The sequence below is a fragment of the Oncorhynchus mykiss genome, chromosome 16, assembly GCF_013265735.2.
Source record: "Oncorhynchus mykiss isolate Arlee chromosome 16, USDA_OmykA_1.1, whole genome shotgun sequence".
Lineage (NCBI taxonomy): Eukaryota > Metazoa > Chordata > Actinopteri > Salmoniformes > Salmonidae > Oncorhynchus > Oncorhynchus mykiss.
In genome coordinates, this window is record NC_048580.1 from 33,311,876 (window position 1) to 33,456,054 (window position 144,179).

At 42.2% G+C, this 144,179-nt stretch overlaps 3 protein-coding genes across 3 annotated transcripts in view; 1 reads left to right on the plus strand and 2 right to left on the minus strand.

Moving 5' to 3' along the window:
- Positions 1-39,720: 39,720 nt before the first annotated feature.
- foxl2l (forkhead box L2-like) lies at positions 39,721-40,611 on the plus strand. The gene is given in 1 exon segment (NM_001124484.1): positions 39,721-40,611. A coding segment is annotated over 1 exon segment (891 nt).
- Positions 40,612-59,500: 18,889 nt separating this feature from the next.
- Positions 59,501-104,620, minus strand: LOC118939522 (multiple epidermal growth factor-like domains protein 6). The gene is made up of 16 exons (XM_036946736.1): positions 103,964-104,620; positions 103,583-103,711; positions 101,503-101,631; positions 98,628-98,756; positions 78,113-78,241; positions 68,925-69,053; positions 68,570-68,698; positions 68,048-68,179; positions 67,687-67,815; positions 67,365-67,493; positions 67,079-67,207; positions 66,592-66,720; positions 66,150-66,278; positions 65,864-65,992; positions 65,490-65,618; positions 59,501-59,635 (listed from the first exon to the last, which is right to left on the minus strand). The coding sequence occupies exons 1-16, from the start codon at positions 104,016-104,018 to the stop codon at positions 59,562-59,564; spliced, it is 1,938 nt and encodes a 645-aa protein (XP_036802631.1). The 5' UTR covers positions 104,019-104,620; the 3' UTR covers positions 59,501-59,561.
- A 2,926-nt stretch (positions 104,621-107,546) lies between these two features.
- LOC110491041 (multiple epidermal growth factor-like domains protein 6) overlaps positions 107,547-144,179 on the minus strand; it is a 64,415-nt gene continuing 27,782 nt past the window's right edge. The window contains exons 4-19 of the mRNA XM_036945770.1: positions 139,698-139,820; positions 139,453-139,575; positions 139,012-139,149; positions 138,717-138,839; positions 138,238-138,360; positions 137,827-138,000; positions 137,486-137,617; positions 135,864-135,992; positions 135,542-135,670; positions 134,814-134,948; positions 134,537-134,671; positions 121,664-121,789; positions 118,838-118,969; positions 114,410-114,538; positions 110,736-110,880; positions 107,547-107,553 (exon numbers count right to left, since the gene is read on the minus strand). Of these exons, the coding sequence (XP_036801665.1) occupies positions 107,547-107,553; positions 110,736-110,880; positions 114,410-114,538; positions 118,838-118,969; positions 121,664-121,789; positions 134,537-134,671; positions 134,814-134,948; positions 135,542-135,670; positions 135,864-135,992; positions 137,486-137,617; positions 137,827-138,000; positions 138,238-138,360; positions 138,717-138,839; positions 139,012-139,149; positions 139,453-139,575; positions 139,698-139,820 (2,003 nt within the window). The remainder of the gene's footprint in view (positions 107,554-110,735; positions 110,881-114,409; positions 114,539-118,837; positions 118,970-121,663; positions 121,790-134,536; positions 134,672-134,813; positions 134,949-135,541; positions 135,671-135,863; positions 135,993-137,485; positions 137,618-137,826; positions 138,001-138,237; positions 138,361-138,716; positions 138,840-139,011; positions 139,150-139,452; positions 139,576-139,697; positions 139,821-144,179) is intronic.

Genomic DNA, 144,179 nt, shown 5'->3' on the forward strand with positions numbered 1-144,179 from the left:
ATTGGGGGTCATTCAATATTCCCTTTCTTTTGTTGTTCAGTGAAATCATCCCATGTGAAGAGTCAACTCATTTAATTAAAGTTAAATTCGTAACAATTTTTTTATTTTTTAAAATGTATTTTGGAAGGATTTAAACATTTGCAATTATGTCTACTTATGATAAGGTAAAAGGTTTGTATGTCTGTCTCCATATGATATGGTAAACATATTCAATGCAAAAAACATCTACATTTAAATGGTATTAATATTAATGTGCATATATTTCCGTAAATTCCTATATATTCCCGTTAATTCCCACAGAAAGTTTCCACCTCTGAATATTCACCAAAATGTGCAACCCTACCCATGAGGATTTTATAAATTATATTTCTGTTACACCCTGATCAGTTTCACCTGTCCTCTTTACTGTCTCTTTACAGTGTTACAGTGTTGTCCAGGTGTTGCTTGTTTTCCCCAGTGTATTTATCCCTGTGTTTCCTGTCTCTCTGTGCCAGTTCGTCTTGTATGTTTCCAAGTCAACCAGCTGTTTTCCCGTTCTCCTGCTTTTTGCATTCTCCTTTTTCTAGTCCTCTCGGTTTTGACCCTTGCCTGTTTCTGGACTTTGTACCCACCTGCCTGACCTTTGTGCCTGCCTTGACCACGAGCTTGTCTGCCACTCTGTACCTCCTGGACTCTGATCTGGTTTTTACCTTTTTGCTATGTATCGTTAATGCCCAAAAATGGATGTATCAGAGGATGGATGTTTTGACAATTGAGAAAGAGCCCTGGCCTGGTATTCATATGAGGGAGAATTCTGGCCCGAGTTAAGCATGAGAAAATGGAACATAATTCCCTTTTAATGCACTTTTCTCTACCTGTATTCTGACCTTGAACTTAAGCATGAGAATAGCATGCTATTCACCATATTTTTGGGAGGTGGAGCTCAAAGAAATGAAGGTGTGGCAGAGGTGTAATTCTGACCTTCACTTAATTCCACTACCTTTACACTCAATGACAGGATTAATAAGGTTGAGCAACGTGTCGGTTCCAAGTGGAACAAACATCTTTCTTTTCCCGATAGAAATAAAACCATTCTCTCCATGCACTGAAATATTTTTTTTTCATAAGAGCTATTCATAAGAGCTAGTTAAATGAGCAAGCCGTTTGCATAGAATGTTTTAATTATATGCCCAGACTCTTTACTGTTTATTTTTTATTACAATTTGTATTGTGTTAATTATTACCCATTATTTTACTCACATACATTTAAAACTGTCACTGACTTCGGGGTTAGTTTCCGTACATTTTGCATCTGTCTCAGCTGTAAAAGAAGAGGACCAAGGTGCAGCGTGGTGAGTGTACATTTTCTCTTTATTTGGAAAATGACACCGAACAAAACAATGAACACTACAAAAACAAACCGTGACGCTAAAGGCTAAGTACCCTAAAAAAAAGTTAACTACCCACAAAGACAGGTGGGAAAAAGGGCTGCCTAAGTGTGCTGCCATCCTGTTAGAAGGTAACAGATTATTTTATTACAATGGTTAAAATGTATTTTCATGTATAATGTACAGCTGCAGTATGTCAGTGTGAATTGAATACTAAAGTATATTATTTTCTGTATTTTGCAGTTTCACAAAATAAACATTTTCAATATATTAATTCAAGAAAAGTCACGCCTTGGGAGTTTTATTGAAGACTTAGTTGTTAGCTATCTGTCTAGTTTTGCATGGGAACGCAACTCAAGGGCAGAATATTATGTTTCCCAATCACAGACAACGACAGACAGCTGTCCCTGATTGAGAACCATACCTGGCCAAAACAAAGAAATTTAAAACATAGAAAAAAGAACATAGAATGCCCACCCAAATCACACCCTGACCAAACCAAAATAGAGACATAAAAAGCTCTCTAAGATCAGGGCGTGACAGCATCATCCCATTAAATCGTTAGTTTGCCTTTCTTTCCTCTGTCACGTTCGTGTGGTTGTTCCTGTGGATCCCTAGAACTAGTGTATCATATTAGGTTAACGTATTACAAGTTGTGCAATAACTTGGGACAGGTAGCCTGTTTGAATCCATATGGAACGCAGACCATACATAGCAGTTTAAACCTGGAGCCTGGCGCACGGTTCACGACGACTGGACCGTTGTCATCACAGTGAACATTATTATGGTAGATTTATACTGTTCTATTATACACTTTTCTCACATTCCTATATTTCATGGTTTGAACAATTGAATATGGCAACTTTCAGGTTGAATCAAACTACTGTATTTTCGATTCGCCAATATATTTAGTGCGAAAAGGCTCTCCAAACCTGTTTTTGTGTTATTCTTAAATTCTTCACTAACCGTAAAAACTGACAAGATCAGAGTATTTTAAAATCTACCAACTGAAAAAGAGATGAATATGTATGTATTTATATGGCTTTCTTTCATTGATCCCTAATATTCCGAACTGTTCTCCCCATATATTTGAGTCTGTCAAGAACATTCTAACTAAAGGTACACCAAATTTAAAGTGAACTGAAAACCCTATTGAAACCCTATTGAATGAAAACTGGCCAGCAAGTGGGAGGGTTTTCAGCAGTTGAATTACATTTATTCAGCACACACAAGGGAACCATGCCTGCAAAGCCCGTTGCCCACCTGCATAAGGTAAGTCTGAATACCAACAACACCTAGAAATGTGTAGGAAAGGCGTAGATTTCCTTAGTCTGAATCGGGCACAAAGACTGCCATCTTGGGGTAAATTCTGGTGCTGCTATAACTTTCCTGATAAGAAATAGTTTAAATATATTTAAACTATACCAATTTACAACCTAAGGAAAACACTGGAGTTCCTATTAGTACATTAGTAGTAGTACAGCATTTAATCACATTTTATAGATGTATTTAATAAGTACAATGAACACATGGTATACAGTACACAACAGAATGGAAGCAGAAATAGACAACTGCTGTCATTTTAAAATGTATTAATAACTGTAAAAACGTAAATTAAACGTGAAGGAAAACAGTATGACTTGTAAGTGATCTCCAATTGTTCGTAACAAATATAGATATTTAGTGAGCCTAGTACACCACAGTTCCACTCCCTGGGCCTGATGAACGGTGGTCAAAATGTGGTCTCTTCAGACATCAACTACATACACTGAATGCACAAAACATTATGAACACTTTCCTAATATTGAGTTGCACCCCCTTTTGCCTTCAGAAGGGCTTAAATCATTTTGGGCCATGGACTCTATAAGGTCTCGAAAGCTTTGCACAGGGATGCTGGCCCATGTTGACTCCAATGCTTCCCACAGTTGTGTCAAGTTGGCTGGATGTCCTTTGGGTGGTTTACTTTTCTTGACACGAACTGTTGAGTGTGGGGAAAAAAACAGCAGGGTTGCAGTTCTTGACACAAACCGGCGCGCCTGGCACCTACTACCATGCCCTGTTCAAAGGCACTTAAATATGTTTGTCTTGTCCATTCACCCTCTGAATGGCACACATTCACAATCCATGTCTCAATTGTCTCAAGGCTTAAAAATAGTTATTTAACCAGTCTCCTCCCCTTCATCTACATTGATTTGAGTGGGTTTAACAAGTGACATCAATAAGGGATCATAGCTTTCACCTGGTCAGTCAATGTCATGGAAAGAGCAGGTGTTATTATTTTGTGCACACAGTGTATTTATTAGATTTACAAATATAAACAAAAACAGCTTAAGACTAACACAGGAATAACCAGGTGAACTCCACAAGTTAGGGACTTACAGAGTGGATATTATACACAATGGTGTAAAGTACTTAAGTAAAATACTTTAAAGTACTACTTAAGTAGTTTACTATTACTTAACTATTTATATTTTTGACTACTTTTACTCCACTACATTCCTAAAGAAAATAATGTACTTTTTCTCCATACATTTTCCCTGACATCCAAAAGTACTTGTTACAATTTGAATGCTTAGCCGTACAGCAAAAAGGTCAAATTCACACACTTTCAAATTCACACAGAGAACATCCTGGGTCATCCCTCCTGCCTCTGATCTGGTGGACTCACTAAACATAAATGCATCCTTTGTAAATTATGTCTGAGTGTTGGAGTGTGCCCCTGGCTGTCAAAAAAGATATACAAATATAAATTGTGCCATCTGGTTTGATAAATATATAGACTTTTATTTTACTTTGTACTTTTCCTTAAGTATGACAATTTTGTACTTTTTCTCTCGCTGTACTTAAGTACATTTAAAATCTGATACTTTTAGACTTTTACTCAAGTAGTATTTTACTGGATTACTGTCACTTTGACTTGAGTCATTTTATATTAAGCTATCTCAACCTCTAAAAGACGTATTTTCCAAATGCTGAAATTGCGTTAAATTTAGGTTCTGGATGAAACTGTATTTTCCGTATATTTAAAATACATATTTTCCAGAACGTTGAAAAGGCATCTTTTCTGGAGTTAACCTTTCTGAACTCCCCATCCCGGATCCGGGTTCGTGAATACAGACTCAAGCTCATTACCATAACGCAACGTTAACTATTCATGAAAATCGCAAATGAAATGAAATAAATATGCTAGCTCTCAAGCTTAGCCTTTTGTTAACAACACTGTCATCTCAGATTTTCAAAATATGCTTCTCAACCATTGCAAAACAATCATTTGTGTAACAGTATTGATGGCTAACGTAGCATTTAGCATTAGCATTCAGCTGGCAACATTTACACAAAAAAACAGAAAAGCATTCAAAAAAATCATTTACCTTTGAAGAACTTCAGATGTTTTCATTGAGGAGACTCTCAGATAGCAAATGTTCAGTTTTTCCTGAAAGATTATTTGTTTAGGACAAATCGCTCCGTTTTCTGCGTCACGTTTAGCTATGAAAAAACCCCTGTATCCAGGATTGTGTAAATCTATCAGCAAGCTCATTAGCATAACACAACGTTAACTATTTATGAAAATCGCAAATGAAATGAAATAAATATGCCATCTCTCAAGCTTAGCCTTTTGTAAACAACACTGTCATCTCAGATTTTCAAAATATGCTTCTCAACCATAGGAAAACAATCATTTGTGTAAAAGTAGCTAGCTAGAGTTAGCATTTCGCGTTAGCATTTAGCGTTAGCATTAGCGTTAGCATCCAGCACGCAACATTAACAAAAACATAAAAGCCTTCAAATAAAATCATTTACCTTTGAAGAACTTCTGATGTTTTCAATGAGGATACTCTCAGTTAGATAGCAGATGCTCAGTTTTTCCAAAAAGATTCCTTGTGTATTAGAAATAGCTCCGTTTTATACATCACATTTGGCTACCAAAAAAAATCCATAAATTCAGTCCTCAAAACGCAAACTTTTTTCCAAATTAACTCCATAATATCGACTGAAAACATGGCAAACGTTGTTTAGAATCAATCCTCAAGGTGTTTTTCACATATCTCTTCATTGATACATCGTTCTTGGAAACATGCTTTCTCTCCTGAATCCCAGGAGAAAATGCCTGCACCTGAAGATTACGCACAAATTTAGACAAAGGACACCGGGCGGACCTCTGGAAAATGTAGTCTCTTATGGCCAATCTTCCAATGATATGCCTACAAATACGTCACAATGCTGCTAAGACCTTGGGCGAACGACAGAAAGTGTAGGCTCATTCCTTGCGCAATCACAGCCATATAAGGAGAGAATGGAAAACAGAGCTTCAGAAATTCTGCTAATTCCTGGGTGATGCATCATCTTGGTTTCGCCTGTAGAATGAGTTCTGGGGCACTTACAGACAAAATCTTTGCAGATTCTGAAACTTCAGAGTGTTTTCTTTCCAAAACTGTGCATAGAATATGCATAGTCGAGCATCTTTTCGTGACAAAATATCGCGCTTAAAACGGGAACGTTTTTTATCCAAAAATGAAATAGCGCCCCTAGAGCTCTAAGAGGTTAAATTGTTTTGTATTTTCCGGACATTGACCATGTGTTTGTTGTATTTGATACCATTCCACTGATTCCGCTCCGGTCATTACCACAAGCCCATTCTCCCAAATGAAGGTGCCACCAACCTCCTGTTATGTCAGTGGATTTCGAAATTATTATTAAGGCTGGTCCGTAACTGCACCAAAAAAAGACCTCCAAATGGTGTCGGTCTGTGCTTACTGAGGTGTACTGTAGCCTACAGTGTTACCTGAAATATAATTTTATAAATGCCCATCTATGTGGTAAGTCTACCGTTTGTAAACCCCAAAAAAACGACATCCGGACAGGAACAAAAAAACATGTCAAAAAGACGTTGGCTCGTGCTTGCTGGGGTGTAACCTACCATGTATGAATTTTATGTATGCTCATCCATGTGGTAGGCCCACCATTTGTAAAACATGCCATTACATTGGCTTTATTAGTCCTGATTCCTGTGACTAATCAATTTGGCTATTTAAGCTCTAAATATCAGCTACCCAACTTTATCAGGAGTTATCGCGAGCCTATTTGCAATGTGGTTACACAGCGGGAATGCAGAAATATTGTTTTTCACTATGATCAGCCTGTCAAAACAATGGGGTGAAACTCCGACAACTGTTGTGATTGTCCATTCCATATTGTCAATTTTACCTGTCCTGTTTTTAGGATGTGTTCTTTGTTATCTGGACAGCGCATTTTTTATTTGATTTAGCGAATTTAGGTTAGGCTAAACCTCTGTTTCTCCGAGTGTCCGTCTCATTACATTGTCATACATTTTATCTAGGCTACAAAAAAGGCCACATACTCTTTCTACCATGTCCAATATCTGCTACCTGATTCATGTTAGATTGTTGTTTTGACGTTGGTGGAGCGCTGCAGAGATGCGTTTCTCCAACAGCACCCTGGAGAGGCGAGATGGGAATGGACAAGCAAAGTCTTTTGCTCCCCTGCCTTTGACAAAGGCGGCACTGCTTTTCAAAGAGGGACATCAGCGCTCACCTAAAATCACATGCCACTGGTTGAGAGAAATTGTCATTGTTTTGGGGCAGAATTATGTGAGGTTTTATGTGGAGTTGTTGGAGGTCCGTCTTGGTCAGTTTAGCTCAGAAAATGCCACCTTTGTCAATCTGCCTAATGAGCGGGTCGGCGGTGGTGTGTGTGTGTGTGTGTTACATGAAGGTTGAGCAACAACTCCATCTCTTGGAGTGGGTTTAAAGGGTTTTACATTGGCATATAATGTGCCATCAATGTCCGTGTTCATTTCATTAGGATCGTCATATTCATATCCATCTAAGTTTCCATAGATTCCTTCCGACATCTTGACACAGTTGTGCTCAAACTGTCTGTACCTCAGTATCTGTGTCTGCTCCCTGTGACTTACTCTAAGTGACACTGTTGAAACTGTCAAACCAATATGTCACTTGCCACCACGTGACTTCCACCAGCCTAATTCAGAGGGGTTGGGTTCAATGAGGAAGACACATTTCAGTTGAATGCATTCAGTTGTACAACTGACTAGTTATCCCCCTTTCCCTTTCCTTTCCTTAGTTGCTAATCGAAACATGTTTGTTAGTTCCACACAGTACATATCAGTTAAACATAATTGAAAACATATGATTGAAGTGATAATATATTTTAGAGGAGAAAGAGGGACCTTGAGAAGTCGCACATACATGCATCATGTACAACTAAAGTCAAGGCCAGATCTGTCATCTCTAGTGTTTTGTTTTCACACTTTTTTGGGATACTGAGGTTTCGACACGTTTGGCTTGCACTCTGCCATCTATACTTATCAAAAGTCCCAATGCAAAGTTACACCTCACTTTTCAAATGTTTGAGATATTACAGAAAATCCATCAGAATTCTGACAAATGTTTTTCCAGGGTGTGATGTAATATGGAGGACCCAGCAAGCCAGCCTATTCCCTATAATGCAAACTCATGTTTACAAAATGAGCAGTGTGACTATTGGGCAAGACGAGAAGCAGATCACAGGGAAAATTTGTGTTGAAGACTGTGGTGGACAAATACACAAAAATATCACAACAACAGGATACACACATTTTTACAAAACAGAGAACAAATAATCCGGAATTAGCCATACAGCTTCCTGTCTACAATGTACTCAATGTACTCTACAACAACTTCAATATGATTTATTAAATTAGCAGAAAGTATACATTGTTTGTGTATTTTGAATTCAGTCACTCCGTTCTTCCTTTGTGTCATGACCATGTGGAAGCATTGTATCCAGTGGTGGCTGGATACATCGGAGGACAGGCTTATTGTATTGACAGGAATGGAATGAAATGGACCGGTAATGTGTTTCATATCTTTCCATTCATTCCAATAAGCACGTGCTTCGATATATCTGCCCACCACACTCCTCTGATTGCATCATCATGTGAACTGGGACTAGAACCTAAACGATCATTTTGCTATTATGCTTTCAGCCCAAGTATTGCTAAACAACTCATTTTTAGAATGGTTTATCTAGGTCTGGCAGTATCATTCATGTATCACACCGTAATACATTATTGTTTTCTTTTGTCAGAGCCCATAAATGACAATCTTCACAATGTGCCATTAGAATAGTACATACTCAGCATTACTCTATTGTTATTCACTCATTAAATACTACATCATGTCATCTGGCAGAGTTACATAATGTCACCTGGCAGAGGTACAAGAGGTACCAAAAACAGGAAAGTTCACAGGTCCACAACTCTTATCTTTAGCCAGCAGGTGTCAGCATGAGAGCTGCTGTATGGAGAAAACAAATGAATGAATCAATCAATAATTTAATAAATCTATGAATAAATAAATAAATCGATGTGTTGATCAATAAATTAATCAATGAATGATTGATTTTTGTTATTCATCCAAATTAAATGTTTTGTTTATCAAAAAGGAAATGATTTCCACAGCTCACCACAGCCGTGTAACTGTCACATAGTATTTTTGAAAAGTAGTTCTAACAGTTTTTCTGCATTTCATAAAATTATCATTTGAAATTTAAAGAGCAGAACCTAACTTGAGACATTATGCAACATTTCCATGTTAACTATGTAGGTTAAAGCTGCAGTCTGTGATTGGCACATACATTTGTGTACTTTTAAATGATAGAAGACTACATCTAAATTCCCCATGAGCTGAGTTCAACTGTCTAACCCCATCAGAACCCCAAAAGTGTGTTGTAAACAAACACTGTATAGCTTCAATCTCATGGATCGCATCTTTTGCATTCAAAACTCTGTCTCTTCATTTCAATTACAATTCTGGTCATTTAGCAGACACTTATCCAGTGACTTACAGTCAGTGCATTCAAATAAAGTAAGTCAGACAACTACATCACTGTCATTGCAAGTTAAACTTTCCCCAATAAACCAGCTATCAGCTAAATCAGTGCTAGTAAGAAAATACAAGTATGAGTGCAAAAACAAGTACTACAGTAAGCTGTTAGTATTTTTGTTTCGTTTTTTTAGGGGGTGCTAGGCAGTGCTTAACTCGAGCCGGATCCCGCCGGAACAGGATCTGGCGCCTTTCAGATTTGACTTTGTTTGTTCCGGCACCCATTTGCCCAGATCCGGTACCTATCGCGGCATGATTTATACATTATTTCACTGTTCGCACTGTAGACATTCTAATAAAAGCGATCAGCATTAATTCAAATTGCCTCCTCGTTATTTCTCCCGACTCCAGAAAGACCATCATGTAAGACCATCATGTAAAACACATTCTTATTTTCAATGACGGCCTAGGAACGGTAGGTTAATTGCCTCGTTCAGGGGCAGAAAGACAGATTTTCCCCTTGTCAGCTCAGGGGATCCATTCTTGCAACCTTACAGTTAACTAGTCCAACGCAATAACGACCTGCATCTCTCTCGTTGCACTCCACAAGGAGACTGCCTGTTACGCAAATGCAGTAAGCCAAGGTAAGTTGCTAGCTAGCGTTAAACTTATCTTATAAAAAACAATCAATCATAATCACTAGTTAACTACACATGGTTGATGATATTACTAGATATTATCTAGCGTGTCCTGTGTTGCATATAATCTGACTGAGCAGATAAGTATCTAAGTATCTGACTGAGCGGTTGTAGACAGAAGCAGGCGTGTAAACATTCATTCAAACAGCACTTTCCTGCGTTTTTTCAGCAGCTCTTCGTTGTGCGTCAAGCATTGCGCTGTCTATGACTTCAAAACTATGAACTCCCGAGATGAGACTGGTGTGACCGAAGTGAAATGGCTGGCTAGTTAGTGCGCGCTAATAGCGTTTCAAACTTCACTCCCCCTGAGCCTTAGGGTGGTTGTTTCCCTTGCTCTGCATGGGTAACGCTGCTTCGATGTGGTGGCTGTTGTCGTTGTGTTGCTGGTTCGATCCCAGGGAGGAGCGAGGAGAGGGACGGAAGCTATACTGTTACAATGGCAATACTAAAGTGCCTATAAGAACATCCAGTAGTCAAAGGTTAATGAAATACAAATGGTATAGAGGGAAATAGTCCTATAATAACTACAACCTAAAACTTCTTACCTGGGAATATTGAAGACTCATGTTAAAAGGAACCACCAGCTTTCATATGTTCTCATGTTCTGAGCAAGGAACTGAAACGTTAGCTTTCTTACATGGCACATAATGCACTTTTACGTTCTTCTTCAACACTTTGTTTTTGCATTATTTAAACCAAATTGAACATGTTTCATTATCTACTTGAGGCTAAATAGATTTTATTGATGTATTATATTAAGTTAAAATAAGTGTTAATTCAGTATTGTTGTAATTGTCATTATTACAAATACATTATGAAAAATCATAATCGGTCGACCTCTAATATTGAGATAACTGTAACTATTTACATCCGCTTTTTAAGAATAAACTCAGCAAAAAAAGAAATGTCCTCTCACTGTCAACTGCGTTTATTTTCAGCAAAATGTGTAAATATTTGTATGAACATAAGATTCAACAACTGAGACATAAACTGAACAGGTTCCACAGACATGTGACTAACATACATTTAATAATGTGTCCCTGAACAAAGGGGGGTCAAAATCAAAAGTCAGTATTTGGTGTGGTCACTAGCTGAATTAAGTACTGCAGTGCATCTCCTCATCATGGACTGCACCAGATTTGCCAGTTCTTGCTGTGAGATGTTACCCCACTCTTCCACCAAGGCACCTGCAAGTTCTCAGACATTTCTGGGGGAATGGCCCTAGCCCTCACCCTCCGATCCAACAGGTCCCAGACCTGCTCAATGGGATTGAGATCCGGGCTCTTCACTGGCAATGGCAGAACACTGACATTCCTGTCTTGCAGGAAATCACGCACAGAACGAGCAGTATGGCTGGTGGCATTGTCATGATGGAGGGTCATGTCAGGATGAGCCTGCAGGAAGGGTACCACATGAGGGAGGAGGATGTCTTCCCTGTAACGCACAGTGTTGAGATTGCCTGCAATGACAACAAGCTCAGTCTGGTGATGCTGTGACATACCGCCCTGGACCATGACGGACCCTGCAACTCCAAATCGATCCCGCTCCAGAGTACAGACCTCGGTGTAACGCTAATTCCTTCGACAATAAATGTGAATCCAAACATTACCCCTTGTGACACAAATCCGCGACTCGTCCGTGAAGAGGACTTTTTGCCAGTCCTGTCTGTACAGCGACGGTGGGTTTGTGCCCATGGGCGATGTTGTTGCCGGTGATGTCTGGTGAGGACCTGCCTTACAACAGGCCTACAAGCCTTCAGTCCAGCCTCTCTCAGCCTATTGCGGACAGTCTGAGCAATGATGGAGGGATTGTGCGTTCCTGGTGTAACTCAGGCAGTTGTTGTTGCCATCCTGTACCTGTCCCGCAGGTGTGATGTTCGGATGTACCGATCCTGTGGAGGTGTTGTTACATGTGGTCTGCCACTGCGAGGATGATCAGCTGTCCGTCCTGTCTCCCTGTTGTCTTAGGCATCTCACAATACTGACATTGCAATTTATTGCCTTGACCACATCTGCAGTCCTCATGCCTCCTTGCAGCATGCCTAAGGCACGTTCACACAGATGAGCAGGGACCCTGGGCATCTTTCTTTTGGTGTTTTTCAGAGTCAGGTGAAAGGCATCTTTAGTGTCCTAAGTTTTCATATCTGTGATCTTAATTGCCGACCGTCTGTAAGCTGTTAGTGTCTTAACGACTGTTCCACAGTCATTAATTGTTTATGGTTGAACAAGCATGAACATTGAACAATCATGGGAAACAGTGTTTAAACCCTTTACAATGAAGATCTGTGAAGTTATTTGGATTTTTATGAATTATCTTTGAAAGACAGGGTCCTGAAAAAGGAACATTTCTTTTTTTGCTGAGTTTAGTTGTGAGTATATATTTGAGTAGTAGGAACACAATTTAAAAACATTTTGCTATCCTGATTAAATTTTGATTAAATAAAGCTTCTCAGCAATCTGCACACAATACCCCGTAATGACAAAGTGGAAACGGGTTTTAAGAGTTTTTTTGTACATTTACTACTAAATTTAAAAAACAGATATGACATTTACATAAGTATTCAGACCCTTTGCAATGAGACTCGAAATTGAGCTTAGGTCCATCTTGTTTCCATTGATCATCCTTGAGATGTTTCTATAACTTGATTGGAATCCACCTGTGGTAGATTCAATTAATTGGACATGATTTGAAAAGGCACACACCTGTACACAGTACCAGTCAAATGTTTGGACACACCTGCTCATTCAAGGGGTTTCTTTATTTTTACTATTTTCTACATTAAGAATAATAGTGAAGACATTAAAATTATGAAATAACACATATGGAATCATGTAGTAACCAAAATAGATTTTAGATTCTTCAAAGTAGCCACCCTTTGCCTTAATGAAAGCTTTGCATACTCTTGGTATTCTCTCAACCAGCTTCATGAGGAATGCTTTCCCAAAAGTCTTGAAGGAGTTCCCACATATGCTGAGCACTTGTTGGCTGCTTTGCCTTCACTCTGCAGTCCAACTCATCCCAAACCATAGCAATTGGGTTGAGGTCAGGTGATTGTGGAGGCCAGTTCATCTGATGGAGCACGCCATCACTATCCTTCTTGGTCAAATAGCCTTTACACAGCCTGGAGATGTGTTGGGTCATTGTCCTGTTGAAAAACAAATTATAGACCCACTAAACACAAACCAGATGGGATGACGTATCGCTGCAGAATGCTGTGGTAGCCATGCTGATTAAGTGTTCCTTGAATTGTAATTAAATCACTGACAGTGTCACCAGCAAAGCACCCCCACACCATCAAACCCCCTGCACCATGCTTCATGAGAGAACCACACATGTGGAGATCATCCGTTCTCCTACTCTGCATCTCAGAAAGCCATAGCGGTTGGCACCAAAAATCTCAAATATGGACTCATCAGACCAAAGGACAGATTTCCACCGGTCTAATGTCCATTGTTCGTGTTTCTTGGCACCAAGCAAGTCTCTTCCTCTTATTGGTGTCCATTAGTAGTGGTTTCTTTGCAGCAATTCGACCATGAAGGCCTGATTCTCGCAGGCTCCTCTGAATATTTTATGTTGAGATGTGTCTGTTATTTGAACTGTAAAGCATATATTTGGGCTGCAGTTAACTCTAATGAACTTATCCTCTGCAGCAGAGGTAACTCCGGGTCTTCCTTTCCTGTTTTTGTCCTCATGACAACAGTTTCAGTTTCATCATAGCGCTTAGTCATTTTTGCGACTGCACTTGAAGAAACTTTCAAAGTTCTGGAAATGTTCCGTATTGACTGACCTTCATGTCTTAAAGTAATGATGGACTGTCATTTCTCTTTGCTTATTTGAGCTGTTCTTGCCATAATTTGGACTTGGTCTTTTACCAAATAGGTCTATTTTCTGTATACCACCACACCCATTTTCACCTACCTCATCCCCATACTGTTTTTATTTATTTACTTTTCTGCTCTTTTGCACACCAATATCTTTACCTGTACATAACCATCTGATCATTTATCACTCCAGTGTTAATCTGCATAATTGTAATTATTCGCCTACCTTCTCATGCCTTTTGCACACAATGTATATAGACTCCCCTTTTTTCTACTGTGTTATTGACTTGTTAATTGTTTACTCCATGTGTAACTCTGTGTTGTCTGTTCACACTGCTATGCTTTATCTTGGCCAGGTCGCAGTTGCAAATGAGAACTTGTTCTCAACTAGCCTACCTGGTTAAATAAAGGTGAAATAAAAAATAAAAAAATAATAAAAAAAACCTTGTCACAACACAACTGATTGGCTCAAACAAATTAAGAAGGAAAGAAATTCCACAAAATAACTTTTAACAAGGAACTCCTGTCAATTGAAACTACTTTGACTACTTCATGGTTGAGGGAATGGTGCTCCGAAGGCACTGCATCTCAGTTAAATAGGCGTCACTACAGATCCTGGTTCGATTCTAGGCTGTATCACAACCGGCCGTGATTGGGAGTCCCATAGGGTGGCTCACAATTGGCCGGGGTAGGCCGTCATTGTAAATAAGAATTTGTTCTTAACTGACTTGCCTAGTTAAATAAAGGTTATAAAAATAAATAAATGAAAAGGGTGCCTACTTTAAAGAATATACAATATATTTTGATTTGTTTAACACTTTTTTGGTTACTGCATCATTCCATATGTGTTATTTCATAGTTTTGATGTCTTCACTATTATTCTACAATGTAGAAAATAGTAACAATAAAGAAAAACCCTGGTGTGTCCAAACTTTTGACTGGTACTGTATATAAGGTCCCACGGTTGACAGTGCATATCAATGCAAAAACCAAGCCATGAGGTTGAAGGAATTGTCCGTAGAGCTTAGAGACAGGATTGTGTCAAGGCGCAGATCTGGGGAGGGGGACCAAAACAATTCTGGAGCATCAAAGGTCCCCAAGAACACAGTGGCCTCCATCATTCTTAAATGGCAGAAGTTTGGAACCACCAAAACTCTTCCTAGAGTTGGCCGCCCAGCCAAACTGAGCAATCGCAGGAGAACGGCCTTGGTTATGGATGTGACCAAGAACCCGATGGTCACTCTGACAGTGCTCTAGAGTTCCTCTTTTGAAATGGGAGAAACTTCCAGAAGGACAACCATCTCTGCAGAACTCCAGCAATAAGGCCTTTATGATAGAGTGGCCAGATGGAAGCCACTCCTCAGTAAAAGGCACATGACAGCCCGCTTGGAAGTTTGCCAAAGGGCACCTAAAGACTCTGGTCTGATGAAACCAAGATGCTCTGAATGCCAAGCGTCACGTCTGGAGAAAACCTGGCACCACCCCAACGGTGAAACATGGTGGTGGCAGCATCGTGCTGTGTTAATCTTTTTTTCAGCGGCAGGGACTGGGAGACTAGTCAGGACCTCAGACTGTGCCAAAGGTTCACCTTTGAACAGGACAACGACCCTAAGCACACAGCTAAGACAACGCAGGAGTGGCTTTGGGACAAGTCTTTGAATGTCCGTGAGTGGCCCAGTCAGAGCCCGGACTTGAACACGATCGAACATCTATGGACAGACCTAAAAATAGCTGTGTAGCAATGCTCCTCATTCAACCTGACAGAGCTTGAAAGGATCTGCAGAGAAGAATGGGAGAAACTCCCCAAATACAGGTGTGCGAAGCTTGTAGCGTCATACCCGAGAAGACTCGAGGCTGTAATTGCTGCCAAAGATGTTTCAACAAAATACTGAGTAAAGGGTCTGAATACTTATGTAAATGTGATATTTCTGTTTTTTATTTTTAATAAATTAGCAAAAATTTAAAGAAAACTGTTTTTGCTTTGTTATTATGGGGTATTGTGTGTAGATTGATGAGGTAAACATAACTATTTAACACATTTTAGAATAAGGCTGTAACATATCAAAATGTGGAAAAAGTCAAGGGGTCTGAATACTTTCCGAAGGTACTGTAAATATGAGTAAAACCATGTGATTCTGGACAGTAAAATCAATACCCTCTTGTTCTTTGTAGTTTTATAGGTCAATATCAACCAAGTACACTGAATACACAGGAAGAGGCCAACCGTTTGGGTTCTGTAGGCCTTTGATAACAATACAGCAACCCTTGCCAGTCGTCTGGCGAACACAGATGACCGTGTTCAACATCAGTTGGTCACATGGGTAGCTATAGCAATCACTGTCCATTGATATTTGCTTGGATAATGGTGGGGTGTGCCTATTAGCATGTTGAGCAAGGCTAGGGAAATGACTAGTCATTAGGAATCACCGATGGATTATTTAGAGCAGGGGTATCTTCATTCAAAGACTCAAACATGGACACTCTTACTGACAGTTTTGGCTGATTTGTGTGATGTATTGTTTTCTCTACCGTCTTGCCCTTTGTGCTGTCTGTGCTACCATGTTGTGTTGCTGCCATGTTGTTGTCGTGTTGTGTTGCTGCCATGCTATGTTGTCTTCGGCCTCTCTTTATGTAGTGTTGTGTTGTCTCTCTTGTCATAATGTGTGTTTTTGTCCTATATTTTTATTTTTAATCCCAGCCCCGCAGGAGGCCTTTTGCCTTTTGGTAGGCCGTCATTGTAAATAAAAATGTGTTCTTAACTGACTTGCCTAGTTAACTAAAGGTTAAATAAAATCAAATAAATAACATTCCACAGAGGGCCGAGTGTCTGTGGGCTTTAGGTTTTTCCTTTCAATTAAGACCTTGACATCTTTTGAGGGGAGTTCCATACTAATAATGACCTTAATTAATCAAGTACAAGGGTGGAGCGACAACCCGCAGACACTTGGCCCTCTGTGGAATGAGTTTGACGCATGACTTAGAGGTGAAGTTTCCCATAGGTACAGACCTAGGGTTTCTTAGTTAGTTTCTCCTCCCCCAATCTTAACCTTAACCATGAGTGGGGGAAATGAAAAACTGACACAAGATTAGTGTCTAGAGGCAACTTCACCTCACAGAAGCGGCAGCCATTTTGTTTCCCCTGTGGAACAGGAAAGAAGCTTTGTATTTCAGCTCTCTAGAGAGCTCTGGACATTTTATTTAACCAGGCAAGTCATGTAAGAACACATTCTTATTTACAATGACTGCCTAGGAACAGTGGGTTATTTTTTTTATTTATTTTTTTATTTATTTTTTACCTTTATTTAACCAGGCAAGTCAGTTAAGAACAAATTCTTATTTTCAATGACGGCCTGGGAACAGTGGGTTAACTGCCTGTTCAGGGGCAGAACGACAGATTTGTACCTTGTCAGCTCGGGGATTTGAACTTGCAACCTTCCGGTTACTAGTCCAACGCTCTAACCACTAGGCTACCCTGCCGCCCCGTTGTTCTGCCTTGTTTAGGGGCAGAACAACAGATTTTTACCTTGTCAGCTCGGGGATTCGATCTAGAAACCTTTTGCTAACTGGTCTGACACTAGGCCACCTGCCGCTCCATATAAGAGAGGCAACCACTGGACAAAAGTACCAGTTTGTTGAGCTGGAGGTAGAGGAAGGCAGCTGGAAGAGGGAAGGTGAGTCAGAAATGGCGGTGAGTAGTGTGGACAAAATGGAGGAAATTGAGAAAAAGTTGGTGAAGCAACAGCTGTGCTGGAATGCGAACAGTACGGGTGCTACTTCGAGAATACAAACTCTTGCATCTTTTACAGCAAAGAGCCAGGGAGTCCGGGGGATGACTGGAGGAGCAATGGCGGAAGTATTGTGCGATTTTCTTGGCGTGAGTACAGTTGGTGAGAATGAGTGGACGATGGTGAAAAAGTAAAAAGTAAAAAGGGCTAAAGTTGGAAATAAACAGCAGTTTGTTGGTTGGAGTGCAATTCACGAGCAAGGATGTTTTCTGGGGTGACCCATTTGCTGTCTTAAAGATCGTGAAGGACAAATTGGGTAAAGTGGAATCGGTCAGAGTGACCAGGAGCGGTATGATGCTGATTTTGTGTCAAAAGCATAGAGGTTGTGTGGTTTAAGGATAACATTCCAGGAGTGGTAGATGCACGTCACTTGAATCGAATGATAAGACGGAAAAAGAAGGAGCAAAGTCTATTGGTTTTACTGTCGTTTGATGAAGTGGTTCTCCCAACTTATGCAAAACTTGGGTATGTGAGACATGAGGTGAGATTGTATGTACAGAAACGGCTGCAGTGTTACAATTGTAAAAAGTTGGGACACCGGGCAAGTGTTTCATGAAGGAATAAATATGTAGTAGTTGAAGAGTCAGATGAAGCATGTTGTTATAATTGTGACGGGAATCACGTTCCCGGAGTGCCCTGTACGCATGAAGGAGGTCGCGGTAGCTAGGATCAGGGCAAAACAGGAGGTCTTCTATGTGGAGCCAGGGAAAATAGTTGAAGGAGTGAGGAGATGGTAGTGGATGTCCCACAGTCTGTAGTGAATGCCATGCAGGAGAAGGATCCCGACACACTAATAGTGAAGAAGGTGGACTTTGTTGCATTTATGGTGCAAGTGATAAATTGAGTTAGTCAAACTAATAAAAAATATATCTAAAAAGCTAGACACCACTGTGAAGACGGCAAATAGATTCCTGGATCTCCAGGACTTTACAGCCGAAATGTTACAGGGAATACTGAATGAAGAGGTTCCCCCTTTCCCGGTTCCTGAGCCTGTGTAGGGATCTGAAAAGTACAGTTTTTGTTTTTGTTTGAAATTTGGTAATTAGTATGAATTTGTTCATCCAAAACATGTTTAGTTTTGGGGGTATTTTTTACTACACCGTACAGTTGGTGGCGGCAACACACTTTGAGTGTAGTCTGCCAATAAACCTCAAATAAGAAGAAAGAGGCCACCACTAACAAGATGACAGCAGGCAGACACATGTAGACATCATCAGTCTACACACCAGAGACCAGACCAACTCAACAGGTTTATATTTTTCTAGTGGGGTTCTCAAAAACTGATTTATCAATCAAAGTTGAGATTAAATTTCATCTTGAACTTTAACAACTGATTTGTCTTAAAGATATTTTTTAAAAAGGAGAGATTTGACCTCTATATGCAGGGAATGGCTAAAGGCATATTTCCAATCTTCATTGTTTTCTTACCTTAATAGGAGATGAGTCTTAGTGAGAATTTTAATACAAGCTCTATTGAAAGCTCTGTGAAGTAAACAAAAACAGTTACAAATCTTTAATTCTAAGTCAAACACAGATTTTGTAAAATGATATTGGCGCAATATAAGTTGAATTGAAGTGCATTAGCTATTTTGTTTTCATACTTGCGTTCAATGCATTGTTTACTTTAAATTGCTTTTCATAAAGCTTGTATTAAAGTTCAAAGAAAGACTCTCTTGAGGTAGCATTTCAGAAAACTATCCCTTTAAGGTAAACATTTTAGAATTAGAATTCTTCACATTTACTTGTTAAGCGAGAACTCTATATTTCGGAATTAATATTTTATTTGTGGAAAGCTTTCCTTGTATATTTGTTTTAGGTGATTTAGCATGTTTGCGTGTGTTCTAATAATTCTGACATTTGCTATTTGTAAAATTAATCATTGTTACTATCCTTAAGTATAGAAGTTCAGATCATTATTTTGTGAATATATATTTGGTAGTGTGTATAACATTATGCTGTCATACTCATTAAGAATTTGATCTACTTGTGTGGTTGTTAAATTGTATTATCTATACAGTGTATCTGTCTTTGTATATTCCAATGAATTTGTACACTATAGGGCACACTATATATATATAAAGATAGTGGGTATATATATATATATATATCAGTGCCTTGCGAAAGTATTCGGCCCCCTTGAACTTTGAGACCTTTTGCCACATTTCAGACTTCAAACATAAAGATATAAAACTGTATTTTTTTGTGAAGAATCAACAACAAGTGGGACACAATCATGAAGTGGAACGACATTTATTGGATATTTCAAACTTTATTAACAAATCAAAAACTGAAAAATTGGGCGTGCAAAATTATTCAGCCCCCTTAAGTTAATACTTTGTAGCGCCACCTTTTGCTGCGATTACAGCTGTAAGTCGCTTGGGGTATGTCTCTATCAGTTTTGCACATTGAGAGACTGACATTTTTTCCCATTCCTCCTTGCAAAACAGCTCGAGCTCAGTGAGGTTGGATGGAGAGCATTTGTGAACAGCAGTTTTCAGTTCTTTCCACATATTCTCGATTGGATTCAGGTCTGGACTTTGACTTGGCCATTCTAACACCTGGATATGTTTATTTTTGAACCATTCCATTGTAGATTTTGCTTTATGTTTTGGATCATTGTCTTGTTGGAAGACAAATCTCCGTCCCAGTCTCAGGTCTTTTGCAGACTCCATCAGGTTTTCTTCCAGAATGGTCCTGTATTTGGCTCCATCCATCTTCCCATCAATTTTAACCATCTTCCCTGTCCCTGCTGAAGAAAAGCAGGCCCAAACCATGATGCTGCCACCACCATGTTTGACAGTGGGGATGGTGTGTTCAGCTGTGTTGCTTTTACGCCAAACATAACGTTTTGCATTGTTGCCAAAAAGTTCAATTTTGGTTTCATCTGACCAGAGCACCTTCTTCCACATGTTTGGTGTGTCTCCCAGGTGGCTTGTGGCAAACTTTAAACGACACTTTTTATGGATATCTTTAAGAAATGGCTTTCTTCTTGCCACTCTTCCATAAAGGCCAGATTTGTGCAATATACGACTGATTGTTGTCCTATGGACAGAGTCTCCCACCTCAGCTGTAGATCTCTGCAGTTCATCCAGAGTGATCATGGGCCTCTTGGCTGGGCCTTATATCTTTATGTTTGAAGCCTGAAATGTGGAAAAAGGCCGCAAAGTTCAAGGGGGCCGAATACTTTCGCAAGGCACTGTATATATTTCACCTTTATTTAACCAGGTAGGCTAGTTGAGAACAAGTTCTCATTTGCATCTGCGACCTGGCCAAGATAAAGCGTAGCAATTCGACACATACAACAACACAGAGTTACACATGGAATAAACAAAAGACACAGTCAATAATACAGTAGAACAAAAGAAAACAAAAAGTCTATATACAGTGAGGCCAAATGAGGTAAGTTAAGGAAATAAATAGACCATGGTGGCGAAGTAAATTACAATATAGCAATTAAACACTGGAATGGTAGATCGGCAGAGGTTGAATGTGCAGGTAAAGATACTGGGGTGCAAAGGAGCAAAATAAATAAATAAATACCAGTATGGGGATGAGGTAGGTAGATAGATGGGCTGTTTACAGATGGGCTATGTACAGGTGCACTGCTCTGACAGCTGGTGCTTAAAGCTAGTGAGGGAGATGTGAGTCTCCAGCTTTAGAGATTTTTGCAATTCGTTCCAGTCATGGGCAGCAGAGAACTGGAAGGAAAGACGACCAAAGGAGGAATTCGCTTTGGGGGTGACCAGTGAGATATACCTACTGGAGTGCGTGCTACGAGTGTGTGCTGCTATGGTGACCAGTGAGCTGAGATAAGGCGGGGCTTTACCTAGCAGAGACTTGTAGATAACCTGTAGCCAGTGGGTTTGGCAACGAGTATGAAGCGAGGGCCAACCAACGAGAGCGTACAGGTTGCAATGGTGGGTAGTGTATGGGGCTTTGGTGACAAAACGGATGGCACTGTGATAGACTGCATCCAGTTTGTTGAGTAGAGTGTTGGAGGCTATTTTATAGATGACATCACTGAAGTCGAGGATCGGTAGTTTTACGAGGGTATGTTTGGCAGCATGAGTGAAGGATGCTTTGTTGCGAAATAGGAAGCCGATTCTAGATTTTGAATTGGAGATGCCTAATGTGAGTCTGGAAGGAGAGTTTACAGTCTAACCAGACACCCAGGCATTTGTAGTTGTCTACGTATTCTAAGTCAGAGACGTCCAGAGTAGTGATGCTGGACAGGCGAGCAGGTGCGGGCAGTGATCAGTTGAATAGCATGCTTTTAGTTTTACTTGCGTTTAAGAGCAGTTGGAGGCCACGGAAGGAGAGTTGTATGGCATTGAAGCTCGTCTGGAGGTTAGTTAACACAGTGTCCAAGGAGGGGCCAGAAGTATACAGAATGGTGTCGTCTGCATAGAGGTGGATCAGAGAATCACCAGCAGCAGTTGGTAAACCAGGCGAGGCAATCATTTGAGAAACCAAGGCTGTCGAGTCTGCCAATAAGAATGTTGTGATTGACAGAGTCGAAAGCCTTGGCCAGGTCGATGAATATGGCTGCACAGTAATGTCTCTTATCGATGGCGGTTATGATGTCGTTTAGAACCTTGAGAGTGGCTGAGGTGCACCCATGACCAGCTCTGAAACCAGACTGCATAGCGGAGAAGGTATGGTGGGATTCGAAATGGTCAGTAATCTGTTTGTTAATTTGGCTTTTCAAGACCTTAGAAAGACAAGGTAGGATAGATATAGGTCTGTAGCAGTTTGGGTCTAGAGTGTCACCCCCTTTTGAAGAGGGGGATGACCGTGGCAGCTTTCCAATCTTTGGGAATCTCAGACAATGTGAAAGAGAGGTTGAACAGGCTAGTAATAGGGGTTGCAACAATTTCGGCAGATCATTTTAGAAAGAGAGGGTCCAGATTGTCTAGCCCGGCTGATTTGTTAGGGGTCCAGATTTTGCAGCTCTTTCAGAACATCAGCTATCTGGATTTGGGTAAAGGAGAAATGGTGGGGGCTTTGGCAGGTTGCTGTGGAGTGTGCCGGGCAGTTGACCGGGGTAGGGGTAGCCATGTGGAAAGCATGGCCAGCCGTAGAGAAATGCTTATTGAAATTCTCAATTATGGTGGATTTATCGGTGGTGACAGTGTTTCCTAGCCTCAGAGCAGTTGGCAGCTGAGAGGAGGTGCTCCTATTCTTCATGGACTTTACAGTGTCCCAGAACTTTTTTGAGTTAGTACTACAGGATGTAAATTTCTGTTTGAAAAAGCTTGCCTTAGCTTTTCTAACTGCCTGTGTATATTTGTTCCTAACTTCCCTGAAGAGTTGCATATCACGGGGGCTATTCGATGCTAATGCAGAACGCCACAGGATGTTTTTGTGCTGGTCAAGGGCAGGTCTGGAGTGAACCAAGGGCTATATCTATTCCTAGTTCTACATTTTTTGAGAGGGGCATGCTTATTTAAGATGGTGAGGAAGGCACTTTTAAAGAATAGCCAGGCATCATCTACTGACGGGATGAGGTCAATGTCATTCCAGGATACCCCAGCCAGGTCGATTAGAAAGGTCTGCTCGCAGAAGTGTTTCAGGGAGCGTTTGACAGTGATGAGGGGTGGTCGTTTGGTCACAGACCCATTACGGATGCAGGCAATGAGGCAGTGATCGATGAGATCTTAATTGAAAACAGCAGAGGTGTATTTGGAGGGCGAATTAGTTAGGATGACATCTATGAGGGGGCACGTGTTTACTGATTTGGGGTTGTACCTGGTAGGTTCATTGATCATTTGTGTGAGATTGAGGGCATCAAGCTTAGTTTGTAGGATGGCCGGGATGTTAAGCATGTCCCAGTTTAGGCCACCTAGTAGCACGAGCTCAGAAGATGGATGGGGGGCAATCAATTCACACGTGGTATCGAGGGCACAGCTGGGGGCAGAGGGAGGTCTATATAGCAAGCGGCAACAATGAGTAACTTGTTTCTGGACTGGCCGTCTAGCACGTTCAGAACAGAGAGTAAAAGGAGCAGGTTTCTGGGCACGATAGCATAGATTCAAGGCATAGTGTACAGACTAAGGTAGGATGTGAGTACATTGGAGGTAAACCTAGGCATTGAGTAATGAAGAGAGAGATATAGTGTCTAGAGATGTTTAAACCAGGTGATGTCATTGCATATGTAGGAGGTGGAACAACATGGTTGGTTAAGGCATATCGAGCAGGGCTAGAAGCTCTACAGTGAAATAAGACAGTAATCACTAACCAGGACAGTAATGGACAAGGCATATTGATATTAGAGAGAGGCATGCGTAGCCAAGTGAACATATGGGTCCAGTGAGTGGTTGGGCTGGCTGGGGACACGGCGATTCAGACAGTTAGCAGACCGATGCTAACAAGCTAACAGTTAGTAGGCCGGGGCTAAACAAGCTAGCAGCTAGTAGACCGGGGCAAGCTAGCAGTTAGCAGGCCCGGGTTAGCAAGCAGTTAGCAGGGGCTAGCAGTTAGCAGACCGGGTTAGCAAGCAAGCAGTTAGCAGACCGGGCCCGGCAAGCTAGCAGTTAGCAGACCGGGTTAGAAAGCAAGCAGATAGCAGGGGCTAGAAAGTTAGCCTTTGGGGGACGTCGCGGTGGGGGTAAGTCTGTTTTTGCCTCTTCGTGCAGTGTTGTCGATAGACCAGTTGTGGAATTAGTAGGGTTCCAAGTAGCTCTAGGTTGCTAGCAGGCCTAGATGGTTAGTATAATGGGCCTTCAGCGGGCGTCGCACCTGAGGGGCCTGTTGAGGTCCTCGGGCAGATTATGTCGGTATTCCAGTTGTAGGGGATCTGCGGGGTTCTATGCCCCATACCGGCTGTATAAGGGGTCCAGATATTGTAGCCCAGGAGTGTACTTCGGTGGTAGCACAGGAGCCCTGGCCGGGCTAGCTTCAAGCTAATTGGTGCTTGCTCTGGGATGGAAACGTTAGCCAGGAGTAGTCATCCGGGATTGCGGTTAGCTAGTTGTGAAGATCCAGATGAAAATGTTCAGTTTATGGTAGGAATCCGGGGATAAAAATAACAGTTCCGTTATGCTCTGGTTAGAGTCACGTTGTTCGTACTGACGAGAGCTTTCCGAGCTGAAGGTTAGCTGATGACCGCTGACAATGGTTTGCTGACTGATAGCTGGTAGTTAGCTGGCTAGCTTCAGTTGAGAGGTTCCAGATCTGAAGTAAATATAAATACTTTAGGAACAAAAAGCAGATCCACGCCACATTCGGTGAGGCGGGTTGCAGGAGAGTATTTAGATGTTGAGGTTTAGCAAAATATTTTAAAGGATATGCGACAAAAAATATGTAAAACGATATATACAAGGGACACGACAGGACAAAGACGTCTGACTGCTACGCAATCTTGGATTGCGTAGCATTGTGTTGGGTCAAGTGTGACTGGTCATACGTATACATCCCTTAGAGATAGATAGAGATCCCTACTGCCACCTGCAGTTTTGGAATGTTTACTCACAAGTGTAATTCAATGGCTGGGATGTCCAAACCAGTTGACTACTTTAAAATGGTAGAAGTCCTCAATGGCACTGCTCATGCGTTCACAGACACAAAGACATGTTGTCTAACTAAGTCTATGATACAGGGACACAGGTGACCAGGAAGTGGGGATGCACAGGTATGTACAGCATCATAGAGATGGAAAGAGGTATCATCTTTGTATCTGTGCTATTATGGCATCTGTTGTAGCCTCAATGGTGCTGTCCATGCTCCATTTTAAAGTAGTACATTTTCTTCGTCTTTTATGTTTGAATAAATTGTCAAGCTAATATTGGTGATAGCAGTGCTGGAGTCCTGATCCAAATGTTGTGTGTGATTCATTTATTGTGGCCACTAGATAGCTGTGATATAGCTTAAAGCCATTTACAAAACTTAGCACCCAATTTGAAAAATAAGACCATGCTCTGATCATTGGCTGATTGCTCCAAACCCATAGGAATCCTCACCCATTTTGAATACTTTAAAATGGTGGAAGCACTCAATGGCAGTGCCCATGCTAAAATGGGTTATATCCAAGTTGAGTCCTCTAACTACCACTATGGGCAGCATACAGTTCTGACCATGCTCACTATGGAACTAAGATAAGGCAATTACATCAGCCTGTATGGAAGTATTGGTATGTTTTAACTTTGCTGCTAATAAATGGGCAAAAGATCCACTTCTGGAAAGCAGTTATGTGTTCTATATTTACAGGTGTACTATATTAATTTCATCACTCACTTGTCACAGAGAATTTTCCTGTGGAGCAGGAAATGCAAATTGTAGTGTATTTGGGGTTTAAAAAGGCTTCTCAAGTTTGTAATTTCCACTAATCAAATTAAGAGAGTACATTAACATTTGCAGTCCCACCTGTGCTAGAGTGGCTATTAGGACATTTTGACTAGGTTAGCCACTATAATAACAGTGAAAACTGAGGCTCGCTAGCGTAATCCAAAATGTCCAATTTAAATTTGAGAAGCTAACAAGCCTCTGCTGTTTAGTTATGGCCTTCACATGTGTTTCATCACAAACAACAATGCACTCTGTAAAGTGCTTTCATGAAATTTGGGATCAAACTAGAGGAGTGGCTAGTGACAGAAGAACTGGTAAACAATTCCAAATGTCTCTTCTTGTATACCTTTTCAGAAATGAATATGGCCTTAGCAATGATTCAACAGTCAGTCAACAAGAAATAACACACAGTAAGTCAAATCTAGCCTAACATCTAGCGAAGTCATTGCCTAGAAACAAAATGGTGGAAGGCTCTGTTTCCCAATCATGTAATCTGACCTCAATATGACAACGGTAGTAAGGTTCCAGGGAAAGCCGGTTGATTTGCATCATTTGTCACTGAACTTGACATGATATAAAACCTGCTTGTTATCTCTGATCTGCTCCTGTATTGTATTTACCAAGTGTTGTGCAAATTAACATTATGTAGTCCACGACATTGTATATGTAAAAAAAAAAGTAATTTAGCACATGTTCTTATTCAGAGCAACTTACAGGAGCAATTAGGGTCATGTGTTTTGCTCAAGGGCACATCGGCAGATTTTTTACGTATGGGATTCAAACCAGCAACCTTTTAGTTTCTGGTCTAACCGCTAGGCTACCTGCCACCCTAATACATGGATGACAAATTAGGGATTTTTGCCACTCCTGCATCACTATCCATTAAGATGAGAAGACAACCAGTTGTCTTTGAACATCTTTAAATGTGACAGAAAAATATTTGTTAACTTTATCTTGGCAGGGCTTAGTTCTACATTTGACAGTTGCTGAGTACATACTTGTTGTTGAACATCTTACCACAGAAGTGATCCAGACAGTTTGTTTCCACTCAATGGCAATGATCAGGCACTGATTATTGCTGAAAATTACAGGGAAGGCAGTAACTAATGAAAATGTATTTATGCATTTATTTGACGGTGACAGTTCACATTAATCATCATGTCCGTTTACACATCAATGTAAATGTGCCAGAGTAAGCTATAAAGCTAATTTACATCCTTACTAACCGGGCATGCAACAACACACAACATACTGAGTGTCAATTTCAGATAATGGTTAGCATGTGAATATACTTTATCTGTTTAAGTTTTAAAAAACACTGTATCTAAGTGTTGGCTAAATTACAACAATGGCACACAGTAACCTAATAGTACACTCACAATTTTGCAAGAGTCAACAATAGAGAGAGAGGCTTGTCTTGGGAGGGGATCAGCTGGCTGCTCTGCTGTGAGTTGCAGAGCTGTGGGCTGCGGGCCAGACTGGCAGAGAACAGGCCCAAGTGCTGTCATGTAGAACCTGCAAAGCGGTGCATTGTGGGAATCGGCACGGGTCACTGGCTTTGAACTGAACAGGGAACTCTCTCATCACTTGAGACAGGCAGAGCTGCACCTCGCATGAGAATTCAGCCAAGGCAAACTGACTCGAAGAGAAGTCGTTAGGTCCTCTATTTAAACAAATTATCTTACTCTCTTTGTTTAGTTTCATGCTGTTTCATTACTGAATGCTTGAACTAACCCAGAGAAGTCATCATCACATTGATAGTTCTCCACTTAAATGTGTAGGTAGGGGGACACTTCTGACATTTCTATCCTGCAATCCTCTCCAGGTCATAGTTTAGAAATACTGTGGGTATTGTTTTATATATCTTCTGATAATGATATCGGTGTGTTGTATTTCTCTTGCATTGAGGTAAAGTACTGGTATGTACTCTACCTCAATGCAAGAGAAATAGAACACACAGTAACAGAGGGGATGTGGAGTCCTGTAATCTCTAGATTAGGGGGATTTGGGAGTGGTGCCTAAATGACTGCTGTATTGTATGGCTGGGAGAGGGCCGTGGTTTGCTCCATGCACTTGTATTTAGATAAAAGCCACAACACACCATCGTTTCCTTTCATCCCTTATGCCAGCTTGACAGGTGCCTCAGTTGAGTCACAGTGGTTTATGTATCACTCTTTTGCACAAAAAATATAGGTATCTCCAGCTTCCACAACTCAGAACAGAAAATAAATAAATAACAATAATCATCATAATTAAAAATGTATTGTGGAAAAGGTTCACCATGCACAATTCCTCACGGTATTTAGGGTATTCAAATAATACTGAATGGTGGAATTGTTGGTGATGATTGCAGTGCATGGTTGACAATTGCACATGCTTGATAAAAAAGCTGCTTAGCATGTTCTTGGTTCCTCTGGTTGATGTGCTTGCACTGTAATCCATGCATGCGGGTGTGCTGTTCAGTGACATTCTCAAATGGTCTGGAGGACTAAAACCATTGCGCTCAAACAATAGCAGCAGCTGGACATCACTCATCTCACTTCCAAACATCATAGTATCATATTACCCTCATTGAGCTGAAGCAGATCTGCCTGTTTGCAGCCATTTAACACACTCTCCACAACCTTCACACTCATACCACCTCTAAAGGAGGGGAATAAGATATAAGGCGTTGAGCCACCTGAGCTGTTGAGAAGGGGATGGGCATTTTATAATAGTGCAGTTTAGTTGCCACAATCTGCAACTGGAAGGTACTCTTGGAATGGTTGCTTCAGAATCTCAGAAGTTTGTCATTGTTAATCATCATCTTTACATAAATCTGAGACGTTCAATTTAGTGATATGTTACGAATTATAATTCATATTACATGTCTCGAATATGCAAAATGTGTTCCGAATTTCCAAAACGTATGATATGTTACGAATTCTAGCTAGGTGGCTAACGTTAGCTAGCTCAATTAGGGTTAAGGTTAACTTTAGGAGTTAGGTTAAAGGGCTAAGGTTAAGGTTAGGTGAAGGGTTAGCTAAAACGGTTAGGGTTAGTGGAAGGGTTAGCTAACATGCTAAGTATATAGCTGCAAAGTAGCAAAAAATGTGTAGTTAGTTGAAAAGTTGCTAATTAGCTAAAGTTGAGATTTGAACTCGCAACCTTTGGATTGCTACACACTGATGCTGGTAAAGATCTCTGGATATAGTTTTCAGTTTAGGCAGAACAGATTAGCGTGGAGGAAATGTTCTAGCATTTTGAGTGAACACAGGCCAATCTTTACTGTTTTAAACTTTTGTCAATGCATGATGGACAGGGAATATATATATATATATAATTTTTTTTTTCTTTTTTTTTTTTCGCTTTCATAAGTTTATTGATATCACTTTGTTGATAAAGTTATTTGTATTGAATGTACAGTGCCTTGCGAAAGTATTCGGCCCCCTTGAACTTTGCGACCTTTTGCCACATTTCAGGCTTCAAACATAAAGATATAAAACTGTATTTTTTTGTGAAGAATCAACAACAAGTGGGACACAATCATGAAGTGGAACGACATTTATTGGATATTTCAAACTTTTTTAACAAATCAAAGACTGAAAAATTGGGCGTGCAAAATTTAACACACTTGTTGTGATTGTGTCCCACTTGTTGTTGATTCTTCACAAAAAAATACAGTTTTATATCTTTATGTTTGAAGCCTGAAATGTGGGAAAAGGTCTCAAGTTCAAGGGGGCCGAATACTTTCGCAAGGCACTGTATATGTCCTGAACTACTGTATAATACATTAAAAGTTTTCTATGGCAATAACAGGGTCGTTCCACAAAGAGTACCTTTTCGTCCCTTTGATATTTTAATTAGAAATTGTGAACCAATATTGCATTTTAGAAGCCTGCTATATTAAATGAAGTACCCTTTAATATAGACCACATACAGAATTCAATACATCAGATTTTTTATATGAATAAAGACTTGAAGTGCCAATATTCTGCATTTTCTCCAAGTTTTCAACTTCATTGCAAAGCCATGGTTATTTTGTTGCTTTGACAAAGTAATTTATGTCTGATTAATATTTTATTTTATGTGATTAGTGATTTGTTTATGTCTGGCCTGTCACGACTTCCGCCGAAGTTGGCTCTCCTGCCTGTTCGGGCGGTGCTCGGCGGTCGTCGTCACCGTCCTACTAGCCACCATCGATCCCTTTTTCGTTTGTCTGTTGGTTTTGTCTTATTAGTTTCACCTGTGTGTATTTTAGTTTATTGACGTCCTTATATGTAGTAGGTTGTCCCGCCCTTGTTTCGTGCGGGATTGTTTTGGTTTCATGTGTTTTCGTGAATACGTATTGTGTTATTTGCTCCGATACATTTAATCCTGTGTTGGATTATTTCACCCTGTATTTTGGGTTGACCGTGTTTGGTTCCGGAGAATAAACATTCGACTCACTGCACCTGCTCTCTGCGCCTGATTCCACCCACCTTGTTAATACGTGACAGAATCCCGCACCACCAATGGAATCAGCAGGAGCAGCCGCGTCTCCTCTCCCATCGATGGAAGAGGGAGTCCTCCACCACACCAGCGTGCTCCATCGGATTGGTTCTGCCATGGACCAAATGATGGAGAGGATGGATCGATGGGAGAGGAGTGGTCTTCCCACATCATCGCTAGCACCCCCTTCTCCAGCACCTCCTGTTCCTGCGACCACATCTGGCTCCGGGGCTCTGCGGTTGACACTCCCACGGGAGTATGACGGAACGGCGGCTGGGTGCCAGGGTTTCCTCCTTCAACTGGAGCTATACCTGGCTACCGTGCGTCCTGCTCCCTCTGGAGAGGAGAGCGTGAGCGCCCTCGTCTCCTGCTTGACTGGGCGAGCCCTCGAGTGGGCCAACGCAGTATGGAATGGTCCGGACTCGGTAAGGGATAATTACCCAGAGTTCACCCGCCGATTCCGAGCTGTTTTTGACCATCCACCAGAGGGTCGGGCGGCGGGTGAACGGCTGTTCCACCTGCGGCAGGAGACGAGGAGCGCACAGGACTTTGCTCTGGAGTTCAGGACCTTGGCCGCAGGAGCAGGATGGAACGACAGGGCCTTGGTCGACCATTTCAGATGCAGTCTCAGGGAGGACGTCCGCAGGGAGCTGGCATGTCGGGACACCACCTGCACACTGGATGAGCTCATTGACTTGGCTATCCGTCTCGACAATCTGCTGGCTGCCCGCGGGCGTTCGGATCAGGCCCTGTCGTTTCCACTTCCCAGCCCTCCTGCCCCTATCCCTATGGAATTAGGAGGGGCAGCTTCGAGGGAGACCGGAGGAGGAGTGTCCTCCTGCACCAGTTGTGGTCGACGAGGGCACACGTCAGACCGGTGCTGGAGGAACTCGTCTGGGAGTCGGGAGGGCAGGCGGAGCACTGCTCGATCACCCCAGGTGAGTAAGCACCAGACTCACCCAGAGCCTCCTGTCGGTCATGTGTATGTTTTGACTTCTTTCCCTGGGTTTTTTCCCTCTCTACAGCATAAGGCGCTAGTCGATTCAGGCGCAGCTGGGAATTTCATGGATCGTGGGCTTGCGTTAAGGCTAGGGATTCCCCTGGTGTCGGTAGACCAACCTTTCCCCACTCCTTAGATAGCCGACCATTAGGGTCAGGAGTGATTAGGGAGGCTACGGTGCCACTGGACATGGTAAAGCAGGGGGATCATAAGGAGCAGATTAGTCTGTTCCTTATAGATTCACCTGCGTTTCCGGTGGTGTTGGGGGTTCCCTGGTTAGCTCAACACAACCCGGTGATTTCCTGGCGACAGGGGGCTCTTAAGGGGTGGTCAGAGGAGTGTTCAGGTAGGTGTAGAGGAGTTGCCGTTGGTGCGACTACGGTGGAGAGTCCAGACCAAGTTTCCACCGTGCGCATTCCCTCTGAATATGCCGATTTGGCTATCGCCTTCAGTAAAAGGAAGGCGACCCAATTACCACCTCATCGTCGAGAGGACTGCGTGATAAACCTTCTGGAGAACGCTGCACTTCCTAGGAGTCACGTGTATCCATTGTCCCAGGAGGAGACGGTAGCGATGGAAACATACGTTGCTGAATCGCTGAGACAGGGTTCTTTTTTGTGAAGAAGAAGGATGGAGGTCTGCGTCCGTGCATTGATTATAGAGGTCTAAATTCCATCACAGTGGGGTTTAGTTACCCACTACCTCTCATCGCTACGGCGGTGGAATCATTTCACGGGGCGCGCTTCTTCACAAAACTGGACCTGAGGAGCGCGTATAATCTGGTGCGTATCCGGGGAGGAGATGAGTGGAAAACTGCATTTAGTACTACATCTGGTCATTATGAGTACCGCGTCATGCCATACGGGTTGAAGAATGCTCCAGCCGTCTTCCAATCCTTCGTAGACGAGATTCTCCGAGACCTGCTCGGGCAGGGAGTGGTAGTGTACATCGATGACATCTTGATCTATTCCGCCACACGCGCGGCGCATGTGTCTCTGGTGCGTAAGGTACTTGGGCGACTGCTGGAGCATGACCTGTATTGCAAGGCGGAGAAATGTGAGTTTTTCAAACAGTCCGTTTCCTTCCTGGGATATCGTATTTCCACCTCTGGGGTGGTGATGGAGGATGACCGCGTTACAGCCGTGCGTAATTGGCCGACTCCGACCACGGTGAAAGAGGTGCAGCGGTTTTTAGGGTTTGCCCATTACTACCGGAGGTTTATCCGGGGTTTTGGTCAGGTAGCTGCTCCCATCACCTCGCTGCTGAAGGGAGGACCGGTGCGCTTGCGCTGGTCAGCAGAGGCGGGCAGAGCATTCACTCGTTTGAAGGAGCTGTTCACCAATGCGCCCGTGTTGGCGCATCCGGACCCCTCTTTAGCGTTCATAGTGGAGGTGGATGCGTCCGAGGCTGGGGTCGGAGCCGTGCTGTCCCAACGCTCGGGCGTGCCACCCAAACTTCGCCCTTGTGCTTTCTTTTCGAGCAAGCTCAGCCTAGCGGAGCGAAACTATGATGTGGGGGACCGGGAGTTGTTAGCTGTAGTCGAGGCTCTGAAGGTGTGGAGACATTGGCTTGAGGGGGCTAAACACCCCTTTCTCATCTGGACTGACCATCGTAATCTCGAGTATATCCGGGCAGCGAAGAGACTAAATCCACGTCAGGCTAGATGGGCCATGTTTTTTACCAGGTTCCGGTTTACCCTCTCATACCGGCCCGGCTCCCAAAACACCAAGGCCGACGCGCTGTCCCGCCTCTATGATACTGAGGAGCGGCCCGTTGAGCCAACTCCCATCATTTCACCGTCATGTCTCGTGGCACCGGTGGTATGGGAGGTGGACGCGGAGATAGAGGAGGCCTCACGGTCAGAGCCGGCCCCCCCCAACTGTCCAGTAGGAACCCAGTACGTACCGAGGGGGGTCCGGGACAAGCTGATTCGGTGGGCTCATACTCTCCCCTCCTCGGGTCATCCTGGCATCGAGAGGACAGTGCGGAGTCTGAGAGTGAGATACTGGTGGCCCACGCTAGCTAAAGACGTGAGATTTTATGTCTCCTCCTGCTCCGTGCGTGCTCAGAGCAAGGCTCCTCGGCACCTGCCTAGAGGGAAATTACAACCCCTCCCCGTTCCACAACGGCCGTGGACACACTTATCGGTGGACTTTCTTACCGACCTTCCCCCGTCCCAGGGAAGTACTACGATCCTGGTCGTTGTGGATCGGTTTTCTAAGTCCTGTCGTCTCATCCCGTTGCCCGGTCTCCCTACGGCCCTGCAGACTGCTGAGGCCTTGTTTACCCATGTCTTCCGGCACTATGGGGTGCCTGAGGACATCGTTTCTGATCGGGGTCCCCAATTCACGTCCAGAGTATGGAGGGCGTTTATGGAGAGACTGGGGGTCTCGGTCAGCTTAACCTCAGGTTTTCACCCCGAGAGTAATGGGCAGGTGGAGCGCGTAAACCAAGAGGTGGGCAGGTTTCTGCGGTCCTATTGCCGGGACCGGCCTGGTGAGTGGGCAAGGTATGTTCCCTGGGCTGAACTAGCTCAGAACTCACTACGCCACTCCTCAACTAACTTGTCTCCTTTTGAGTGTGTGTTAGGTTACCAGCCGGTCCTGGCCCCATGGCATCAGAGCCAGACCGAGGCTCCTGCGGTGGAGGAATGGGTACAGCGCTCCAAGGACACATGGAAAGCCGTTCAGGACTCACTACGGTTAGCGGGCGAACGGCAGAAGAGGAGCGCTGACCAGCACCGCAGTGAGGCCCCCGTATTTGCACCGGGGGACAGGGTCTGGCTCTCGACCCGGAACCTGCCCCTCCGCCTGCCCTGTCGGAAGCTGGGGCCGCAGTGTGTGGGGCCGTTCAAAGTCCTGAGGAGAATAAACGAGGTGTGTTACAGGTTACAACTTCCTAGGTATTACCGTATTAACCCCTCGTTTCATGTGTCTCTCCTCAGGCCGGTGGTGGCTGGTCCCCTGCAAGAAGGTGAGGTGCCTGAGGTCCCTCCGCCCCCCCTGGACATCGAGGGGTCCCCGGCGTACACAGTTCGGGGCATTCTGGATTTGAGACGCCGGGTGGGGGGCCTACAGTACCTCGTGGACTGGGAGGGGTACGGTCCGGAGGAGAGATGCTGGGTTCCGGTGAGGGACATTTTGGACCCTTCTCTCCTGAGAGATTTCCACCGCCTCCACCCGGATCGCCCAGCACCTCGTCCTCCGGGTCGTCCTCGAGGACGGTGGCGGCGCGCTGCGGGGGCCGCGCGTCAGGGGGGGGGGGGTACTGTCACGACTTCCGCCGAAGTTGGCTCTCCTGCCTGTTCGGGCGGTGCTCGGCGGTCGGCGTCACCGTCCTACTAGCCACCATCGATCCCTTTTTCGTTTGTCTGTTGGTTTTGTCTTATTAGTTTCACCTGTGTGTATTTTAGTTTATTGACGTCCTTATATGTAGTAGGTTGTCCCGCCCTTGTTTCGTGCGGGATTGTTTTGGTTTCATGTGTTTTCGTGAATACGTATTGTGTTATTTGCTCCGATACATTTAATCCTGTGTTGGATTATTTCACCCTGTATTTTGGGTTGACCGTGTTTGGTTCCGGAGAATAAACATTCGACTCACTGCACCTGCTCTCTGCGCCTGATTCCACCCACCTTGTTAATACGTGACATGGCCCTCATTTTAAGGTCAATCCTGTTAGTGAACTGAACTATTCCTTAAAAAAAATCTAAAGAAGCATTGAACATCTAATAGTCAAATCATAATGTAAAAGCAGGTGAAGTGGTTATACTCTTTTTGCCATTTTCTGGTGTTTTGTGATGAAAAACTGTGCAGATCTAGCATAAAACATGTCAACCCTGTTACCCCTAGACTAGAAGTGTTTTAACAATTTAGAAAAATGTAAACTTGCATTTTATTGCCACTCCGTGTTGACAGAAAAAGCTTCTATTCCTCTTGTCAAAAGGGGATTCATGGCACATTTAAGATTATATTGTCAACCCTGTTACAGTCCACCCTGCTGTTTTATTTGGCACTTATTTTTGAGATTGGAAAACAGTTTTTTAAAATTATGTTGAACATATGTTCTTTATGTCAGAATGTAAACATGTTATGAAATCCCCCCCAATTAAAACCATATTCATAAATATTTTGTAATGAATGGCAAATATTTTTATGCTCACTGGATCATATTACAAATAGAAATGGCACTGCTGTGCTAGTTTGTGCGTTTGTTATAATGTAATGTACATAATGCCATCCAGCATACAGATAGCCAATGCAGGTGGTAGAGGTAGCTACTGTACCAAGCACCTTTGTGATCCCTTACCCCTTCAGATTCCTACATCTTTAAAGGCATTCACCCTCCGTCTCACAACTATTCCATGCATCTTAAGAATCCGTGAACACCTGAGCCCATATTCATAAAGTGTATTAGAGTAGAAATGTTGATCTAGAATCTGGTCCCCCCTGTCCATGTGATCTTGTTCATTATGATCTAAAAGGTCAAACTGATCCTAGATCATCTCACCTAATCTGAGATGCTTGATACCTATGGCCCCAGATCTGACTATGTACCAGCAGTGCTAATTTTAAAAAAATGGTTTGTTTTAGTTTTGGATTAAACTTTTAGCAGAAAAGTTATGTATGAATTGTTTTCTCCAGAATGAAATGTGTTCTTCTTTTATTAATCCTATGTGATGCAATTCCCACAATCCCACAGGCAAAGACCTTCACAACTACTGAACTATAGCAACATTGTTACAATGTACATTCTCTACAACTGGAACTGTCTCTCCTCAAATGTAACAAACTGGAGAGGATCAAATACAAACGTTTGATCTGATAATCCTTTCAAGCTGGGCTGTGAAAGGTGCTTAATTGGCCCGAGAATCTAGGATGGGAGACGGCGTTGCCTACGGTGGAAATGTAATTAATAGATCTCCTCAGAATTATCATGGAAAAACAACCAATTTGGAGGGACAGTTCCATGTAGAGTATTAATAAAGATAGCCCTAGTAAACACACAACAAATATCCTTTACACAACTCTTTGTTTACATATAAGAGTATAGGAGTATTTGTACATCCAAATCATGTTACATGCACTACGCCTGGTCTTTCTTTTGGTTTTGGCACTATCCTGTGCTGCATTCTTGTTTGGTCTCAAATGGCTTGGGCTGCTGCATGGTTGTTCTGTAGAGATATTGTATTTTATCTGGCGCCTTGCTTTGCTCTCATGACATCAGTCAGTAAGTCTAGCACGGGGAGACTTTCTGAGCTCCCTTTAATAACATTATCTCTGATAGAATGTCAGAATGTGGAGATTGCAGTCTGAGGGCATGGGTGATTTTACAGAATTGTACCTAATTTCACTTCCTTCTGTTAAGCAAATATCTACTGTCACCCAGTAGAATTATGAGGTAGCCTACATATTTTTGAGATACTGTAAAACTTTCTTCAGTTTGGGTAAGTTGTTAAATGTATCAATGTGCCACTAGCTATTACATCTGTATCAACTGTTCAAATGGTCATCCTGCTACAATGCCTTGAGTCAGCTAGTTTGAGCTGAAAACAACCGTCACACAGGTGCCTTTACACAGTGAGCTAGTTCACTCAGAGATCTGTCTGTTTCCCTATCAGTCACTCAGGGGAGACAGTCTGTCTCCCGAGAGCAGGTGATCATTATCACCTGTCTCCCACAGGTCCGCTGGTCATGCCTCACTGTATGTGGGTGGTGGCATAAAAATAAAATGACTAGAACGAGTAAGCCCTTCTTCACACCACAGCAACTTGACTGTAGGTACACTCAATATGGCTGAAGGTCCACCCATCACGGGACATCGACTTGAATGGGAATGTTTGTTCTGGCCATTCTATTTCTACGGGTAGCAGTGATTACGGTGTCTATGGTGTCTACGCCTGGCCATGTTGTATTACTCAGCATTTCTCCCCCTGTGTCTCTCCACCACCAAGGGCATTAGCCTATTATAGAAGCATGTATTCACAAACCTCACATTTAAAGAATTACTGTCAATGACAATTTCATTTCTAACCTAAGTTGGATGGTATTTTAGATCAAGGCCTATTCGAATGATAGTTATTTTTATCGCTTTGGTGCTATTTTCACAATTATGTGGAAACTCTTAGTACAAAACTCAAAGCAAATCATCAAAAAGGCAGTTTTTTTCAAAACTTTAAGCACATTTTCAATTGATATACACAATCACACAGTCATTTTTTTCACCAAACCTAATCCGTGTTTCATCTAAACAATAATACCTTTCATATAAAGCAATTGCCTTTCACAATGCAATGCTCACAATACTTTTCATATGATTCTCCTCTCATTTGTTTAAATACATTTGACCATTACTTAATCCAACTGTGCTTAATGGTTGATCACTTAACCGTTTGGTAAACCTACAGATGTTAAACTGGTTTGTCTACTATGTATGGATTTTGAGAACTACAGAAATCAAATGTGTGTTTGTAAAGTATAAACCCTTAAATGACATGTATGTATGATACATGATAACCATACATAAGGACTACTCGTTATTCCTAATTGATTTCACATAGTGGTAACCACAATTGGTCACCATATAAAAGGGTGTGTGTGAACCAGGGAGAGGAAGAAACCAAAGAGCTCGTAGACAAGGGACCCGTCAGAGAGGTGGGCATGGGCCCCGTCACTACTTGTATTTGTGAGAGGTTGAATGCACCGAGCTGTCTGTTTGAACTACTGGCACACAGCTCGGACACCCATGGATACCCCACAATACATGGCACCAGAGGTCTCTTCCCAGTCCCCAAGTCCAGAACAGACTATGGGATGCACATAGTACTACATATAGCCATTACCACATGGAACTCTGTACAGCAGTACAATTAGATTTAAATCAGATAAAAATACACCTCATGGAACAGCGGGGACTGTGAAGCAACACAAACATAGACACATGCATACAAACACACAATAACATACGCACTATACACACACACACACACACACACACACGTACTCATGGATTTTGTGTTACAGATAAGTGGTAGTAGAGTAGAGGCTTGAGGGCACACACTTAATATGTTGTGAAATCTGTTATTTAAAATGTATAACTCCCTTAATTTTGCTGGACCCCAGGAAGAGTAGCTGAATGGGGATCCATAATAAATACAAACACAAAGAGGTGGACATCAAAGAGAGGGAGACAGACGGCAGTGGACTGTTGTGTCTAATGAAGTCCGGGCCATCGTCAATGACCATTTGGTAAACAGAGGCCTTACCATGGCACACGCTGCCAGATTAGTTCACCCCAATGGGAAAAGGTCAGAGGTGGTTCAGGCATGTTTTCGGGCCCATCCTCGATCCGTGACCCTATACCTGCCCCCCTACTCTCCTTTTCCCCCCAGCATGTGAGCAGATATGGTATCACGTCACCTATGGTTTTACAATGTTCTGCCATGAAATAGTCCAGAAAAAACCTATACTTACCGGTCTGGGTGGAATAGAAACGTCTGTATGAATCAATAAAGAAATATAATACAGGTAGAGGTGTGTGTGTGTGTGTGTGTGTGTGTGTGTGTGTGTGTCTGCCTGCGTGCCTGCGGGCATAAGTCAGTGTGTGTTTCAAAATGTGTATGTGCTATTCATGGTGAACTGTAGAATGCACTGTGTGGAAAAAAGGGAATTTCCATGTTGCAACACTACAGTGTCAGGCCATTAGGCCTAATCTGTCATTCAATCCATTTACTGAAAATATTCTTGTCATATTTCGTGTTGACATAATATTATATAGCTATAAAGTTTGTCTTAATTGTGCTTAAAACATGTATTTTTAAATGTCTTATCTTTCGAATTAAATTGGTGACAAAACCTGAAAAGCGAAAACGAAATGTATGATGTGAAATGTTAATGGACTATTCGTATGCATGTCGTTGACCTATATAAATGACATTATAGAAGGATTAATATAATTTATAAAATGAGGGTGGAAATATTTTCAGTAAGGCTGTCTGGCCTGGATGGTGTAGTCGGTTGGTAGTCTACAGTTCAAATAGTTCATATAATAGCTTGCAGTAAGAGCAAAGTCAGATCACTCGTCCATGCTTACAAACATCGCTTGACACATCAGTTGAACGCACTCACACAATCTATAGTTCACCTTGTTCTATGCGTTTCAAAGGGCATAATGGTACTGTAAAACTTCACGAATATCGATAAACAGACAGACAACATGTCTGCGACCTCATTTTCAACCTAAACAAATAAGTGTTGACCCTAAAGAACCCAGCAACAGTGTGGGAAAAGCGGCAATATGAAAGGGTGTCCCAGCCAGCGCAGACATCCCCATGGGAGGGTTTTAAAACAGTAGCGGAATGCGCGTCTCACCTGTGAACACTATTGTCAAAAACTTTTCCCGTGTGGTTGGACACTGCAGCTCCTAAACCGAGGAAGATTTAAACTACATGATCAGATGGACAAAGAGGACTTTCACGGTGAGCAGCAATTGGACATATTGGATCTAACCGACTCGTCCTCCGGCATGGCCAAGAGCAAGGGCTCCGCAGACAGCGCAGACAGCGCAGCGGAGGGTGTGGACGAGACTGACAAGGCCAGAGTGGGTCAAACGGAGAAGCCCCCATACTCTTACGTCGCCCTCATTGCCATGGCCATCAAGGAGAGCCGAGAAAAGAGGTTGACCCTGAGCGGAATTTATCAGTTCATCATCTCAAAATTCCCCTACTACGAGAAAAATAAGAAGGGGTGGCAGAACAGCATTCGGCACAACCTCAGTCTCAACGAGTGCTTTCTCAAAGTACCCAGGGAGGGCGGAGGTGACCGAAAAGGGAATTTCTGGACTTTGGATCCTGCATTTGAGAACATGTTTGAGAAAGGGAACTACAGACGCCGAAGAAGGGTGAGGAGACCCTACAGACCTGCCACCGTTCCTTACATAGCGGGGACCACCTGCGTGGACTATCCGGAGCACTTCTATCTGCAACAGAAACCAGTCTATGTACAGGCGCCTTTTGTCAGTAACCCCTGGACCCTCTCCCAGCCAAACTCACCTCAGGCCACCTCATACAGCTACCCCCAGTCGCAGCCCATCAACGGACAAGTGCACTCAGTGTCCCCAAATGGATACGCCAGCTCCCCTGTAACCTACTACCACAACCATCAGTTCCACGCCACCTACAGTGCTTACCACCGACATGCGTCCGTCGTGATGCCACATAACGGATGCCCCTGTGGTGGTATGACCCAGCCTTTGAGCCCCGGCGGAGGCTCGACTTCCCAAGCGTGCTACCCCCAGTTCTCCTTTGCCATACAACCAGAAATGCCACTTGCGCACTCATTTGAGTAGAAATGTTGGACTCGAGCGCTTGAACGCCTGTTTTTCAGCTGTCATTCATAAAATAAAATAGCCAGTTAGTGTAACAGACAGCTTGTTGTTTTGACATGTGCGAAGAAATTTTAGAGCTTATCAACGAAATACGTTTTTTGGCTAAATAAACATGTCAATCTGCTGAATTGTGTTAAGATGTTCATGCTATTCAAATATGCATTTACAGTGTCCCGTTAGGTGGGAACATTGGACATGAATTGTGGACATTCATGTCTTCTGCTGTCCGGAGGGTGACACGTAGGCCTATGGAGATAGACCTGTTCTTCCCCAAATAATTGAGTCAATTTCAAAGAAAATGTATCATGCTTCTTTGTTACAGGTAGGCTATTAGGCCTGTAGGTGTTTGTTGTAAATGTTATGTATATTCCGTTTTCTAGTGTAGGCCTATACACTTTTATATGCCCGGTAAAACAGTTTAATAAATTATTATTGAAGTTTTCCTCTCGATTTTCAACTCGAGGCATTTGGAATCGTTATAAGTTCATTGAATGTGGAATGTGTGGTATCCAACATCTTCGTTTATTTCAATAAAATGTTATTTTTGAATCAATATTGCCTCATCTATTTTGGGTTGCACAAACAATCTTTATCTCCTGTTTGTAGGCCTATGATCCAATGTTTTTCAAACATGGCTGGGATAAATTTGATCAAGTTATCAGAATGGGGAAAGAGGCCAATGGTTTGATTAGCTAAAACATATTGTAGCCTACTGTTTAAAAGTAATATTTGAGGTGCATGTGTCCTCTTGCCAAATTGCAGGCATATTATTTTAATTCATGCAGGTTTTTTGATTAACCTGTAGGCCTATTGACTAACCATGGTTTCAAATAAACTAATCTTTCACGTTCATTGAATGTGTGTTTAATCTATCCAAATACCAGAGGTCTGGCTATGCATTGGTCTAAATGCTACTGTTTCAAATTTTGGAACATAAATGTTGTATGTTGAGTCACCATCAAATAAATATATTTATTTCAAAATGTATCATTTAACTGTTCATTGGCCTATAAATGCTTAGATTGTATTGGCTGATAACCAATAGGAATTGATCATCTTGACTAGTGACACCCAAATCCTGATATCATGCAAGAATAGTGGAATTGCGCATACTAGACCTACCCGAGGTTATAATTCTGCCGATTGATCCGATTACTATGAAACTGTGTGTGTGTGTGTGTGTGTGTGTGTGTGTGTGTGTGTGTGTGTGTGTGTGTGTGTGCGTGCGTGCGCACTTGGCCCACATGTGCCATAAAACCCGGGCCTCTTGTTCAAAAGACAGGCTACAATAGCATGGAATAGAATTATACTCATTGTGAATGGAGATTACCGCATTTGTGTATATAGTGCCACCATGTGGTCAAATTTGAAACATTTATTGTGAGGATAAGGCATGTGTACTGTACAGTCTCCAGCACTTCACAGTATTACAGTATTCTGCCTTCAAATACTCCTTGGAATCTATATTCCTGTTGGTGAAGTCGTCATAGACAAGCTACAGCTTACATTTTAGCCAATATGTAGTATAGTCCAAGTAAAAAAAAATGTCCTTCCCCTTACCTGGAACAAAAATGTTCTTCTGGAACACATAGCTTCAACATCTTTTAATGAACATAGAACTTCTAGTCAGAGGGACTAACAGTTCAAAATCTGTTCAATGGCCATTATTTATGCGGTATATATAGGCCTACCCATTTATTCTTCAACAATTTATACTTCACTCGTGAGCTCTGTCCTCCTCCTACCCTATAATAACACACAATATACGTTTTTATAACTTAATTGTGAGCAAGTAACAATTCAACAAACAATGCATAGCTTCTGATCAAAACTATCATGTGGCTCTCATACACTGTCAGTCCTTGCATCTAGTGCGCTGTCTATGAATTTGAGAGGATACATTTTCCCAGCCCAATCCCCATATACCAAAACAGTGGCGGGGCCTATACCATATTTTTTGTTACCAGTCCCAGGTAGCTTTAATCAACCAAATGCAGCTTTCCCATATGGATCTTTGTGTCTTCACATTTGCAATTTACAAATACAGTTATTTATTAGGCCTACATTAATTATGGCTATTGTTCATTAGGGGTTTGTTCATTAGGGTTTCCCCAACTCGGTCCCAGGGCACCCCTGGGTTCAGGTTTTGTTTTTTTGCCCTAGCACTACACAGCTAATTGAAATAATCAAAGCTGGGTGATTGAGTTGGTTATTTGAATCTAAATGAACAACAGAGACTAAATTTCAATATCAAATTTATTGAAAGAGTTTGGGGAATGGCCTCCTCTCCAACAACATATTTGATGGAAGCCCTATGCAGGGGAAAGGATGTTCCAATGACGGTCCTTATAACCCAACGGGCACACGACATTCTGGTCACGACATCATATGACCAAAATATGACCATTTTAAGACGTATTTTTTTTAGACACAAAATATGAAATTTTGGTCATATTTTGCCTAACGCCTTCCTAACTGACTCAAACCAGACGTAAATAACAGGTCTCCCGGCGTCATTATATAAAACAAATGTTAAAATATTGAATATTCTCTGGTACATTCACAGATTGGGCTCTATCTGTGCAGCGCACAGGCCCCTTACCCTTCCGGTCTCTAAAGTGCCTAAAATCGCCACTGCATTCTAATCTACGCTTTAGAACCACAAGTCGCACCGCGCGTCTTGATATCTGGTCAATGTCAATGTCCAGTTATCAGCATTGGCGCGCAAAGGCTGGAGTGTTTATCCAGATCAGTGATCAGAAATAACTTGTTTCCTGCCCTCCAGTTTTGCCTGTCAAAAACAGATTAGGCCTACGTTTATCATCCATCTACTAAAATACATTTTATCAATCGACTACTGACTCATGATTGCCAAAACAATAGGCTACCTGACGATTTCATTGATCATTTTCATATCTCAGATAGGCCTTTGGGTGGCTGCTGGCTACGTGTCTAAAGATAAACAGCTTTAACATCGCACTGTCTTCAACATTATGGATAATATTCATTCTGGCGAATGTATTATGATAAATTTGTGAGCAACGAGCACTCGGCGCGCAGGCTGCCCTCCAACCTGATGGCGCCGTGCAGACAGAACATGCTTTCCACCCGATCCTGCAACCTCTGCTACAAGTATAGGGTGTATGGTTGTATGATTTAGTTTGCTCCGGATTCCAGAGATACGACATGATGTAGGCCTATACCTAATTCATATTGGCTACTAACATGAATGACTTTCAACTCCAAATGCATGTGTAAAAATACGTTTATTTCTGTAGCCTATCTTGAGTTTTGAAAATGCATCACCTTTATGGCTATAATAACAGGCAACATTTGGAGTTGGGTTGGATATAGTAGCCTAATGGTAGGCTACAGCATTTCTTACAATCAATCTTCTTTTTTGACTGGAATTGTGTTTCAATAAGTGCATCATTTATTCCATTTCAAAATAATTTTGATAAGTACTTTACTGTAAGATGCTGCTTTCCCCTTTTTTGTAATTTCTCAACTGGTCTGCGACCAGGACATTTGATTTTCGTGGTGCCATTTTTTTGGTTCAAGCATATGCCACCCATATGCATGGCCCTGACTCTTCTCATCAAGCTTCTAAACTGAAAAATGTGGAACAATTGTGCATTTTGTGATAAAAGCACCAAATTTGGCACAAATATAAATTAATGTAAAATCTGAACATTTTAGTATACACTCTTATCCAGAGCAAATAGGGTTAAGTACCTTGCTCAAGGGCTCATCGACTTTTCACCTTGTCTGCTCTGGGATTCAAACCAGCACCCTTCTGGCCCAATGCTTTTAACCGCTAGGCTACTGACCCACCCAAAACGTTCTAGATATAGAGCCACGCCAGATTTGGACCCTGAGGGGAGTGGCAGCCATTCTTCAAAATATGACCCCTTTCAGGAAAGGTGTATGTCGCAAATCACTAAATCACAGGAGATGTATTTGAACGTCGTAATTGTTTAAAATCAAAATATATTTTTTGGCAGAAATACCTTCTGGAACATGTTATTTTTCATGTGCTTTAATAACAAACTTATATTCCATCTGTAAATATGAATAAAATGGTTAAATTAAAAGCCTAGTTGGTTTAGCCACGGAAAAACTCAGGAACCTTTCCGCTAGCCATGATTGGCTGAGATAATGGATGGGCTGGACACGCTGGGAGATTAGTTTGGATTGGTTTGCCATGCAGAATGCTTCTGTCTATAACGTGAGCTACTCAGTATGTGTTGACAATCCTTTCTAACATGTCTTTTTTGAAAGATATAAAGTTAGCCATCAAGAACTACAAACGTTTTGCTACTTTTCTCAACAACATTGATGCCCTGAATTTAGCAGGCACTATAGACAGATCAGTTACTTTCTGCACACGCCATGGTCAATGTGAACCGGAGTGACTTGACACAACGCTGGCAGAACAAGATGTAGCTACAAACAAAATGCAATTAAATGGTTCCAGTCTGCCCTGAAGCGTTCATACATGTATACATGTACACGTGTATACACATGTATACAGATAAGAGTCTATCTACATTTTCTGATATTATATGTTTCTAATTTTGTCAAAGTCCTTTTTCATTGCAAGTTAACCTCTAGTGACACCCCATCCCGTGAACGGGACCGTTTTCATCATCTTACACTAATTAGCATAACGCAACGGACATAAATCTTCCTAGAAAATATTCCTATTCATGAAAATCACAAGTTAAATATATTGGAACACAGCTTAGCCTTTTGTTAATCACCCTGTCATCTCAGATTTTCAAAATATGCTTTACAGCCAACGCTAGACAAGCATTTGTGTAAGTTTATAATAACCTAGCATAGCATTATGCCTTGCTAGATGCAAGCAACCGTGTCACGGAAATCAGAAAAGCAATCAAATTAAATCGTTTACCTTTGATGAACGTCGGAAGTTTTCACTCACGAGACTCCCAGGTAGATAGCAAAAGTTCATTTTTTCCCAAAATATTATTTTTGTAAGCGAAACAGCTCCGTTTGTTCTTCACGTTTGGCTGAGAAATCCCCCGGAAATTGCGGTCACCACAACGGCAATTTTTTTTCCAAATTAGCTCCATAATATCGACAGAAACATGGCAAACGTTGTTTAGAATCCATCCTCAAGGTGTTTTATCTAATATCTATTCGATAATATATCCGTCGGGACAATTCCTTTTTCTCTAGGACCGATTGGAGTAATGGCTACCTCTGCACTTTACGCAACAATCTCTCTCGGAGCCACCATGTGACCACTTACGCAATGTGCCCCCATACGGCTATTCTTCAACAGAAATGCGTAAAACTACGTCACAATGCTGTAGACACCTTGGGGAATGCGTAGAAAGCGTAAGCTCGTTGATGGTACATTCACAGCCATATAGGGAGTCATTGGAACGCAGCGCTTTCGAAACCTGGGGCACTTCCGGATTGGATTTTTCTCAGGCTTTCGCCTGCAACATCAGTTCTGTTATACTCACAGACAATATCTTTACAGTTTTGGAAACGTTAGTGTTTTCTATCCAAAGCTGTCAATTATATGCATATTCTAGCATCTTTTCCTGACAAAATATCCTGTTTAAAACGGGAATGTTTTTTTTCCAAAAATGAAAATACTGCCCCCTAACACCAACAGGTTAAAGTGTACTGTTCGCTAGCTAGAAAACATTATCTTGCTAGTAATATTATTAGAATCAGAATCCATTTGCATGGCTAGTTATAGCCTAATGTTAGCTAACAAACATTGAACATAGTTGGTTAACTTTAGCTACCTGAAGATTCATACTACAGCTATGACAATCAGTTTTGTATTGGTAACGTTAGTAGTATGAGATGAGATTATTGCGGTTCATTGTTCAGCTAGCTAGCTACCCAAACAGAACACATACATCTTGCCGATGTCGGACTGGATAGCGGTATATCATTAGTAGATCGTGTTCCATTTAGAACGTCGGTGGGAGGGCGGCTGTTAGTGTAGTAGGTCGAAATATGTGCACAATGCACCGTCACATGGCCGCTCAGCATCAGAGTCGGCCGTACATCGTGTAGACATCGAAATTGGGACGAGTGTCACAATGCTTGAAAAGCTACCTTCTCTCAATGCATAATCATTCCTCACCTGCAGGGGGCACATTTCACATCATCAGAAAATATGTAGAAAGCCTATCGACTTAAAAAAATGTTTTTAACCTCACTAGGGTAAGGGGCCACTATTTTCACCTCCGGATGAAAAGCGTGCCCTAAGTAAACTGCCTGTTTCTCAGGCCCAGAAGCTAGGATATGTATATAATTGGTTGATTTGGATAGTAATCAATCTAAAGTTTCCATAACTGTTAAAGTAATGTATGTGAGTATAACAGAACTTATATGGCAGGCGAAAACCTTCGAAAAACCCATCCAGGAAGTGGGATTTTTTTGTTTGTAGTTTTCCATTGACTGCCTATACAGTATCCCATGACTTAGGACTCAAATTGCACTTCCTATGGCTTCCACTAGATGTCAACAGTCTTTAGAAATTGTTTCAGGCTTGTAGTCGGATAAATGAGGGAGTAAGACCACTTTGAGTGAGTGGACCCTGGGAAGTCACCAGGCCCGTTTGCTGCGCGCCTTTCTTGTTTTTCTTTTATATTGACGACGCTATTGTCCGGTTGAAATATTATCGATTATTTAGGCCAAAAACAACATGAGGATTGATTATAAACATCGTTTGACATGTTTCTATGAACTTTATGGATACTATTTGGATTTTTCGTATGTCTGTTGTGACTGCCTTTGAGCCATTGGATTACTGAACAAAACGCGCCAACAAAACAGAGATTTTTGGATATAAAGACGGACTTTATCGAACAAAACAAACATTTATTGTGTAACAGGGAGTCTTGTGAGTGCAACCATAACAAGATCATCAAAGGTACAGTGCCTTGCGAAAGTATTCGGCCCCCTTGAACTTTGCAACCTTTTGCCACATTTCAGGCTTCAAACATAAAGATATAAAACTGTATTTTTTTGTGAAGAATCAACAACAAGTGGGACACAATCATGAAGTGGAACGACATTTATTGGATATTTCAAACTTTTTTAACAAATCAAAAACTGAAAAATTGGGCATGCAAAATTATTCAGCCCCCTTAAGTTAATACTTTGTAGCGCCACCAAATTTTAACCATCTTCCCTGTCCCTGCTGAAGAAAAGCAGGCCCAAACCATGATGCTGCCACCACCATGTTTGACAGTGTGGATAGTGTGTTCAGCTGTGTTGCTTTTACGCCAAACGTTATGTTTTGCATTGTTGCCAAAAAGTTCAATATTGGTTTCATCTGACCAGAGCACCTTCTTCCACATGTTTGGTGTGTCTCCCAGGTGGCTTGTGGCAAACTTTAAACAACACTTTTTATGGATATCTTTAAGAAATGGCTTTCTTCTTGCCACTCTTCCATAAAGGCCAGATTTGTGCAATATACTACTGATTGTTGTCCTATGGACAGAGTCTCCCACCTCAGCTGTAGATCTCTGCAGTTCATCCAGAGTGATCATGGGCCTCTTGGCTGCATCTCTGATCAGTCTTCTCCTTGTATGAGCTGAAAGTTTAGAGGGACGGCCAGGTCTTGGTAGATTTGCAGTGGTCTGATACTCCTTCCATTTCAATATTATCGCTTGCACAGTGCTCCTTGGGATGTTTAAAGCTTGGGAAATCTTTTTGTATCCAAATCCGGCTTTAAACTTCTTCACAACAGTATCTCGGACCTGCCTGGTGTGTTCCTTGTTCTTCATGATGCTCTCTGCGCTTTTAACGGACCTCTGAGACTATCACAGTGCAGGTGCATTTATACGGAGACTTGATTACACACAGGTGGATTGTATTTATCATCATTAGTCATTTAGGTCAACATTGGATCATTCAGAGATCCTCACTGAACTTCTGGAGAGAGTTTGCTGCACTGAAAGTAAAGGGGCTGAATAATTTTGCACGCCCAATTTTTCAGTTTTTGATTTGTTAAAAAAGTTTGAAATATCCAATAAATGTCGTTCCACTTCATGATTGTGTCCCACTTGTTGTTGATTCTTCACAAAAAAATACAGTTTTATATCTTTATGTTTGAAGCCTGAAATGTGGCAAAAGGTCGCAAAGTTCAAGGGGGCCGAATACTTTCGCAAGGCACTGTAAGTGATTCATTTTACTGCTATTTCTGACTTTTGTTGACTAATCTACTTGGCTGGTAACTGTATGAAATGTTTTGTGTGCTGGGCGCAGTGCTCAGATAATCGCATGGTATGCTTTTTTGAAATCTGACACAGCGGCTTGATTAACAAGAGGTTAAGCGTTATTTTGATGTATAACACATTTTTAAGAATGTTAAATATTTGAATGGAGTATTTTTGAATTTCACGCTCTGCAATTTCACTGGATGTTGGCCAGGTGGGACTCTACCGTCCCAGGTTCCCATAAGATTAAAGCGCAGGTGTCAATTCGGCAAATCATAAAACAAGTGGCCACCTCTACTGTGTAGAAGATGATAAATCTGAAGAGATGAGTTGGCAATGTGTAATTAAATCACTGAATCATCCATCCACATTGCTTCTCATAACAATGATTAACACTTTGGAGAAGTCAATGTGTTCTCAAACAGGATTCTCAAGCGAGACAGCCATGATCAAAGCTAGTGCGAGAGACTAACGTTACATGGATCACAGCAAGCAAAACATGAATTATACCTAGCTCGCGCAGACTAGCAAGGCTCAAAATGATTTGACTGTTGGTTTGCCAGCTAACGTTAACTGTATATTGGGTAATTATCTATCTTATTACATCTAATTGTCACAGGATTGAACTAGCTACTAGCTAAATGGTTGTAAATGCTAACTAACATTAATGTTAAAATATAGCTAATGTTGTATCATCTACTGTAGCTAGCTAGCTACCCTACCACCAGGTCACCTAAAGCTAACGGTAATGTTAGATTAATTTGCAGCTATAGCTAAACTAATGGCAGCTAGCTAGAAAACTATCGCACAGATTAGATTAAAATGTTAAATCAATGTTGTGCTGCGGCGTTGTAATGGTAACATTAACTTAAGGACAGTTGTTAGCTAGCTAACGTTAGCTATCTAAAACTTTGGACTGGAGAACACTCACTTGTTGTTAGTTATTGAATTTTACTCACCATGCAGGGCCGCATGACAAGCTCATATTGTTGTCGTTCTTTCCATTGAATAGCTAGCTAATGGTTCACAGGTTCCTGTGAGATTGACCAACCAATTTTAGTTTGGGGGGAAACCCCAAGCAGATGAGACAACGAGTCTACTGCTCAGACAACGTTATCCATCCGTGCAACAAGGGAAACATTACCAATGAGCCTTACGGTGTTTCTACCCTATTTTTGACCACGGTCTATAGGTTGCTGGTCTGAAGTAGTTTAATATGTAGGGAATATTGAACCATTTGGAACGTAACCTCTTGATTGATGTAGTCTTTGGATGTAAGTGGGAGTAGTGCAAACGTAGAAGGGTTATTCAAAACTAGCCCTTCCTGCCTCTCCAAAGGCTTTCACTGCGTACTCTATCATATCATATACCGCTTTCCATTAAACCAAAATTAATCTCAATTCAAATCAAATGTTATTTGTAACATGCGCCGAATACAACAGGTGTAAAGTGAAATGTTTACTTATTATCCCTTAACCAACAATGGGGTTCAATAAATAGAGTTAAGAAAATATTTACAAAATAAACTAAATTGGCCCAGCGTCGTCCGGGTTAGGGGAGGGTTCGGCCGGGGTAAGCTGTCATTTTATGTAAGAATTTGTTCTTAACTGACTTGCCTAGTTAAATTCCATTTAAAAAAAGCTTGGCCCCAGTGATGTACTGGGCCGTACGCACTACCCTCTGTAGCGCCTTAAGGTCAGATGCCGAGCAGTTGCCATACCGAGGCGGTGATGCAACCGGTCAGGATGCTCTCGGTGGTGTAGCTGTAAAACCTTTGGGGGAGAAGTTGTTGTCCTGGCACCACACTGCCAGGACTCTGACCTCCTCCCTATAGGCTGTCATCGTTGTCAGTGATCAGGCCTACCACTGTTGTGTCATTAGCAAACTTAATGATGGTGTTGGAGTCGTGCTTGGCCACGCTGTCGTGGGTGAACAAGGAGTACAGGAGGGGACTAAGCATGCATCTCAAGCAGGATATAGGCTTGCTTCCAAAAAGTATTTTATATATATATATGTATTCATGTGGGTTTCTCTCTCTCTTCTCTCCATTCCTTCGAGAAGTGACCAACATCCCTCTGACTCCAATCGTTAGTCATCCAAACCTGTTCCTGAAGGAAGTGGTGTAGTTAAAAGTACTACTTATATAGTTTTTTGGGGTATCTGTACTTTACTTTACTTTACTATTTATTTATTTATTTTTTACAATTTTTACTTCACTACATTCCTAAAGAAAATAATGCACTTTTTACTCCATACATTTTCCCTGACACCCAAAAGTACTCATTACATTTTGAATGGCTAGCAGGAAAGGAAAATGGTCAAATTCATGCACTTATCAAGAGAACATCCCTGGTCATCCCTATTGCCTCTGATCTGGCAGACTCACTAAACACAATATTACATCTGAATGTTGGAGTGTGCCCCTGGCTATCCGTAAAAAAATAAGAAAATGTGTCCGTCTGGTTTGCTTAATATAAGGAATTTGAAATTATTTTTACTTTTACTTTTAATACTCAGGTATATTTTAGCAATTACATTTACTTTTGATACTCAGTGGCAAGAAAAAGTATGTGAACCCTTTGGAATTAACTGGATTTCTGCATAAATTGGACATCAAATTTGATTTGAGTCAATTGGAAAATACAGTCTGCTTAAAACTAACAACACACAAACAATTATACGTTTTCATGTCTTTATTGAACACACCGTGTAAACATTCACAGTGCAGGGTGGGAAAAGTATGTGAACCCTTGGATTTAATAACTGGTTGACTCTCCTTTGGCAGCAATAAACTCAACCAAACGTTTTCTGTAGTTGCGGATCAGACCTTCACAACGATCAGGAGGAATTTTGGACCATTCCTCTTTACCAAAATGTTTCAGTTCAGCAATATTCTTGGTATGTCTGGTGTAAATCACTCGAGGTCATGCCACAGCATTTTAAATCAGGTTGAGGTCAGGACTGTGACTGGGCCACTCCGGAAGCCATTCTGTTGTTGATTTACTTCTGTGTTTGGTGTGTTGTCCTGTTGCATCACCCAACTTATGTTGAGCTTCAATTGGCAGACAGATAGCCATACATTCTCCTGCAAAATGTCTTGATAAACTTGGGAATACATGTTTCCGGCGATGAAAGCAAGCTCCCTCCACCATAGTTTACAGTTGGTATGAGGTTTTGATATTGGTGTGCTGTGCCTTTTTTTTCTCCACACATAGTGTTGTGTGTTCCTTCCAAACAACTCAACTTTAGTTTAATCTGTCCACAGAATATTTTGCCAGTAGAACTGTGGAACACCCAGGTGCTCTTTTGCGAACTTCAGATGTACAGCAATGGTTTTTTTGGACAGCAGTGGCTTCTTCCGTGGTGACCTCCCATGAACACCATTCCTGTTTAGTGTTTTACGTATCTTAGACTCGTCAACAGAGATGTTAGCATCTTCCAGAGATTTCTGTAAGTCTTTCGCTAACACTCTAGGATTCTTCTTAACCTCATTGAGCATTCTGCACTGTGTTCTTAGTTTTTTTGCAGGATGGCCACTCCTAGGGAGAGTAGCAATAGTGCTGAACTTTCTCCATTTATAGACAATTTGTCTTACTGTGGACTGATGAACATCAAGGCTTTTAGATATACTTTTGTAACCCTTTACAGCTTTATGCAAGTCAACAATTCTCAATCTTAGGTCTTCTGAGATCTCTTTTGTTCGAGGCATGGTTCACATCAGGCAATGCTTCTTGTCAATAGCAAACTCAAATTTTGTGAGTGTTTTTTATAGGGCAGGGCAGCTCTAACCAACATCACCAATCTTGTCTCATTGATTGGACTCCAGGTTAGCTGACTCCTGACTCCAATTAGCTTTTGGAAAAGTCATTAGCCTACTTTTTCCAACATATGTTTAAATTATGTATTCAATATAGACAAGAGAAATACAATAATTTGTGTGTTATTAGTTTAAGCAGACTGTGTTTTTCTATTGTTGTGACTAAGATGACGATCAGATCAAATTTTATGACAATTTTATGAATTTCAGTTCATTCCAAAGGGTTCACATACTTTTTCTTGCCACTGTGTATATTTAAAACCAAATGCTTTTAGACTTTTACTAAAAAGAAATAGTCTTGATGGGCGAATTCTGTGTAGATCAGGTGGGAGTTCAGTACTACTGAATAGTGTAGAGAGTTTAATTCAATGGAAACGGTACTGTACTGAACGACCATAGGGCGATTGTGTATGGCGTGCTGAACACGTTTTGCAATTTCTAATGACCACACCCATATTAATCAGGCTACACGTCGCCACACACACCAAATGGGAGCAAACATACCTCAAAAGCATTTTTTTAGAAATGTGTCTGCGTTACCGCATGTCCGAGTCTGTTTTTCCCAAGTTTGGACTACATAGAAGTTCACAAAAGTAAACTCAGCAAAAAAACAACCGTGCCTTTTTCAGGACCCTGTCTTTCAAAGATAATTCATAAAAATCCAAATAACTTCACAGATCTTCATTGTAAAGGGTTTAAACACTGTTTCCCATGCTTGTTCAATGAACCATAAACAATTAATGAACATGCACATATGGAACGGTCATTAAGACACTAACAACTTACAGACGGTAGAGAAATTAAGGTCACGGTTATGAAAACTTAGGACACTAAAGAAGCCTTTCTACTGACTCTGAAAAACACCAAAATAAAGACGTCCAGGGTCACTGCTCATCTGTGTGAACGTGCCTTAGGCATGCTGCAAGGAGGCATGAGGACTGCAGATGTGGTCAAGGCAATAAATTGCAATGTCCGTACTGTGAGATGCCTAAGACAGCACTACAGGGAGACAGGACGGACAGCTGATCGTTCTCGCAGTGGCAGACCACATGTAACAACACCTGCACAGGATCGGTACATCCGAACATCACACCTGCGGGACAGGTACAGGATGGCAACAACAACTGCCCGAGTTACACCAGGAACGCACAATCCCTCCATCAGTGCTCAGACTGTCTGCAATGGGCTGAGAGAGGCTGGACTGAGGGCTTGTAGGCCTGTTGTAAGGCAGGTCCTCACCAGACATCACCGGTAACACCGTCGCCCATGGGCACAAACTCACTGTCGCTGGACCAGACAGGACTGGCAAAAAGTCCTCTTCACTGACGTGTCATAGTTTTGTCTCACCAGGGGTGATTCGCGTTTATCGCCGAAGGAATGAGCGTTACACCGAGGCCTGTACTCTGGAGCGGGATCGATATGGAGGTGCAGGGTACGTTATGGTCTGAGGCGATGTATCACAGCATCATCGGGCTGAGCTTGTTGTCATTGCAGGCAATCTCAATGCTGTGCGTTACAAGGAAGACATCCTCCTCCCTCAGGTGGTACCCTTCCTGCAGGCTCATCCTGACATGACCCTCCAGCATGATAATGCCACCAGCCATACTGCTTGTTCCCTGCGTGATTTCCTGCAAGACAGGACTGTCAGTGTTCTGCCATAGCCAGCAAAGAGCTTGGATCTCAATCCAATTGAGCACGTCTGGGACCTATTGGATCGGATGGTGAGGGCTAGGGCCATTCCCCCCAGATATGTCTGGGAACTTGCAGGTGCCTTGGTGGAAGAGTGGGGTAACATCTCACAGCAAGAACCGACAAATCTGGTACAGTCCATGAGGAGGAGATGCACTGCAGTACTTAATGCAGCTGGTGGCCACACCAGAGACTGACTGTTACTTTTGATTTTGACCCCCCTTTGTTCAGGGACGCATTATTCAATTTCTGTTAGTCACATGTCTGTGGAACTTGTTCAGTTTATGTCTCAGTTGTTGAATCTTATGTTCATACAAATATTTTCACATGTTAAGTTTGCTGAAAATAAACGCAGTTGACAGTGAGAGGACGTTTCATTTTTTGCTGAGTTTATAAGTCAGTACAATACAGTTTTGTACAGTAGAGTTTAGTACAGTAGCACACACTATTGTAGAGAACAGTATCATTTTACTGTATTCTACTGTACTGTAGTTCACTGTACTGTACTAAACCATGCTGTACTGTAGCCTACTGTACTGAACTCTACTGTACTATACTGACTCTGAAAAACTGTACTGTACCAAATTATACTGCACAGTAGTGTACTGTGCCAAACTATACTGTACTATACAGTGCTGTACTGTGTGGCAAACTTGTGATTGTGACTTGTGATTATCTGTGGTCAAACAATGATCTTGTTCGGGGGCAGGGCTCAGTAGAATAATAGCCAAACATACGAAGGAGAATATTGCATTTTTTTTTACCTTTGTGTACCTATTCAGGATATATCACCATAAAGAGAATGTCATGTATAATTATGAATTTCTTGCTAGTACAGATCAGGGACCTATGATGTCATTCTGTTAGTTATTATGTTACCAGGTGTTAATCCTTCAGGGAGCATTCCTAAAGCACCACAAAATTGATTTGTTTAAGACAATGTAAACATTTCAATATTGATTCTTTCATTGATGACTTGATATCTACAGCACTAGTCAAAAGTTTGGACACACCTACTCAATCCAGTTATATTAAACAAATCTAAATATATTTTAGATTTGAGATTCTTCAAAGTTACCACCCCTTGCCTTGATGACAGCTTTGCACACTCTTGGCATTCTCTCAACCAGCTTCATGAGGTTATCACCTGGAATGCATTTCAATGAACAGGTGTGCCTTGTTAAAAGTTAATTTGTGGAATTTCTTTCCTTAATGCATTTGAGCCAATCAGTTGTGTTGTAACAAGGTAGGGGGGGGGGGGTATACAGAAGATAGCCCTATGTGGTAAAATACCAAGTCCATATTATGTCAAGAACAGCTTAAATAAGCAAAGAGAAACGATAGTCCATCATTACTTTAAGATATGAAGGTATGTCAATACGGAAAAGTTAAAGAACTTTCAACGTTTCTTCAAGGGCAGTCGCAAAAACCATCAAGCACTATGACAAAACTGGCTCTCATGAGGACCGCCACAGGAATGGAAGACCCAGAGTTACCTCTATTGCAGAGGATAAGTTCATTAGAGTTACCAGCCTCGGAAATTGCAGCTCAAATAAATGCTTCACAGAGTTCAAGTAACAGACACATCTCAACATCAACTGTGCAGAGGAGACTGTGTGAATCAGGCAAAGAAAACACTACTAAAGAACACCAATAAAAAAAATATAACTTGCTTGGGCCAAGAAACACGAGCAATGGACATTAGACCGGTGGAAATTTGTTCTTTGGTCTGGAGTCCAAATTGGAGATTTTTGGTTCCAACCGCCATGTTGTGGGTGAACGGATGATCTCATCATGTGTATTTCCCACCTTAAATCACGGAGGAGGAGGTGTTATGGTGTGGGTGCGCTTTGCTGGTGACACTGTCTGTGATTTATTTAGAACTCAAGGCACACTTAACCAGCATGGCTACTACATCATTCTGCAGCAATACGCCATCCCATCTGGTTTGGGCTTAGTGGGACGATTTGTTTCTCATTTGTTTTTCAACAGGACAATGACCAAACACACCTCCAGGCTGTATCAGAGGACCTGTTGGAAAAGCATTCCAGGTGAAGCTGGTTGAGAGAATGCCAAGAGTGTGCAAAGCTGTCATCAAGGCAAAGGGTGGGTATTTGAAGAATCTCAGATATATTTTGATTTGTTAAACACTTTTTTGGTTACTACATGATTCCATATGTGTTATTTCATAGTTTATGTCTCACTATTATTCTACAATGTAGAAAATCGTATTAATAAAGAAAAAACCCTTGAATGAGTAGGTGTTGTAAAACTTTTGACCAGTAGTCCTCTAACAATGGCTACAACTAACTGCCCTCACATATGAAGCTGGGCAGATCACAATATGTAATGTGGAGAGCCACCACCACCAGAAGATGGTGACAGAGGCTTATGCAGGGAAGAATGTAGAATATCTTGACTTCATACATGACTTTACGATGCAGTTTGATCACACAAGCTGGCGATGACCAAGTTATTACTTTAAAATATTTTCTATATAGATGGTCAATTTGATACCTGTATATGCTTTAGCAAACCACTAAAAAAGACTCTTACACCATACAATCAGAGGAGTTTTCTAATGTACATAAAGATCTGGGACAAGGCTTGGTAAATGTATAGCATCTGTAGGGTTTGACATATGACTGACCCCTTTACTAACATTTGCTTGATATGTAGCAAATGCAGTCTAATTACTAAATGTGGTCTAATGTTGTGTTTTGCAGTACACATATAATCAATATTTTTTTTATTGAAAACTGAAACAGTTTTCCCTCCATTTCTCCGAGAAGCTGTCACTTCATATAGTATCTACATACAGTGGGGCAAAAAAATTATTTAGTCAGCCACCAATTGTGCAATTCTCCCACTTAAAAAGATGAGAGAGGCCTGTAATTTTCATCATAGGTACACTTCAACTATGACAGACAAAATGAGAAAAGAAAATCCTGTAATTCTGTAATTTCTTCTTTACGAGGCTCCTCTGTCCTCCATTCGTTACCTGTATTAATGGCACCTGTTTGAACTTATCAGTATAAAAGATACCTGTCCACAACCTCAAACAGTCACACTCCAAACTCCACTATGGCCAAGACCAAAGAGCTGTCAAAGGACACCAGAAACAAAATTGTAGACCTGCACCAGGCTGGGAAGACTGAATCTGCAATAGGTACGCAGCTTGGTTTGAAGAAATCAACTGTGGGAGCAATTATTAGGAAATGGAAGACATACAAGACCACTGATAATCTCCCTCGATCTGGGGCTCCACGCAAGATCTCACACCGTGGGTTCAAAATGATCACAAGAACGATGAGCAAAAATCCCAGAACCACACGGGGGGACCTAGGGAATGACCTGCAGAGAGCTGGGACCAAAGTAACAAAGCCTACCATCAGTAACACACTACGCCGCCAGGGACTCAAATCCTGCAGTGCTAGACGTGTCCCCCTGCTTAAGCCAGTACATGTCCAGGCCTGTCTGAAGTTTGCTAGAGAGCATTTGGATGATCCAGAAAAAGATTGGGAAATGGCATATGGTCAGATGAAACCAAAATATAACTTTTTGGTAAACACTCAACTCGTCGTGTTTGGAGGACAAAGAATGCTGAGTTGCATCCAAAGAACACCATACCTACTGTGAAGTATGGGGGTGGAAACATGCTTTGGGGCTGTTTTTCTGCAAAGGGACCAGGACGACTGATCCGTGTCAAGGAAAGAATGAATGGGGCCATGAATCATGAGATTTTGAGTGAAAACCTCCTTCCATCAGCAAGGGCATTAAAGATGAAACGTGGCTGGGTCTTTCAGCATGACAATGATCCCAAACACACCGCCCGGGCAACGAAGGAGTGGCTTCGTAAGAAGCATTTCAAGGTCCTGGAGTGGCCTAGCCAGTCTCCAGATCTCAACCCCATAGAAAATCTTTGGAGGGAATTGAAAGTCCGTGTTGCCCAGCAACAGCCCCAAAACATCACTGCTCTAGAGGAGATCTGCATGGAGGTAAGGGCCAAAATACCAGCAACATTGTGTGAAAACCTTGTGAAGACTTACAGAAAACGTTTGACCACTGTCATTGCCAACAAAGGGTATATAACAAAGTATTGAGATAAACATTTGTTATTGACCAAATACTTATTTTCCACCATAATTTGCAAATAAATTCATTTAAAAATCCTACAATGTGATTTTCTGGATTTTTTTTTCTCATTTTGTCTGTCGTAGTTGAAGTGTACCTATGATGAAAATAACAGGCCTCTCTCATCTTTTTAAGTGGGAGAACTTGCACAATTGGTGGCTGACTAAATACTTTTTTGCCCCACTGTACATGTAAAATAAGGTGTATAGACTAAGGCATATTGACCTGTGGGCAAGTCATCATCACCATTCCAGGTTTCCCAAATACTGTAGAGCATTTCATTCAGATGAAAACGATCCTGAATGGTTTCTGATTTATAAATCAACTGTGCCATAAGAGTCTGTATAGTGCATTGGTGGCTGTAAAGATACAAATCAAATGGACCATGTGTGTGAGTAGCCTATTGTTTTTGGAGAAGCCAGTAAGGATGACTACAACTACTTTAAAAGATGCTATGAGCGTAAAGCAAATCTCCTCAATGTTCAAAGAAATACCGACTTCCAATGCGGTACGACCATATCGTGAGTATACGTACAACATGATTGAATTGTAGACATGAACACATTTACATACACACAACATACATGCAATGTACACACAAATACACAACTGTTAAGCATGGTACATGATATTCAACAACTGTATTTTACAGTAAATAATTCTATAAACCTTGCATGACTTTATCCTTTTTGGCATTTGACCCAGAAATGTCCTCTTATCCAGGGCAGGCAAAAACAATTATCCCAGCCTGTTAACTCTGGAGCACATTTAAGAGTCCACCCTGTAAGATGGAGTATAGGACAGTCATCCCCGTGATGTCAAGGGTAGTGTGTTATCTGAACTCCAAAAGTCTGCGATCAGACAACGCTGCAAAATGGCATCTCCAGTTCAGAAGTCCCTTTAGTTCACCAAGGCCCTGCCATAGCACTCCCTTCTCTGTACAAAACAGTCTGTTGTTGTTTTGAGTGCTTCAGTTCAGTTTTGAGCACTGTGATCTCTAGAGGTGACCAGTAGGCCGCAATTGTATGAGGCTGGGGGTAGGTCAGTAGGGGGTGCTATACTGGGACAGTGTGTGAGTGACTCTTTTCTTGATTTCTGTTGCCCAGCTGTGGAGACGTGAGGGTCCCTCCTGCAGACGAGAGGACAGAAAGAGGAGAGAGCACTTTTAGTGAAAGCTGTTTTATAGGAATTCAGTCTAAAGCTATCTGTTTTGTTTTAGTAATCTATTTAGCCTCTATTACATCTTGCATGTTTTTTATCTAACATTTTATGGCTTTATTGTAAAGTGTGTTGGAAGTTTGCTTAGATATTATCTTAAATGTCTCTTTACATGTTATTGTGTTTGTATAGCACTTGAACCAGGGGGATATTTCTCCTAGTTCTCCTCCATGCTCTATAGCATGATGTACTACTGTACTCATAATGCACTGCTCCGTCCGTCCCAGCCATAGAGATCCTATTAAATTACCATAAATGTCCCAGTTTTTGTTTTCTTGGAAAGCTGTCAGTGCTATTATATGATGTAATATCAGTACTTGTTGCATTTACAACTTGTCTAAGTCCTATCATTTACATTTTGCATTGAGTAATTTAGCAGACACTCTTATTCAGAGCAACTTACAATTAGCGGATTCATCTCAAGATACAATATATATAAGTATGTGGACACCCCTTCAAATTAGTGGATTTGGCTATTTCAGCTACACCCGTTGTTGACAAGTATATAAAACCGAGCACACGGCCATACAATCTCCATGGCCAATCACTGGCAGTAGATTGGCCTTACTGAAGAGCTCAGTGACTTTCAACGTGGCACTGTCATAGCATGCCACTTTTCCAACAAGTCAGCTTGTAAAATTTCTGCCCTGGTCAACTGTAAGTACTGTTATTGTGATGTGGAAACAACTAGGCACAACAACAAACCAGCCGTGAAGCGTTTGGCCACACAAGCTCACAGAACGGGACTGCAGAGTGCTGACGAGTGTAGCGTGTTAAAATCATCTGTCCTCAGTTGCAACACTCACTACCTAGTTCCAAACTGCCTCTGGAAGCAATGTCAGCACAAGAACTGTTCCTTCGGGAGCTTCATGAAATTATTTTTCATGGCCGAGCAGCCGCACACAAGCCTAAGATCACCATGAGCAATGCCAAGTGTCCACTGGAGTGGTGTAAAGCTCGCTGCCATTGGACTCTTGGAGCAGTGGAAACGCATTCTCTGGAATGATGAATCACGCTACACCATCTGGCAGTCCGATGGACGAATCTGGGTTTGGTGGATGCCAGGAGAACGCTACCTGCCCCAATGTAGTGCCAACTGTAAAGTTTGGTGGAGGAGGAATAGTGGTTTGGGGCTGTTTTCATTTTTTAATGCTACAGCATACAATGACATTCTAGATGATTCTGTGCTTCCAACTCTGTGGCAACAGTTTGGGGAAGGCCTTTCCTGTTTCAGCTTGTGCGCAAAGCGAGGTCCATACAGAAATGGTTTGTCGAGACTGGTGTGGAATAACTTGACTGGCATGCACAGAGCCCTGACCTCAACCCCAGCTTTGGGATGAATTGGAACTACGACTGCGAGCCAGGCCTAATCACCCAACATCAGTGTCCAACCTCACTAATGCTTTTGAGGCTGAATGGAAGCAAATCCCCGCAGCAATGTTCCAACATCTAGTGGAATGCCTTCCCAGAATACTGGAGGCTGTTGTAGCAGCAAAGGTGGGACCAACTCCATATTAATGCCCATGATATTGGAATGAGATGTTCGACGAACAGGTGTCCACATATCTTTAGTCGTGTAGTGCAGCTAGGTGGGACAACCACATATCACAGGCATAGTAAGTACTGTGGCAAAGAAGGGGGTCGAATGATAAATGGCAGATATGTGAGAGCAGAACTAATAAACGGGCTCTGCCCTCTCACTAAAATGGCCACCCCGATCAGAACCACAGATCACAAAATGGCCGAATGCCAAAACTACAATTCCCAGAAGCAAGGGGAACGCTCCGAAGGTGGGGCCGACCCACAGATAAGGGGTCAGGACAAACCAGGAAGAGAGAGTGGAGGGGCTGGAAGGATCTGTGAACCATAGAGAAAGAGACAATATATATATATCGTTAGGATTTACCGTGTATGAGCTGGACTGTTTGGACCTGTTGACGTTTGGACCTGGACCTACCGAGAACCCGATTTGTGTACCGAACCCTGCTATCCTTGACTTTGCCTGTGGCCTGTGTGGACCAAGATGGAGAAACAAACACACAGGTACTGTCCTGTTCGAAATAACTCTCATTCTGGGGGGATTTTAGTGACGATTTCCCGCTTAATTTGTGACAAAGTCTCCTAATCTTGAACAGGTTTGTCACAGTACGCTTTTCCTCAATAAAGTATCTGTCAGCCAAGTCAGAGCTAGAAAGGGGGAGGTCAAGTGCAAGTGCTGGGTCAAGAACTTTTCTCACGTGTATGTGTGAGGAGGGGTAGGGGTTCGAGGTGAGGAGGGGGATTATTTAAGATACTATTTGAAGAGGTAGTGTTTCAGGTACTTTGGAAAGATCGGCAGTGACTTTGCTGTCCTAGCTTCAGGGGGAAGCTGGTTCCACCATTAGGGTGCCAGGACAGAGAAGAGCTTGGATTGGGCTGAGCGGGAGCTACCCTCCCTTAGGGGTGGGAGGACCAAGAGACCAGAGGTGGCAGAATGGAGGGCTCGGGTTGGGGTGTAGGGTTTGAGCACAGCCTGAAGGCAGAGAGGGGCAGTTCCTCTTGCTGGTCCGCAGGCAAGTACCATGGTCTTGTAGTGAATGCAAGTCTCGACTGGAAGCCAGGGGTGTCCGGAGGAGCCTGGATTAGGACCTGCGCCACTTCCTGTGTGAAGTAGAGTCTGACAATATGGATGTTGTAGAGCATGAACTCGCAGGAGCGAGTCACTGCTTTGATGTTTGCAGAAAATGACAGGGTGTTGTCCAGGGTCACACCAAGGTTCTTTGCACTCTGGGAGGGAGTTGCCAACCATGATGGAGAAGTCTCTGAGCGTGCAGGGGATGAAAAGGGACGAAAAGCAGCTCCTTCTTATCGATGTTGAGCTTGTGGTGGTGGGCCAGCGTCCAAGCGGAGATATCTATCAGGCATGCAGACATGTGTGTCACCACCTGGATGTCAGAAGAACCAAACCCTGGGGGACACCAGTAGTGAGAGTACGTGGTGCAGACACAGATCCTCTCCACATTGCCTGATAGGAGCGGCCTGCCAGGTAGGATGCAACCCAAGAGTGCAGAACCTGAGATGCCCAGCCCTGAGAGGGTTGACAGGAGGATCTGATGGTTCCCTGTGTCGAAGGCAGTGGATAGATCTAGGAGGATGAGAACAGAGGAGAGAGTCCGCTTTGGCACACAGAGAAGAGCCGTCTCACTTGAGTGACCTGTCTTGAAGCCTGACTGGTTAGGGTCAAGAAGATCATTCTGAGATAGATAATGAGAGAGTTGATCAGTGACACAAGCTCAAGTGTTTTGGAAGAAAAGAAAGAAGGGGTACTGGTCTATAGTTTTTGACGTCAGACTCGGGCCATTTTGAAATCAGAGGGGTCGCAGTTAGTGGTCAGGGATGATTTGATGAGGGAAGTGAGGAATACGAGAAGGTCTCCAGAGATGGACTGGAGAAGGGAGGAGGGGATGGGGTCGACCGGGCATGTTTTCGGGCAGCCAGACCTCATTAGTTGCAGGATTTCATCTGGACAGAGAGGGCAGAAAAAGGCCTAGGGTATTTCTGTGTGACTGGGACCAGTGGACCCAGTAGGTTGAGTGAATGAGGAGTGGATGTTCTTTTCAAAGTGGTTGACAACGTCGTCCACAGTCAGGGAGGAGGGAGGGGATGGAGGATTAAGGAGGGAGGAGAAGGTGGAAAATAGTTTCCTTAGGTTAGAGGCAGAAGCTCGACAATTTTATTGATAGAAAGTGGCTATAGCAGCAGATACAGAGGAAGAGAAGGTGGAGAGGAGGGAGTGAAAATATGATAGGTCCGCTGGAAGTTTAGTTTTTCTCAATTTTTGCTTAGCTGCCTGCAGCCTTGTTCTGTAAACTCGCAATGAGTCACTCAGCCACAGAGCACGATGGGAGGGCCTAGCTGGCCGGGAAGAAAAGAAAAGGGACAGTGCGAGTCAGAGGATGCGGAAAGGCGCATGACCATCTGGGTAGGAGCTGAGTGGCTAGGGTTGGAGGAAAAGGAGAGAGAAAAGGAAACAAAGTAATGATCAGAGACCTAGAGGGGGGTTGCAGTGAGATTATTAGGCAAACTGGCTCTAGTAAAGATGAAGTCAAGCATATTGCCTGCCTTGTGAGTTGGAAGGGTTTGGGAAAGGATGAGGTAAAGCATATTGCCTGCCTTGTGAGTTGGAGGGGTTTGGGAAAGGATGAGGTAAAGCATATTGCCTGCCTTGTGAGTTGGAGGGGTTTGGGAAAGGATGAGGTAAAGCATATTGCCTGCCTTGTGAGTTGGAGGGGTTTGGGAAAGGATGAGGTAAAGCATATTGCCTGCCTTGTGAGTTGGAGGGGTTTGGGAAAGGATGAGGTAAAGCATATTGTCTGCCTTGTGAGTTGGACGGGTTTGGGAAAGGGTGGGGTAAAGCATATTGCCTGCCTTGTGAGTTGGAGGGGTGTGGGAAAGGATGAGGTAAAGCATATTGTCTGCCTTGTGAGTTGGAAGGGTTTGGGAAAGGATGAGGTAAAGCATATTGTCTGCCTTGTGAGTTGGAAGGGTTTGGGAAAGGATGAGGTAAAGCATATTGTCTGCCTTGTGAGTTGGACGGGTTTGGGAAAGGATGAGGTAAAGCATATTGCCTGCCTTGTGAGTTGGAGGGGTTTGGGAAAGGATGAGGTAAAGCATATTGCCTGCCTTGTGAGTTGGAGGGGTTTGAGAAAGGATGAGGTAAAGCATATTGCCTGCCTTGTGAGTTGGAGGGGTTTGGGAAAGGATGAGGTAAAGCATATTGTCTGCCTTGTGAGTTGGACGGGTTTGGGAAAGGGTGGGGTCAAAAGAGACAGGGAGGGGAAAGAGAGAGTTGGAAAGAAATGAAGTCGCCAAGTAGAAGAGCAGTGAGCCATCATCAGGAAATGAGCTTATCAAGGTGTCACGCTCATTGAGGAAATCTGTAAGGGCACCTAGTGGGCGATAGATGAAAACAATGTTATGCTTCAGTTGACTAGTGACAGTGACAGCATGGAATTCAAATGAGGAAATGGACAGGTTAGAGAGGGAGAAAAGAGAAAATCTCCAGTTAGGAGAAATGAGTTGACCTGTGCCACGACAATGATGGCCAGATGCTCTTGGACTATGACAGAAAATATAGTCAGATGAGGAGAGAGCAGCTGGAGTAGCAGCGCTCTCTGGGGTGATCCATGTCTCCATCAGGACCAAAAAGTCAAGGGACTAAAGAGCAGCATAGGCTGAGATGAACTTGCCGTTCTTGACCGCAGATCGGCAGTTCCAAACGCTGCATCTGTAAAGCCTACAGGTAGAGGAGTGAACTGGTATAGAAAACACATACCTAGTTGCCAAAGCTACAAAAGAGCAAAAATGTGATCATCATAAAATAACTAGGTAAGATACTAAAGTGAGAGAGTGGTGTGGAGCCTTCCTCTCTTTACTACCTATAATCAACTGAATTCAGCCAGTGTATGGCTGTTGATTGGCTGCATTGTTTGAATGGAATGTTGGCTTACTGGCAGTTCGTTAGAAACATTTATGGAATCATTCCTCTAAAACTGTCTGTTTAGATAGCTAACATACGGTGCAGATAAATTATTCAAATTCATTATTTTACTCTATCTTATCATAGCACTGTCAAACCATGGTTGACTAACTACATGGCTGACCTTTATCCAAAATGGTCAGCCATTTACCAAAATAAAAAGGTTAATGTTAATGTCCATTCCAGTATTCTAATTGCTCATTCTATGGTCCATGCTCTGTCCCTTCTTCCTTATCAATACACTTACCTTCCTGACAGGTGGGCCCTATCCAGCCATGTAGACAGATGCAGCGGCCGTTCCGTGGGTCACACCACCCCCCATTCCTGCACTCACAGCTCTCAGAACAGTCCGGGCCGTAGCGGTTCACTGGACAATCTGGACAAAGCCCAGACAGGGAAACGGGAATTGTGAGAACACTTTTAGATTATGGTGCTGTTTAGCTTATAGGGGTGAATCCTTACATTGACTTAAGTCTAACTGCATTGATGTTAGTGGGAGACTAAGTGAAAATTGGACTTAAAGTAAGTGGAAGTTAGGATTCGCCACATAGTCGTTTGAGGAAACAGATGCTGATGAACCATACTACTTCGATAGTTGTTTGCTTTTTATTTATCTACTACCTGTGTCGCAATGCGTGCCCATCTTCCCTGGGGGGCACAGACAACGGCCGGTCATGGGGTCACATGGGGTGTCCCCTTCGCAGTCACATGACTGGATGCAGCCCACCCCGAAACGACGCTGCTCACACTCTGTGACAGGGAACGAGAGGGAGGGGAGCACATGACACAGGAGACAACATCTTAGCAGTAATTATGACTGGGGCATGTAACAGTCACACTTTATCAGCAGTTACAACCACATTAATAAGCAATTGTATCTACTAAATCTCAACTTAATCCTTCTCACCTTTCTCACAGCGGTATCCATGGTAACCAGGAGGGCAGAGACAGTGCCCTGTGCTGGGGTCACAGGGGGCGTGGCCTCGACACTTACACTGGAACTGACAGCGGTGGCCATGGAAACCAGCAGGGCAGGCTAGACAGAACATAGAGCAGGATAGTTAGGATAGTAAAACATTAGAACCTCAGAAAGAGCATTCAAAAAACGCCTTGAATAGCTTTCTTACATTGTTTCGCACTCTCCTAACCGAACCCTTCAAACCTAAACTCTGATACTAACTGTTTTATCTACATTCAAATCAAATTGTATTGGTCACATATACATATTTCAGCGGGTGTAGCGAAATACATTGATTCAATGATTTCTTCAAACGGAGTTATTTCACATGATCAATTTGATGATTCCTTGATCCACTCAAAGCAGCAGTAACTGAATGGCCCTGACTTACCGTGTTCACACAGGTGACCGTAGTATCCCGGGTCACACCGGCACTCTCCCGTCACTCTATCGCACGTCCCATTGTTATTACAATCACACCGCAGTTTGCAGTTGGCCCCGTAACTCCCTAAGGGGCACTCTGAATGACAGAGCAACAGAAACACACACCTTATAACGGGTACGCAATGGAATTGTGTCATGGGCTCATCATGATATCAGGGGCACTTAAATGTAGTCTTCACATCAATTCACAACACAATGAGGAGAATGGGAAATGTGAGCTGTTGACCATGGTTGCCACGACCTGGGTTCAAATAATATTTGAAATCATTTCAAATAATGTGTCTGTGCTTGATTGAGGTTGTCTGTTGCAATCTAACCTATAGAACGCAAAAGTGAAAACCATGCCCACCTGGCACTCCAAGCAGGCTAAAGCAAATGTTCAAAGTAGTTTAAAGATTTAGAATAGTATTTATAGCCAGGTCTGGTCAGGTCACCTCTGTCACAGCTGGGTCCGGTCCAGCCTAGTCCGCAGGTGCAGCCTCCAGAGACTGGGTCACACATACCACTGTTACGGCAGTTACAGCGCTGGCCACAGTCCACCCCATACCAACCCTGGGCACAACCTGAGAAACACACACAGGCACAAACACACGCAGGCACCAGCACGCACACAAGCGCACAAACGCCATAGATTGTCAATAAAACATGACTGGATGGATAATTACATATGACACTCATTGTGGAGCAGGAATCAACTGTGTGTGTTAGTGTGTGTATTACCCTGTCCGCAGTCTTCTCCCCGCTGGCCCCCCTTGCACACACACCTGCCCGTCTCTGGGTCACTCCTTGCCCCCTCCCCACACAAAGCCACCTTGGCACAGTCCTGCCCATAACGCCCTGATGGGCAAGCTGGTAGAACCAGAGGAAAAGAGTAGGGAAAGAGAGGAGACCATACAAAATGTTACTTGGTAGTGCTTGTGTTATAGGATGAAAAATGAATGAAAATTACCATTTTACTTTTTAATGTTACAATAAATACTTGGTAAATAACAAACTGTAGCCTATGGATATGCCCATGCCCCTGGCACACGCTGGCACTCACTGATGTTGCAGTCTGCTCCGATGTAGCCAGACAGGCACTGGCAGGTGCCTGTGGTGGTCTGGCACACACCAGCATTCCTACATTGGCACAGCCGCTCGCAGTTTGGGCCGTACCGTCCTATGTCACACTCTGTCAAGCCAAACACAAACAGGACTTAGCTGTGTTTAAACATCAATGTTTTTTCTAATCAGGTGAGGTCATAACTAAAGTCAAGAGTGTTTACAGATCAGGTCACATTGTGGAAAATCTCCTGGGCCTACCTATGACTATAGTAAGTTAAACTTTCAACAATGGAATTCCTTTGTGACATTGGTTCAGGAAGTGTGTGTCTGTGCGTTAATGTGTGTGATGGGGTGCTTGCCTTGATTACAGTTGTAACCATGGTAACCGGGGGTGCAGTAGCAGAGGCCGGTGTCAGGGTGGCATAGCTGGTTGGTGCCAGGGCACTGGCACACCTGGTTACAGTTCAGCCCATATGTGCCAGGCTGGCATACTGGCAGAGAAACACATAACACACGTTGGCTCCCATACAATATCCTGATATATGCACTTTTTCAGTAGGCTACACAAAAAGGTGTGCCTACATGTTGGATAGTAGTAATAAGGAAACTGTACGTAGATTTACTATCGTTTCATTCAGAAACCCCAATACATATACTGCATATCTACCTCGGGCCCTTTTTTCTAATACTTCAGAAACATATCCTTCCTTCCTTGGGGTTATCACAGATCTGAAATGGTTGGATTGGGGAAAGTATCACAAAGATTCTTGTAGACCGGTGCTAACCTCAAGGAACCAAGGACGGGAGGAATCATTCTGTGTTATTCTACTCTCCTATCCCTCGGGCTTCCAGGCTAGACTAGTCTGTTCCAAGTCACTCACTCTGCTCACAGCCGTTGCCAGTGTATCCAGGAGGACAGCCACACTCGCCGGAAACGTGGTTGCAGGAAGTGCCGTGGGGACAGTTACAACGTAGCACACAGTCCTTCCCATAGGAGCCAGGTAGACAGGCTGTGGGGAATGTGGAAATCACATACATTCAATTAAGTCAATGCGTGTGGTCTGTTGCTTAAAATTTACAGTATGTACAGGCCCTTGTGATAAATAGGTTCAATGCAGTTATAGTAGCCTCAGAGTGGGAGCGCTGATGTAGGATCAGGTCTCCCCATGTTCATGTAATCTCATTCATTATGATCTAAAAGGCTAATCTGATCCTAGGTCAACAATCTGACCTTACCTCTATCACATAGAGGTCCCCTCCAGCCAGGAGGACACACACACACTCCGCTGACGTGGTCACACACGGGCCCATGTTTACATCGACACTGCTCCTCACACCCTGGGCCAAACAGGCCAGCCTCACATGCTGTGTAGGGCACAAGCGCACAAAAAACAGAAACATTTTTAACTGCTGTCATCAAAGTAAACAGATATAAACAGAATAAACAGATACCCCCATCGCGACGTCCCCAAAGGCTAACTCTCTAGCCCCTGCTATCTCCTTGCTTGCAAATTCGGCCTGCTAACTGCTAGCTTGTTTAGCCCGGTCCGCTAACTGCTACCGTGTTTAGCACCGTCTACTAACTGTTAGCTTGTTAGCACAGGCCTGCTAACCGTCTGAATCGCCGCGTCCCAAACACTCACTGAACCCATATTTACTTTCTATCCCTTTTCGATTTTTAATTTGTTTATACCTTCCGGTAACCTGCCTCACCCAATGTGATACGGAACCGCTATTATCTTTACATTTTTAGAACACACTCAAGAACCTCCAGAAGCTAACCAGCTAACTGGCTACAAGCTATTTGGTCATTGTTAGTTTTCTAACCTGGATAACACTCGCCAGTCCAGCTTCCCTGCCCCATCCACCGCTGCCCCTTGGACACTGATCACTTGGCTACATAGCTGATGCATGCTGGACTGTCCATTAATCACGGTAATCCATTCTGCTTGTTTATGTTTTATCTGTCGGCCCCAGCCGCACTTAGGCTCTGTGTGTAGTTAATCCGACACTCTCTGCCTAATCAATCGCCATTCTACCTGCTGTTGTTGTGCTAGCTGATTAGCTGCTGTCTCACCTACTGTTTTAGCTAGCTCTCCCAATTCAACACCTGTGATTACTGTATGCCTCGCTGTATGTCTTTCTCAAATGTCAATATGCCTTGTATACTGTTGTGCAGGTTAGTTATCATTGTTTTAGTTTACAATGGAGCCCCTAGTTCCACTCTTTATACCCCTGTTACCTCCTTTGTCCCACCCCCCACACATGCGGTGACCTCACCCATTACAACCAGCATGTCCAGAGATACAACCTCTCTCATCATCACCCAGTGCCTGGGCTTACCTCCGCTGTACCCGCACCCCACCATACCCCTGTTTGCGCATTATGCCCTGAATATATTCTACCATGCCCAGAAACCTGCTCCTCTTATTCTCTGTCCCCAACGCCCTAGGCGACCAGTTTTGATAGCCTTCAGCCGCACCCTCATACTACTCCTTCTCTGTTCCGCGGGTGATGTGGAGGTAAACCCAGGCCCTGCATGTCCCCAGGCACCCTCATTTGTTGACTTCTGTGATCGAAAAAGCCTTGGTTTCATGCATGTCAACATCAGAAGCCTCCTCCCTAAGTTTGTCTTACTCACTGCTCTAGCACACTCTGCTAACCCTGATATCCTTGCCGTGTCTGAATCCTGGCTCAGGAAGGCCACCAAAAATTCTGAGATTTCCATACCCAACTATAACATCTTCCGTCAAGATAGAACTGCCAAAGGAGGAGGAGTTGCAGTCTACTGCAGAGATAGCCTGCAAAGTAATGTCATACTTTCCAGGTCCATACCCAAACAGTTCGAACTACTAATTTTGAAAATTACTCTCTCCAGAAATAAGTCTCTCACTGTTGCCGCCTGCTACCGACCCCCCTCAGTTCCCAGCTGTGCCCTGGACACCATTTGTGAATTGATCGCCCCCCATCTAGCTTCAGAGTTTGTTCTGTTAGGTGACCTAAACTGGGATATGCTTAACACCCCGGCAGTCCTACAATCTAAGCTAGATGCCCTCAATCTCACTCAAATCATCAAGGAACCCACCAGGTACAACCCTAACTCTGTAAACAAGGGCACCCTCATTGACGTCATCCTGACCAACTGGCCCTCCAAATACACCTCCGCTGTCTTCAACCAGGATCTCAGCGATCACTGCCTCATTGCCTGTATCCGCTATGGAGCCGCAGTCAAACGACCACCCCTCATCACTGTCAAACGCTCCCTAAAACACTTCTGTGAGCAGGCCTTTCTAATCGACCTGGCCCGGGTATCCTGGAAGGACATTGACCTCATCCCGTCAGTTGAGGATGCCTGGTCTTTCTTTAAAAGTAACTTCCTCACCATTTTAGATAAGCATGCTCCGTTCAAAAAATGCAGAACTAAGAACAGATATAGCCCCTGGTTCACTCCAGACCTGACTGCCCTCGACCAGCACAAAAACATCCTGTGGCGGACTGCACTAACATCGAACAGTCCCCGCGATATGCAACTGTTCAGGGAAGTCAGGAACCAATACACACAGTCAGTCAGGAAAGCTAAAGCCAACTTCTTCAGGCAGAAGCTTGCATCTTGTAGCTCCAACTCCAAAAAGTTCTGGGACACTGTGAAGTCCATGGAGAACAAGAGCACCTCCTCCCAGCTGCCCACTGCACTGAGGCTAGGTAACACGGTCACCACCGATAAATCCATGATTATCGAAAACTTCAACAAGCATTTCTCAACGGCTGGCCATGCCTTCCGCCTGGCTACTCCAACCTCGTCCAACAGCTCCCCCCCCCCCGCAGCTACTCGCCCAAGCCTCTCCAGGTTCTCCTTTACCCAAATCCAGATAGCAGATGTTCTGAAAGAGCTGCAAAACCTGGACCCGTACAAATCAGCTGGGCTTGACAATCTGGACCCTCTATTCCTGAAACTATCCGCCGCCATTGTCGCAACCCCTATTACCAGCCTGTTCAACCTCTCTTTCATATCGTCTGAGATCCCCAAGGATTGGAAAGCTGCCGCAGTCATCCCCCTCTTCAAAGGGGGCGACACCCTGGACCCAAACTGTTACAGACCTATATCCATCCTGCCCTGCCTATCTAAGGTCTTCGAAAGCCAAGTCAACAAACAGGTCACTGACCATCTTGAATCCCACCGTACCTTCTCCGCTGTGCAATCTGGTTTCCGAGCCGGTCACGGGTGTACCTCAGCCACGCTCAAGGTACTAAACGATATCATAACCGCCATCGATAAAAGACAGTACTGTGCAGCCGTCTTCATAGACCTTGCCAAGGCTTTCGACTCTGTCAATCACCGCATTCTTATCGGCAGACTCAGTAGCCTCGGTTTTTCGGATGACTGCCTTGCCTGGTTCACCAATTACTTTGCAGACAGAGTTCAGTGTGTCAAATCGGAGGGCATGCTGTCCGGTCCTCTGGCAGTCTCTATGGGGGTGCCACAGGGTTCAATTCTCGGGCCGACTCTTTTCTCTGTATATATCAATGATGTTTCTCATGCTGCGGGCGATTCCCTGATCCACCTCTACGCAGACGACACCATTCTATATACTTCCGGCCCGTCCTTGGACACTGTGCTATCTAACCTCCAAACGAGCTTCAATGCCATACAGCACTCCTTCCGTGGCCTCCAACTGCTCTTAAACGCTAGTAAAACCAAATGCATGCTTTTCAACCGTTCGCTGCCTGCACCCGCACGCCTGACCAGCATCACCACCCTGGATGGTTCCGACCTTGAATATGTGGACATCTATAAGTACCTAGGTGTCTGGCTAGACTCTAAACTCTCCTTCCAGACCCATATCAAACATCTCCAATCGAAAATCAAATCAAGAGTCGGCTTTCTATTCCGCAACAAAGCCTCCTTCACTCACGCCGCCAAACTTACCCTAGTAAAACTGACTATCCTACCGATCCTCGACTTCGGCGATGTCATCTACAAAATTGCTTCCAACACTCTACTCAGCAAACTGGATGCAGTTTATCACAGTGCCATCCGTTTTGTCACTAAAGCACCTTATACCACCCACCACTGCGACTTGTATGCTCTAGTCGGCTGGCCCTCGCTACATATTCGTCGCCAGACCCACTGGCTCCAGGTCATCTACAAGTCCATGCTAGGTAAAGCTCCGCCTTATCTCAGTTCACTGGTTACGATGGCAACACCCATCCGTAGCACGCGCTCCAGCAGGTGTATCTCACTGATCATCCCTAAAGCCAACACCTCATTTGGCCGCCTTTCGTTCCAGTTCTCTGCTGCCTGTGATTGGAACGAATTGCAAAAATCGCTGAAGTTGGAGACTTTTATCTCCCTCACCAACTTCAAACATCTGCTATCTGAGCAGCTAACCGATCGCTGCAGCTGTACATAGTCTATTGGTAAATAGCCCACCCATTTTCACCTACCTCATCCCCATACTGTTTTTATTTATTTATTTTTCTGCTCTTTTGCACACCAATATCTCTATCTCTACCTTTACATAACCATCTGATCATTTATCACTCCAGTGTTAATCTGCATAATTGTAATTATTTGCATACCTTCTCATGCCTTTTGCACACAATGTATATATAGACTCCCCTTTTTTCTACTGTGTTATTGACTTGTTAATTGTTTACTCCATGTGTAACTTTGTGTTGTCTGTTCACACTGCTATGCCTTATCTTGGCCAGGTCGCAGTTGCAAATGAGAACTTGTTCTCAACTAGCCTACCTGGTTAAATAAAGGTGAAATAAAAAAATAAATAAATAAAAAAGTGCTTCTTCTCGTCTGCACTGTGGCTTCTCGTATTCAACCGCTTGACAGAGCGCTTCCCCCTTGGATTGGAGCCTTCTGTAGGTTACACCACAAAAAAACATGATTTATTAATTACGCTGTTATGATTAAGCATGCACAAACACATCCACTGTTCTGATTACTGTCTTTTATCGATAAATAAAAACGAGAACAGAAGGCAACATCATAAAGATATTAGAATTGCAAAACAAAGTGCCTGTCAGCTTTCAAATAGGCTAACACAAATTCAAAATCAACAGAGCAAGAGACGGACAAATATAGCCTTAAACCTTTCAAAGAAATCTATAAACTATGCTACATTCTTTAAGTTAAGTTAAGTACATTTTTGGACATTCCATTGGTCCTTGAGCAAAACCCCATCCAATCCAGGAGCATGCTGCTTGCAAATTGTGTCCACTCAGAGGGATGTTACCACCAAGAAAGGAAAAGGTCTACATCTCCAGTGTTGTGTGCCAACTGCAGATTTTTTTGGACATCTCAGGATAAGCCCAGCTGAAGAATAACACTAGACTACAAAATGCTTTATAAATGTGACTTGTTTGTACAGCTTCCCTTATTTGTTGTAGTTTTAAAACAAAATTTAATTTAAAACAAATGTTGTTGAAAGCTACATATAAATGTGTCTCAAATGTATCCTGTAATTTCAACAAATCTGTGATGTAGCTTGTGCTGGCACTGAATGCAATACAAGTATCATCCAGAAGGCGAGGTCAGTACAGGTGCATCAAAGCTGGGACTGAGAGATTGAAAAACAGCTTCTATCTCAAGGCCATCAGACTGTTATACAGCCACCACTAACATTGAGTGGCTGCTGCCAACACACTGACTCAACTCCAGCCACTTTAATAATGGGAATTGATGGGAAATGATGTAAAATATATCACTAGCCACTTTAAACAATGCTACCTAATATAATGTTTACATACCCTACATTATTCATCTCATATGTATATGTATATACTGTACTCTATATCATCTACTGCATCTTTATGTAATACATGTATCACTAGCCACTTTAACTATGCCACTTTGTTTACATACTCATCTCATATGTATATACTGCACTCAATACCATCTACTGTATCTTGCCTATGCCGCTCTGTACCATCACTCACTTACATATTCTTTATCCCCTTACACTTGTGTCTATAAGGTAGTAGTTTTGGAATTGTTAGCTAGATTACTTGTTGGTTATTACTGCATTGTCGGAACTAGAAGCACAAGCATTTCGCTACACTCACATTAACATCTGCTAACCATGTGTATGTGACAAATAAAATTTGATTTGATTTGAAGTAGGTTTGAGGGGGCTCTAGTCCCGTTTTTGAGAAGTTTGTTTTCTTTCACTTTTGAGTTCCTGACTAACCAGAAAAGAAAAAACAAATCGTTTTTAAACTAATTTAAAAACATTGCTTTAAATGCAATTTCACCTGTGACACATTTGGATTTGGGATAGACCCTACTGTGTCTGTTCTTTGGACATTTCATAATGGAGTCATCATTTTAAACTGACCATTGCATGTTCAGTAACTTTTGATCATAGTTTTTTTTTACCACTTTTGCTAAAAAAAAAAAAAACACAGACATCTTGAGAGACAAGCCTTAATTTTTGGTGCCTCACGGAAAGATACGTTAACCATGTCAACTTACTGGAGTAAAAAGAGGAGAATCGTGAAGGGAGCTGAGAGGGATAAGCAGGAAATTGCAGCTTCAATGTCTGATGCTGTTTCAAGTAATCATGGCATGGATACAACAGGCAACTGGGAAACTGCAACTCCTGTGCCACAGGAAAGAACCAACTCCTTTTTAGTAGAGGCTGACTGTGAGCCCTGTTATGACTTACCCTCAAACACTAAAGAAGATAGTGAAGAGGAGATCAAATTGACATGGTGGGCTATTGACAACATAATTTCCCACAATGCACACTCAAAGCTATTGAACATTTTCCCCAAGGATCATCCAAACCTGTCTAAAGACCTAAGAAGCCTTCTGGAGACAGATTCAATTTAAACATCTTCTTTCCTGTATTATGTTGGAATATGACTATATCTACATTGAGAGGAGGAACATGCCCATTTGTTCATGTAATCTGATTTGTTTTTAATTTAGTGCCATGGCAAAACCCAGCTGTACTGTACACACATAATTGTATTAGTCCCAGTGTAATGTAGTAAAACCTGGTGATTTTTGTCAGGGTAGAAATGCAAAGTATCTGTCTGGAAATGAGAAGACTGACTGAGGAAAACCTAAAGCTAAGGACTCAGCTTGCTAGTAGGCAAGCAGCTAAGAACGTAACAGAAGCAACTTGTAAGCACACACAGAACTTTAACACATAACGCATTTACATGAAATATCTGACATTGTCAAAGACCCCAACCACCCCAGTCATAGACTGTTCTCTCTACTACCGCATGGCAAGCGGTACCGGAGTGCCAAGTCTAGGACAAAAAGGCTTCTCGACAGTTTTTACCCCCAAGCCATAAGACTCCTGAACAGGTAATCAAATGGCTACCCGGACTATTTACATTGTGTGCCCCCCCCCCAACCCTTCTTTTTACGCTGCTGCTACTCTGTGTTTATCATATATGCATAGTCACTTTAACTATACATTCATGTACATACTACCTCAATTGGGCCGACCAACCGCACATTGGCTAACCGGGCTATCTGCATTGTGTCCCACCCACCACCCGCCAACCCCTCTTTTACGCTACTGCTACTCTCTGTTCATCATGTATGTATAGTCACTTTAACCATATCTACATGTACATACTACCTCAATCAGCCTGACTGGTGTCTGTATGTTGTTTCGCTACTTTTATAGCCTCGCTACTGTATATAAGCCTGTCTTTTTACTGTTGTTTTATTTCTTTACTTACCTATTGTTCACCTAACACCTTTTTGCACTATTGGTTAGAGCCTGTAAAAGTAAGCATTTCACTGTATTAATCATATTCTGTACACACTGGAATTACTATAGTGTACCAGACCACTGCAATAGTCATGTTATCTTAACTCCTGTACATGCTCATAATTGTAACTATGCTGCTACTAATGCACTGCGCTGTATTTTATAATTTTACCCCACTCACTATGCGCATGAATAAACATGGTCTTTTTTTATCTTATTCTATTTTATTAGCATGTTTCTTTAGTGTTTAAAAAAATAATATTTGTAGTATTACTATATTTTATATTTACTGTCACTGATTTGATTGTTCACTTTTGTCACTATTACATTGTGTGAGAAGCCTGCCAGTTGTATATGACCAAAACAATTTGATTTCATTTATTTGTTGTCGCCTGTGGACCCAGATCCTGAAATCATTTTGCCCACACAATCATTTAAAGTACTTTTCCAAAAACATGTTTTCATGCTTTTGCCATGACATCCAATATATAGAAAATATAATAATAACCTGTGATGGGGAGCAGGCATGCCTCTGGCTTGACGCTGAGTAAAGCGGCTTGCCCCAAGGGGCAGCTGTGGTGTGACTAAAAGCATCCTGTCGTGGGCCCTCTATCTGTTTAGCTGACAGGCAGAGCCATTACTCTGCCCACCAAGTGCTCGTTGGTGGGAATATCACATCTGGCAATGTCTGAGAAAGTAGTTGGCTAGGTTGTTAAGTCAACTTTGGCTGATAGTTAGCTGTGTAATTGATATCTAACCATACATTTTATGTACAGGTTTATGAACTCACTGTGAATGGCGTAAGTGTCCTTCCCTCAATAATAAGAGCTAAAGAAATAAAATATAGACCTACAGAAAGCGGAGACAGTATTCTCTTCAACAGTAGCAACATTGGTTTGCTTGAAACAATGTTTTTCCCACGATTGCATTTTGAAATGTTGTGCAACCAGAAAGCATTTTTCTCTCCCACTACTCGAGCACACAAAGGAGAGAGAGTGGAAGTGAACTGTCAATAGGCTACAAAGCAGCAAGAAGTGGAGTCCAGACAACTCTCTGATTGACCAGTGGGCCATATAGAAATGTTTTGGAAGCCACCTATTCATTCAACCAGTCTGAATACAAAAGAAGCCGTCCACCCTTGATGGGTGATTAGCAGGACAATGGAATCTTGTGGAGATGAGAACATGTGACAAGAATTGAGGGTGCACTAAACAACTGAAATTATGACTAAGTTTAGATGAAATCAGATGTTTTTAGGAATGTAACTGTAATCAACCTGGATTACTTTAAAAAAAAAAGTGTACTTGGATCACAGTTACATTCCTAAAAACATCTGATTTCATCTAAATTTAGTCAGAATTTGATCAGGGTTGGGTTTAAACAGATTACATATAAATCAGGATTACATAATCCAATTACAAAAATTAAGTAACTGTAATCAGAGTAAATTTTTTAGAAAGTAATCCAGGTTGATTATAGCTACTTAATTTTTGTAATGGGATTATGTAATCCAGATTTTTATATAATCTGTTACAACCCAACCCTGATCACATAAATACACATGCAACAACATTGACAAGACATACTAAAACACACATATACACACTCAGTAAGTCAGGTCAGAGTACAAGAAAGTACAGGTCTTAGGGCAACATGGTTAAGATTCTTGTTCCTTACCTGTCTGACAGTGCTGTCCTACCCAGCCTGGGCCACAGCTGCACTCTCCACTGTGACGGTCACACACACCACTGTTCAGACACGCACAGGGCTGAGCACAGTCCGCCCCAAACCAGCCATGGGCACACTCTGGGGATAGAATCAGAATCACCTTTATTCACCAAATACATTTACACATACTCAAAATGTAACTTTGTGATATGGTACTGCTAGTGATAGACAACATTTAGAGACAGAATACAGACAGGAGTTTACACAGAGTTAACATACATTATATACAAATAGGTAGAGTGAACTAGAGAAAGAGAGACAGGAAGACAAGAAGGACTGCACCTTGTCCCCAGAATCAGCTTCTTGATATGCTACACCTGTCGGGGGGATGGATTACATTGCCAAAGGAGAAATGCTCACTAACAGGGATGTAAACATTTGTGCACACAATTTGAGAGACATAAGGTTTTTGTGGTATAGAACATTTCGGGATCTTTTATTTCAGCTCATTAAACATGGGACCAACACTTTACATGTTGCATTTGTATTTTTGTTCAGTAAAGTTAATTACACTTATTTCTGTGCAGTAAAAGAAAGTTCGACCAATAGTTATGTTCCTTTTCTATTGTAGTATATGGCAGACGTTTCGAGCCAAATTCCTGTTTTGTAGACTTAACTGTCGAAGAGTTGATACATTTCTGTGTGGTGAAGAGGGGTTTAGAGTTACACTGCCTTCAGAACGTATTCATACACCTTGACTTTTCCACATTTTGTTTGGTTACAGCCTGAATTTAAAATGTGTTCAATTGAGATTTGTTATCACTGGTTATCACTGTTATCACCGTGATAAACATTTTTTGTTGTTGTGCACTTTCCTCAAACAATAGCATGGTATTTTTTCACTGTAATAGCTACTCTAAATTGGACAGTGCAGTTAGATTAACAAGAATGTAAGCTTTCTGCCCATATAAGACATGTCTATGTCCTGGAAAGTTTGCTGTTACTTACAGGATCATGCTAATCACATTAGTGCACGTTAACTCAACCGTCCCGGTATAGGGACACCAATCCCGTAGAAGTTCAAATTAAGGCTTCACCATGCTTCAGTTTGTCTGGCGCCTAGCCGAACCGAACAAGTGTGCTCGCATACTCCCTTAAAAGGCCTTCGCAATGGTACTGTTTGTCCATTTTGAGACACCGTAGCCAGTATACGCTTCTTCAAAATAATCAGGATAAATCTAAAATAACTAAAGAAATCTGTCATACATTTTGACGTTTTTAGTCGCAGAATTTTACATCCAACAAAGATGTTTGGGGCAGTATTCCTCAATGAATAAAAAAAAATGAAAACGAGTTGTCTCTCGTTGAATGACAACAAAGACTTTATTGAAGAATCTGTACTGTTGACCAATCACTGTCGAAGGAGCGTAGACTCCGGCTTGCCTCTAGAAACAATGTTGTGCACGCACTCTTCCACTGTTTTGGCTGGGAAGCTTGAGGAGGCCTTTACCCAGAAAGACTCACAGCTGTAATAGCTGCGAAAGCTGCTTCTGTAAAGTATTGACTTGGGTGTGAATACTTATGTAAATGGTGCCTTGTAGAGGAAGATGTTCGACGTATTATACTTTTCAGAAAGAAATGAATCATCTGATCATTGTGACCAATTTGGAAAATATGTAGCTTCTCTCTTGAAAATGTTGAGTGTCGAAAGAAGATGTCACGCACAAGAGGAAATGTTGAGATTGTTATATTGGTACTGGTCTGAGCAATACACTGAAAACAACCTCTGCAGTCAAACACTGGGGCTGAATGTCAACATTAAAGATGAAGAGGAAAGTGAGAAGATAGGAGGATTGGATCATGGTAAGAGCAAGTTTTATCGAGAGCAGTTTGGTTTTCTCCAGTTCCACCTGTCATTGTGTGAGCTGGTAACCTATTTCCTGTCACAGACTTGTGATTTGACATCAACTTTCTCGAAGCCAATACTTGTTTTATTCACTGTATGGCAGTCGGTAGTTTACATTTATTACCATATCGGGATGGGAAGAAATGTCAACATATGTTTTTTTTTTATCGCTTTCTTTTGCCTCCCCCAATAACCCGCTTCCCTTGTCATGTAAAGCCCACTTACAGTAAATGCACTTGTATATCACACCAACTGACTTGCTATTCAGATGTCATTCACACAGGAGAGAGATATCTTCAGGTCCAGGATCCAGAGGTGGCATCAGAGAAGCTGGAAGACTGCAGTCAAACACTGGGCTTGAATGTCATCATTAAAGGATGAAGGTGATGAAGAGGAGGAGAAAGGTTAGAGTGATCATTTAGTTTCTCATGGTAAGAACACGTATGAGGGAGTAAACAATTATTATCTTGCCATTCAATGAGAGAGGTACATTTATCTCATGCTACTCGTACGATGTGCGATAGATGCAACTGTTTGAATCATTTAGGAGTGAAATAAGTTGATTCTTTGCCACGTGTTTCAGCTGCTCTTTTTTCTGTTGTTATTCACACACGAGAGCCACTTAACTCCTCTGACAAAGTGGAGGCGGCATCTCCATCCAAAGAGCAACACAGCGCTAAGAGGTCTCACTGCATTTGTTGTGAGAGTTTCCAGTTCTCATGGCATCTTGAGGACACTTGAAAATGCATAGTGGAGAGAAGCCTTACTCCTGCTCTGATTGTGGAGGTAGATTTGCTAGACGATATAATTCAAGAGTACACCAACAAATACACACTGGCTTTACTCCTGCTCAGATTATGGGAAGTGCTTCACAACTTCCATTAATCTGTTCTCTCATCAGAGTGCACACTGGAGTGAAGCCTCCCCACTGCTCTGAGTGTGGAAAGAGCTTCTCTCAATTGGGTTTGTTAATTATCACAAGCTAACATACACAGCAGATAATCCTTACCACTGCTCTGATTGTGGAAATAGATTTGCTAGACAAGTTCATTTAAAAGTACATCAGTGAAAAAAATACTGGAGAGAAGCCTTACCACTGCTCTGACCATGGCGAGAGATTCTCTCAATTGGCTAAGTTAAAAAATCACAAGCATCGAATTCACACAGGACAGACACCTAAGGCTTCAACGCCTCATATTTATAACAGTTCATCAGAGAGTGTATACAGAAGAGACTCCTTACCATTAAAAAGCCTTACCTTTGCTCTAAATGAGGCAATTTGTGAAACATCTAGTGCATTTGAAGACATTATATAAGCCATCCTGCTGTAAGCCACTAGTCACCCAAGTCATAGGCTGTTCTCTCTGCTACCACACCACAAGGGGTACCGGAGCACCAAGTCTATGTCCAATAGGCTCCATAACAGCTTAACAGCATTTTCTAAGGTAGTGCAAGTGCCAAACGTACATTAGTTTGCAATTTTAGCTTGTAAAAACCTGCACTCTGGCAGTTTTTCTACCCCATGCGCCAGGTTCAGCAATTTACCTGTCGGATATCAGTTCGCTTGGGCTGAGGTGGGGGGCTGGCAATATTTGAGGTGTGTCCTTGAAAACAAGCTCAAAAGTGACCATTTCATGCATATCAGGAGATCTAAGACTAAAGAAAAGCAGGTCTTATTGGTAACACGGTTGGTAATGGAATGGATTTTGTGAGTGGAAGCGACACCTGTGACGCGGTGCCCTTGTTCTCATGGAACAAGAAAGGAAATGTGTTTTTTTGTACCGGTAACCCTCGTATTAATAAATAGACAAAATGATTTTTTTCTCTCCATTTGGTGTCATTTGATTAAAAACCAAGCATTTAGCCTCCCCTCAATGAAGACAATTGTCTTGTCCTGCCCAATGCGTTCACCAAGTAGCCATGTCTATCATTAAAGGGTTTGACTCATGAGACTGCTTTGAAATAAATCTTAATCACCAAAGCTTTATTAAAATATTATGTTTGGGAGCAGCAAAACAGTGAGCAGACATCCCATTTTGTGTAGGCCTAGTAGTGGTTTATTTTTTTTGGTTTATTTTATTTCTTATTTTAGCCAGCTCCCATTTTGGTTGTGCGTAAAAAAAAACTCTGCGTAGGTTACATCTGTCCATATGCCCCTCAATAAATGAGAGATGAGATGATGCTGGTGACCCTTGTATTTAGAACTTATTATCCTGTAACAATTGCCTTTGGAAAGTATTCAAACCACTTGACTTTTTCCACATTTTGTTACGTTACAGCTTTATTCTTAAATTATTATTTTTTTAAATCCCTCATCAATCTACACACAATATCCTATAATGTCAAAGCAAAAAGAGGTTTTTAGAAATGTTTGCTAATTTATTTAAAAAAAAGGAAATATATTTACGTAAGTATTCAGACCCTTTACTCTGTACTTTGTTTAAGCACCTTTGGCAGCGATTACAGCCTTGAGTCTTCTTGGGTATGATGCTAGAAGCTTGGCACACCTGTATTTGGGGAGTTTCTCCCATGCTTCTCTGCAGATCCTCTCAAGCTCTGTCAGGATGGATGGGGAGCGTTGCTGCACAGCTATTTTCAGGTCTCTCCAGAGATGTTTAATCATGTTTGTATTTGTATTTAAAGCAGCAGCTACTCTTCCTGGGGTCCAGCAAAATTAAGGCAGTTTATACAATTTAAAAAACATTACAATACATTCACAGATTTCACAACACACTGTGTGCCCTCAGGCCTCTACTCCACCACTACCTACAGTACTAAATCCAAGTGTATGTATAGTGTGAACGTTATCGTGTGTGTGTGTGTGTGTGTGTGTGTGTGTGTATATGTGTGTGTGTGTATATGTGTGTGTGTGTATATGTGTGTGTGCCAATGTTTGTGTTGCTTCACAGTCCCTGCTGTTCCATACTATTTTTTAAATCTGTTTTTTAAACAAAATTTTACTGCTTGCATCAGTTACTTGATGTGGAATACAGTTCCATGTAGTCATGGCTCTATGCAGTACTGTGTGCCTCCCATAGTCTGTTCTGGACTTGGGGACTGTGAAGAGAGCTCTTGTGGCATGTCTTGTGGGGTATGCATGAGTGTCCGAGCTGCCAGTAGTTTAGACTGACAGCTCGGTGCATTCAACATGTCAATACCTCTCATAAATAAAGTAGTTATGAAGTCAATCTCTCCTCCACTTTCAGCTAGGAGAGATTGACATGCATATTATTAATATTAGCTCCCTGTGTACATCCAAGGGCCAGCCTGTTCTGAGCCAATTGCAATTTTCCTAAGTCCTTTTTTGTGGCACCTGACCACACGACTGAACAGTAGACAAGGTGCGACAAAACTAGGGCCTGTAGGAACTGCCTTGTTGATAGAGTTGTTAAGAAGGCAGAGCATCACTTTATTATAGACAGACTTCTCCCCATCTTAGCTACTACTGCATCAATATGTTTTGTCCATGACAGTTTACAATCTAGGGTTACTCCAAGCAGTTTAGTCATCTCAACTTCTCAATTTCCACATTATTTATTACAAGATTTAGTTGAGGTTTAGGGTTTAGTGAGTGTTTTTTCATCCAAAGACAATGCTTTTGCTGAAACTAACTGCAGCTCTTTGTTGAGTGTTGCAGTCATTTCAGTCGCTGTAGTAGCTGACATGTATAGTGTTGAGTCATCCGCATACATAGACACTCTGGCTTTAATCAAAGTCACTGACATGTCGTTAGTAAAAATTGAAAAAAATCAAGGGGCCTAAACAGCTACCCTGGGGAATTCCTGATACTAACTGGATTAAATTTGAGAGGCTTCCATTAAAGAACACCCTCTGTGTTCTGTAAGACAAGTAACTCTTTATTCACAATATAGAGGGGGTATAAAGCCATAACACATACGTTTTTCCAGTAGCAGACTATGATCGATAATGTCAAAAGCTGCACTGAAGTTTAACAAGACAGCCCACACAATTATTGTGTCATCAATTTCTCTCAGCCAATCATCAGTCATTTGTGTAAGTGCTGTGCTTGTTGAGTGTCCTTCCCTGTAAGCATGCTGAAATTCTGTTGTCAATTTGTTTATTGTGAAATAGCATTGTATCTGGTCAAACACCATTTTTTCCAGAAGTGTACTAAGGGTTGGTAACAGGCTGTTTGAGCCTGTAAAAGGGGGCTTTACTATCTTGGGTAGTGGAATGACTTTAGCTTCCCTCCAGACCTGAGGGCACACACTCTCTAGTAGGCTTAAATTGAAGACGTGGAAAATAGGAGTGGCAATATCGTCTGCTATTATCCTCAGTAATTTTCCATCCAGATTGTCAGACCCCGGCGGCTTGTTGTTGATAGACAACAATCACCTCTTCCACACTGACTTACGGAATTCAAAAGTACAATTCTTGTCTTTCATAATTTGGTCTGATATTCTTGGATGTGTAGTGTCAGCATTTGTTGCTAGCATGTCATCCCTAAGTTTTCTTACCTTGCCAATTAAAAAGTCATTAAAAGTAGTTTGCAATATCAGTGGACTTTGTGATGAATGAGCCCTCTGATTCAAGGAGCCGAGTTGGCTTCATATTCCCAAAATTTCATTTAAGGTGACCCAAAGCTTTTTACTATCATTCTGTATATAATTTATCTTTGTTTCATAGTGTAGTTCATTTTTTTATTTTAATTAGTTTAGTCACCTGATTCCTTAATTTGCAGTACGTTTGCCAATCAGTTGGGCTGCCAGACTTAATTGCCATACCTTTTGCCTCATCCCTCTAAACCATACAATTTTTCAATTCCTCATCGATCAAAGGGAATTTGACAGTTTTTACAGTCATTTTCTTAATGGGTGGGTGTTTATTAGTAACTGGAATGAGTCATTTCATAAATAAGTGCAGTGCTGGTTGCTCCTCACTACACACCATAGACAAGCAAATATTCTTTACATCATCAACATATGAATCACTTCAAAACTTCTTGTATGACCTCTTATACACTATATTAGGCCCAGCCTTTGGAACTTTGGTTTTCCTAGACATGGCTAGTATGTTGTGATCACTACATCCTATGGATTTGGATACCGTTTTAAATCAAATATCTGCAGTGTTAGTAAAGATGTGATCAATACATGTTGATTATTTAATTCCTGTCCTGTTTGTAACTACCCTGGTAGATTTACTGGCAACCTGATCCAGGTAGCAGGCATTGGTTACAGTTTTAATTTTTTTCTTGAGTGTACAGCTTGATGATAGCCAGTCAATATTTAAATCACCCAGAAAATATACTTTTCTGTTGATATCACATACATTATCAAGCATTTCACACATATTATCCAGATACTGACTGTTAGCACTTGGTAGCCTATAGGAGCTTCCCACAATAATGGGCTTTAGGTGAGGCAGATGAACCTGTAGCCATATTACTTCAACAGTATTTCACATTAGATCGTCTCTAAGCTTTACAGGAATGTGGTTCTGAATCTAGACCGCAACACCGCCTCCGTTGGCATTTCTGTTTTTTCGGTAGATGTTATAACCCTGTATTGCTACCATTGTATCATCAAAGGTATTATCTAAGTGAGTTTCAGAGATAGTGAGATGAATGTAATCTGTTACAAGCAAGTTATTGACTTCATGGACCTTGTTTTTCAGGCTACATATGTTAATACTCCTGCTTTCATGTCAAAAATGATAACCCTGTTCAATGAGCATCGTGTTTCCTTTGGCGTGGTGGCTGGAGATTTTAAATGTACCCTCAACCCAACCCTGGAAAAATCATCTAAAGCCCCCACAACAAACCCTAGATCTGATGTTGAACTCTTACTAAAGAGATGGGACTGATAGATATCTGGAGAGAGACTAATATCTCATCTATGGACTATACATACTACTCTAACGTCCATCTCGAATAGTTTACATTTTTACAGTCGGACCCATAGCACTTTCAGATCACCTTTGTCCACCTCCACTTTGACCATCCCGAGGTCAAAGAGCTGAAAATTTAACACGTCCATGTTATCAAACAAAGCTTTCCATACATTGGTTACTACATGGATAGACAACTACACACAAGACAACAAAGATTCTCCTGTTTCTCCGGCCACAATGTGGGACACTGCCAAAGCCACACTAAGAGGTCATCTAATTGCATATGCTTCCTCTAACAAAAAAAGCAATGGAGGCACACAGATTAGATCTTGAGAGGGAGCTGTAACGCTGTGAAAAAGTACATAAACAACCCACAGACAGCGCCTCCTGGAGTCAACTTAAAGCAGCCAAAGCCAAACTGAACTTGCACTATACTCGGGAGATAAAAAAAAAGTTGTATTTACTAAACAAAAATACCACGCGTATAGCAATAGGCCCAGTAGATTGAAAGAGAAGTCAGAGCGTAAAATCATGGCTCTCCGAACAGCAGATGATGAGGTCACATTTGATCCAAATAAGATAAATGTTACTTTCATGATTTTTACTGCAAACTATATACTTCTGAGAGAAAACATACGGATGCATAACTCCATTCCTAACAAGTCCCCAGGCCCAGATGGATTTCCCAGAGAGTTCTACAACGCTTTTTGGCCCCAGTTTAGCCCTATTTTCATGCCAATGGCTGATTGATGATTTTTTTGCAAAAACTGAGCTCTCACAGCCCGCAATTACAGTGTTGCTCGTCCTTCCGGACCATAAGCTTGTTGGATTTCAACAAAAAAATAATTACCAAATTACTCGCTAAAAGACTAAACTCTTCTTCCCAAAATAATAAAAGCGAACCAAATTGGACAAGTACTTTTTTGATAACATTCGCCGTCTTTTTGATATTATAGATCAAGTAAACGCACAGAAGACCTCTGTCCTGCTGGCTTCACCAGATGCTGAGAAGGTGTCCGACAGGATGGAGTGGAGCTTTCTGTTCTCAGTCTTAGAAAAGTTCAACATGGGCCCAAACTTTATTAAATGGATGAAGTCCCTATACTGTCATCCAAATACCATGGTGACTACTAATGGTCTGAATTCTGATAGATTCCCTTTGGGACGTGGCACAAGATAAGGATGCTCGCTGTCCCCGTGCTCTATTTGTTGGGGGCGGAGCCTTTGGCAGAGTTGACAAGGAGCAATCCAGTTTTATGGGTGTTTCTGCAGGCGGCCTGCAGCACAAGATTTTGCTATACGTGGATGATGTCTTGCTCTACATATCCAACCCTGAGAAATCCCTCCCATTTTAGACTCAATTGCTCAGTACAGGACATAAGATACATTTGAACAAATCCACTGTTTGCCCTCTCAATCTTACACGCAACAGCTCTATGAAGACACTCTGTCCGTTCCAATGGAAGACACAGGGGTTTCAATACCTTGGGATCTTTGTAACACCAGATCTGAATAGACTTTTCAAGGAAAATTATCTACCACTCCTGGATCGAATCAAGAACGATCTCCAAACCTGGATCTCCCTCCCAATTAGTTTAGTAGGAAGAATGAATGTTATCCGTATGAAAATCCTCCCTAGATTGAACTATTTATTTCAGATGCTCCCATGCTATCTCCCAGTTTCCTTTTTCAATACGACTAATCAAAGCATCACCAAATGTATATGGGGCAATAAAAAACCTAGGATCAAGTTCTCCCCTCTATCAAAACCTGAATCTAAGGGTGTTCTTCCCCTTCCCTCCCTTCAATTGCACTACTGGTCTGCCCAGATCCGCAACATGCTAACATGGATCACAAACAGACAAGACTCAATATGGACTTAGATAGAAGCCCAATCCTATGGTTCATTGCCCCTAAGCTCAATTATATTCATTAATAACTTTAGTGAAGTGGGCAACATAGTCAAAACCTTTGTGATTTACAGCACCCTACTAGCATGGAGGGACGGTAAGAAATTGCTTTCACTTGCCTATAGTATGCAACCCAGAATTGCCAAAAGCCCTGAGTGATGCCAACTTTCATCTTTGGCATCCTCTAGAGATCAGGACATTTTCAGATCTGTTTCATCAGAAAACCACTACACTGAAATCCTTTCAAGAGCTTTGCAGTGAATTCAATGTGCCAAGATCCAATTTTGTAAAATATCTTCAAATTAGACATGTCATTTCCTAATTTACTTCCAAGGGGAGGTTTAGAGCTCAGCTGAATGCAGTTGAGACCCTTCTTGCTACAGCACAATCCATCAAAGGCAAAATCTCATATCTATAGAGTCCTTTCTGAGAAAGGGGGCTCCTTCTTTACTAATTTGAAAAAAGGACCTGGTCTGACTATCAGTGATGAGTTATGGGCGGATTTTTGTGACAGGGTATACTGCTCCTCTACTTATGTAAAAATGAAAGAATCTAATTACAAATTGTTGTACACATTCTATTACACCCCAGTGAGACTCCATAGAATGAATACAGACATTTCTCCTTACTGTAAAATTTGTACCTCTGAAAGTGGAACCTATATGCATGTATTTTGGAGTTGTAGAAAGATGTTGGCAATCTATACATTACTGCTGCACAGGAAATACTAGATGTATAGTTTAATATAACCCTGTGTATCTATCTTCTTAATGCACAACAGGACTTTGTTCTTGATCCTGACGGAGAAAATGTGTTTATGACTATCACATACTTTGCTAAGAAATGTATTATTCTATTGTGGGCTTCTAATACAATATTGTTGACTTTCTTCCTCTTGAAAAGCTCACTTATGACCTCCGCAAGAGACAGCCCAAGTTTGACAGACTCTGGTCTCCACTACTCAACTATATTTCAAATTGGACAGAGTGAATGGGGTGATTAGGGAAATGAGCAGAAACATGTTGTGTAACACGGAACCCAAACCGGCTATATAAATGTATTTTGCCCCCCTACACCAAACGCGACTGTGACGTAGAAGTCCGTCACTGGCCGCGGGCAGCTTTTGGTTCTTTAACGCACACACATATTCATCACTCCTCCCTGCGCCATTAAGTTAACAATGTGGGTCGACACACAAATTAACTTCTGTCTTGGTGCAGGCATTTCACACTTGTCAATGTTCATATTTTAGAGATACAATAATTATTATACTTATCAATGTTGTGGATGAGCGCATTGTTTGTTTGTTCTGTTTCTCTCTCTCCATCTCTGTAGCTTCCCGGGTATGCTGGAAAAGGACCCGAGCTAAGGGAATTGGGTTGGCTTTATAGTGCCTGTCCCAAATGGCTCATTAATGCATATGGGCATATTGAAAGATATTGTCAGTAGTGATGTAATGTTGTAAATGTTATGTTGTGATATTGTTTAAAACCGTGTTGCAATGTATATCCTTTAGTATGTTTAGTTCATGGAAAATGTAGGTTTGTATTGTTAATTGATTAATTAATTAGGGTTAATTGTTCTGAGGGGAGGGGCTAGCCCTACAAAAGGAGCCTCTCTCCAGTCTCTAAAGAGGCATTTTTGGATTGAGCTGTGGATGGGGCAGCATTGTTTTTAAGCTGTCCCATAAGGTAGACGTTGATGGCAGTACTGTTGTGTTTTGTTCCGGAATCACTTGTAAATAAACACCTTTGCACAGAAGAACTTTTGCGGCTCCGCCATCTTTTTATTTTGATAGAGGTTAGGTTATCCAGTTTAGCCTACTCTACGTAACAGCGACCATGACACACGGGTTAAAATATCAAAACAATCTCTGAACCAATGACATTCATTTTGGGACAGTTCGAAAAGCATTAAACATTTATGGCAATTTAGCTAGTTAGCTTGCACTTGCTAGCTAATTTGTCCTATTTAGCTAGCTTGCTGTTGCTAGCTAATTTGTCCTGGGATATCAACATTAGGTTGTTATTTTACCTGAAATGCACAAGGTCCTCTACTTCACACATAAAACAGTCAACCGAATCATTTCTAGTCATCTCTCCTCCTTCCAGGCTTTTTCATCTTTGAACTTATATGGTGATTGGCATCTAAACTTCGTAGTATTACCACGACAACCGGTCAATCACCCACATGGATGTAACCAATGAGGACATGGCACGTGGGTACCTGCTTCTATAAACCAATGAGGAGATGGGAGAGGCAGGACTTGCAGCTCGATCTGTGTCCCAAATAGAACTGACTTCTATTTTAGCCCTTGGCAACGCAGACGCTCGTTGAAGGGTGCGAGCAGTGTGGGTACCCTCGGAGTGGGCCACAGTGTCTCCTGACCCCTCCTGTCTCAGCCTCCAGTATTTATGCTGCAGTAGTTTATGTGTCGGGGGGCTAGGGTCAGTTTGTTATATCTGGAGTACTTCTCCTGTCCTATTTGGTGTCCTGTGTGAATCTAAGTGTGCGTTCTCTAATTCTCTCCTTCTCTCTTTCTCTCTCTCGGAGGACCTGAGCCCTAGGACCATGCCCCAGGACTACGTGACATGATGACTCCTTGCTGTCCCCAGTCCACCTGGCTGTGCTGCTGCTCCAGTTTCAACTGTTCTGCCTTATTATTATTCGACCATGCTGGTCATTTATGAACATTTGAACATCTTGGCCATGTTCTGTTATAATCTCCACCCGGCACAGCCAGAAGAGGACTGGCCATCCCACATATGCTCTCTCTAATTCTCTTTCTTTCTCTCTCTCGGAGGACCTGAGCCCTAGGACCATGCCCCAGGAATACCTGACATGATGACTCCTTGCTGTCCCCAGTCCACCTGACTGTGCTGCTGCTCCAGTTTCAACTATTCTGCCTTATTATTATTCGACCATGTTGGTCATTTATGAACATTTGAACATCTTGACCATGTTTTGTTATAATCTCCACCCGGCACAGCCAGAAGAGGACTGGCCACCCCACATAGCCTGGTTCCTCTCTAGGTTTCTTCCTAGGTTTTGGCCTTTCTAGGGAGTTTTTCCTAGCCACCGTGCTTATACACCTGCATTGCTTGCTGTTTGGGGTTTTAGGCTGGGTTTCTGTACAGCACTTTGAGATATCAGCTGATGTACGAAGGGCTATATAAATAAATTTGATTTGATTTTGATTTGTGGGTGCAATAATTGAATAACATAGATTCTTACATTTCTTTTGCAAAGCTCGCACACGAGCGAGCGGTGTAGTCAGGGTGTAAGATGCTGTAAAAACGAATGATTTGCTCGTTGTCTCAGCTAAGGCTGGAAATAAGTAATAGGAAGGCTGACAGTGCTGCTGCAAGTTTGTTTGTTTGATATTTAATTTTATTATTTATGTCTGCCACATCTGTAAAAGTGGAATGTGTTTTGTTGGTTGATTGAAAAAACAAGAAAACGTAATAACTTGAAATAAAAATAAATAAAGAGAATGATGGAAGCCACTGTGTTCTTGGGGACCTTCAATGCTGCAGAAATGTTTTTAGTACCCTTTCCCAGATCTGTGCCTCGACACAATCCTGTCTTGGAGCTCTACGGAGAATTCCTTTGACCTCATGGCTTGGTTTTCATGCACTGTCAACAGTGGGACCTTATATAGACAGGTGTGTGCCTTTCCAAATCATGTACAATCAATTGAATTTACCACAGGTGGACTCCAGTCAAGTTGTAGAAACAACAAGGATGATCAATGGAAACAATCCATTTTGAGTCCCATAGCAAAGAGTATGAATGCTTATGTAAGCATTCATTTTAATAATTTAGCAAATATTTCTAAAACCTGTTTTCACTATGTCATTATGGGGTATTGTGTGTAGATTGCTGAGGATTATTTTTGTTTAATCCATTTTAGAATAAGTCCAACATAACACAATGTGGAAAATCTCAAGTTGTCTGAATACTTTCCGAAGGCACTTTAGGCTATACGGAAGGCTGGTTCAATAGCAATTAGTTGTGTCTTTTTTCATGTCAATTTCACGATATCATGATTCTGATCCCAAAAGCTTTTAGAAATATGGTTATTGTAAAAAAGGATTTACGTATTAGAATGATTCATCGTCCTGGCTTAATGATGAGAACATCCAGCTCGCATGCAAGGGAATTTAAGCCTGCTATTTCTGGAGAAGTGTGAACCCACTGGGCAACAAAGGTCAATTCAACGTCTATTCCACATTGGTTCAATGTAATTTCTTTGAAATGAAGTGGAAACAACGTTGATTCAACCAGTGTGTGCCCAGTGGGAATGCAATCTGTATGATGGTTCCATTATGTTTATAAAACATTATTTTTGGGAGCAATGGATATTCTCTTTATATTGGATCTTTGTCCAGCATCTGTGAAAAGTTTGTATGTGCATAAAACCCTCCAATATTAAATGCCGACGGTAGCAATTAGGGTGCCTGTAACTTTATTTAAACTATATAGCCTATTTAAAACAAGTTGTTTTGATTGGAATTTGATTACAAATATTCACTCTCTTTAGGCCTCAATAGTTCATGCAATTTTGCTTATCAAATAAGCTTGACATGTCCATGGCTCAGCCATTATGCAATTTATAGTAGGCCTAGCCCCATCAGTGTGAATGTTATGTTTATTAACAATATATTTCCATATTGAAGTCATGCAATTATTTAGAACAATGTGGACTGCAAGCATGTTCAATGTATTTAGCAAAAATGGGATAGGCCCACATTTAGTTATTTTGTTTCTGTAGGCTATTTAACAAACAAGGATATAATGGACTAACATTCAAATGGCAGTTTATGACAATGCAAACGCAATACATACAAAAAGATAAATACAACACTAGAAACAACCACATTTCTAGCCATGGAGCACGTTCTGATTGGCCAGCGAACGGTCAAGCCTCCAAATGTTTTATTTATCAAAACCCACCTCTTTCGAGTCACCGCCTGCTACTCTGCCAATAATTTCCAATATATCTGACACACCCCTGGACCTATAGCCCTACCGCCAGCGCTAAGATTTACCATTGCATTAATTAAGTTAGTTGAAATATAGCCTATGTTGAAAACTTTGAGAGATGAAAGAAGACGTTGTGCACAAGAGGAAATTACGAGGATGCGCAAGCTACATCAATACACGTGTAAGCAATACAGCGAAAGCAATCTATACAGTCAATGTCAACATTAAAAATGAAGAGGAAGATGAAACTATTGGACCATCGTAAGAGCAGGTTTTATCTACTGGTTTCTCCATGGCTTAGTTTTAGGACAGACTCAAGGTTTTATTGTCAAGGTGTTCATGAGAGAATACCCACTGTGAGAGAGGCTATTTCATGGCATGGAGACTTGAGTGGTTTGGTATCAACATTCTCAATGCCATATTGTTTCAGTCAGTGTATGGCTCTCTGGAGTTTACTCAGACAATATTTTATGTTTTATGAAATGAGTGTGTAACTAATAATCCATGTTATGGTAAGTGATTTGGTAAGTGAAAATAATTTGATCCTACTTCTTACAGGTATTGGATTTTAATTTGATCACACTGTTGTGTGAGAATTCTTCTTGTACTGTATTCAAGGTTTAAAAAGGCTTCTAAAGTTTGTCATTTCCACTTTCAGATGTGATTTGCCTAACGAATAATGTATCAACCCTTACAAACATGTCCTTTACTTATTATCCACATAACTATTCACATTTCCTGTTGCTGCAGAATTATTTTTCCTGTTCTGAACTGGTCTTATTTTTCCTGTTCTGAATTAAGATCTGATATCTATACCACAAACTGACTTGCTATTCTGATGTCATTCACACAGAAGAGACTTCTTTAAGTCCAGGATCCGGAGATGACATAAGTGAAGCTAGAAGACCCCAGTCAAAATGTTATCATTAAAGATGAAGAGGATGTGAAAGAGAAGACTGGCGATTTTGTTTCTCATGGTAAGACCATGTAGGAGAGACAAGTTCAATACATTATCATCTCCTTATCAAATAACAAAGTAAATGTTTCTCACGCTACATTTGTGATGGGTGAAACATTTTATTCATTAGTCAGTGATTCTGATTCGTAGGCACATGTTTCAGCTGCTCTTTGTTGTTGTCATACACACAGGACAGCAACCTAACTCCTCTGACCAAGTCAGAGAATTCTCCATCCAAAGAGCAACTGCAGGAAGAGGTCTCACCACTTCCCACATTGTGAGAAGAGTTTCCTAAAGCCATCAAGTTATCAGATTAACCATCAGTGCACACAGGAGAGAAGCCTTACCACTGCTCTGACTGTGGGTAGAGTTTCACTACAATGTATAGCTTAAAAAACAACATGTGAATATACACATGATAAAAGCCTCATCAATCCCCTGATTGTGGAGCTAGATTTGCTAGACTATATATATATTATACAAGTTAACAGTACACCAGCAGATGCAGATTGGAGAGAAGCCTTACCACTGCTCTGATTGTGGCACAAATTTCACTAAATTTAAAAGTGTTAAAACCCACAAGCGAATACACACAAGAGAAGAGCCTTAACAATGCTCTGATTGTGGTGCTGAATTTACTAGAAAATATAAATTAAAAGTACACCAGCGTAAACACACTGGAGAAAAGCCTTACCACTGTTTTGACTGTGGAAAGAGTTTCTCTGAGCCTAAAAACTTTACAAACAAAAACACAAAGCCTTACCTTTGCTGTGATTGTGGTCATAGATTTGCTAGACAAGATCCGTTAAAAGTACACCTGCGGATGCACACTGGATAGAAGTCTTGCCACTGCTCTAACTGAGGGAAGATCTTCTCTCATAAAAGCTTAACAATTCACCAAAAAAACATACTTGCAAAACTCCTTACCTCAACTCTCAGTGTGATAATTTGTGAAGCATCTAATGCATATGAAGACTTTCAGTTGTAGCTTTGTTTAGAAAAAAATTCTAAGTTGCCTTTCTCTATTGTGAGAACAATTGGGTGGTTGTATTACTTAAGAGTGCAATATTATGTGCAATATTAGTTGAGAAGCTTCTGTATAGTTTGAATAGTGGGCATTATTTTGTTTGTTCTATGGTGCTTACATTATGCTACACATATGAAGAATGATTGTGGCTTCGACCACATCATATTTAAGGCTAATGTAAGGATATAGTGTTTAAAAGAGAAAAGTTTAACATTTGGTGAACTGTGGAAGGCAACGTGGGCAACAAGTTTAGTCAGTGGGAAAGTCCCCCTGGTTTTGGTCCTCTTAATTTAAAGTGTCAACAGAAGCTATTCAGTGTAGCCAGATTCTCTTGACTCTTACCCTCCCAATCAAATTAACACACCCCCAACACCATTTTGCAAGACCAATTATGTAAAAAGTCAATAAATTAGGCAGGAAACAGACCTATCTGGCAACAATCAGGCCATTACATTTTTAAGTGGCACTGAAACCAGTGGTAAATCAATTAACCAGTTTATTATATAAATAGATGTTTTGATATAAATGCTAAGGTTGTAAGCATTGTGAACTGACCTGCAGTGCCTCACATCTACCACAAGTTCCACAACCTTTCCTTTTGTGTGTGTAAGACCCACAGCACTTATTGTAGCTATTCTTTGAAATGTACTCATACAGTTCAATGGGAGGGGGAGTGGCACACACAGGGGAGACCAGGAGGTTGAACTCAGACTTCTATTTAGGACTTATTCTATCTAGAGACTTTTATATCTAGCTCTAGCAAGCAGATAAAAATAACTGAGTCATAGACCAGACCTATAGAGTCAATGTGTCCTGATTGTGACAACGGGGCCATTTGTGTAGGTTTACATCAGGTTCCAGAGACGGCATCAGTGAACCTGGAAGACTAGTAAAACATTGGAGCTGAATGTCATCATTAAAATTTAAGAAGAGGAGCAGCGTTCAGGCCACAAAAGTAAACGCCAGAAGGACAAGGTCATTGATTCAGCTGCCTTGCAGGAGAACATGTTTGACGAACTAGACGTTTCATAAAGAACTGAATTGCAGAAGAATTGTGCCCATTTTGAACAACATGTCGTCTCTGTCTTGACAAATTTGAGTGATGAAAGAAGACGTTGTGCTCAAGAGGCAATCATGAGAGTGCTACATCAGTAGACATGTAAGCAACCTTTGCAGTCAAACAACGGGTTTGAATATTAACATTAAAGATGAAGTGGATGAGGAAAAGATTGGGGTATTGGACCATGGTAAGAGCAAGTTTCATCTAAAGTTGTTTGGTGTTCTCAAGTTTTCATCTCTCATTGTGTAACCCAGAACACCATCATCTACTGGATTCTCCATGGCATAGTTTTAGGACAGACTAAAGGTTTAATTGTCAAGGTGACCAATTGTGTGAGATGTTATTTCACAGCATGGAGACCTGCATGGTTTGGCATCAACATTGTCAATGCTACTGTTTGTATTATTCAGTGTATGGATGTCCGGAGTTTACTCAGACAGTATCAAGTCTTGTGAAATTATTGTTTAGCTAACTGAACATGGTAAGAAATGACAACATATGATTGGTATTGATCTCCCTTTTGTCATGTACAGCTAACTTAAAAGCATTCATTTGTATATAGCACCAACTGACTCGCTATTCTGATGTCATTCACACAGGAGAGACATCTTCAGGTCCAGGATCCAGAGGTGGCATCAGTGAATCTGAAAGAATGCAGTCCAACACTGGATTTGAACGTCAACATTAAAAGGGGGAGATGATGAAGAGAAGACTGGGACTTTTGATTTTTCATTGTAAGAGGAGGTTAACATTTTCCACAAATTAGTCTCTCTCTTTTCAAATTGAGAGGTAGAATGATCTCATGTTACACGTATGATTTTATTAATTAATCAGTGAAATAAGTAGATTCTTAGCCACTTGTTCCAGCTTATCCTTTTGTTTTAATTCCCACAGGAGAACGACCTTATGCCTCTGACAAAGTTCAACCAGCTTCTGCATCCAAAGAGCAAAACCAGGAAATTCACAAACCTAAGAGGTCTCCCCACTGCCCACATTGTGAGAAGAGTTCTCATCACATCTTGAAAGACGCATGAAAACACACTCCGGAGAGAAGCCCTATTCCTGCTCTGATTGTGGGAAGTAATCTGATTGTGGGAAGTCTCAATTGAGCGTCTTAAAACATCCCAAGCAAATACACAGAGGAGAGAAGCCTTACCACTGCTCTGACACCGTTAAGAGTTTCTCTGATCCTAAAAACGTAAAATTTCACAAGAAAATACACACATGAGATAAGCCTTACCACTGCTCTGATTTAGGAGCTAGATTTGCTGGACAATATCATTCAAAAGTACACCAGCGGATACAACCTGGATAGAAGCCTTACCACTGCTCTGTCTATGAGAAGTAGTTCCCTAATACCAAAAGATTTACCAACAAATTCATCTTACTGATAAAAAGCCTTACCCTTTATTCAATGTGAAGATTTGTGAAGCATCTAGTGTGTATGAAGACTTTATGTACGGCATATAAAGCCTTTACACCTTGCAGTTTGTTAAAAATAAAAAATCTGCAAAGCTGCCTTTCATTTTTGTAGGTTATTTACAAAACGGGCAAATGTAATTTTCATAATCAAATTGTCCTCTCATATTACAAAATTATGAACAATAAGGCATTGTTATCAAGATTATCCATCTTCTGTGCCTAGATAGTTTTTTGTTATGCAGCAATTTTTTTTATTGTAATTTTTTTTCTCCCTTTATTTAACTAGGCAAGTCAGTTAAGAACAAATTCTTATTTTCAATGACGGCCTAGGAACAGCGGGTTAACTGCCTGTTCAGGGGCAGAACGACAGATTTGGGATTTGAACTTGCAACCTTTCGGTTTCTAGTCCAACACTCTAACCATTAGGCTACCCTGCCGCCAGCCCATATTTGATGCGCTTGAGGCAATGATAATAAAGTCCTTAACCTGAATCCAGGTTATTCAGTATCGATTTTTGTCCACTTTTCATCTAAGGAATATCTCAACAGAAGCTATTCAGTGTTGCCAGACTCTCTTGACTCTTCCACACCAAATCATATGCCCAACAGAATTTTTTCTGCCCCAAAGACATGAAGAGCCATGATGCTTGAAATGAATTTAATGAATCATAAAGACAGTGATTATGGTATATTATTACATGATCTGTTAAAGTTATTGTATAATTTATAACAAATGTTGTTACTCGCCATAACTTATTACATTAAGTTGTCAAACACCGGGGCTAAGTTCTCTGTCAAGTTCTCCGTCAAGTTATTACATTAAGTTGTCAAACACCGGGGCTAACTTCTGTCAAGTTCTCCGTCAAGTTATTACATTAAGTTGTCAAACACCGGGGCTAAGTTCTGTCAAGTTCTCCGTCAAGTTATTACATTAAGTTGTCAAACACCGGGGGCTAAGTTCTCTGTCAAGTTCTCCGTCAAGTTATTACATTAAGTTGTCAAACACCGGGGATAAGTTCTCTGTCAAGTTCTCAGTCAAGTTATTACATTAAGTTGTCAAACACCGGGGCTAAGTTCTCTGTCAAGTTCTCAGTCAAGTTATTACATTAAGTTGTCAAGTTCTCAGTCAAGTTATTACATTAAGTTGTCAAACACCGGGGCTAAGTTCTCTGTCAAGTTCTCTGTCAAGTTATACTATTAAGTTGTCAAACACCGGGGCTAAGTTCTCTGTCAAGTTCTCTGTCAAGTTATTACATTAACCAGTTTTATGACACTATACAGTAAAAATGTACTACGTTATCCGGCGTTACTGCATTAACCTTTGTTACAGGGACTAAGTTCATTGCAAATCTCCTAACCCCCCTTCTTTCCCATTTGGTCCTGTTGGTTGATCCATCACTTACCCAGTTCGCAGGCCGCCCCGGTCCACCCGCTGGGGCACGAGCATCCCCCGGAGAAACGATCACACACACCACCATTCTGACACAGGCAGTGATGCAGGCAGTCTGACCCATAGAAGCCTTCTAGACATTCTGAAAGAGAGATACACATCGCTGTAAGCAGGAGACAGATTTCACCATTTTTCATACGTACATCAGTCAGTTTTATTTAAATCCATGAGGGGGAGTGAACAAGTCGAGTGCACACCTCAGGGGTAGGGTAGAGAATTAGAGTGCATCATCTGTTTTGTATGAAAAGTCTGTTCCTTTTCACTCCTTTAGGGGGAGTGAATGAGTGCACACGTTAGGGAGAATGGTAGTGATTCTGAGTGCAGTGGTTAGAAAGAGGAAAAATGCTACCATTACCTAGCATTAGGGATGCTCTTTCTTAATGGGGCTTGTTGCAGGGGAGGTAAGGGAATGAAGTGTACAAATGTGGAGTATTGAATAGCAGTTAAGTATAGTCCACTTTTGCAAATGTACTTCCCAATTATATCCGTGAGTTACTGGAGGCAAAATAATACATTCTATGTCACCTACGCACACATGCATGTGCACACACACAGGACTCTCTTTCACAAACATTCCCGGAAGTGTGTGCATGAATGCATGCATGCACACATAAGTGTTTCCACAATAATGTATTTTATCAGTGGTAGAAAGGGTCGCGAAAGGGAAAGGAGGGGTGGGTTGTTCAGGTTTCGGATGTCTCCCAGTTTTTTCAGGTTTTCGCTCTCAAAGTCACACTTTTTTTAACACTTAAAATGCGGGTCCTCGATACCTCGGTTCTAAGCAAATGAAACGTCTTTTTGATGTTAACATTCTAGCAGTCTAATAAATACATTTCATCACAATAATAATGCTTTGGTTGTTGATGAAGGTAACATTAGAATATCAAAGAAAATGTATTTCAACACAATAGCATTTTATTAGTATACTTTTGTACACTTTTTAGCCAGTAGTTCAGAAAGTAGTGCCCGAGCCAAAAGTGGTCCCTGAAAATTGCGTACTCCGTGAGATATGTGCACTGTTCACCACGTCATTTCTCTCCCTCTCTCTCTCTCTGCTGTAGCTGTCACTCATACTGTGAGGTGCTGAAACTCATTGGTTGAACTCGAATTGCTAGGCTGGCCTACCTGGGGGAAAATGTAGGTAAAATGGTGCAGAATAGGTTCCAGAAAAACAGTTGCTTCAAACTAGGGATTTCATGGCTAATTGAGGTAAAATGCTCATAAATTATGCATGCATGAACTACACATTGACACATCCAGCCCAAAGCGGGAGGTTTAAAAAAGATGTTCCGGAACATGTGTTTTATGTAACTGTAGGCTATATATACACAAATGAAAAATCACAAACACACCTCAAATCAAACACCATGACAAAGATCATCCATTATTCATTTGTTTAGGCATGTCTTAAGGAACATTATTAAACTAAGAAAATGCATTTCAAAAGATCAGAATGGTATATTTTGAGTTTAAATACATTACTGTGCTTTGAGTGTTGCAAGTGCTCACGTGGGGAGTGCATGGAATGGTGGTAATTCCTCTTCAATTCAAACCACAGGTTTTCAATGGAGTTCAAGTTCAGAGACTAAGATTGCCATCGCAAAATGTTGATTTTGTGGTCCATAATTTGAGTTTTTGGTGGATTTTATTTGTTCTTGCGGTTATTGTCTTGCTGCCAGATTCACTTGCAGCCAAGTTTCAGCCTCCTGGCAAAGGCAATAATGTTTTTGGCTAAAATGACCTTTGTCCTTAACAAGGGCCCCAGGACCAGTGGAAGCAAAATAGCTCCTTAACATAAAAATCCACCACCATATTTTACAGTAGGTATGGAATTATTTTCTGCATATGCATCTTTCTTCTGACGCAAAACCCACCACGGGTGTGTGTGGCCAAAGAGCTCTATTTTCATGTCAACCAACAAATGTAAATTCCTGGAGTTTGCTAAATAGCATTGGCACTTGGATTGGAAGCGGCGCTATGGTCAGATGACATGAAAAGGCAGCTCTTTGGCCACACACACCAGTGGTGGGTTTTGCCTTGATAGGAAGACGGCTCAGTTATCCTTGCAAGGTGAGGGAGCTGGAGTATTGAAAACAGGGCATTCAATCATATGGACCTGTATCTTTTTGAGTTTTTTATATTTATTACTTGTCTTTTTCTCCAAGTAATTGTATTAGTATAAAATATATATAATCCTTATCAAAGGATCCAATCATTTTGGTCTCCACTGTACATGTGTTAATATACTTATTTAGGAAAAGTGAAGGACTGGGGGACATGACTTCAAATAGTAGATTCATAGATTAACAGTAGATTAAAATTCATGAATTCAAAATGATGCTCTCTGTGCTTCTAGTTTGAATCTAAAAGTAAAAAAATATAGATGTTCTAAGTCCACAACAATGCTTAGACTGCATCAGGAGAACACTTTTGAGGCGTGGGGAAAATCTAAGAATGTTTAAAATATTTTTGAGTGTAGTTACACTTTAACGCAAGTGAGCATGCACCTAGCACTGTTGTCTGGTTAGCAGCAGTTCTGTAGCACACGTGATGGAGTTCACAAAACGAATGCCCACTAAATTGATGCAAATAATCATGATATTATTCTGACAGGTAGGCATAGGTTAAATTGTAGCTAGTTAACATTTCATTGAGAAGGTATTTGGGAAAGGCTTTCCATCTACGAGAAGATATATTAGCATTGCTATATTTTATCCTGTTTCATATTTAATGGTCCACTGCTCTCCCCCCCCCCTCCCCCCCCCCCCCCCCCCCCCCCCCCCCCCCCCACACACACACACATTAACAAACATGCACACTGACAGTACCTTTCTCACAGCTGGCGCCGGTCCAGCCTGGCATACACTGGCACTGCCCGCTCACAGGGTCACAGCTGGCATTATTACAGCACTCACAGGTGTGTTGACACCCACTGCCAAACCACCCTGCCTGGCATGCTACAACAGGAGCAGGGCGCAGAATGTTAGGGGGAACAAAAACAGACATAAGATACAGTACCTTCGGAAAGTTCTCAGACCCCTTGACTTGTTACACATTTTGTTACACTACAATGGATTAAATAACATTTTCCTCAGCAATACACACAATGCCCTACAATGACAATGTGAAAACAGGTTTTTAGAAATGATATTACAAATTAAAAACATAAATACATTATTTACATAAGTATTCAGACCCTTTGCTATGAGACTCGAAATTGAGCTCAGTTGTATCCTGTTTCCATTGATCATCCTTCCACAACTTGATTGGAGTCCTCCTGTGGTAAATTCAATTGATTGGACATGACTTGGAAAGGCATACACCTGTCTACATAAGGTCCAACAGTTGACAGTGCATGTCAGAGCAAAAACCAAGGCATGAGATCAAAGGAATTGTCCATAGAACTTCGAGACAGGATTGTGTCGAGGCAAAGATCTGGGAAAGGGTACCAAAAAAATGTCTGCAGCATTGAAGGTCCCCTAGAACACCATCATTCTTAAATGGAAGAAGTTTGGAACCACCAAAACTCTTCCTAGAGCTGGCCACCGCCAAACTGAGCAATCAGGGGAAGGGCCTTGTTCAGAGAGGTGACCAAGAACCCACTGACAGAGCTCTAGATTTCCTCTGTGGAGATGGGATACCTTTCCAGAAGGACAACCATCTCTGCAGCACTCTACCAACCAGGCCTTTGTGGTAGAGTGGCCAGACGGAAGCCACTCCTCTGTAAAAGGCACAAGACAGCCCGTTTGGAGTTTGCCAAAAGGCACCTAAAGACTCTCAGATCATGAGAAACAAGATTATCTTGTCTAATGAAACCAAGATTAAACTCTTTGGCCCAAATGCCAAGTGTCACATCTGGAGGAAACCTGGCACCGTCCCTACTGTGAAGCATGGTGGTGGCAGCATCATGCTGTGCGGATGTTTTTCAGCGGCAGGGACTAGGAGACTAGTTAGGATCAAGAGAAAGATGAACGTAGCAATTTACAGAGAGATCCTTTATGAAAACCTGCTACAGAACACTCAGGACCTCAAACTGGGGTGAAGGTTATCCTTCCAACAGGACAATGACCCTAAGCACACAGACAAGACAATGCAGAAGTGGCTTCAGGACAAGTCTCTGAATGTCCTTGAGCGGCCCAGCCAGAATCCGGACTTTAAGCCAATCGAACATCTCTGGAGAGACCTGAAAATGGCTGTGCAGCAACGCTCCCCATCCAACCTGATAGAGCTTGAGAGGATCTGCAGAGAAGAATGGGAGAAACTCCCCATATACAGGTTTGCCAAGCTTCTAGTGTCATACCCAAGAAGACTCCAGGGTGTAATCGCTACCAAAGGTGCTTCAACAAAGTACTGAGTGAAGGGTCTGAACACTTCGGTAAATGTGATATTTCAGTTGTTTTATTTTTAATAAACTAGCAACATTTTCTAAAAACCTGTTTTTGCTTTGTCATTATGGGGTATTGTGTGTAGATTGAGGAAGGGAAAAAACTATATCAATTTGAGAGAAAAGCTGTAACGTAACAAAAATTGAAAAGTCTTTCTGAAGGCACTGTACTGTAACTGTACACAGATACAAAGTGACATAGTTTTGGAAATGCTCAGCTCTCCACACAATACAGGCACTACTGCAGGAAACACACACACGTTTCTTTGGAATGGGCCCTGCTCCTGCCCCGTTACCAGTTAGAACTGAAAAATGACTATGTTGATCCAGGGTAATATGCAATGCCACATACAAACGAGGAACATGAGTATTAATGCACCACACACAGAGAGAAATAACACAGTGGGGTGTAGTCGCTTCATTAAATCTACTTCCACCTGTTTACCGGTTTCTCTTTTCTTTTTTTGAGCGGCTACAGAAATTCTATGGATGGATGGATGGGTGAATAGGCCAATAGGACTCACTGGTGTTGCATTGTGATCCGACCCAGCCGTCTGGACAGTGGCAGGCCCCTGTCAGGTGGTCACATCTCCCCCCATTAGAACACTGACACTGCTGCTGACACTCCAGCCCATGGAATCCTTCAGGGCACGCTGCACAAACACAAACGGCACATCGAAATGTACACATGTAAATGTATCGAAATGTACACATGTAAATGTATCGAAATGTACACATGTAAATGTATCGAAATGTACACATGTAAATGTATCGAAATGTACACATGCATGCACGCATGCGCGCACACACACACACAAACACAGTCACATTCCAAACATACCATGTGGGCATTCATCACATACATACACAACCATACTCTAATTGGTTATCCAACACACACTTACGTTTTTCACAGTAGGTGCCTGTCCAACCAGGCAGGCAGGTGCAGGCTCCACCCATATGCTCACAGTCAGCCTCATTGGCACATTGGCACCTGCGTCTGCAGCCAGCGCCGAAGGAGCCCTCTGGGCACTCTGTTTCAGCGCCAGGGTAGAGACAGAGAGAAAGAGCTAAGAGAGAAAGTAAAACACTTTTCCCTGCTAGTGACTTTGTTATTAAACAGTGTCAGGCAGAGAAGGACCCAACCCAGCTAGTCTATGTACAGTCACACACACTGACACACAAACCAGTGGAGGCTCCTCAGAGGAAGAAAGGGGAGGAATTTCAGAAACATTGTCCTTTCAGATAAAACTATACTAAATATAATAATGTCACCAAATACCTGATTAAAACACACTTGTGCAATGAATGTTTACAGTAGTCTCAACAGTACCCTCAAGGGTAGCTCCATAGTGTAGCCGCAGGACAGCTATTTTCTAGCCTCCTCTGGCTACATTGACTTCAATACAAAACCTAGGAGGATCATGCTCCTCAACCCCTTCCATCCTCCAACCAATCAAAGCTTTTGCAGTATGAATGAACATGTTGTCCATCTAATCAAAGGATCAGAGAATGAACATAGCACCACGCATGTGCGATTTTTGTTAGTTGGTGACATTGTTGGATAGATTGAGATTGAGATAGTCTTTAGGATATTATTCATTTGAAATTAGTTTGTTCACACTAGGTGACAGAAGAGGTAGATTATATCTTGTTTTCTTGTTTTTAGAACTTTATTTTTCTGTCGTGTTAGTGTCATTTATTTAAATTTGCCTTGCCAACTTCAGTAGCACGTAGCTAGCTAGCAAGCAGAGTGCAGTTTTCTCTGCAAGAATGGCGAACGCCAACTACAATGTAGTGGATTTTTTGTTGAAAAACCCCTTTCATTGCCCACATCAGATTCAAGCTTCTAGGAAAAAGCCACATCGATCATGTAATGGATGAAGGTCTGCATATTCAAACTACGAGAAGGTAAGGTGAAACAGGGATGTTCTCAAGCAGCTTATCGACAATACTGCATGTTTGGCTATGTAAGAGTTGGCACAATGAGAGGGAAACAAGGGAAACTACAAGGAGCTTGCAGAGGTAATTGCACGTTACGATGCTTCACTTGCTGCAGAAATAAATTCAAAATGATTTCATAGCTTCCATCGCACCATCCATTAAAAGTTATATTTAAAAAAAGCCTACTGGGCACACACTGGTTGAATCAACATTGTGTCCACGTAATTTCAACAAAATTACATTGAACCAACATGGAATAGACAATGTATTGACATCTGTGCCCAGGGGTAGGTTGACGCAGAGGGCACTTTCCACTTTGCTCCGATATTTATTTAGCAAACGGAATGATAACACATCATAACTCCCGACAGACAAAAGAAAAACTCTTAACATAAATGTTATAGCAGCCTAGGCTCCACCTAAACATTAGTGATATTGACATGCTTTATGGGATGAAAACAAGACAGTTTCTCAGTCTGATCAACTGTAGGCTACTAACAACAGCAGCTGCATACAGCCTATGCGTCCTGTCCATCTGGTCAGGGTAAACAAATTCATAACTATGTATTTAAAGTCCATTTGTTTGTGTGAGGAGAACATGTGAATGTGATCGGATGTGGCTTATATTCCAATTTGACCAGGCTGCCTAGGATTAATTAATAATTTTCTCCACACATAGTGTTGTGTGTTCCTTCCAAACAACTCAACTGTAGTTTAATCTGTCCACAGAATATTTTGCCAGAAGCGCTGTGGAACATCCAGGTGCACTTTTGCAAACTTCAGACATGCAGCAGTGTTGTGTTTTGGACAACAGTGGCTTCTTCCGTGGTGTCCTTCCATGAACACCATTCCTGTTTAGTGTTTTACGTATCGTAGACTCGTCAACAGAGATGTTAGCATGTTCCAGAGATTTCTGTTAGTCTTTAGCTGACACTCTAGGATTCTTCTTAACCTCATTGAACATTCTGCGCTGTGCTCTTGCAGTCATATTTGCAGGGCGGCCACTCCTAGGGAGAGTAGCAACAGTGCTGAACTTTCTCCATTTATAGACAACTTGTCTGACTGTGGACTGATGAACATCAAGGCTTTTAGAGATACTTTTGTAACCCTTTCCAGCTTTATGCAAGTCAACAATTCTTCATCTTAGGTCTTCTGAGATCTATTTGTTCGAGGCATGGTTCACATCAGGCAATGCTTCTTGTGAATAGCAAACTCAAATTTTGTGAGTGTTTTTTATATTTGGACTCAAGGTTAGCTGACTCAAATGAGCTTTTGGAGAAGTCATTAGCCTAGGGGTTCACATACTTTTTCCAACCTACACTGTGAATGTTTAAATTACGTATTCAATATAGATAAGAACAATACAATAATGTGTGTGTTATTAGATTAAGCACACTATGTAGGGCTTCCAGTGGTCTAAGACACATCACATCCGGCCGTGACTGGGACTCCCATTGGGCGGGGTAGGCCGTCATTGTAAACAATAATTTGTTCTTAACTGACTTACCTAGTGAAATAAAGATAAAAAATATATGTTTGTGTGTTGGTGTTGATAACCAGAGTTACTGTTTTACACTGTGGAGAGTAAAATAGTCTCATCAAAACCACACCCATCATTATCATATTTCCCAGCATGCTCTAATGCAGGTCGATTTTTCAGGATTGTTGATATTTTCTGTGGTTTTGCATGGACATTGATTGATTGATTAGTATTATACTACACAAAGATAAATAACATACATGTTTCTAAACCAATCAGTTAGTTCAATTTATTGAAATGGTTGTTCCGGTTTAAATGGTTTCCTAGCCCTGACAGTCGTTCTGAATGCAGGTAGTGGGTGAATAATAATTCCAACTGTTAGATATCCTTACTGGCTGGATTCCAATAGGAATTGCTCATCACTTTCCAAGCCAGCATAATGTGATTTGCAGGCCTGATGTGCCTGTAAATCAGGAGTTTCCTAACACCACTGTGTTAGGGTAAAACTAGGCCATCAACTAGGCCAATATGTAAGGCCTTATAATATATGTAATGTATTGTCATAGTTTATTTTTTATTGATAACATTCGCCAGGTATTCCTGAGGCATGATCCTAGGGCTCAGGTCCTCCGGGAGGGGAGGGAGAGAGAGAGAACTAGAATGAGCATACTTAAATTCACACACAATACCAGATAAGACAGGATAATTACACCAGACATAACAGACTGACCCTTGCCCCCTAGCACATAGACTATTGCAGCATAGATCCTAGAGACTGAGACAGGGGTGGGTCAGGGGACACTGTGGCCCTGTCTGACGATACCCCAGGACAGGGCCAACCAGGCAGGATATAACCCTACATAACCCCAGCCCTACACCACTAGAGGGATATCAACAGACCACCAAATTACTACCCTGAGACAAGTCTGAGTATAGCCCACGAAGATCTCCTCCACTGCATGAGCCTGAGGGGGTGCAAAACCGAACAGGAAGATCACGTCTGAGACTCAACCCACTCAAGTGACGCACCCCTTCTAGGGACGGCATGGAAGAACACTAGTGACTCAGCCCCTGTAATAGGGTCAGAGGTAGAGAATCACAATGGAGAGAGGGGAGCCGGCCAGGCAGAGACATCAAGGGCAGTTCATCGCGGAATTTATAGCACGGCTTTTGATGATCCTTGGTTGGGGTCTGAGCAGATTATTTGTTGCTATTGCAAACATAATAAAATGTTGGTCGGATAGTCCAGGATTATGAGGAAAAACATTTAGATCCACAATATTTATTTCACGGGACCAAACTTGATCCAGGGTATGACTGTGGCAGTGAGTACAGTAGGTCCGGAGACATGTTGGACAAAACCCACTGAGTCGATGACGGCTCCAAAAGCCTTTTGGAGTGGGTCTGTGATCTTTTCCATTTGAATATTAAAGTCACCAAAAATTTGAATATTATCTGCCATGACCACAAAGTCCGATAGGAATTCAGGGAACTCTGTAAGGAACGCTATATACGGCACTGTAAACAGTAGCTATAAAAAGTGATTGAGTAGACCGCATAGATTTTATGACTAGAAGCTCAAAAGACGAAAACAAAGTAATTTTTGTGAGGGGAGGAAAATTGAAATTTGCTGTCAAATGTTAACAACACATGTCTTTGCGGGATGCGCGGCGGATATGGTCACTAGTGTAACCAGGAGGAGAGGCCTCATTTAACAAAGCAAATTCATCAGGCTTGAGCCATGTTTCAGTCAGGCCAATCACATCAAGATTATGATCAATGACGATGTCTGCCTGGGAAGTGAGGGATCTAACATTAAGTAACCATATTTTGAGATGACAAGAATGGAAGAGGTCTTTATTCCAGTGAGATTGGTAAGGCGAACAATGCCATGTTTTGTTTTGCTCAACCTAGATCGAGCCACAGACACAGTCTCATGGGGGATAACTGAGCTGACTACACTGACTGTGCTAGTGGCAGACTCCACTAAGCTGGCCTGCACCCTATCTCATTGTGGATCTAGAGGAATTAGAGCTCTGTCTATGTTCATAGATAAGATGAGAGCATCCCTCCAGCTAGGATGGAGGCCAGGCTTGGCCTGTTTGTGGGCGAGTCCCAGAAAGAAGGCCAATTATCTACAAATTCTATCTTTTGGGAGGGGCAGAAAACGTTTTTCAACCAGCGATTGAGTTGTGAGACTGCTATAGAGCTCATCACTTCCCCTAACTGAAAGCAGTTGTTTGTAACTGTGTAGGGCAAGAAAGCGCATGCAGTCTCCATTAGCTTAGCTAGGTAGCTCGCTTAACTAGCTAGCTTCTCACTTATTTTTTTTATTTTAAATGTTTTTATTTAACCTTTATTTAACTAGGCAAGTTAAATACCGTCAATACAGGTATTACGCAATCATATTGGATGATAAATAATCTTGCTCGGGAAACTATTAGTCTTGGTTGGTTGCTGTCCCTTGATTTTTTTTGAAACACTCTGTCATCTCCGAGCAGTCAGTGCCTATACCGTGGGTCTCTCATTCTCCCAAATGTTTCAAGTCACCAGCCTCCATTAACACACACTCACAAAACACACACACACACACACACACACACACACACACACACACTAGAAAGGAGATATTTACAGTGCCTTGCGAAAGTATTTGGCCCCCTTGAACTTTGCGACCTTTTGCCACATTTCAGGCTTCAAACATAAAGATATAAAACTGTAATTTTTTGTGAAGAATCAACAACAAGTGGGACACAATCATGAAGTGGAATGACATTTATTGGATATTTCAAACGTTTTTAACAAATCAAAAACTGAAAAATTGGGCGTGCAAAATTATTCAGCCCCTTTACTTTCAGTGCAGCAAACTCTCTCCAGAAGTTCAGTGAGGATCTCTGAATGATCCAATGTTGACATAAATGACTAATGATGATAAATACAATCCACCTGTGTGTAATCAAGTCTCCGTATAAATGCACCTGCACTGTGATAGTCTCAGAGGTCCGTTAAAAGCGCAGAGAGCATCATGAAGAACAAGGAACACACCAGGCAGGTCCGAGATACTGTTGTGAAGAAGTTTAAAGCCGGATTTGGATACAAAAAGATTTCCCAAGCTTTAAACATCCCAAGGAGCACTGTGCAAGCGATAATATTGAAATGGAAGGAGTATCAGACCACTGCAAATCTACCAAGACCTGGCTGTCCCTCTAAACTTTCAGCTCATACAAGGAGAAGACTGATCAGATATGCAGCCAAGAGGCCCATGATCACTCTGGATGAACTGCAGAGATCTACAGCTGAGGTGGGAGACTCTGTCCATAGGACAACAATCAGTCGTATATTGCACAAATCTGGCCTTTATGGAAGAGGGGCAAGAAGAAAACCATTTCTTAAAGATATCCATAAAAAGTGTCGGTTGAAGTTTGCCACAAGCCACCTGGGAGACACACCAAACATGTGGAAGAAGGTGCTCTGGTCAGATGAAACCAAAATTGAACTTTTTGGCAACAATGCAAAACGTTATGTTTGGCGTAAAAGCAACACAGCTGAACACACCATCCCCACTGTCAAACATGGTGGTGGCAGCATCATGGTTTGAGCCTGCTTTTCTTCAGCAGGGACAGGGAAGATGGTTAAAATTGATGGGAAGATGGATGGAGCCAAATACAGGACCATTCTGGAAGAAAACCTGATGGAGTCTGCAAAAGACCTGAGACTGGGACGGAGATTTGTGTTCCAACAAGACAATGATCCAAAACATAAAGCAAAATCTACAATGGAATGGTTCAAAAATAAACATATCCAGGTGTTAGAATGGCCAAGTCAAAGTCCAGACCTGAATCCAATCGAGAATCTGTGGAAAGAACTGAAAACTGCTGTTCACAAATGCTCTCCATCCAACCTCACTGAGCTCGAGCTGTTTTGCAAGGAGGAATGGGAAAAAATGTCAGTCTCTCGATGTGCCAAACTGATAGAGACATACCCCAAGCGACTTACAGCTGTAATCGCAGCAAAAGGTGGCGCTACAAAGTATTAACTTAAGGGGGCTGAATAATTTTGCACGCCCAATTTTTCAGTTTTTGATTTGTTAAAAAAGTTTGAAATATCCAATAAATGTCGTTCCACTTCATGATTGTGTCCCACTTGTTGTTGATTCTTCACAAAAAATTACAGTTTTATATCTTTATGTTTGAAGCCTGAAATGTGGCAAAAGGTCGCAAAGTTCAAGGGGGCCGAATACTTTCGCAAGGCACTGTATGTTTGTACTCTGTTGGCAGCGTGGTCCTGTGTAGCCCGCCTCACAGCGACACTGTCCCGTGATGAGGTCGCAGCTGCCATCGTTGTCCGGGCACTCACACACGTTGGCACAGTCCACCCCCCAGCGCCCGGCGTCACACACTATCATGGAGACAGAGGTCAGAGGTCAAAAGTCATGACCTCCACAACTGGGTGGGGGGCTTAAAGGGAGAATAGAGTGCCATTTCAGACGCACAAGACCTTTCACGGTTTCAAATGTCTCTCCAAATCAAAAAAGGAACCAACAAATGAAGTACAGTGTTATCCCCTAAGGTCTATTTCTGCGCCCCCTCAGAAAATTAAATAGCAAAATAAATATCCCCATAAAAACCTGTCAGTTAAAGCTAGAGATATCTGTTTTTGGCATTGGATGCGTCTCAATCCACGACACCCGCTTATGTTGCACTTCCACATCTGCGGTGAAAGGTGACAGAGCTAGAGCACTGTTTGTCAGACCATAAGACATCTCGAAAATTGGTCTTCCCACAAAATACTCTGTAACGTCTGAACGGTTTAGCCTACAAACTATTATGACCCCTCTATGGAAAGATCGGACTTTCATGCACATCATGGGGTTCTCTGTTTTGTGTCTCGTCGTGGAAAGGTGAGACTCTCACAAACACGTACAGTACATGTCGGTTGGTTGGCTCTTGGACGCCCACAGGCCTCACAACACTCGTCTGAAGGTCCCCCGGGACTAGTTCATTTTTTTAAATGGAATTACAGCGTACAGTTCATATAAGGAAATCGGTCAATTGAAATGAATTAATTAGTTCCTAATAGATGGATTTCACATGACTATGGTAGGTCCACCCACTTGGTAGTCAGGCCCATCCACTGGGGAACCAGACCCAGCCAATCAGAATTAGTATTTCTCCACAAAAGGGCTTTATTCCAGACAGAGATAGTCATCAGCAACCCCCCACTCCCACTCAGACGATCCCCCAGGTAAAGAAGCCGGATGTGGAGGTCCTGGGCTGGCGTGATTACACGTGGTCTGTGGTTGTGAGGCCGGTTGCCAAATTCTCTAAAACAACGTTAGAGGCAGCTTATGGTCGATAAATGAACATTCAATTATCTGGCAACAGCTCTGGTGGACATTCCTGCAGTCAGCTTTCCAATTGCACACTCCCTCAAATCTTGAGACATCTGTGGCATGGTGTTGTGTGACTAAACTGCACATTTTAAAGTGGCCTTATATTGTCCCCAACACAAGGTGCACCTGTGTAAGGATCATGCTGTTTAATCAACTTCTTAATATGCCACAGCTGTCAGGTGGATGGATTATCTTGGCAAAGGAGAAATACTCACTAACAGTGATGTAAACACACAAACATTTGAGAGAAATAACCTTTTTGTGCATGAACATTTCTAGGATGTTTTATTTCAGCTAATGAAACATGGGACCAACACTTGTTGCATTTATATTTTTGTTCAGTGTATATATGCACACTTGTTAGTGCCAAAAATAAGGGGTTAAGTACATGTATAAAAAAAATAACTGCTGTTTCCTGATCCTTCTTATATCTCTCAGATACATGTATAGGACAGACACTTTAGAACAAACTTCCTTTAGATTTTTTGGGGGGACTATCTGTTGCTCAATGTAGTGAATCTGTTATTCAATGTGTTTGTATTGGCTAATAGCATAAAGCACAAAAAATGTTTCATAAAAAAAATTATAATAAAATAAATTATACTTCAAGGTGTCTTAAAATTCAAAATCAAATAGCTAAATGATCCTTGGTATGACTTTCTTAAAACAATTCCATATAAAGGACTTCAGAAAGTATTCACACCCCTTGACATTTTCCACATTTTGTTACGTTACAGCCTTAATCTAAAATGTATAAAATTGTTTTTTTCCTCATCAATCTACACAAAATATCCCATATTGACAAGGCAAAAAAAAGTTTGTCAGACCCTTTACTCAGTATTGTTGTTGAAGCACTTTTGGCAACGATTACAGCATCCAATCTTTTTGGGTATGACGATACAAGCTTGGCACACCTGTATTTGGGGAGTTTCTCCCATTCTTCTCTGGAGATCCTCTCAAGCTCTGTCAGGTTGGATTGGGAGCGTTGCTGCACAGCTATTTTCAGGTCTCTCCAGAGATGTTCAATAGGGTTCAAGTCCGGGCTCTGGATGGGTAACTCAGGGAAATTCAGAGACTTGTCCAGAAGCCACTGCTTTGTTGTCTTGGCTGTGTGCTTAGGGTCATTGTCCTGTTGGAAGGTGAACCTTCACCCTAGTCTAAGGACCTGAGCGCTCTGGAACAGGTTTCCATCAAGGATCTCTCTGTACTTTGCTCCATTCGTCTTTCCCTCGATCCTGACTCGTTTCCAAGTCCCTGCCGCTAAAAAACGTCCCTAAAGCATGAGGCTCTCATCCCCATGCTTCACCGTAGGGACAATGCCAGGTTTCCTCCAGAAGTGACGCTTGGCATTCCGGCCAAAGAGTTCAATCTTGGTTTCATCAGACAAGAGAATTTTGCTTCTCATGGTCTGAGAGTCTTTAGGTGCCTTTTGGAAAACTCAAAGAGGGCTGTTATATGCCTTTTACTGATGAGTGGCTTTGGCCACTCTACCAAAATATCTGATTGTTGGAGTGCTGCAGGATTGGTTGTCCTTCTGGAAAGTTCTCCCATCTCCACAGAGGAATCTAGAGGTCTGTCAGAGTGAACATCGGGTTCTTTGTCACCTCCCTGATCAAGGCCCTTCTCCCCGATTGCTCAGTTTGGCCAGGTGGCCAGCTCGAGGAAGAGTCTTGGTGGTTCCAAACTTCTTCCATTTAAGAATGTGAGAGGGCACTGTTCTTGGGGACCTTCAATGCTGCAGACATTTTTTGGTACCCTTCCCCAGATCTGTGCCTCGACACAATCTTGTCTCGGAGCTCTATGGACAATTCCTTCGACCTCATGGCTTGGTTTATCCTCTGACATGCACTGTCAACTGACATGCACTGTCAACCTTATATAGACAGGCGTGTGCCTTTCCAAATCGTGTCCAATCAATTGCATTTACCACAGATGGACTCCAAGTTTTAGAAACATCTCAAAGATGATCAATGGAAACAGGATGCACCTGAGCTCAATTTTGAGTCTAATAGAAAAGGGTATGAATACTGATGTAAATAAGCTATTTCTGTTTTTTCTTTTATATAAATTTGTAAACATTTCTAAAAACTGTTTTCGCTTCACTATCTTCATTATGTATGGGGTATTGTGTGTAGATTGCTGAGTTTTTTTTTTCTTCGTTTCATCCATTTTAGAATACGGCTGAAACTTAACAAAATGTGGATAAAGTCAAGGGGGCTGAATACTTTCTGAAGGCACTGTAGCTTAGTAGAACCCCCTCCCCCGGATTAGACAGGGTTTAGACTCTTATGGGTTATTATCACTATTGTTGCAAGCTGGCTTCAACTACTATATGAAGTCTTTCAAATACGATTGCTTTAGCCAGATGTGTAGGTTTTACCATTTTTCGACTCTTCTAATGGTTCCCTTGTGCCAGGGAAACCTCAATTAATTCAATCAGATTGAAATAATATTTTATTTTAACCCAGGTCTGAGTGGTAGGAGGATCATAAAGTACTACAGTATTAATTATGGCTCACACACTGTCAGCCTTACCTCTACTGCAGCTGGGTCCAGTCCATCCTTCAGGACAGGCACAGCGGCCCGTCAACGGGTGGCAGCGCCCACCGTTATCGCACCGACAGCGTAGCTGGCAACCCAGGCCAAATCTACCCAACGGGCAGACTAAGAGACAGAGACAGTATGGTAAAATATATAGGACTGGGAATTACCAGGGACCTCACGATACGATATTATCACATTACTTAGGTGCCGATAAGATATATATTGCGATTCTACACGTATCATGTATTGAAATTCGATACTACAATTTTATTGTGATTCGATATTCTAAACGTATATTGCTCACTACTGTATATGTCTACTGAAGAGGAACAAGAGAGAGACATGAGGAAACGAGTTTAGGAGATACAGTGCCTTCGGAAAGATACTTATTTTCCACCATAATTTGCAAATAAAATCATAAAAAATCCTACAATCTGATTTTCTGGATTTTTTTCCCTCATTTTGTCTGTCATAGTTGAAGCGTACCTATGATAAAAATTGGTGGCTGACTAAATACTTTTTTGCCCCACTGTAGATACTTTTGTACCCGTTTCCTCCAGCATCTTCACAGGGTTCTTTGCTGTTGTTCTGGGATTGATTTGCTCTTTTAGCACCAAAGTACGTTCATGTCTAGGAGACACAAGGCATCTCTATCCTGAGCAGTATGAAGGCTGCGTGGTCCCATGGTGTTTATACTTGCGTACTATTGTTTGTACAGATGAACATGGTACCTTCAGGCATTTGGAAATTGCTCCCAAGGATGAACCAGACTTATGGAGGTCTACAATTATTTTTCTGAAGTCTTGGCGGATTTCTTTTGATTTTCCCATGATGTCAAGCAAAAAGGCACTGAGTTTGAAGGTAGGCCTTGAATAACATCCACAGGTACACCTCCAATTGACTCAAATGATGTCAATTAGCCTACCACAAGCTTCTAAAGCCATGACATAATTTTCTGGAATTTTCCAAGCTGTTTAAAGGCACAGTCAAGTTAGTGTATGTAAACTTCTGACTCACTGGAATTGTGATACAGTGAATTATAAGTCATTTAATCTGTCTAAACAATTGTTGGAAAAATTACTTGTGTCATGCACAAAGTAGATGTCCTAAACGACTTGCCAAAACTATTTGCCAAAAACTAGTTAACGAATCCAACCTAAGCGTATGTAAACTTCCGACTTCAACTGTAAGTATTCAGACCCCTTACTCAGTACTTTGTTGAAGCACCTTTGGCAGCAATTACAGCCTCGAGTCTTCTTGATTATGACACTACAAACTTGACACACCTGTATTTGGGGAGTTTCTCCAATTCTTCTCTGCAGATCCTCTCGAGCTCTGTCAGATTGGATGGGGAGCGTTGCTGCTATTTTCAGGTCTCTCCAGAGATGTTAGATTGGGTTCAAGCCCGGGCTCTGGCTGTGCCACTCAAGGACATTCAGAGACTTGTCCCGAAGCCACTCCTGCGTTGTCTTGGCTGTGTGCTTAGGGTCGTTTTCCTGTTAGAAGGTAAACCTTCACCCCAATCTGAGGTCATGTAGCAGGTTTTCATTAAGGATCTCTCTGTACTTTACTCCGTTCATCTTTGCCTCGATCTAGACTAGCCTCCCAGTCAATGCCGCTGAAAAACATCCTCACAGCATGATACTGCCACCACCATGCTTCACCATAGGGATTGTCCCATGTTTCCTCGAGACGTGACTCTTGGCATTCAGGCCAAAGAGTTCAATCTTGGTTTCATCATACCAGAGATTATGTGCCTTTACTAAGGAGTGGCTTCCGTCTGGCCACTCTACCATAAAGGCCTGCTTTGGGGAGTGCTGCAGAGATGGTTGTCCTTCTGGAAGGTTCTCCCATCTCCACAGAGGAACTCTGGAGCTCTGTCAGAGTGACCACCGGGTTCTTTATGACCTCCCTGACCAAGGCCCTTCTCCCCCGATTGCTCAGTTTGGCCGGGCGGCCAGCTCTAGGAAGAATCTTGGTGGTTCCAAACTTCTTCCATTTAAGAATTATGGAGACCACTGTGTTCTTAGGGACCTTCAATGCTGCAGACAGTTTTTGTACCCTTCCCCAGATCTGTGCCTCGACACAATACTGTCTCAGAACTCTACGGACAATTCCTTCAACCTCATGGCTTGCTCTGACATGCATTGTCAACTGTGGGACCTTATATAGACAGGTGTGTGGCATTCGAAATCATGTCCAATCAATTGAATTTACCACAGGTGGACTCCAATCAAGTTGCAGAAACATCTTAAGGATGATCAATGGAAACAGGATGCTCAATTTCAAGTCTCATTGCTCATTTCTGTTTTTTATTTTTTAATACATTTACTAACATTTCTAAAAACCTGTTTTCACTTTGTCATGATGGGGAATTGTGTGTAGATTGCTGAGGATTTTAAAAAATTTAATCGATTTTAGAATAAGGCTGAAACATAACAAAACGGGGAAAATTTAAGGGATCAGAATACTTTCCGAAGGCACTGTAAGTTCTCAAAACATGTTGGCACACCATTTAGAACATTGAGAACAAGCTATAGGCTGAGAAATACCTTGAGCACAGCTAAAGCTGACTAACTTAACAACTTAGCAAAAAATATGAATATTAATAAATAACTAATATATACAGTGCCTTGCGAAAGTATTCGGCCCCCTTGAACTTTGCGACCTTTTGCCACATTTCAGGCTTCAAACATAAAGATATAAAACTGTATTTTTTTGTGAAGAATCAACAACAAGTGGGACACAATCATGAAGTGGAACGACATTTATTGGATATTTCAAACTTTTTTAACAAATCAAAAACTGAAAAATTGGGCGTGCAAAATTATTCAGCCCCCTTAAGTTAATACTTTGTAGCGTCACCTTTTGCTGCGATTACAGCTGTAAGTCGCTTGGGGTATGTCTATCAGTTTTGCACATCGAGAGACTGAATTTTTTTTCCATTCCTCCTTGCAAAACAGCTCGAGCTCAGTGAGGTTGGATGGAGAGCATTTGTGAACAGCAGTTTTCAGTTATTTCCACAGATTCTCGATTGGATTCAGGTCTGGACTTTGACTTGGCCATTCTAACACCTGGATATGTTTATTTTTGAACCATTCCATTGTAGATTTTGCTTTATGTTTTGGATCATTGTCTTGTTGGAAGACAAATCTCCGTCCCAGTCTCGGGTCTTTTGCAGACTCCATCAGGTTTTCTTCCAGAATGGTCCTGTATTTGGCTCCATCCATCTTCCCATCAATTTTAACCATCTTCCCTGTCCCTGCTGAAGAAAAGCAGGCCCAAACCATGATGCTGCCACCACCATGTTTGACAGTGGGGATGGTGTGTTCAGGGTGATGAGCTGTGTTGCTTTTACGCCAAACATAACGTTTTGCATTGTTGCCAAAAAGTTCAATTTTGGTTTCATCTGACCAGAGCACCTTCTTCCACATGTTTGGTGTGTCTCCCAGGTGGCTTGTGGCAAACTTCAACCGACACTTTTTATGGATATCTTTAAGAAATGGTTTTCTTCTTGCCACTCTTCCATAAAGGCCAGATTTGTGCAATATACGACTGATTGTTGTCCTATGGACAGAGTCTCCCACCTCAGCTGTAGATCTCTGCAGTTCATCCAGAGTGATCATGGGCCTCTTGGCTGCATCTCTGATCAGTCTTCTCCTTGTATGAGCTGAAAGTTTAGAGGGACGGCCAGGTCGTGGTAGATTTGCAGTGGTCTGATACTCCTTCCATTTCAATATTATCGCTTGCACAGTGCTCCTTGGGATGTTTAAAGCTTGGGAAATCTTTTTGTATCCAAATCCGGCTTTAAACTTCTTCACAACAGTATCTCGGACCTGCCTGGTGTGTTCCTTGTTCTTCATGATGCTCTCTGCGCTTTTAACAGACCTCTGAGACTATCACAGTGCAGGTGCATTTATACGGAGACTTGATTACACACAGGTGGATTGTATTTATCATCATTAGTCATTTATGTCAACATTGGATCATTCAGAGATCCTCACTGAACTTCTGGAGAGAGTTTGCTGCACTGAAAGTAAAGGGGCTGAATAATTTAGCACGCCCAATTTTTCAGTTTTTGATTTGTTAAAAAAGTTTGAAATATCCAATAAATGTCGTTCCACTTCATGATTGTGTCCCACTTGTTGTTGATTCTTCACAAAAAATACAGTTTTATATCTTTATGTTTGAAGCCTGAAATGTGGCAAAAGGTCGCAAAGTTCAAGGGGGCCGAATACTTTCGCAAGGCACTGTATATTAGTTATTTATTTTTACTAATTGATACTTGGTCACAGTGTCAATATTAAATTATCAAAAATTATATTGCGATACTCCACTGTGTACATTTTTTCCCCCACCCTTACAATTATACTAAGTCTGAGGAGTGGTAACTAGTGTGTGTGTGCACGTGTCTCTCACCACTCTGACAAAGGGTGCCCATGTATCCAGGTTGGCAACGGCACGTTCCATTGTGTTTGTCACACACTCCCCCGTTCTGACAGTCAGGACAGGAGCCTGAGCAGCCCACACCCCATCGACCCTCCTCACACTCTAACAAACAAACAGACAGAGAGAGAGAGAGAGAGAGAGAAAAAAAAGTATGTGAGAGAGAGAGAGAAAGACTACAAGGTGAATTAATTGTTCTATTCTCCATATGGGGCTAATACTATTAAGCATTATTATTCTGACCAGTGTTCCATGGCGAAAGAATGAACAGAGTAGTGTTTCTCATGTCTTCTATGAAAATCAAATTTGATAAAGTGCTGTTTTAAAATATGTATAACTCGCAGTGACGATTCTAGCATCTAAATGTTGTTGAGGCAAAACAAATGTATTTGTGTGGAATGCATGCCAGCAAAGCCATTACACAACACAACACTAAGCAATACATGAATTGCACTATAATGGTGACAAATGGTGCCTACAAACTGTTAGGGCCAACATAAAGCTGTCCCAACAGAGTCCAACACCTTACCAATACTACACCTGGCTATCAGCGGAACCTTGTCTGGCAGCGAAACAGTTCATTCAGCCTCATTTACTGCCTTTAAAAAAAACAGCTGATATGGCTGACTTGCCTAAACAAAAGTGGTTTCTCCTGACAATTGAGATGTCCAAAATATGGCATAAGGGGCTACAAGCGGACGAGAGTCAATGCGTCATTTTGATTAAGACATTAATGAGCGAGCTAGGACGGACGTACTGTAGTCAATGTAACTATTTGTTCAGCACTTTTGAAATATACAGCGACAGAAGTCAGAACATGGGCCATTCATACAGTATTCTCCCTGTACACCAAGTCATAATTGTAGGATAAATAAAGGGGCATACAAGCAGACAATGAAAGCTCTTACAATATTTTATAATCATATTTCTCTAAAACAGGTTATAGGCTAGAGTTTGCATATCTCCCTGGCATATTACATAATTTATGCAGCAGCATACAATACATTTTTGGATTTCCCTTGTTGTGCTGTGCTCACTTGAACAGGAAGGTGGTGCGACGGTCCTTTGTGGGCAAATTTTGTCATCAAACTTTGTCATCAATCTGGCATTCTCTGGATTTATGGTGCTTTCAAGACAATTGGAAACTCAGAAAAAAAAAAACAAATCATGATGACGTCAGTGATCTTCAGGTTGTAGCTCTAGAAAGAGGCCCGAGTTCTCGACTTACAATTCTGAGTTGGATGACCGTTTAAAACGTATTTTCCCAGTCGGAGCTCGTTTTTCCCCCTCGAGTTCCCAGTTGTCTCGAACTCACTGAAGTCAGATTTCCCAGTTCCGAGATAAGTGGCTTTGAGCGGGGCAGAAATCATGCTGGATTGACAATGTGAAATGTTTATAATTTTAAGCTTGGAAAAGCGACTCTTAAACCCAGACTTGGGACCACACAGCAAATCCACGGAATAGCAGGCTAGTGATTGCTTTGCAGTGCTTGCATTTAGCCACTAATTCCTTCCAAATCACTCGTTGAATTTGGCCGATGAGCACCGATACGTTTTATCTATAGTTTCTCTTCATTATTTCTCTTCATATGACAAGGATTAAAAAGCATTTGCCAGTAGATTGTTGACTTGATGATGATGACTGCTAGCTTGCTAGCAAAGAGTTTGAAAATATGATGTTGACATGATCAATCAAAGCTACTGTAGATATAACGCGATTTGACGTCATTTTATCTGTGGTCAATGACTTCTAATGTAACTCTATGGCAGCACCTCAAGGGGGCTTGAATGTTGGTGGGTTGCCGCTGATAACTCTCTACAGAGGGTTTTCCTGACAACAAATACTCTTGATCTCTCTCTCTCTCACTCACTCTCCATCTCTCACATGTGTATTGTAATGGGTGCACAAGCCTTTTTTTGTTAACATTGTTTTTATGGGTCCATATTGTGACACAACTCTGCCTGCGAAACAGTGAATGATGCTCCAATGCTTTAGCTGCCCCATCATTTTCCGTGACGTTTCGGTTCAAGTTGACCTCAGCCAGAGGTGAACAAGGTTGAGTAAAGACACTCGATGCATCCCAAATGGCAGAACCCTGGCACATAGTGCACTAGGGAATAGGGTACCATTTGGGACACAAGCAAGTGTGGAACTTAAGCACTCACTTCTCTCTAAAACCGCCAGACTCAGTTCCATCTCCTCCTCCAAGGAGCTCGTATTCACAACAGTGTCCAAGAGAAGCTCAAACGGACCCGAATGAAAGACATCAGAGATGGAATCACAAAATGTTTTTTGGATAGTTTTACTATGGTTAGCCGTTGGAGAGAGATGTGCGGTCACATTGTTGAATGTAACACACATACTGCTGCGTCTATGGTCAGCCCATCCCATGTTGATTTGAAGAGGGCTTTTAAAGAGGGTCGACCATGGCCGATATTGGCGCACAGGGATATTTCCATGCCGTTATGCCAGGATATTTCTATTGGATTTGTCATTATGCCTGGGCCAGCCAGATGAGGATGGGCTCCGGTTCTAGGAGTACTGGTTCTTCTATCTAGTTTTCCTTTTTTTTCAAACACCTTGGAGTTTGAGGTTTTCTGTGACAGCTCTATGTTGTGCACTGTTGATACTCTAGATTCCATGTGCCTGACAAATGTCCTTGGATGTTTGTGTAGTACACATAAGAGAAAAGGCAGCGATATAACAAATATTTTGGATGTAGTGATTGGAAACCACTCCACCAACCATCCCTGTTCCTCCTCCCCACTGCCCTATTAGCATGTTGCCCCCCGTCTTTACCAGTCTCACAGTGCTGTCCAGTCACACCGTCAAGACAGTGGCATCGTCCTGTCACCTTGTCACATGGAGCGCCAGAGCAGTGGCACGATTGGTTACATCCAGCCCCGTAGCGCCCCTTCAGGCAGTCTGTAAGAGAGGACACACACACACACAGACATTCATGATTCATTGACAGATAGTATGATGATATACAGATGAAAAATACACTAAAGTATTTATGCTTACACAACTGTTTGGCTGCCCTCAATTGAACTAATTTGGATGAATTTGTTTCGATTGGATTGACATGTAGGAAATATGTGTGGATGTGTGTTGGACACCATCTGCTTATCCTGCATCAGTTTCTCTTGAAAGTTGGATCTATCTAGCACCGCATGTCCATTAACTACCAATTTGCTACAGGCGTAGGATCTTCATTTGACCCGTTTCTCACAGCAGGAAATAATCCTGCCACAACAGGAAATGTGAATTATTTTATGGATTATAATTACGGAGCAGCTGCTGTACCCAATTTTATGGAAACCCGATTTGGTTAAATACTGAGATTTCTGTACATGTAGGCAGCATATCAAACACAGGCAACACACAAATACACTCAGTCTAATTAGCAATGTAATGTTCTTTAGCAAATGTAATGTTCAAAAACAGCCTACATCATCATGGTTCACCAAGAGGAGTAAAGAAAGAAACATGAAGGGAGGTGGCGTAGAAGCTCTTTTAAACCTCAGAAACAATTTAAGATCCCACATATGTAATGTTGATGTACATGGGAAACCAGCAATGTGCACTCTCTAGTAAAATGAATGAATGAGAGAGAGAGAGAGAGAGAGAGAGAGAGAGAGAGAGAGAGAGAGAGAGAGAGAGAGAGAGAGAGAGAGAGAGAGAGAGAGAGAGAATATTGTTCATCACCCCAGAGCATCTGCACGACCACAACCACCTAAGGAAGCAGACAGTAGGGATGTTTGCCAAGTCTCTAAAGGACGTGGCATTTGGTAGACAACACCCCATGCCGCACATGATAGAGGACCTACCAGACCACTGCACCACCAAGGAGCCCCAGGCCCCTTCAACGACCCAGTGCACCCCACAGGCCCCACCCACCACCAGAGCACCACCACTTCCATCGGCTTATCCAGACTGGACAGGGCCCAGCCTACTACCCCGCACCAGACCACCACCTCTACCAGACCAGAGAGGAAGCCCCACGGCCCAGACCTGGCCCCCCTCCACTCCACAGGGCCCAACAGCAGGATCAGCGCAGCTACGCAGAGGTCGTCAGAGGACAAGAGGGCCCTGTAGGATTGAGTGAGATTAAACATCTCCTCCAATACGTCTGCACTAAACACACACACACGGACACATGTATTGTACTAAAAGTTTACTTGATCAATGAATACGATAGTGATTTCATGTTGCAAAAAGAAAAAATAGCAGTCAGAAATAGAGTAACTACTAACTATTAAGTTGTTAAGAGTGAGATAAACAGGATAACAGCTAACATTCTTTTCTGTTATATACAGTGCCTTGCGAAAGTATTTGGCCCCCTTGAACTTTGCGACCTTCAAACATAAAGATATAAAACTGTATTTTTTTGTGAAGAATCAACAACAAGTGGGACACAATCATGAAGTGGAACGACATTTATTGGATATTTCAAACTTTTTTAACAAATCAAAAACTGAAAAATTGGGCGTGCAAAATTATTCAGCCCCTTTACTTTCAGTGCAGCAAACTCTCTCCAGAAGTTCAGTGAGGATCTCTGAATGATCCAATGTTGACCTAAATGACTAATGATGATAAATACAATCCACCTGTGTGTAATCAAGTCTCCGTATAAATGCACCTGCACTGTGATAGTCTCAGAGGTCCGTCAAAAGCGCAGAGAGCATCATGAAGAACAAGGAACACACCAGGCAGGTCCGAGATACTGTTGTGAAGAAGTTTAAAGCCAGATTTGGATACAAAAATATTTCCCAAGCTTTAAACATCCCAAGGAGCACTGTGCAAGCGATAATATTGAAATGGAAGGAGTATCAGACCACTGCAAATCTACCAAGACCTGGCCGTCCCTCTAAACTTTCAGCTCATACAAGGAGAAGACTGATCAGAGATGCAGCCAAGAGGCCCATGATCACTCTGGATGAACTGCAGAGATCTACAGCTGAGGTGGGAGACTCTGTCCATAGGACAACAATCAGTCGTATATTGCACAAATCTGGCCTTTATGGAAGAGTGGCAAGAAGAAAGCCATTTCTTAAAGATATCCATAAAAAGTGTTGTTTAAAGTTTGCCACAAGCCACCTGGGAGACACACCAAACATGTGGAAGAAGGTGCTCTGGTCAGATGAAACCAAAATTGAACTTTTTGGCAACAATGCAAAACGTTATGTTTGGCGTAAAAGCAACACAGCTGAAGACACCATCCCCACTGTCAAACATGGTGGCAGCATCATGGTTTGGGCCTGTTTTCTTCAGCAGGGACAGGGAAGATGGTTAAAATTGATGGGAAGATGGATGGAGCCAAATACAGGACCATTCTGGAAGAAAACCTGATGGAGTCTGCAAAAGACCTGAGACTGGGACGGAGATTTGTCTTCCAACAAGACAATGATCCAAAACATAAAGCAAAATCTACAATGGAATGGTTCAAAAATAAACATATCCAGGTGTTAGAATGGCCAAGTCAAAGTCCAGACCTGAATCCAATCGAGAATCTGTGGAAAGAACTGAAAACTGCTGTTCACAAATGCTCTCCATCCAACCTCACTGAGCTCGAGCTGTTTTGCAAGGAGGAATGGGAAAAAATTTCAGTCTCTCGATGTGCAAAACTGATAGAGACATACCCCAAGCGACTTACAGCTGTAATCGCAGCAAAATGTGGCGCTACAAAGTATTAACTTAAGGGGGCTGAATAATTTTGCACGCCCAATTTTTCAGTTTTTCATTTGTTAAAAAAGTTTGAAATATCCAATAAATGTCGTTCCACTTCATGATTGTGTCCCACTTGTTGTTGATTCTTCACAAAAAAATACAGTTTTATATCTTTATGTTTGAAGCCTGAAATGTGGCAAAAGGTCGCAAAGTTCAAGGGGGCCGAATACTTTCGCAAGGCACTGTATATATACAGTTGGGCAAAAAAGTATTTAGTCAGCCACCAATTGTGCAAGTTCTCCCACTTAAAAAGATGAGAGAGGCCTGTAATTTATCATAGGTACACTTCAACCTTGTGAAGACTTACAGAAAACGTTTGACCTCTGTCATTGCCAACAAAGGGTATATAACAAAGTATTGAGATACACTTTTGTTATTGACCAAATACTTATTTTCCACCATCATTTGTATATAAATTCATTAAAAATCCTACAATGTGATTTTCTGGATTTTTTTTCTCATTTTGTCTGTCATAGTTGAAGTGTACCTATGATGAAAATTACAGGCCTCTCATGTTAAGTGGGAGAACTTGGTGGCTGACTAAATATTTTTTGCCCAACTGTATATATATTATACTGTTATACTGTTGTATATATACCCAACTGTTATATATATATATATATATAACAGAAAAAAATGTTAGCTGTTATCCTGTTTATCTCACTCTTAACAACTTACTAGTTAGTAGTTACTGTATTTCTGACTGCTATTCTTTCTTTTTGCATCATGAAATCACTATCAGTTGGCATGTGGAACATTCAGGGCCTAAACTCATCAACCTTTGGATTGAAGAGTTTAGCACTGGAGTTCAACAAAAATCTTAAAGATGTTGACGTCATCATTCTGCAGGAGACAGTGTAAGGCTGACATTGTCACTCACTGTCCCACAGGCTACAAAGAGGTAATTGTGCCATCACAGAAACCCAGTTCTGTCAATAGAGGCAGAGACTCTGGAGGACTGATCATTTGGTACAAATCCGAACTGCAAAATCTAATTGATCCCCTCAAAATTGGTAAATATTACATTTGGTTAAAACTGAAAAATAACTTGTACTGACAGAAAAATATGTGTTCCTTTGCGCAATATATTCCCCCCCCCCCCCCCCCCCCCCCCCCCCAATTCCCATATTACTCAGATGAGGAAGAGATGTGCCATTTCCAGGCCCAGGGAAATGTGCTCATCTGTGGGGACACAAATGCTCACACAGGAACACTACCTGATCTAACGACCACACGAGGGGACAGCTTTATTACAGGCCATACTGTTTAACTGCCTTAATCTCCCCCATAGCAACAACAGTGACAGCACCATCAACAAAAACAGAAGGGATCTGTTGCAGCTCTGTAGAAGCCTGGGTCTTTGGGGAGAGTCACCTATTTATTGCTCACCTCTTGGCCACAGCACAGTAGACTATATGATTACAGACATTGATCCTTTCTCTCTCAGCTCATTCACTGTCAAGCCACTAACACCTCTGTCTGATCACAGCCAAATGACCTTGTTCCTCAAAAGAACAGACATGGAAACAACCACACATTCACAGCCCAGTAAGTTATACAACATCAGAAATTCATACAGATGGGTCCAAAACAGCACAGAAGAATACCAAAAAGCAACCTATAACCAAACACTCTTAGATTGTCATGTTCGTCATACGAATGAGACCAAGGTGCAGCATGGTATGCATACATTCTTCTTTATTTAAAGAATGAAACACTGAACAAACAAATAACAAAACGAACCGTGAAGCTATATGAATAGTGCAGACAGGCAACTAAACATAGAACAAGAACCCACAACAAAGGAAAATGGCTGCCTAAATATGATCCCCAATCAGAGACAACGATAAACAGCTGCCTCTGATTGGGAACCATATCAGGCCACCATAAACATACAAATACCTAGACCTACAAAACCCTAGACATACAAAAAACCTAGATGATTAAAACCCCTAGACAATACAAAAACTAGCGTATCCACCCTAGTCACACCCTGACCTAACCAAAATATAAAGAAAACAGAGATATCTCAGGTCAGGGCGTGACATAGATAACTTTCTGGATACCACATTCACTCATAGTAAAGAAGGCATCAATCTAGCAGTAAAATTATGATTGTAAAATTATGAGGAAAAAACTTTGAACACTATCCAACCAAAAGCACAGAAACCCATATAATGGTGAATTACGGCTTCATTATTGTGAGACTTTAAAACTCTATAAATGTACACTCAGAACCCAAAATGACACTAATTGAGGAGTCCATAAACAAACAAAATTTGAAAAAAAAAAAATCGGAACGAGGAATTAGCGATTCAAAATGGTGACATATGGACAACCCATTTTAAAACACTCTACAACACCATTCAAACTGACACAAACACAGAACAACGGCAAATTCATGAGAAGTTGAATGGATTAGAAAAGGCTATAAAGGACAATTCAAATCCATTGGACTCCCCAATTACTGACCAGGAGCTCTATAAGACACTTCAGGCCCTCAAATGTAAAAAAGCATATGGACCTGATGGCATCCTAAATGAGATGCTCAAACTCACTAGTGCAAAATTTCAATTGGCTATATTAAAACTGTTTAATTTGATCCTGAGTGTAGGTTATTTCCCTGACATCTGGAATCAAGGACTCATAACTCCAATATTTAAGAACGGAGACAATTTTGACTCTAACAATTACAGAGGCATTTGTGTGAACAGTAACCTGGGGAAGGTTTTCGGTAGTATTATACATGGAAGAGTTCTTAATTTCCTTAATAAGCACAATGTCTTGAGCAAAAGCCAAATTGGATTTATACCAAAACATCACACGACTGATCATATTTACACCCTACACATCCTGATAGATAACATGTCCACCAAAATATACGCTTGCTGTATCGACTTCCAAAAAGCATTTGATTCAATTTGGCAAACAGGACTGTTCTACAAAGTTATTGAAAGTGGTGTAGGGGCTAAAACATATGACATAATTAAATCAAATGTATACTGAGAATATGTGCAGCATTAAAATTGGCAAGAAATTAACTGAATTCTTTAACCAAGGGCGGGGCATTCGCCAGGGTTGCAATCTGAGCCCTGCCCTGCACTCAATATTTACATCAACAAATTGGCCACTATTCTAGAAAAATCCTCAGCCCCTGGTGTTAGTCACCACAATTCAGAGGTTAAATGCTAACTCTTCGCAGATGAGCTATACCTGCTGTCACCCACAGCACATGGCCTACAGCAGGGCCTGGACCTGCTAGAGCAGTACTGCCAGACCAGACCAGGCAGTAAGCCCCAAAAATACTCAAATAATGATTTTCCAGAGAAATTGAAATACCTATTAAAATGTGGCTAAAACTAATTGAATGTGTCATTGAACCAATTACACTTCATGGCAGCGAGGTGTGGGGTCCACTGGCAAAATAATATTTCACCAAATGAGACAAACACCCCATTGAAACCCTGCATGTAGTTCTGTATGATTCTCCTACATGTCCAGAGGAAAAGTACAAACAATGCATGCAGGGCAGAATTAGGCCAATATCCAGTAATAATAAACACTTTTTTGAAAAGCAATTAAGTTCTGGAAACACCTAAAATACAGTGACCCCCTCTCATATCATTACCAAGCCCTGCAATGCTAAGAGCTGAGCAAAGAAAAGATTCCCCTCATCCAGCTGGTCCTGGGGCTGAGTTCACAAACCTGTTCTACTAACACACTAAAGCCTCAGGACCAGATTCAATCCGAATAAAAACAAATTACAACACAATCAAAACAAAACTGCATTGCTTATTGGGAAACTATTTGACCATGGTTACTGATCATAACCTTAGAAAAACGTACAGGCTCAGTGGGCACAGCCTTGCCATTGAGACGGGTAGACAGGAAAACCTGGCTCCCTGTATTGGAAAGGCTATGCAACCACTGCACCACAGGAGAACCTGAGACGGAGCTGCATTTCCTGACAAAATGTCAAAAATATATAACCATTAGAGAGTGTAATTTCCCCAAATTTGAAACACTTATTCAAGGTTTCAAATACCTCTCGGATGAGAGTAGGCTACCCGTCCTGTTGGGGGAGGACACAGAGAGCTGCCTGCCATAAGATGAGGAACATTGTCTGACAGACCAATGAACCTGCACATGTCCTCTACTGTATGCTTATTGTTCAATGTGTGGTTATTTTGACCCTTGGTTATTGTTGTCCCATTGACAATTTTGATTCTTATGATTTTCATATTGTAAATATCCAAAGTAAGCTTTGGCAATATGTACATTGTTACGTCATGCCAATAAAGCGAATTGAATTGGGGAGGGAGAGAGGGAGAGAAAAACAAAAAACCCGGCACGATTCCCCAATGTTCCTAATTGAATGCAGATGCAAGGCTCTGGTCGATTCATGGCTTCCAGATGACAAGCAACTCAACGCCAACTTTGTGTTTCAGTGAAACTATTCTGGTTATTTTCGTCTTATGGACACACACACAACCACACACATGCATAGCTACATACACATGCAGACACGAACAGTAGTTACTTAGGCAGTAACTTCACCTCCCCACACACACACTCTCATGGACGCAAGTATGCGTGTCTGGAAATGCACAAACACTTCTATCTCCCACAGAGTTTGAGTATATCCATCACACAATGACCATCCTGCTAGGTCCAAAGCCAGACACTAAAGATAGAGGGAGGCATAGATGGAGGAAGCAGACCCAAAGGATGGCTCCGGTTCCGAGAACATCACCCTCTGAGGTCAAGAAGACTCCCTCCCACACATTCACACAGCTGCCTGTCAGTGTGGCCAAAACACTGCAGTGTAACACAGACACAAATGTTTTACATTTTAGTCTTTTGTTTTTTTAAATATTATACTTGATAAACAATACAGAACATACACATACAAACAACAACATAATACAAACATCGCACCTGCCCAGACCCACTCGCACACACCATCTCCAGCATCTCCTTCCGCCACATGGTCTCTCTCTCTCTTGCACGCACGCACGCACACACGCATACGGGTTCCAGATACACCAAAAGCCATTGTAAGCGAATTATCAGATTTTTTACAATGTCTGGAGAAGTGTTTTAACGTGTTGGTATTATAGAATGATGCAGTAGGGGAGACTGGGCAGAGAATCACATGGTTGGCTCATAGCTGGGGTGCTGTCTGTTGATGCAGGGGTTGCAGTGAGCTCTCCTTTATCCTCATGATCAAAATGTCACCCTTTAATGAACACTTCTGTTCTTACCTAATGGCTCCAATACAGTGGCCTCCAACTCTTGTCCTGGGGGACTACAGGGTGTACAGGCTTTTTTCTTCCCACCCCAGCACTTACACACCTGTTTCAAATCATCAAGGTCCTGATGTGCAGCTAATACCCTCCCCCCCCAACCTCCTGTTGATTATTGTGTAACTGCTCAGCACAAACAGAAAGAGAGAGGGAAACAGAAGAACAGTGTTGAGTAACTCATCTAAAATAAGAGTATGAACTCATAAAGAGCTGGAACTACCATGTGCGTGGAAGACTGTGTGGGTCCATGAGAAACACCATGAGAAAAAAAAGATGGATGTCCAAACTGTGCATGTGCGTGTTGTGCAAGGTTGTGGTCCCTTGGAATTTAAGTCACTAAATTCAGGAAGTGATTAGCTTCTCCTTTTCAGTTTGTTGAGAAATCATATAAAATGGATGCAATTTTTTTAATTATTGAATTGGTATTGCAGTTTATTTCTTAAATTGAATTACTTAAATTCTAATTGACCCAATTACAAAGATTGTTAGCACAGTTCATATAAGGAAATCAGTCAATTAAAATAAATTCATTAGGCACTAACCTATGGATTTCACATGACTGGGAATACAGATATGGATCTGTTGGTTACAGATACCTTTAAAAAAAAAAGTAGGGGCGTGGATAAGAAAACCAGTCAGTATGTGATGTGGCCACCAATTCCCTCATGCAGAGCGACACATCTCCTTCGCATAGAGTTGATCAGGCTGTTGATTGTGGCCTGTGGAATGTTGTCCCACTCCTCTTCAATGGCTGTGCGAAGTTAATGGATATTGGCGGGAACTGGAACACGCTGTTGTACTCGTCCATCCAGAGCATCCAAAACATGCGCCGACTGTCGGCTTCGACAGAGATGATCGCCTCGCTTCGCGTTCTTAGGAAACTATGCAGTATTTAGTTTTTTTATGTATTATTTCTTACACTGTTACCCCAGGACATCTTAAGTCTTATTACAAACAGCCGGGAGGAACTATTGGATATAAGAGCAACGTTAACTTAACAACGTTACGACCAGGAATACGACTTTCCTGATGCGGATTCTCTGTTTGGTCCACCACCCAGGACAATGGTTCGGATCCCAACAGGCGACCCAAAACAAAGGCGCCGCAGAAGGAGCGGAGCGGTCTTCTGGTCAGGCTCGTTAACGGGCACGTCGCCCACCGAGCCAACATCCAGTCTCTTGACAACAATTTAGACGAAATCCGAGCAAAGGTTGCTTCCAGAGAGACATCAGAGTTTGTAACATTCTCTGATTCACGGAAACATGGCCCACTCGGGATACTTTATCAGAGTCGGTAGAGCCACCTGGTTTCTTCACGCATCGCGCCGACAGAAGCAAACATGTCTCTGGTAAGAAGAAGAGCGGGGTGTATGCCTTATGATTAACGAGTCATGGTGTAATCATAACAACATACAGGAACTAAAATCCTTTTGTTCACTTGACCTAGAATTCCTTACAATCAAATGCAGACCGCATAATCTACCAAGAGAATTCTCTTTGACTATAATCACAGTCGTGTACATCCCCCCCAAAGCAGACACCTAGACGGCCCTGAAATAACTTAATTGGACTCTATGTAAACTGGAAACCACATATCCTGAGGCTAAATTTTATCAGCAAATCGAATGCGCGACCCGGGATGGGAAAATTCTGGATCATTGTTACTCTAACTTCCGCGACACATAAAAAGCCATCCCTCGCCCTCCTTTCGGCAAATCTGACCACGACTCCATTTTGCTGCTCCCAGCCTATAGACAGAAACTAATTCCACGCTTCAAGATTGCTTCGATCACGTGGACTGGGATACGTTCCGGACAGCGTCGAACAACAACATTGATGTATACGCTGATTCGGTGAGTGAGTTGATTAGCAAGTGCATCGGTGATGTTGTACCAACGACAACTATTAAAACCGTCCCGAACCAGAAACCGTGGATTGATGGCAGCATTCGCGCAAAACTGAAAATGCGAACCACTGCTTTAATCAGAGCAACGCGACCGGAAACATGACTGAATACAAACAGTGTAGCTATTCCCTCCGCAAGGCAATCAAACAAGCTAAGCGTCAGTATAAAGACAAAGTAGAGTCGCAATTCAACGGCTCAGACATGAGAGGAATGTGGCAGGGTCTCCAGTCAATCATGGACTACAAAAAGTAAACCAGCCCCGTCACGGACCCCGATGTCTTGCTCCCAGACAAACTAAACAACTTCTTTGCTCGCTTTGAGGACAATACAGTGCCACCAACACGGCCCACTACCAAAACCTGCGGACTCTCCTTCACCGCAGCCAATGTGAGTAAAACATTTAAACATGTTAACCCTCGCAAGGTTGCCGGCCCAGACGGCATCCCTAGCCATGTCCTCAGAGCATGAAGTGCTTTGAGAGACTAGTCAAGGATCACATTACCTCCACCCTCCCTGACACCCTAGACCCACTCCAATTTGCTTACCGCCCCAATAGGTCCACAGACGACGCAATCGCAATCACACTGCACACTGCCCTAACCCATCTGGACAAATCTCACACTCAACGTCAACAAAACAAAGGAGATGATCGTGGACTTCAGGAAACAGTAGAGGGAGCACACCCCTATCCACATCGACGGGACAGTAGTGGGGAAGGTGGAACGTTTTAGGTGCCTCGGCATACACATCACGGACAAACTGAAATGCAGACAGCGTGGTGAAGAAGGCACAACAGCGCCTCTTCAACCTCAGGAGGCTGAAGAAATCCGGCTTGTCCCCAAAAACACCCACAAACCTTTACAGATGCATAATCAAGAGCATCCTGTCGGGCTGTATCACCGCTCCGCCCACAACCGCAAGGCTATCCAGAAGGTAGTGAGGTCTGCACAACGCATCACCGGGGGCAAACTACTTGCCCTCCAAGACACCACCCTATGTCACAGGAAGGCCAAAAAGATCATCAAGGACAACAACCACCCGAGCCACTGCCTGTTCACACCGCTATCATCCAGAAGGCGAGGTCAGTACAGGTGGATCAAAGCTGGGACCGAGAGACTGAAAAACAGCTTCTATCTCAAGGACATCAGACTGTTAAAAATCCATCACTAACATAGAGTGGCTGCTGCCAACACATTGACTCAACTCTAGCCACTTTAATAATGGAAAAATTGGATGTAATAAATGTATCACTAGTCACTTTAAACAATTCCACTTTATATAATGTTTACATACCCTACATGACTCATCTCATATACTGTACTCTATACCATCTTGCCTATGCTGTTCGGCCATCGCTCATCCATATATTTATATGTACATATTCTTATTCATTCCTTTACACTACAAGGTAGTTGTTGTGAAATTGTTAGATTACTTGTTAGACATTACTGCATGGTCTGAACTGGAAGCACAAGCATTTTGCTACACTCACATTAACATCTGCTAACCATGTGTATGTGACCAATAAAATTTGATTTGATTTTGATTTGATGCTCAATGGGTTATACTCTGGTGAGTTTGCAGGCCATGGAAGAACTGGGACAGTTTCAACTTCCAGGAATTGTGTACAGATCCTTGCGACATGGGGCTGAGGTGATGGTGGCGGATGAATGGCATGACAATGGGCCTCAGGATCTCGTCACAGTATCTCTGTGCATTCAAATTGCCATCGGTAAAATGCATTTGTGTTCGCTGTCCGTAGCTTATGCCTGCCCATACCATAACCCCACCGCAACCATGGGGCACTCTGTTCACAACGTTGATCAGCAAACTGCTTGCCCACAAGACGCCATACACAATGTCATCTGCAAGGTACAGTTGAAACACGGATTCATCCGTGAACAGCACACTCCTCCAGCGTGCTAGTGGCCATCGAAGGGGATAATTTGCCTACTAAAGTCGGTTAATACGCCGAACACCAGGGTCGTGACCAGTCATATCAAGACACTGGTGAGGATGACGAGCACGCAGACGAGCTTCCCTGAAACGGTTCCTGACAGTTTGTACAGAAATTCTTCAGTTGTGCAAACTGGTTTCACCAGCTGTCCAGGTGGCTGGTGTCAGATGGTCCCGCAGGTGAAGAAGACAGATGTGGAGGTCATGGGCTGGCGTGATTTCACGTGGTCTGCAGTTGTGAGGCCGGTTGGACATATTGCCAAATTCTTTAAAACGATATTGGAGGCGGGTTATGGTGGAGAAATAAACATTCAATTCTCTGGAAACAGCTCTGGTGGACATTTATCCAGTCAGCATGCCAATTGCACGCTCCTTCAAGACTTGAGACATCTGTGGGATTGTGTTGTGTGACAATTTAGTGGTCTTTTATTGTCCCCAGCACAAGGTGGACCTGTGTAATGATCATGTTGTTTAAATCAGCTTCTTGATATGCCACACCTGTCAGGTGGATGAATTATCTTGGCAAAGGATAAATGCTTACTAACAGGGATGTTAACAAATGTCTTCACCACATTTTAGAGAAATATGTTTTTTGTGCATATGGAACATTTCTGGCATCTTTCATTTCAGCTTATGAAATGGGACCAACACTTTACATACATACATTGCATTTATATTTTAGTTCAGTGTAAATACCCATTTCTGTTTCCAATAAATGGACAATGAAGTACTATTCTGCATTGGTCTGGGCTGGCACGCCATGCACTGTACCCACCTAGGTCACAGTTGTCCCCATGGAAACCAGGTGGGCACTGGCGCAGACATTCCCCTGTCACACGATCACAGGGTACCCCTGATGGACACCCACATGTCCTCTTGCAGGCAAGGCCATAGTATCCTCTGTCACATTCTAGAGAAGAGGCGCAAAAGTGGGTTAAAAGTGCTGGTTACACATTTAGGGACAGTTTCCCAGACCCAGATAGAACCATTCCTTGATGTGTGTGTGTGTGTGTGTGTGTGTGTGTGTGCAGAACATCTCCTGAACCACTGACCCTCCTGGCAGTTCTTGCCCTGGTAGCCTGGTTTGCAGACACAGGAGCCATGGCGGCGGTGGCACTCCAGGGTGTTCTGTTGGAAACACTGGCACTCCTCCGAGCAGCCAGGGCCGTATGCCCACTTAGGACACGCTGGGTAGAGACGGCACACCAAAGGGTTAAACCGGACTGCAGGCCTGATAGGGCACACAGGGATACTGCCTGACTGTGTACATGGTTGTGCAGGGCAAGAGGTCCAGGGCCCGTATTGATAAATAATCTCATTGTTGGGGTTATGATTATGATCAGTTTAGCCATTTAGATCACATTGAATAACATTACATGGACAGAGGGGACCTGATCCTCGATCAGCAATCCTCTGAGATGCTTTTTTAATTTTACCTTTATTTAACTAGGCAAGTCAGTTAAGAACAAATTCTTATTTTCAATGACGGCCTAGGAACAGTGGGTTAACTGCCTGTTCAGGGGCAGAACGACAGATTTGTACCTTGTCAGCTCGGGGATATGAACTTGCAACCTTTCGGTTACTAGGCCAACGCTCTAACCACTAGGCTACCCTGCCGCTTGACAGCCCCTGATCACAGTATGATCCTGACGTACAAGAAATTAGTCTTTCCTTGAGGTAGTCACTGGGTCTGGCAATTGAAATAAATGGCTACAGGGAGTGAATGTATGACAGAAAGGAAACAGAAAGTAGAGAGTCAGTGAGATGTCACGCCACTCACGTAGGTGACAGAAACGCCCATAGAGCCCAGGGTCACACAGGCAGGCTCCGTAGGTCCGATGGCAGTGCCCGTTTTTGGCACAGTTACACTTCTTATTGCAAAGTTTCCCATACAGGCCGCTAGGACAGCCTATGGAGCACAGAGACACATAGAGAAGAGTAGAGAGTACATTATAGCACATTATAATGTGCACCAATATTGGTATTTGCACTTTTGAAATAATTCAAATTCTAGGTAAGCCAAATCATATGTACCATTTAAAGAGAAAACAATGTTATTTTGATCCAGGTCTGCATGATAACATTAATGTGTGCCAACTCACCATCCTGGCACAGATCCCCACTGACTCCAGGTGGGCAGCGACAGTGCCCGCTCACAGGGTCACAGGTGGCACCATTCTTACACTTACAGCTGAAGAGGCAGTTCCTGCCAAATGTGCCCTCTAGACAAGCTGAGCAGAGGGAAGGAGAGAGAGAGGGTGAGAGAAGCATAGACACGTGTATGGCGTTAAATCTCTCAATCAAAGCTGGATACGTCATCAAAATAGGCCATTTCTGTTGGATGATTATGTCTGACATAATGTAAGATTCCCTTCAAACACATATACAGATGCAGGATCTTAATTTGAGCCGCAGTAAATGTAAATGTGACTTTGAGGATTAAACCCTTTTAATGTTTTGATACACCACATGACCAAAAGTATGTGGACAACTGCTTGTCAAACATCTCATTACAAAATCATGGGCATTAATATGGAGTTGGTCCCCCCTTTGCGGCTATAACAGCCTTCACTCTTCTGGGAAGGCTTTCCATTAGATGTTATACCATTGCTGTGGGGACTTGCTTTCATTCAGCCACAAGACCATTAGTGAGGTCTGGCACAGATGTTGGGCGATTAGGCCTGGCTCGCAGTCGGTGTTCCAATTCATCACAAAGGTGTTTGATGGGGTTGAGGTCAGGGCTCTGTGCAGGCCAGTCAAGTTCTTCCACACCGATTTCGACAAACCATTTCTATATGGATCTCGCTCTGTGCACGGGGGCATTGTCATGCTGAAACAGGAAGGGGCCTTCACCAAACTGTTGCCACAAAGTTGGAAGCACATAATCATCTAGAATGTCATTTCCCTTCACTGGAACTAAGGGGCCTAATCCGAACCACGAAAAACAGACCCAGACCATTATTCTTACTCCACCAAACTTTACAGTTGGCACTATGCATTCGGGCAGGTAGTGTTACCCTGCTATCCACCAAACCCTGATTCGTCCGTCGACCTCCGCCAGAAAGTGAAGCGTGATTTATCACTCCAGAGAACGCGTTTCCACTGCTACAGAATCCAATGGCGGCGAGCTTTACACCACTCCAGCCGAAGCTTGGCATTGTGCATGGTGATCTTAGGCTTGTGTGCGGCTGCTCGGCCAAGGAAACCCATTTCATGAAGCTCCCGACGAGCAGTTCTTGTGCTGACAATGCTTCCAGAGGCAGTTTGGAACTCGGTAGTGAGTGTTACAACCGAGGACAGACGATTTTTATGTGCTACGCACTTTTGCACTCGGCGGTCCCGCCCTGTGTGCTGGTGTACCCTACCACTTTGTGGCTGAGCCGTTGTTGCTCCTAGACGTTTCCACTTCATAATAACAGCACTTACAGTTCCCTGGGGCAGCTGTAGCAGGGCAGAAATTTTACAAACTGACTTGTTGGAAAGGTGGCATCCTATGACAGTGCCACCTTGAAAGTCACGGAGCTCTTCAGTAAGGCCATTCTACTACCAACGTTTGTCTATGGAGATTGCATGGCGGGCGGTGTGCTTGATTTTATACACATGTCAGCATCGGGTGTGGCTGAAATAGTCGAATTCACAAATTTGAAGGGCAGTCCACATACTTTTGTACATATAGTGTATATTTTGTTCTCTCTGCATGGCATCAGGTGCAGAAGAGACTCACTCTGGTTGCAGACAAGGCCTGTCCACCCATCAGGACAGTCACAACGTCCCTCCTCCAGGTCACACACACCACCGTTGGAGCAGTCGTCACACGTCAGGCTGCAGTCATGGCCAAACGTTTCGTTTAGACACACTGGTGAGAAAGAGCAGGAAGAGGAAGATGAGGTACAATATATATAGTAAAGGAGTAAAGCCAATTTTGACTTTGTTTGCAATCTAAAAAAAATATGTGCAAACAAACTGTTTATAAGCTGCTTACATCTGTGTTACGAGTTCCTTATCTGGTTATTACAACAGTCTCATGTATGCCTTATGTGGGTGTTGCTACAGGTGTATGTATACCAAAGGTCTTGGTGAGAGTGCTCTGGGCCCGGAGCTCTCCCAGGCCGTCCTCCTCATAGTCGTCATAGCGCTCCAGCGGCTGGAAGTTGTCATTCAGCAGGGTGAACTGGGGTGGAGGGAGCTTCACCGCGATGCGGCCGCTCCACTCCAACAGCTCTACTGCCCGCTCCAGGGCTGGAGGGAGAAAGTAGAACAGTCATTGTCTCTGTCTCTGCACACTTGTGTCTAATATCCACTTTAGCATGCCACTTGAATAAACTCTGAGGCCTAGTTACAGCCGATAACGTCTACTGCCTGGCATAGCCTACCACTAAGGCTCAGAGTTTTGGTCAAGTCAGGATAAACTTCTGGCCCTAAGTATTATTTTGACCTGACTACCGCCCAGACAGGATTCATTTTCAATCCACTTACGAATACAGGAGAGACGGTTCTCGTTTAGCCGGTGTCCGAGGCGACAGTAGCACTGGAAGGAGCCGGCTGTGTTCTGGCAGGTATGGTCACAGCCTCCGTTGTCTACCAGACACTCATCCACATCTGCAACATCAACAACCAAAACTAGAAATGGTACATGTCCTGAAGAAATTCTATGTGCTTGCCGCGATTGTAGAGTTCAAGCTGCAGCAAACACACTAATAAGGCTCAAAGAGATTACATCATTGTAAGCAAAGGGAGTCTTCATGCTTACAGACATCAACAACAGAACTTAAATCTGCCAAGACTACAATTATTGTCTTCCAATTTACCCCGTTCCTTGAGGCATGCAAAGGGACGGGGTAAGAGCAAACTGACTTTTATTCTGTAAACAGGAAGTCGACCCATTGTGTAGATAGATCATTTAAGATAATTTTTGATAGCATTTGATCAAGGAGGTCCTGCTAAATGGACCATACCATCACAGCCACACCCATCCGAGTTGAGACGGTAGCCAGCCCCGCAGTAGCATTCGTAACCCCCGGGATAGTTCGTACAGTCCTGCTCGCAACACGAGCTTCCCGTCTCGCACTCGTCCAAGTCTAAAACACACACGGCCATTGTTGACAAGTCTGTCTATGAAGGGACTTTAGTGCCAATAATTTGTCAGTTCAATCGTTTTGAATTCATGCCAAATTCAAAATGATTGGCACTAAAATCACTCCATATCGATCAAAACTGATTATATTATTCTCCAAACTGCTCTTTGCTCACCCACACATGTCTTGAGGTCATCGTCCAGATGGTAACCATGGTTACAGCTGCAGACAGGTCCGAGGGCGGAGTGTTGGCACTTTTGGGAACAGCCTCCGTTGGCAGTCTCACAACCGTTCACAATCTCCATCTCGATACCTGAGGAGAGACAAATGTGGACACCTGTTGTTCCAAGACAAACATACACAATATTTTCTTGCAAATAATCCCTTTTTCTTGTGGCACTAATGTTTTAGTCTGACCAAAACATTTGTAATAGCCTTTGTTGTATTTTACTCTACACTCCAACATCCCTAAAGGGGAATATGGATGATGATTCATGCCAGTAAAAATGCTATAATAAAAGTGTAAATGTGTAATGCTATTTTGACATCACGGATAATTGGTAATGTCTCAGTGAGTAAATGGGAGTTGACTGAGAGTGAATGAAAGTTGACTTACGATAGCATTTCCTGCCATTGGCACCCAACTTGTATGCTGGGTTACAGACACAGGTAAAGGAACCCTGGGTGTTATGGCAACCGTGGGCACAGGCAGTTTGGCCTGTCTCACACTCATCGATGTCTGAGACACACACACACACACACACACACACACACACACACACACACACACCTTAAATCATTGTAATCACCATTACCACCAATAGACTAATCCCTAGAAGCATAGTCAATTCGGAAGTTTACCTTCACAGTTTTTGCCATCCTGTGCCAGTGTATATCCAGGACGACAGTCACACTGAGATCGTCCTCCTTCATTTCTACAGGTGTGCACACAGCCTCCATTTCTGTCTGCACACGGGTTTCTCACTGGAACACAGTAACACAGAATGAGTACAATAATGTACGTACACGTACACACACAGACTGACAGAAACACACACACATGCTCTTGCCGGCACTCTCCCTTGTGGTTTTGAGGGAGTAAGAGGGTAATGGGGTTAAATGGGAGTCTGGTTACTTTCTCCCTGCAGATATGACCATAATTACTTCCATGTCTGGACCCTTGAGAGGTGAATTTCCAAGTGGCTACACGTATTAGGAATCAAGAGGCTTTCCTTTATTTCTTGGTAGCTACTTATTGTCGATGCATGGAAGACAGTGCACATCTAGCTAAGCAGGAAACAGAGAATTCATTGTAAAGTAAAACAAAGTCAGTAAAAGGTACAAGATTTCCACATCTGCCCAAAGATAGAATTGATACAACAGTAACAATGTAACTTTTCCACAATGCCGGTTTGTTTGAAATCCACCCTAGGTATAACTATTTCATGCATTGCACTCTTGGATGGTGCTTTGGTAACCAAGGCAACAGTGAGCCTCTGGTAAGACTCAGTTAATGTGTATTGGCCAGTCAGTCTGCTGGCCAGACAGACCAATGGTCAGAGGTCGCCAAGCCAATGGCAAGTCTCGCCAAGCCAACCGGTCTCTGTCAAGGACCTCGCAGTCGGATAGAAGACTAGAGGAATTTTAAAGCTCGCCAAAGTGGACAGTAATTTAAACATTTTTTGTTATTACAGTTCACACTTCCCAACAGCTGCAAGCTCTGCTTTATAACCTCGTAAATTACTATAATTGTATTTTCCCCTCTATTTTATCAAAACCATTTAAATATCCAATTGGATTGTAAACATAATTGACATTTCTCTGAGGGCTTTTTTGTCTTTTGATGTTTAAATGTAAAATTCCAACAATATTACATGTGTCTTGATATATAAAATACGACATGTTGTATCTGAGATCTACGTGTCGACCACAATAAGAACCATCTGAAGTTTAATTCAGAAGTAAGGATCCAGGCTGCCAATGGCCTTTGGCTAAGGACTGAGGACTGCCAGCAACGAAATCTGAAGCCAACCACTCCAGCACAGCTGTGTAGTTCAGCTAAGCTCATAGTGCAGGGGATTTGTGAAAATTCTGTTTACTTTTTCATAAAAGCATGTAACTTGGTAAACTTGTACAGTTTGGGGCCCTGAACATTTCGATATGGAGGCATCGGAAAAACTCCTGCAATTTTCCATTCCTCCATAACCAAATAAGGTATTTATTTCTCCTATCTCCTGAACCAAGGATGCTATTACAGAGAAGGTGATGTTTACCCCTATGTTTTGATGGTCAATGATTACAATGGTACTATGAACAACATCAAATCGCAACCTAGAGGCAGTGGCAGTCATTTTGCTATTCCGCCATAGCCGGACAATGTATTTTCCGTCATATCTACTGAATGATGTCATGATATCACAGAAGGTGATGTTTACAACTATGTGTTGATGGTCAATGAATAAAATTATATCCCATAAAACATCAAACAGTTCAGATTATTATATAATGGTGGACTGCTGTGGTAAACAATGGAAAGAAATCCAATGAAATCTCAGTTTCTGACAATGGGGAAGGGAGATACCTAGTCAGTTTTACAACTGAATGCCTTCAACTGAAATGTGTCTTCTGCATTTAACCCTCTGAATCAGAGAGGTGTGGGGGGGCTGCCATAATCAACATCGTCAGCATCCGGGGAACAGTGGGTTAACTGCCTTGCTCATGAGCAGAATGACAGATTTTTACCTTGTCAGCTCAGGGATTTGATCAAGCAACCTTTTGGTTACTGGTCCACTAGGCTACCTGCTCAATGTCAATGTAGCACTCACTTCCGTAGCACTCACTTCCGTCATCATGAAGTGCTTTGAGAGACTAGTCAAGGACCATATCACCTCCACCCTACCTGACACCCTAGACCCACTCCAATTTGCTTACCGCCCCAATAGGTCCACAGATGACGCAATCGCAATCACACTGCACACTGCCCTAAGCACAAGCATTTCGCTACACTCGCATTAACATCTGCTAACCATGTGCATGTGACAAAAAAATTTATTTGATTTTATAATATTATTTCTGTTGTTGATTTGAAAATTTGATTGAACTATTTTTTGAGAAATATTATACTTTAGGTTAAGCTTAGTTTGGGGGCAATGTGGAATCAATCATTTTTTATTCTGCTTTACTGAAAATGTATCATTGACACCATGCTAAGGTACGAGCAAGAAAGATTCTGCCCCCACAGTTTATTAGGTACACCCATCTAGTACAGGGTCGTACCTCAACTTTGCCTCCAGAACAGCCTGAATTCTTCAGGGCGTGGAAACAGTATCAAGGGACCCAACGTGTACCAGGAAAACATTCCTTTCACCATTACACCACTGTATGGGGCCATGGACTCACGCTACTTACGCCAAATCCTTACGCCAACAGGAACCCGGATTTGTCAGACCAGGCAATGTTTTTCCACTCCTCAATTGTCCAGTGTTGGTGATCGCTTGCCCACTAGAGCCGCAACTTCATGTTTTTAGCTGATAGGAGTGGAATCCGGTGGGTTCGTCTGCTGCAATAGCCCATCCGTGACAAGAACCGACGAGTTGTGCATTGCTAGATGCCGTTCTGCAAACCACTGTTGTACTGCGCTGTTATTTGCCTGTTTGTGGCCTGCCTGTTAGCTTGCATGATTCTTGCCATTCTCCTTCGACCTCTCATCAACAAGCTGTTTTCACCCACAGGACTGCCACCGACTGGATGTTTTTGGTTTGTCGCACCATTCTTCTTCTAGACACTGTCGTGCGTGAAAAGCCCAGGAGGCCGGCCGTTTCTGAGATACTGGAACCAGCGCTCCTGGTACCGATGATCATAACACGCTCAAAGTCCCTTAGGTCACTCATTTTGCCCATTCTAACGTTCAATCTAACAGTAACTGAATGCCTCCATGTCCGTCTGCTTGCTTTATATACCACGTGACTCACTGTCTGTAGGAGCGAACCATTTTCATGAACAGGGTGGTGTACCTAATAAACTGTATGTCTAAAAGACACATTTGAATTTAGAATTTGTCAGGATGTAGTGTATATCCACCAAACTCCAAAATTGCTTTGGAAATGGTCTGTATTCTTTAGAATATTAAAAACGTGTAATATAAAGATATCCCCTGATATGGATGCTTTTTCGCCCAGTGGCAGTCCACCATTTTATAATAATCTTAACTATTTATGATGTTGTACATAGCACAATTGTAATCCTTGACCATCAAAACATTGGTGCAGACCTTTTCTGTGTTATTATGTATAGTTCAGCAGATATGACGGGAAAAATCCACTGTCCGCTTATAGCGGAATAGCAAAATGGCCACCATGGATACCAGGGGGCATTTTTTATGTTGTGCATGGCATTACTGTAATCCTTGACCATCAACATAGAGAGGTAGACATCATATTTTCTGTGTTAACATGTTTGGTTCATAAGATATGACGCACAGTGCATTGTTTGTTTATGGCGGAATGTCCACCACAGCCGCCGGGAGGTGTTTTTGCGATGCCTCCATCTGAACATTTTCAGGGCCCCAAACTGTACAAGTGTACCAAGTTTCAAGATTTGGCACATATTGCCTGGACTATAAAATGTATACTCCATCTACTGTATCTGTAGCAGGAAGAAATCTGGGCACTAGAGCTTGGGCAAGTGGTCATTAACACAAGCTAGCAAGTTACAATGGATAGAATCGGTGCAGTCTACAGCCTTTAAGAAGACATAATTGTGTTTTATTGCATTTCAAATTCACCGCAGGCCAAGGCTGCCAAACTCCTTTAGGGGGTCATACCAAATGGGCATGGGAAACAACAATGGCCACAAGTGCAATTGAGTTTGTTTAATGTGTTACTTGTATTAGGCTGCGGTATTTGTTCATGGTTTTCATGGGCTTTGTTGGAGAAAACATAGTGGAGCTGGTAAGTTAAACACCAGGATGGATTCATAGTCATAGAATGACATTAGATTTCTTTGGCCCCACGACAGATCAAACAGGCAGAAAATGAACTGTTGAAGCATAGCCAATACAGCAAATGCAGCCAACACAGCACAGTAAGCATTTTGTTATTCCCAGTCATGAAAAACAAAGAAAAATAGGTTTGTGCCGCATGGCTCAGCATCAGTTCGCATCAGCTAGAATCACCAGCGTTGTTGTAGGGCAGCCCCCGAAGTAACTCTTCTGATCAACTGTATGCAATCATTTCCTTTGTGTCATTTTAGGGAATCAGCATTCTCTGTATTATGTCTCCAACCCCCATTGTCTCACCTCTGAGAAGCAGAGGTGACATCATGCAAGTCTGATATCTGATTGGA

Bases quoted from the DNA above. Each gene is read 5' to 3' on its own strand.
- LOC118939522 (XM_036946736.1), bottom strand. From the start codon at position 104,018: ATGGGTGGAGCCTGCACCTGCCTGCCTGGTTGGACAGGCACCTACTGT. The intron at 66,721-67,078 runs GTGACCTGACCA...TCTGTCATTCAG, and splicing joins CGGACCCAGCTGTGACAGAG to AGTGCCCCTTAGGGAGTTAC. The intron at 66,279-66,591 runs GTAAGTCAGGGC...TGTTCTGTCTAG, and splicing joins CGGTCACCTGTGTGAACACG to CCTGCCCTGCTGGTTTCCAT.